Here is a 139572-nt window from a genome sequence, read left to right as displayed (position 1 = left end):
GACTGCAGAGAAGGTTCACCAGACTGATTCCTGAGATTTAGAATTTAAAATTCTGGAATTTTAGACACATAGGGCAGATGAAGGACATTCGTCCTCAGGTGTGTGTCTGTACCAGCTCCTGAAAGAGCAACCCAGCTACTCCCATTTTCCAGTCATATCTCCGTATTCCTCTAACTTCATCCCTTTCAAATATATATCCAGCTCGTTCTGAAACCTCCTCTGGAATCTGCCTCTACCACTCCCCCAGGCAGCACATTCCAAATCCTGATAACTCGCTGAGTAAAAAACTTTTCCTCATCTCACTCCTAGCTCTCTTGTTGACAACCTTGAAATTGTGACCCTAGTTACTGATGTACCAACCAGTGGAAACAGAATATCCTTCGTTATCCTGTCAACATTGTTTGTAACACCTCAATGAGGTAATCACTAAACATGGCATACTCCTGTTCCTAGTTCCAATGTATGAAAAATAAAAAAAAACATTAACTGGGAAAGGAGGCTTGAAAATTGTCTTACCTTAAAAAAAAGACAACTTTATGCGTTCTCTTTATTTCTCTGTTTCTGAGTCAGCTCTCAGAAGTTTGCTGCATTTAGACCTGATTGTCTGTGTCAAATATAAGGAAACAACAAAAAATTACCAATGAGCTGGTGGAGAACACATCAATCAATAAGTAACAAGCAGGAATGAATCCATTATGAACGACAGTTAAAAAGTTATGATTTAAACTTTCTATCAGTGAGATCTATCAATAAAGTTGATTCAAGTTGATCAACATATTTTTTAAAACCTTCTCAGACTTTTCTTAACTTCTTCACTAAACTAAATATGAGAAATATAACTATAATAAAGACATGGAGAATTTAAGAGAAGTTGTTAAGCTTTCCTGTAAAGAGTATATTCTTTGAGGAGCTCTGTATCTTTCAGAAACCTTTATGTTCTCAGACACCCCAAGGCCTTCACTCAGCTGGAAGAACATGTAAAACTTCCAGGAAGGATTGAATCTGTGCATCCATTTGGGAGAAAGGTTTTGCCTTTTGATCATAATACTTGCCTGCAGACAAATCAAAGTCAGCAAATGATAAGCTGTTACAGTAATTATGTCTATTTTCATAATTTTATCTTTTTGAGGTATATTTTAACAACTTACTTGAGTTTTTTTTATTGCTTAAATAGAAGGGGAGAAACTTAAATATTTTTCATCAATAATTCCAAGGTAAAAGTGAAGAATTCATGGGCCATCGTCCAGCTCTTGCATTAGAGAGAGATGACTAGTGGTGGGTTAACTTGAGAATCACCATGCCTCAGATGAGAGGCGAGGTTGAGAAGGAGAGTCCTTTATGGGAACCTCAGCCAGTGCAGGAATTGAACTCATACTATTGGCATTATTCTGTATTGCAAACCAAGCATCCAGCAGCCTGAACTAACTGACCCCCAAATTGGGGGAATTTGATATTCAGTCACTGAACCAGTGATCCTGATAATGCACTGTGCATTAAATGACCTTGCCAGTGCAAAACTACAACTCTCTCTTACACATCACCAACTTTATGCAAACAATTTAATACAAAGCTATGATATATAATGTATGCATACTACTGACAAATAAACATTAAAATAGTGGAATTTAATTTTTTAATGATTTAATTAACATAATTAATATATGTTTATAAATAAAGTGTTGGTTCAAGTCATTTTTAAATTTTACCAGTGAGGATCGACTCATAGAAAAGAGAGGTAGCCCAACAAATGGAAGGAAAAGTTCTCAGAAGACCATGAACTACGATGATGGTAGGTCTATGTTCAACATCCTGAGAAATGATCTGATTCAGTGTCAACACTAAATGACAAATACCGACATAGAGCTCACAAGATTGAATGGGCCCTATGTTCAGGAGGCAGCAAACAGCAACAGCTCTTAAAGGTAGCATGTACCAGATGGGTATTGTCATGGCCAACTGGAGACATGGCTGGAACAGCATCTCCTTCAGATGCTCCTTGCGAGCTGCTCACCTTGGAAAGGCAGCAAAGGTTGATTGTTCTCAGTGAGATGTCAATTTACCTTCAGGTCCAGGTTTCTTGACTAACCAAGTAAATACAGTATTCACCAGCAGAAGGACCTGGAAATAGATTTGTCAGAAACTTCAGCACTTGTTACAAGGTATTACACTTCTTGTTCCATTTCACTTTTGAACATACTAATTGTTGGTCCTCAGAAAGGACTTCTTCTGAAGCATTGAATGAATTCCCATATCATTGTGAAGCTCTTTATTCCCAGTGTTTAAAATGTATTTCGTGCATGTTTGGAAAGATGAACCTGCAAAGCATGTTTCATTTCTTATTAACACATAATACACAGTACAAAGTCACTGGTTTATTCCCATTTGACCATGTGCTGGGAGATCTCATTCTTTCTGTTTGCAATATAAAGCTGGTCAAAATAAAAGAGAGCAGACTTGAATAAGAGGAGGACTTTTACTGCTTAAACCCCTCATATTACACTTCATCGGATAGAGAGGATGTAGACCATTGAAGCTGGAGGACTGAAATATCAGGAAAGTGCTGTTCTTTTCACATGACCCTGTCTCTCCCTCCTCCCACACTCACTTTCCCATTCACACAAATATTTCAGAAAACATTGTGCATTCAATATTGACCAAGCCACCACTCTAACACATTATTTTTTTGTTCTGTATGTTTATGGAGAAAAAGGCAGCCTGAAGCTAACACCCCCACAACACTCAGTGTCACTAAGTCCATCCATAGCAACTCAGTTACATGCACCAGCCTCACCTGGTAAAGTGCAGGGTGTTGAGGTGGATACTTTCCACCAATCCCTGTAAAACATCTTACAGTGTTCCGCATGTGGGAGTTCTGTAAAATTCACCACAGCAAGAACAAGGAGAATCAAAATAAATTTCTTCCGTTTGGATAATTGTTACAGAAAGCCCATTAACCTGGAGGTTTCCCGTGTTTCCGTTGGGGTTATTTTGTCACAATTCTCTAACACAAATGCTGCACAATATCACAGAATTTTAAGCGCACCCCCGGGATCGTTAATGGGATCTTTCCTTTTAATAGAACATAGAACATAGAAAGATACAGCGCAGTACAGGCCCTTCGGCCCTCGATGTTGCGCCGACCGAATCCTACCTAACCTACACTAGCCCAATAACTTCCAAATGCCTATCCAATGCCCGCTTAAATGACCATAAAGAAGGAGAGTTCACCACTGATACGGGCAGGGCATTCCATGAACTCACAACCCGCTGTGTAAAGAATCTACCCCTAACATCTGTCCTATACCTACCACCCCTTAATTTAAAGCTGTGTCCCCTAGTAACACCTGACTCCATTAGCGGTAAAAGGTTCTCAGTGTCGACCCTATCTAAACCCCTAATCATCTTATACACCTCTATCAAATCTCCCCTAAACCTTCTCTTCTCCAATGAGAACAGCCCCAAGTGCCTCAGCCTTTCCTCATAAGATTTTCCTACCATTCCAGGCAACATCCTGGTAAACCTCCTCTGCACTCGTTCCAATGCCTCCACATCCTTCCTATAGTATGGCGACCAAAACTGCACACAATACTCCAGATGAGGCCGCACCAGAGTCTTATACAGTTGCAACATGACCTCAGGACTCCGGAACTCAATTCCTCTACCAATAAAGCCCAGTACACCATATGCCTTCCTCACAGCACTATTTACCTGGGTGGCAACTTTCAGAGATCTGTGTACATGGACACCAAGATCCCTCTGCTCATCCACACTACCAAGTAGCCTACCATTAGCCCAGTAATCCATCTTCTTGTTATTCCTACCAAAGTGAATGACTTCACACTTAGCTACATTGAATTCCATTTGCCACATTTCTGCCCAGCTCTGCAACTTATCTATATCCCGCTGTAACCTACCACTTCCTTCCTCACGATCCACAACTCCACCGACTTTTGTGTCATCCGCAAACTTGCTTACCCAGCTTTCAAGCCCTTCCTCTAGATCATTTATAAAGATAACAAAAAGCAATGGTCCCAAAACAGATCCTTGTGATACACCGCTAGTAACTGCACTCCAAGATGAACATAGTCCATCAACTACTACCCTCTGTCTCCTTCCAGCCAGCCAATTCCTAATCCAAACCTCTAATGTATCCTCAATGCCATACCTCCGTAGTTTTAGCATTAGCCTACCATGGGGAACCTTATCGAACGCCTTACTAAAATCCATATACACAACATCTACTGCTTTACCCTCGTACACTTCCTTAGTCACCTTCTCAAAGAACTCAATAAGGTTTGTGAGGCACAACCTGCCCTTCACAAAACCATGCTGGCTATCCTTGATCACGTTATTCCTATCCAGATGTTCATAAATCTTATCCCTTACCATTCTCTCTAAGACTTTGCCCACCACTGAAGTCAGACTCACTGGCCTATAGTTACTAGGGCTATCCCTACTCCCTTTCTTGAACAATGGGACCACATTCGCTATCCTCCAGTCCTCTGGTACTATTCCAGTTGACAATGACGACATAAAAATCCAGGCCAATGGCTCTGCTATCTCCTCCCTAGCTTCCCATAGGATCCTAGGGTAAATGCCATCAGGCCCAGGAGACTTATCTATTTTCATCCTTTCCAATATTCCCAGAACCTCTTCCCTGCATATTTCCAGGCCATCCATTCTAATCATTTGTGACTCCATATTCACATCAGCAACAGTGTCCTGTTCCTGAGTGAATACTGATGAAAAGTATTGATTTAGTGTCTCTCCAATCTCCTCCGCCTCCACACACAACTTCCCACTACTATCCTTGACTGGACCGATACCTACCCTAGTCATCCTTTTATTCCTGACATACCTATAGAAAGCCTTTGGGTTTTCCCTAATCCTACCGACTAAAGACTTTTCATGTCCCCTGATCTGGATCTTGCTGTGCTGGGGACAATTTCAAATTTTCCAGCTGATGCTAAACCTGGAAGAATTGTAAACTCTGAGGAGGACAGTGTGGGACTGTGAAAGGACATCAACGTGCTGGTGGCATAAGCAGAAAGGTGGCAGATGAGGTTCTGTGCAGACAAGTGGAAGGTGATGCACTTTGGTGAGAAATACTTTGAAAGGCAACAAAAAATAGGGTGTATAATAAAGGCAGTGCAGGAGCAGGAGGAGCTGGGTGTATACATGCACAGATCAATGAAGGCAGCAGGACAGGCAGAGGGAGCCATTAATAAAGTTTATAGTGTCCTTGGCTTCATTAATAGGATATAGAGTACAGGAGCAAGGAGGTGATGTTGAACTTGTACAAGACACTTGTTAGATCTCAGCTGGAGTACCGTGTACAGTTGTGGGTGCCACATTATAGGAAAGGTATAAATATATTGGAGAGAGTGCAGATTTGCAAGAATGGTTCAAGGAATACAAACATCAGTGATGTGGATAGATTAAAGAAGATGGGAAACATAGGAATAGGCCAGTCAGCCCCTAAAGCCTATTCACATTCAGTGAGGTCAAGGCTGATCTGGTTAAATCCAGATTTCTTTCCTTTGCTCTGTATCCCTTAATACCTCAGCTTAACAAAAACGTACCTGTCTCAGATTTTAAAATAACAACTGATTCAACTGTCTCCTGGGTGAGAAGACGACTGAGTGGAGATTTGATAGAGGTTTTCAAAATCATAAGGGGGCTTGAGGATTATTTGGTTTGAAATAGTGTACAAAGATACAGGGAGAAAGCAGGAGATTGGCATCAGGTAATGAAGGTTCATTTGGTAAGAGTTGGTGCAGCCAGGATGGGCTGAATGGCCTCATTTTGTGCTGTAAATATCTTGTGGTTCTGCCACGAGGTTCAATGGCATTAAATGTTCCATGTTCTTTACACTAGTTTAAAAAACATTAAGCTAACAGTCAGGAAATTGGGAGTTTCTGCTAATTCTGCTTGCTTGCAGATTTTCAAGGAGACTCTGGGTTATCAATATCAAAGAATTAGAATGTTGTTTTACTTCATTTACTGAGGAACTAATATTGTCCTGCAATCTAACTGGAAAATAGTTATAAAATATAATGTTCTATCATTTAAAATTAGGTTGACACAGGATTGACACAAAGTAAAAGTGTTTGCTTTTTGTGGCAAACCCCACCCGCTGCCAGCTTCAGCCACTATCTTTAACAATCTTAAATAGCTAACAGAATATTAGAGCAAAACCTAAAGCAAATGTTTGCCTCACTGCATTGGTTTAGTTTTATATACAAGTTTCAGCAGAAAGTTGAAGGCAAAAAGAAACTTTTCAAAACAAGCACAATTTGTGCCAGAATTGCCCACTTCAGCCCAAAAGGAGGGCAGCAGACTCAAAAAGACAGAAGAAAATTATAGCTGAAAAATGTGTTTCTGGAAAAGCGCAGCAGGTCAGGCAGCATCCAAGGAGCAGGCGAATCGATGTTTCGGGCATGAGCCCTTCTTCAGGAAATAATAACCAACCCATCTATTGGATCAGGGGTCTGTGCTTGTTTTGTTGTACATGTTGAAATTATACATTTGCTTACTTCCTTTCAACTGGTGCCACATAGTATCCTTCTAAATCAATAACAGACTGAGGAAAGCATAGAACCCCTCGAGCTGTGTGACTGACATGGAATGTAAATTGTAAATATCAGGAATATTCAATCGTAGTGAGGCAACTCAAAGTGGAACATAAACAGCAGCAACGTGAAACATGATGTATGAAGACAGGTTGAATCCTATTGCATTTGCTGTAATATTCGATTTGAAATGTTTTGAGCTGTACTTTTATGCATTTTATGAATAAAGAATACTCTTTGGAGGACATGTTTGAACAACAGGACCTGCTGGAACAACTAAAATCAGCGATAAAAATGATGGAAACAGCCACATACAGTCATGATGTTTAGATTTATCACCAAATGGAATGGATGTAGCTCGCTCCACTTGATGGGCTGACACCTCCTGGCTTTGTAGCTGCACTGGCCAAAATTTTGCATTGCTCAGCACTCCTGTTAAGTGTGGATCACGGATGTGCTGCTCAGTTTTAGCATGTGGCAAGCAACATAACATCAGGTTGCTCAAGTTCCACTGTTATACACATTGACACATCACAAATGTCCTTCACACACAAGTCAGCTTTGAATGGCCCAGAGGCAAGAATCTTGTGGCCAATTGTATAAGAACATATCTGAAAATTAAAGGATGTTCAATATCATGACGATATTCTCATTTGTTGTGGGGAGATCTTTGTTCATTTGCATTTACCCAACTCCAGAATGTAAGAGCACCATGTTATGTGCAGACCAATTTTCTGTCCCACCAAAATTATAAATCATTGGAAGATATATTTTTTATGCAGTAACAAATGCTCAAAGCCACCGTAACTCAAGAGAATCAACTGCACCCAAGAGCAGTGGTGCTTTTTCCTATTTGTACATAAGGTGAAGTTAAAAATCACACAACACCAGGTTATAGTCCAACAGGTTTAATTGGAAGCACACTAGCTTTCGGAGCGTCGCTCCTTCATCAGATGAAGGTATGGTGATTGACAAAACTTTTCACTCTTTTTTTTGTAAAGTACATGTGACAATGAATTGTTATTCTAATCTATTCTATAAAGACCAGGAAATTTCCCTTCCCAAAAGGGTGTTAGTGGACCTGACTGACTTTCCTCTTGTGATAATCGGTGCCATTAGGTTAGCTTTTTATTGAATTCATATTTCAGCCCTAAACTCAACCAGGCAGATACAGTTCTTCTTGAAGAAGACATTGATGATGAATATCTTGATTTGGTTAACAACTTGATCAATCATTTAACAGAGTGGGTTTTGAACCCACAACCCAGAACATTTACCTGGGATTAGGTGGATTATGAGCCCAGTGACATTACCACTATAAACTATATCCTTATGTTTGATGGCTTGATGCCACCTGTCTATTAGATAACCATTTTATTGGATTGACATTGAAAAATATTAGTGATTTCCTCTACTAAGATGGGACAGTGGTGAAAGGATTAGGAGATGGATTTGTGTAAAGGGTCAGAAATTCACCAGAAGTGAGTTTGAGTCAGATTTCCACTCAGTGATCTGACCCATCACATCCTGGGGCTGACTGGCTCTCCATCATATCTCAGCACAGTACAGTCTCAGGAGCCTGAAATTGCACTGCTGACTGCAACAGCTTAAAGGAACTGGTCAATAACGGGCTAGTGAGAAATGCTTGAATGGGAGAGGAACAAGGATGATTTGGTGGAACAAATTATGATTTTTGTCAGGTGTGTCCATATTGGATTGGTGCTTGGCAATGAACCATGCTAGGTGTCAGATCTCCCGGTGGGAGAGCATTTTGGTGATAGTGATCACAACTGCCTGACCAATACTATACTCATGGAGAGGGCTACAAACAGACAGTATGGGAAAGTATTTAATTGGAACAGGGTTAATTACAATGCCATTAGGCAGGAACTGGGGCACCTAGATTGGCAACAGATGTTCTCAGGAAAATGCAAAACAGAAATAGGGAGCACTTGCTGATAGTGCAAGATAGGTTTATCCCAGTGAGGCAAGGAAGGGATGAAAGGGTGAAGGAACTTTGGGTGACAAGGGATGTGGAACATCTAGTCAAGAAGAGGTTAAGGTTGGGGAGGCAAGGATCAGGCAGGGCTTTAGACGGTTACAAGGTAGCCAGGAAGGAACTGAAGAATGGACTAAGGAGAGCTAGAAGGGGGCATGAAAAAGCTTTGGTAGGTAGGATAAAGGAAAATCCTAAGGCATTCTACATGTATGCGAGGAACAAGAGGATGGCCAGAGTGGGGTTAGGGCTGATCAGGGATAATGGAGGAAGTAAGGGAGGTCCTTAATGAATACTTTGCTTTGATATTCATTACTGAGAGGGACCTTGACATTTGTGAGGACAGCATGAAACAGGATGATATGCTTGAACAGTTTGATGTTATGAAGTAGATATGCTGAAAATTTTGTAAAAGGTAAGAATAAATGAAGTCCCCTGGCCCAGACGGGATATGCCCAAGGTTACAGCAGGAAGCAAGGGAAGAGATTGCAGTGCCTCTGGTGATGTTCTTTGCGTCTTCACTGTCCACTGGAGTAGTACCAGAAAATTGGAGGGTGGCAAACGTTACTCCCTTGTTCAAGAAAGGGAATAGGGATAATCCTGGGAATTACAGACCAGTCGGTCTTTCATCTGTGGTAGGCAAAGTATTGGAGAGGACTCTAAGTGATAGAATTTATGATTACTTGGAAAACCATAGGTTGATTAGAGATAGTCAGCATGGCTTTGTGAGGGGCAGGTCATGCCTTACAAACCTTATTGAACTAGTTGAGGATGTGACAAAGCATGTTGATGAAGGTAGAGCAGTGGATGTGGTGTACAAGGATTTTAGCAAGACGTTTGATAAGATTCCCTGTGGTAGGCTCATTCAGAAAGTAAGGAGGCATGGGATACAGGGAAATCTGGATGTCTGGATACAAAATTGGCTGGGCCACAGAAGACAGAGAATGGTAGTAGATGGAAAGTATTCAGCCTGGAGCTCGGTGGCCGCTGGTGTACCACAGGGACCTGTTTGGGGACCTCTGCTCTTTGTGATTTTTATAAATGACTAGGATAAGGAGGTGGAAGGGTGGGTTAGTAAGTTTGCCAATGACATGAAGGTTGGTGGAGTTGTGGATAGTGTGGAGGACTGTTGGAGGTTGCAACTAGACATTGACTGGATGCAGAGCTGGGCTGAGAAGTGGCAGATGGAGTTCATCCTGGAAAAGTGAGAAGTAATTTATTTTGGAAGGTTGAATTTGAATGCAGAATACAAGGTTAAAGGCAGGATTCTTGGCAGTATGGAGGAACAGAGCAATCTTGGGGTTCATTATCCATAGATCCCTCAAAGTTGCCACCCAAGCTGATAGGTTTGTTAAGAAGCATTATGGTGTGTTGGATTTCATTAACGGGGATAGTGAGTTTAAGAGCCACGAGGTTATGCTGCAACTCTATCGAGTCCTTGTTAAGACCACACTTGGAATATTGTGTTCAGTCTGGTTGCCTCAGTATAGGAAAGATGTGGAAGCTTTAGAGAGATGCAGAAGAGCTTTACCAGGGTGTTGCCTGGACTGGAGGGCGTGTCTCATGAAGAAAGGTTGATGGAGCTGGGGCTTTTCTCATTGGAGTAAAGGAGAATGAGAGGTGAATTAATAGAGGTGTACAAGATGATGGAATGAATAGTCAGAGACTTTTTCCCAGGACAGTAATGTCCATCATGAGGGAGCATATTTTAAAGTGATTGGAGGAAGCTTTAGGGGAGATGTTAGAGGTTGGTTCGTTACACAGAGAGTGGTGAGTTCATGGAATGCACTGCCAGCAGTGGTAGTAGAGTCAAAGACATTAGGGACATTTAAGGGACTCTTGGATAGGCACATGGAAGTTAGTAAAATAAAGGGTATGTAGGTTAGTCTGACCTTAGAGTAGGATAAAAGGCAAAACACTGAGGGCCAAAGGGCCAATACTGTGCAGTTCTGTTCTACGTTCTGTGTTGGTACGTGACAGGAAGTTGTAGAAATGTTTTATTCTTAAATTGTTGGTCTTGGCAATGATGCTGCTTGGTTGCTGTTCACTAACACTCAGCGCACAGTGATTTAGTGAGGCAAAACCAGACTGGACAATAAGCAGAGTGCAAAGGTCTGTCCTGAAGTCACTCACCAAGTTTGTAATGGAACCGTGAGTGATAGCAGATGGTTTGACTTTGTGGAGTATCAAAGTTGAACTGAAAATGTCCTCACCCGGTTTCCACGTGGAAGTTTGTTACTGGCAATGAGCTCACCATATCCAGGATAGCTGGGATACCAAAACAGAGACTTCCTGAGTTGTATTTGGCTGCTAAACCATCAGGGGCCACCATCGTTTGTGTGTGTCATAATTGTGAATGTTTCAATTTCTGCACAGATTGTGAGCTTCAGTCTGATCATGGGCAATGTAAAATCCATCACATCAGATGTTACAACTGTGGTCGTAGAAAGAGTAAGCAAGAAGATGATTGTTGTGGGGACAAAGGCAGTTACAGTCATCGCTGTGTCAAAGAGAAAACAGATGAACACAACTTAGATTCCAGGATAAACGATGTTCCCTCGAAACATCTTCAAGAAAAGAGGTTAGTCATAAACAGATTTTATAAAAGTATGAACACAGGTCTTAAAGGGGCAAATGTTTGCCATCCAACTGCAAGCATTCCCAAGACAATATCATTGTGTACTATCTGGGAGATGCTGTCATTCTGCCCTCTGAGTAACAAGAGTCTGCATGAAGTCCCACTCCAGGGCTTCAGGATATGCATCAAGGTGACACTCGGATACATTATTGAGGGAGTGTGTTACCAGGGCCGCATTTGCCTGCACAGCTGGATGTACATAAAATCCCAGAGTATTAATGTGAAGGAGAGCAGGCCAGTTCTCGTTAGTGTTCTAACCAAAGTTTACCCCATCCATCAACATCACACAAAACAGCATCTGAGCATGATCACATTGTCCTTTGTGGGATCTTGCTGTGTACCAACTGTCTGTGTGTTCCCCCCATTATAGTAGTATTTCCACTTCAAATAGTACTTCACTGGCTATATGTAAAGTGCTTTGGAACATCCAGTGGCTGTGAAAATGACTATAAATATGAATCTTTATCAGCAGAACTTTCAGTAATATCATCTCTTCACCATCATTACTCAATGTCAGTTGAGTTTGATATTAATCATCAGAGTGAAGGCTTTGATTTTATGAGGGCAATTGTTCTCATAATTTGTTGGCACTGTACCACTTTTCTCTTGTTAAATAGGCTCCAGAGCCTAGGATACCGTGGGCAGGGGCACAGACTCATAGAACATAGAACATAGAAGGATACAGCGCAGTACAGGCCCTTCGGCCCTCGATGTTGCGCCGACCGAATCCTACCTAACCTATACTAGCCCAATAACTTCCAAATGCCTATCCAATGCCCGCTTAAATGACCATAAAGAAGGAGAGTTCACCACTGATACGGGCAGGGCATTCCATGAACTCACAACCCGCTGTGTGAAGAATCTACCCCTAACATCTGTCCTATACCTACCACCCCTTAATTTAAAGCTATGTCCTCTAGTAACACCTGACTCCATTAGCGGTAAAAGGTTCTTAGTATCTACCCTATCTAAACCCCTAATCATCTTATACACTTCTATCAGATCTCCCCTAAACCTTCTCTTCTCCAATGAGAACAGCCCCAAGTGCCTCAGCCTTTCCTCATAAGATTTTCCTACCATTCCAGGCAACATCCTGGTAAACCTCCTCTGCACTCGTTCTAAAGCTTCCACATCCTTCCTATAGTATGGCGACCAAAACTGCACACAATACTCCAGATGAGGCCGCACCAGAGTCTTATACAACTGCAACATGACCTCAGGACTCCGGAACTCAATTCCTCTGCCAATAAAGCCCAGTACACCATATGCCTTCCTCACAGCACTATTTACCTGGGTGGCAACTTTCAGAGATCTGTGTACATGGACACCAAGATCCCTCTGCTCATCCACACTACCAAGTAGCCTACCATTAGCCCAGTAATCCATCATCTTGTTATTCCTACCAAAGTGAACGACTTCGCACTTAGCTACATTGAATTCCATTTGCCACATTTCCGCCCAGCTCTGCAACTTATCTATATCCCGCTGTAACCTACCACTTCCTTCCTCACTATCCACAACTCCACCGACTTTTGTGTCATCCGCAAACTTGCTTACCCAGCTTTCAAGTCCTTCCTCTAGATCATTTATAAAGATAACAAAAAGCAATGGTCCCAAAACAGATCCTTGTGGTACACCGCTAGTAACTGCGCTCCAAGATGAACATAATCCATCAACTACTACCCTCTGTCTCCTTCCAGCCAGCCAATTCCTAATCCAAACCTCTAATGTATCCTCAATGCCATACCTCCGTAGTTTTAGCATTAGCCTACCATGGGGAACCTTATCGAACGCCTTACTAAAATCCATATACACAACATCTACTGCTTTACCCTCATCCACTTCCTTGGTCACCTTCTCAAAGAACTCAATAAGGTTTGTGAGGCACGACCTGCCCTTCACAAAACCATGCTGGCTATCCCTGATCACGTTATTCCTACCCAGATGTTCATAAATCTTATCCCTTACCATTCTCTCTAAGACTTTGCCCACCACTGAAGTCAGACTCACTGGCCTATAGTTACTAGGGCTATCCCTACTCCCTTTCTTGAACAATGGGACCACATTCGCTATCCTCCAGTCCTCTGGTACTATTCCCGTTGACAACGACGACATAAAAATCCAGGCCAATGGCTCTGCTATCTCCTCCCTAGCTTCCCATAGGATCCTAGGGTAAATGCCATCAGGCCCAGGAGACTTATCTATATTCATCCTTTCCAATATTCCCAAAACCTCTTCCCTGCATATTTCCAGGGCATCCATTCTAATTATTTGTGATTCCATATTCACATCAGCAACAGTGTCCTGTTCCTGAGTGAATACTGATGAAAAGTACTGATTTAATGTCTCTCCAATCTCCTCCGCCTCCACACACAACTTCCCACTACTATCCTTGACTGGACCGATACCTACCCTAGTCATCCTTTTATTCTTGACATACCTATAGAAAGCCTTTGGGTTTTCCCTAATCCTACCAGCTAAAGACTTTTCATGTCCCCTTCTCGCTTCTCTTAGCTCCCTCTTTAGCTCCTTCCTGGCTACCTTATAACTCTCAATCGCCCCTACTGAACCTTCACGCCTCATCTTTACATATGCCGCCTTCTTCCCTTTCACAAGGGACTCCAATTCCTTACTAAACCACGGCTGCCTCACAAGGCCCTTTACACCATGCCTGACTGGTACATACCTATCGAGGACACGCAGTAGCTGCTCCTTGAACACTCCCCACATCTCATTAGTGTTCTTCTCTTGAAGCCTGTTTTTCCAATCCACACATCCTAAGTCATGCCTCACTGCATCATAACTTCCCTGCCCCCAGCTATAGCTCTTGCCCTGCGGCGCACGATTATCCCTCTCCATCACTAAAGTAAAAGTCACCGAGTTGTGGTCACTGTCCCCGAAGTGCTCACCTACCTCCAAGTCTAACACCTGGCCTGGTTCATTACCTAGAACCAAATCCAATATAGCCTCCCCTCTTGTTGGCCTGTCGACATATTGTGTCAGGAAACCATCCTGCACACATTGTACAAACACCGACCCATCTAATGAACTCGAGCTATAGCTCTCCCAGTCAATATCTGGGAAGTTAAAGTCCCCCATAACAACCACCCTGCTACCTTCACTCTTTTCCTGAATCATCCTCGCAATATTATCCTCTACTTCTCTAGGACTATTAGGAGGCCTGTAGAAAACACCTAACAGGGTGACCTCACCTTTCCTATTTCTAACCTCAGCCCAAACTACCTCAGATGGCAAGTCCTCTTCCATCGTCCATTCCACTGCTGTGATACTGTCTTTGACAAGTAATGCCACGCCTCCCCCTTTTTTACCCCCATGTCTGATCCTACTAAAACATTTGAACCCTGGAACGTGCAACAGCCATTCTTGTCCCTGTTCTACCCACGTCTCTGTAATGGCCACAACATCGAAGTCCCAGGTACCAACCCACGCTGCAAGTTCACCTACCTTATTCCTTATACTTCTGGCATTGAAGTATACACACTTCAATCCACCTTTCTGGTTACAGGCACCCTCCTTAGAGATCGCTGCATTATTCCTAACCTCCCTACACTCAAGGTCCTGTACCCTAAAGCTACAGTCCTGGTTCCCATGCCCCCGCGGAGTTAGTTTAAACCCTCCCAAAGAGCACTAGCAAACCTCCCCCCCAAGGATACTGGTGCCCCTCAGGTTCAAGTGTAGACCATCCTTTTTATAGAGGTCCCACCTTCCCCAGAAAGGACCCCAGTTGTCCAGAAACCGGAATCCCTCCCTCCTGCACCATCCCTGTAGCCACGCATTTAACTGCTCTCTCTCCCTGTTCCTCGACACTCTATCACGTGGCACGGGTAACAAACCAGAGACTACAACTCTGTTTGTTCTAACTCTGAGCTTCCAACCTAGCTCCCTGAAAGCCTGTCTGACATCCTCACCCTTCTTCCTACCTATATCGTTGGTGCCAACGTGGACCACGATCTGGGGCTGCTCCCCCTCCCCCTTAAGGACCCGGAAAACACGATCAGCGACATCACGTACCCTTGCACCTGGGAGGCAACATACCAAACGTGAGTCCCTGTCGCCCCCACAAAACCGTCTGTCTGTACCCCTCTCTATCGAGTCCCCAAGAACTATTGCTCTACCTTTCTCCACCCTACCCTTCTGAGCAACGGGGCCAGGCTCCGTGCCAGAGGCCTGAACCTCGTTGCTTGCCCCTGGTAAGTCATCCCCCCCACAAGTATCCAAAACGGTATACTTGTTCTTGAGGGGAATGACTGCAGGGGGTCCCTGCACTGGCTTCCTCCTCCCACTCCCCCTCACTGTCACCCATCTATCTTGAACTTTCGGAGTAACTACTTGCCTATAGCTCCGATCTATGACCTCCTCTGCCTCCCGAATGATCCGCAGTTCATCCAACTCCAGCTCCAGTTCCCTAACACGGGTTTGGAGGAGCTGGAGATGGGTGCACTTCTTGCAAGTGTACTCAGCAGGGACGCTAATGGCTTCCCTCACCTCATACATGTTGCAAGAGGAACATTGCCCTCTCTGCACTGCCATCCCTCTAAAAGTAAGCTTTCCTTAAAAAAAAAACAACAAAAACCAACTAAATCTAAAGAAACAAACAAGGAAAATGCAGCACTTACCCGCTAGTCACAATTGGTCTTATTAGGTTAGAGGAGGTGGAAGGGTGGGAGGCACTACTCGTGTAGTGCCTCGGGTGACTCGCCTACGCGTTTAAATAAGGGGAGAGAAAAAAAACCTTACCCAGGTAACCTAGCGCGCCTTCCTGGTCTGCTACCGCTTTTTTGAAGGAAAACTTTAAATTTTTAACTAATAAATAAGCGACCAAACTTACCCACCAGCCGTCGCGAAGTCTTCCGAGAGACTGAGGCCTAAAACTCGGAGCCCGCGTTTAAATAAGGGGAGAGAAAAAAAACCTTACCCAGGTAACCTAGCGCGCCTTCCTGGTCTGCTACCGCTTTTTTGAAGGAAAACTTTAAACTTTTAACTAATAAATAAGCGACCAAACTTACCCACCAGCCGTCGCGAAGTCTTCCGAGAGACTGAGGCCTAAAACTCGGAGCCCGCGTTTAAATAAGGGGAGAGAGGGACTGTGTGCCGTCAGCCATGTTGGGCTGAATCTAATGCTTTTTATTTGGCTAATTGCCTGTTCCATTGAGATTTTTTGCAAGAAACCTCTCCCCAAAGTCTTCATCCTTCTCCCTGAAGGACTGCTCTCATTCCTCAGCCTCGATTCCTGCTGCGATCATACAGAACCCAGCATGCCTGAGGGTGCAGCACCCTCTGTCCCGATTATACCATACAGCCTGCCCTAGGCCACTCTCAGCTACATCCTCAGCAGCCTTACTGCTGGCCAATACATTACAACTAAAAGAGATATGCCTACTGCTCTACCAACCCCTTTCCCTGGTCAGAACCACATTAATCAATCAACATTTGGCTGCATTCAATAGACTCCATTGTCATAGCCACATGATAATGATGTAGGGATGCCCCCTTCCCCCACAGTACCTTTGGAAACAAGTGATGGGATACACACCTCCACACTCACTTCCCTCCAAGGCCCCAAGGGATCCTTCCATATCCGCCACAAGTTCACCTGTACCTCCACACACATCATCTATTGCATCCGCTGCACCCGATGTGGCCTCCTCTATATTGGTGAGACAGGCCGCTTACTTGCGGAACGCTTCAGAGAACACCTCTGGGCCGCCCGAACCAACCAACCCAATCACCCCGTGGCTCAACACTTTAACTCCCCCTCCCACTCCACCGAGGACATGCAGGTCCTTGGACTCCTCCACCGGCAGAACACAACGACACGACGGCTGGAGGAGGAGCGCCTCATCTTCCGCCTGGGAACCCTCCAACCACAAGGTATGAATTCAGATTTCTCCAGCTTTCTCATTTCCCCTCCCCCCACCTTGTCTCAGTCGGTTCCCTCAACTCAGCACCGCCCTCCTAACCTGCAATCCTCTTCCTGACCTCTCCGCCCCCACCCCACTCCGGCCTATCACCCTCACCTTGACCTCCTTCCACCTATCCCACCTCCATCGCCCCTCCCCCTAGTCCCTCCTCCCTACCTTTTATCTCAGCCTGCTTGGCTCTCTCTCTTATTCCTGATGAAGGGCTTATGCTCGAAACGTCGAACTCTCTATTCCTGAGATGCTGCCTAACCTGCTGTGCTTTGACCAGCAACACATTTGCAGCTGTGATCTCCAGCATCTGCAGACCTCATTTTTTACATGGGATACTTTTGGCCAAGGTTCATCTCCTTGTAAGTCATCAACACTAACGTGTACATCACTGAGATGACAATGGTCAATTTGAATGGCCCCATGACTTGATGTAAATTGCCTTTGACCAGGATTTGAACTGTGAGCACATTCACTCTGTATTGCAAATGATTGGAGAAATTATTGCAGATGAAGTGTAGCTGGAATTTGGAAATGTATTTGCCTGTTCACAGTCCAGCAGACATGTATGTAGCAAACTCTCCCTCAAACTGACACCGACCGACCCCTTTTGGGTGTGGTCCTGGTTGTTTTCCAGTTGTATTTCTCATCCAGAGAACAGGAGGTGAGGGCAGGGAGCAGAGCTCATGGTGAACACCATCAGCACTGGGTGCCACGCGTCACCAGTCAATAACATACCCGCTCTCCCCCTTCCCCCTCCTCCTCACCCCCAAGAGACTCCAAGCCCCCTCTGACTTCGCTCTACCCCGGCAGCTCATCTCCACCCACCTGCACGCCCCATATAGAGAGCCAGTTACCTCCTACTGCCCCTCTGTGCTCCAGAAACCCAGCATTACACCTGAATGATAACCATCCTGCACTTCTACACTCCCCCTCCCCTCTACAATGGAGATCAAGGTTGCAATAAGTGCCAATTAACCCACCTCCTGGAGCCTGTCATACCCTCCGATGCTGCTCTGCATACCTTCGTCAAATATCTCAAAAGTCACCCATCACAATCCTCATTCACAGATCCAGAAATGCCCCTGGCTTCCCCCTACCCCAGCCCTTGCTGTTTAGTGCTGCCACAAATCGAACCCTAACCCACCTCCCCCAGACCCTGTCCAGACTCCATCCACAGCTCGATGGATGCCCAGGACATTTGCAGGCCTAGACAGTTCACCTAAAAAGCCACTCTTCTTGTGATGCGGTGGTGGCGTCCCTATATCTGAACAAGGAAGCCTGGGTTTAAGTCCTACCTCCTCCAGAGCTGTGTAATAATAACTCCAAATTAACGGATCAGAAAATATCTACATTAGCGGGCAATCTTCTCAAGTGAGTTTGTGAAAAAACATTGCTGCACCTCACTGCTCCCCACTACTGTCTCAACCCTCTCCTCATGACTCTAGTCTGGCCCCCATATTCTGGTCTGCACACAAACCAGTCCCTCTCGCTCTCAGTTGTCCCAATCCTATTTTAGCATAAAGCTGAGAGCCACTTTCTCTGATGGCAAGTTGCCTAGCAGCTTGCTGCAGGTGAACCAAGCTCCCAGGTTTCCTCGAAATGAGGACTAAGCCACCAGGAGTAGCCAGCACAATCAAGTACCCATTGCTAGGTCACTGTGTAATGCCACTCTATTATGAAAGCAACTGATTATTGTAAATGTTGCTGAGTAATGTATGGGACATCATGTACAGAGTGACTAGCCAACCCTGAATTGGGACTTTATTCCGCTCAAGAGAATTTTCAACAAATTTCTAACGGTATGTACGAAACAAATCCATTCATGCACTCAACACTCAGACTATTCCTTGTGTATGTTATCAGACTGTGGGTAAATTGCCTGTCATCATTCCTCACATGAAGCAACAAATGACTTCATTTAGAAAAGTAATACATCAGTTGTAAAACCATCTTGGAACATCCTGAGGATTTGATTGTGATTTTATTTTACTTTCACGAGTTTTTCTATAGTCCAGAAGCATTTCATTTTTCAATCAGGTTCTGAATTTCTCAAATCTGTGTTATGGGTTGTAGCTGTCAGGAATCGCCTTTCTCACTGTTGCATTATCTCTCAAGCATTATGAAATTATAGCGATAGACTAGATCAAGTGTGTGGTATCCTAGATACAGAAACAAACTGAGAGTGAAGAATAAACAAGTTGAGATTAAGGTGGCCACAGAAACCAGTTGAAGTATTTTGAAATGAAATAACAAATGGTTAGCACAGTCAGAAAGAAACTCATAAGGTTTGGTCCAGACAGACTTGAGGTAGTAACTCTGAGAGAAGGCAATGGATGGAGAGAAAAGGTAGAGAATTCACAAGATTATTGCAATTTACAACTGGAATGAATGCCCTTCTGCTACTCATTCCTCAGGAAATTTCAGTCTCTCAAAAAAAAATTCAAGAGAATATTTAGTAAAAAGAAAAACACAGGCTTGTCAGCACCCCAGAGTCTGATGGTTCCAATGCTTTTAAATGTTACAAGATAAACTTGTTCTGCTGCAAATTGAGCTAAGATTTTCTAAATTATTTCCACTTGTGCATAACAATTTATTTTCACAGGCTATCTATTTATCATCTCAATATTCCTCTTTCTCTAGTCTCTTTGCTTGGAATAACGCAAATCCTGAAAAGCAGACTGGCAGAGCTTGGATCAGGCAGAGTTCCTCACTTCTTCCCTACGACTGGGACGATGACTGTGAGATGGTTGATTGGGTAATTGATCAGTATGTCCAGGATGATCACAGCATCGCTGCATTCTACAAGGGCAAGATCATTCAAACCTTGAATGATGCTTTGGGAATCACGTCAGAGACTGCAAACTCTGAAAATCTTCCAAAAAACCTCCAAACCCAATTGCTTGATACAAATATTCCAGATATCCCAAAGGTAGTCCAGCCAATCATGTGCTTTCTTCTTCGTTAAATTTAAGTTGAAATGAAAATATTCATTCTGTCTTATTTATGTCTTCTGTAGTCGATACCATTGGTTCTTGCTTACTCCCACATATGGCAATGTCTTTGGCAACTCAAGCGTCTTTCTTCTTGTAAGAATCTGGATAATAAAAGGTGACAGTTTGCCTACTGTCAGCACTATATCAGCTGAATTCTGGAGAAGAGTCAAAACTGGACTCAAAACATTTATCGCTGAAAATGTGTTGCTGGTTAAAGCACAGCAGGTTAGGCAGCATCCAAGGAACATCCTGTTCCTTGGATGCTGCCTAACCTGCTGTGCTTTAACCAGCAACACATTTTCAGCTGTGATCTCCAGCATCTGCAGACCTCATTTTTTACTCAAAACATTTATCTCCCACCACAGACACTGCGGGACTTGCTGAGTTTCTCCAGCACTTTCTGCGTTTGTTTCTGGTTCTGCTCTCGTTCAATGAGAATGGATGTACAGTTTCCACCAATATTGGTGACAAATTTGGGAGAATTGTGTGATTTGGCCAATGAGCAGCTTCCCAATATCGAGAGCAAAATGTCCCATTTTCCAGCTGAGTGTTGAAGAATGAGATGTGATTCTCACGGGAACGTGGTGAGAGGGGTCTTTACATACATTAACATATATTAACATTAATTAACAACCCATTATTTCATCACCTCTCCTCACTAATATGCAATTTCCTATTCTACCCATACCTCCAACTCCCCGCAGATGGAGACAATTCCCTATATGAAAGTCCAAGTAGGTTCCTGGAGACTCCAGTTCACCTCTTGTCCCTCCAGACCTCCATCAAACACCATCATCTCACGGCACACTCCATGGGTAGTGACCACACACACCTTCCCCCCCACCTCCATTCACCAGGACCCCATGTGCCAATTCCTCTCTGCATGATACACCTGGGACAATTGGCAGGAATTGTATGGGGAAGCTGTGGATAGCCAGCACTTGACTGAGTGCCTGGCTGCACTTTAAAAATAGTGCCAGGAATCCCGGGACATCTCAACAGTGGACAGTGTTTCTGCCTGTGGTGAGTGGGACAGTACAGGTGTCATAGGAGGTGATGAGGAGAGTGTGGGAAGATAGTGTGAGCAAACTCAGTAGAGCTCACAGAGAGAATCCCTCCGTGAAAGTCACCAAAACTGACACTTTATCGATTTCTGGTAAAATTTAGCCCAGGATTTTTGAGGCCTTGAATATCCACAGTCTATTTGAATGTTGGCCTTTCACCTGAAGGATAAGGTTCAGCACTGGGATACTTCAAACTCACGTAACACAGTTATCACATGTTGGACAGTCTGAAATGGAGGCTGGTATTTCCTGAATGAGTTTCTGTGTTGGTCAGTGTTTTAGCTTGTGGGGCACACTCTGATTACCACAGAGGGAACCCAGTGGATCTTGAGCCTATCAGGAACCTAATTGGTTTCCTGGTTAGCTTTTTGGTGCATCACTTCCTGGGATGTTAATAACACACCTTGATGGCCAACGAGAGGCCAGCAGCCTTGGTGAGCAGCAGTGCCTCCAGAGGATGAGGTGGAACAGCAACAGCAAAATCCAGGAGCAGTGACCTTTCCAAGGGAGCGCATCATGTGTGGGAGTCATGAGGTCAGAGGGACGCAGTGGTACAGAGGCAAGAGGGTTGCTTTATACAAAAGCATCCTAATCCCAACCCCTGACCATCCCCAGACTGGGGAGGATTGAGCCCCCTCAGAACAGCTGGAAGGCTACTTTGTTTTACCATTCTGGGGATTGGTATTGGGAGCTGAATTCAGTCTGATGACAGCTTAGTCAGTATCACTGACTGAGCCCTGAGAGGCCTCAGTGGGTGATGTGGCAGGCAGGTGAACATTGCCATCCCAAACGTCACTCCTCAGGTGGCAAGAAGATAACAGGTGACAGGCCACCAATTATCACAAACCCCCTCCCTCCCCACCATGTGCCAGGAGAGGACAGTTTTGCCCTAAATTGTGCTGGCCTATGGGACGGGGTAAAGGAGGAGGTGGTGTGGAGTGAGCGGGATGCTGTGCAATTGAGAGTGTGCAGTAACTTTGATCAAACAGTGCACAAAAGAAATAGTGCATCCACAAAATGGAGCGTGATGCGCTTCTGTACCCAGAAAACATCAACCAATCAGGAAGTGGGCTGGTTTACTCAGGTGCAGACTTCTTTTGAAAGACAGTATGTGAAGCCAAGATTTGTGTATGTACATAGTGCTAATTTTTATTAAATGAAACAGGAATCTTCTCCAGGGGGTTGAGTAGCCCAAAGCTGAGAGAGTGGACAACCCCATGAACATGGAAAAAGATTCACCTATTTCTCCTACAAACAGGGAATAGCTGAAAGAAGTAAAAGGTCAGGTTGCTTCTGACAACAGAGAGTCTGTTTGTTCCCAATGACCAGAGCATTAACTCGATCTCTGTCCCCGCAGACACTGCTAAAACTGCTGAGTGCTTCCAGCATTTTCTGCTTTTATTTCAGATCTCCAGAATTCGTAGTATTCTGATTTTCACTTAAGTCACCTATTTGTCACTCTGGCTATAGAATGCTGGAGATTTGTTCTTTCTATAATCCAAAATTAGCAAAGTTAATTTGTCAACAGCAATACCAAATATTCTCTAGTGTCAGTCCCTCAAGAAAGCCACATTTCTATTCACACACATTTTGAGCATTTTGGCTTCAAGGTGACTGGTTCAGATAGTGCAGCCTTAAATTGGAGAATGTACTGTGTGTGACTGATGTAATATAACAAAGACTAAAGGGCATAGTTAATATGTTAGACAGCATAAGAGCTATTCCACTTATACTAAAAGCTTAGAATAACCTTAAATAAGCTTGTTTCCATAGCGACAGTGTCAGCAGATTACTAACCACACTGCTGATGGAATTGAAGCCTACTGTGGTCTTTTTCATAATGTGGTTGATGAAGAGTTTCAGGACTCTTCACACGGACCTTTGAAGTCTCTGGATTAGTTGCTTTATTTACACGGCTGATATTCCTGACATCAATCCTCCACCTTCTGTTGAGCTCAGTGCTGCAATGATTTTGGTTGCTATGTGACTGTTGTTGAAATTCAGACTTCTATCATAGCTCAGAATTTTGCATTAGGCAATTTCAACTGAGATCTGACAGACTGAAGAGGAATCAATTTCCCAATGTTTCATTATTGTGCAGCTTTCAGTTCACAGAATGCCATCCTCGCGATAATTATTTTAATCAGTCACAAAAACAAATCAAATCAAATCCAAATTCTAAATATGGACCATAGTTCCAAGTTTCTTTGGTGAAAACACAGGCTTTTTTTCAACTGATTAATAATCAAATCAATTTAGGCATTTAATAAATGTTTTAGCATGTCACAAGTACACACACTTACAAAGTAGACTGGTTTACTGTGGCGTAATATTCACATTTACAGCAAAGTAGGAACAAGATTTAATATGATCATAGAGAAAATTGAATATCAACATTTTAAATGTAATTAGGATACATTAGGGCCTGAATCATGATTTGTCGTAACTGAAGACTTCAGCTCGGGCCTTTGCATGTTTGCCACTCCTCTACGTGGCTACATCTTGTTAATTCTTCTCTCATTGTCTTTCCTTCAGCTCTGTTCTGAGTCTGCTGTGAGTGATTGTCAACCAGCTGAAGAGCTCCCAGAAATAGAATCCCTAAAACCCCTGAATTCACGCCCTCCATCTCCCTGCAGCAACCCTCCTGTATTATCAGATACTGCTCCTCCACCAGTTGAACCTGAAATATGCCAACCAGGTACAGTGGCAAAAAAGACAAGAGTTTTTCAGTCAGTGTCCCATGTTTATGCCTCACGGTTGTGAACATGTACAGTAATTACAATTTTTAGAATGTAAAATGTAATGTACATTAGAATAACATATAGCGAATGCCCACTCTCCAATCCCTCACACTTCAGAACTTTTTGTCTGATGCGAGTGCCTGTGTCTAGTTTTTTAAGAAAGCTCAGGGAAGTGGATACACTCTCTCAGGAATGGAAAGCCCGAGAGCCAAGCTATCTGCCAACTCTGAATTGATTCAGTTTTTACCTGCCAGTTACTGATCTCCAACAAAAACATTGCAACATTTAAGAGGCATTTGGATGGATATATGAATAGGAAGGGTTTGGAGGGATATGGGCTGTGTGCTGGTAGGTGGGACTAGATTGGGTTGGGATATCTGATCGGCGTGGACAGGTTGGGCCGAAGGGCTGTTTCCGTGCTGTACACCTCTATGACTCTATGACTCTAAATCAAATATTGCTGGTGTGGAAATATACATACTGTACAGTTCATAATGATGTATCGGTGTCAATTTTTAGCTGGCCTTCAGATTGGTTTCACAGGTCTGCGCAACAGCTAGGGGTGAAGGGCCTGTTCTGCGCTATAATGTTCTACGTTCTATAAAGAAGGTGTACAAACAGAAAGGTGGGGTGGTGAGGGTGGAAATCAGAAAGGGACGAAACATTGGTTAATAGATAACAAACAAATGCAGTTAAGTCATACTTACAGTCTAGAATTCATTTTTGGTTTGATCTTTGTCCAGCTGAGGAAGACCAACATTGCAAAGAGAATCCTGAAGAATGTGATAAACAATGTCTCTTTAAACATCAGTAAAGGAGACTACACCCAGGTAAAGAGGTTTGCAACCATGGTTATATCATGGGAAGGGAAAATCACCGGTTTTGGCAATTAATGGTAAATTATACTCAGCTTTGAATTTCTTTAGAATGGCCATTGGTAGATCAGAGAATCACAAATATGTCTGAACCAGAATCTAAAATCAACAGAAACTAATGACAAAGCATTTATCAGTAAAATATTTTCAGTCCAATTTGTGACTTATTTTCTGACATAAAGACTTCATCATTTTGTTGTAACAGTATTCATTGCTTTAGCAACAAGGTCAAAGTTATTGATAAAAAGATATCTATCATGCTGGTTTTATCCCTTTCTATATTTGTTTCCCAGGAAAGCAGAGCTGGACAACAGCAGCTTGCTGGTGTTCCAAGGGTCCACTGTTGTAATGATGATAATGAAATAACTTCAGACATTTAACATGCCTTAATTATTGCCACATTAGCCAAGTTTTGCCAGTTATTGGACAGTGTTTCCACATCACTGGAAGTGACACCAGAAAATTACTCCTGGATCAGAAATGGACAGAAATTTAACAGAATACTTAGTATTCTCCCTTTGCATATTCAAGCTACGTCAGAAATCTCCCCACCATAACATGAGGGAAAATTATCCTTGGTTGTTTTAAATGCAAAACTACTTTAAATTTTGGCATTGTGCTCATTCAAATAATGATTAAGTAGTTAAATAATTTACTCATCTCTCTCATAAAGTGAATAAGCAGAACAAGATTTTAAATCAGAGGTTAATTTTCCACAGTAAACACCACATCATGTGATCCCAGAGATCAGCTGAAATTGAATGTATACCTAACAGTTTGATAAGAGTTTTATAAAACGGCAGATTATAGTGTTAAAATGTTTATTAAAAATTAACTGCGACTAACATTACAGAGTACCTTTATTTGTTGGATGTAGCTCACAATACTCTTTGGAAAAGTTATATTACAATTCAAGCACTTTTTTAAACAAACAAACTTTATGACTGAAATCCATTTACTAACTGCCATTATAAGAGCAAACAAAGCACCAGAGATTGCTTGTTTGACATAAAATAATCTAGGAGGTAACAAAAATAAACAAAAAGTTAACAGAATTAATGTCTTATATTTTTCTGTTCCTTACCACAGGGAAAAGGAACAAAAGATTCTACATTCGTCTATGACGTACAGTACATCAGAAATACCACAAGCAGCTAAATTCTACAGCAATTTAGAAATTTAAGTACCCTGACAAAATACCGTGTTGTAACAGTCAAGCTTTTAGGTGCAGGAAATGGTAACTACTTTAAGAAGTCATGGAAATTAAAAGTTCATCATATTCTCTGGTCATTGTGTGTCTGCACATCTCTGAAAATTGCTTTTTTAAAATTTTTAAACAGTAATCAAAGCAGTTTTAAAAAATCTCATGAAACCTTTTTTTCATAGTGTCACATTGTTTCTATCTCACCCCATTCCATCTTTCCTGATACATTAATACATTAATATCGTCAATCAGAGATTAGTTTTTGATCAGGATGGACAGGCAGCTGTAGATACAATGTTGGAAAATTATGCCTCCAAGTCTGATAATTAAAGCAGACAAGAACAAGTGGGGAAATGTATGATGCTGGCAGAATTTGGGTGAAGTGTGAAGATGACAGAGAAGGTGTAAAATAAACAAAACTGGTTATTTTATAAGGAACCTCTTAATATCACCAAGCTCCCATCATTTATCACCTTCCTCCTGCTTTGTCTTTTCTTTCTCCTTCCCTTTATTCACAAGAGGAAGAACATGAAAGTGAAATGGATATAAAAATATGTTACCACACCAAGCAGCACACAGAGATAACACAGAGTTAATGACATTTTCTTTGTCCACACAAATCCAGTATTTAGAAATTACAACTAATCTGAAAAATACATCTGACTGTTCAGAGTGAGGTAAAGAGGGAGCCTAATAAACATCAAGAGAAGCACCAAACATTGTTAGTTTGAAGGGTTTTCCAAACGGTCCCTTTTGACTTTATGTAACTGAACCCAAGATAAAGAAGAAATGCACACAGAATTATTGTTATCTCAATCCTTTCTTGTCAGTATGTCTATAAAAAGTTTTGAAAAACCCCTCATAATCGGAAAGGCCAGTATCATTTTTACCAAGCTTATAATTTGAAAAGTTAACGTGGAGGATTAATGGTAAAATGTGGAAAGTTTCTAGAAAGAATAACAGAAGAATAAAAAGTTTCTTCAAAAAAATCATGTTGAAAATCAAGCACATGGTAGATTTTAGACTTTCGCCATTGGATTATGAATTTGATTTCAACCCAATGTAAATGACCCCAGTGGCTCACTGTAAAAGTTTTGGCAATCTCAGTAGTGTTCACCAGTTGATGCAATTTTCCAGATGCAACTTTACCAAAATTCTATGGATCAGAAAGACCCAGGATGGGGTGAATGCATGAGACCGGGCGAGGATGGAAGTGTTTACTCCAGATTTAATCATGATTGTATTTCAGCTAAGAAAGAGATTTTGCTGAGAAGGGATGTGGAATTATTGAAGTGTCAGATTTTACCCAGCCTGGACATCAGAAATGGGAGCAGGTGCAGTTCTCTCTCTATCCCGCTCAGCTTTACACTTGACAGAAAGTGCATATCAAATGAGATTTAAAACAATATCTGAGCAGAACCCATTCCATTCCCACTAGGTTGGTGGCTTAATAACGATCTTCCATGCCCTTGCAATAATCCTCTTGAAAGGATGAATTTCACAAATAAAAACTAATGAAATTCTGTAATCCAGTTGACAAAAATTCATGAACAAATCCTGGAGCTGGTAGGTGAGACAGTTGAATCTGTTAATCAGGTCTAAATGAGGCTTTCAACACTTACTTCATTTTCATGTTAATTAAGACCTGCAAGTTTTAGGTAAATTCTCTTTGTCATGAATGTCTAAACCATTGAATTATCAGATAAATGGCACATTACTGAGGGTAGTGCTTCCATGCAGCGCACAGCCCACGTAGTTTTGTGTATGAACGTAACAACACAATGCCAGCAGAATGCAGTTACAGTCTGCTAATATTCCAGGGAGAGGACTTCAGTTCAGTGAGATATTCATCCACATCTTTCTCATTTTCCTGCATTCAAATTATGAATAAAGTTAAAAACAAAACCTAATCTGTTGGTAAGCAAACAGAACTGTTATCAGATCATTTGTTCGGTTTGATTACTAAAGACCCAAACATCATTGTCCCATATCTCCATGGTAACCATCCTGTTGAAAGCCAGCAACAACGAAGCTTTATCTATTTTACACATCACCTGAGGATGCTGAAGTACTGCTGTACGATGGCGCCATTAGCAGGGTGTAGATCATTCCTTATGATGATCTGATATTAATTCTTGATGGAATTCTTTTCTGTGCGTTTCTACATAAAATTAGATGGTATAATCTGTGCCCACAAACTAAAACCAAACTAAGCTCGGATTAGAAATTTGAGACAGAATGCTGTCCCATTTCGAAAGGTGGATGTAGTTGACATGGGGAGTGGGGCTTCACTCTATCCCCATTTACTGGAAATGGGAATGGCTCAGGGCTCTGACACTTTGATTTAGAAGCATGTAACCAAACAATAGATGTAAATTTATCTTATTGACTTGAGCTATGTTCTACTAGCAGCACAACACACAAAGCAACCATTGATGAAAACAGCACCATGGAAACCAAAGGTAGCTTTGCACAGCACAGTCACTCACGGCACTTAATAACTTTCGAAGCAGCTGAAGTATGTGATAAAGGGGAGAAAAGCTGGATTTTAAGTTGAGGGAAATGGCCTCAGCAGGTACCCCTCTTGTGCCTCAAGCAAAGAATGTGGTGGTCTTTAGGAATGGAGACCCTTTCTTCACTGGAAGAAAACTTGTGGTGAACCAGAGGCAGATACTGACTTTTGAGTCTTTTTTAAATGAAGTGACCAATAACATCAATGCCCCCGTGGCTGTGAGAAATATTTACACACCAAGTGGGGGACATCGGGTCCTTCAGTTAAATGATCTACAGAATGGATCCCATTATGTGGCTGCAGGATTTGAAAAGTTTAAAAAAATAGCGTAAGTACATTTATGCATTTCCATCTCACTCTGTCCACAAGCTAAAGTTCCTGTGAGTTTGAAAATCTTTGTGAATTTGTTTTTGCAGAGTCAGTGAAAACAAAACAGACCAAGCCTGACCCTCAACATTTGTAAGAAATCCATAGTGATAGACTAGGGAAGTCACAGTTTAATTCAGTTTACTAAAATTCCTTTAAACTCTGCCTATGCATCAATCCAGATTATTGCAGGACAAATCTCAAATTATTTACTTTCAACTTTTCTGTCTTTTTCATTCCTTCTTTTCCCAATCTTTATTTTACTTTCTATTCCTCACTTAAATAGATGGAATTTATTTTTCTTGAGGTTCAATTCATGGTTTGGATTCTGTGAGCAGAGCCTTTAGTCCCCGACAGGGGCAAGAGTAGATTAGTCAACATTTCGGGCATAAATCTCTCATCAGGAATGTTGATTTTCCTGCTTCTCGGATGCTGCCTGACCTGCTGTGCTTTTCCAGCACCATACTCTCAACTCTGATCTCCAGCATCTGCAGTCCTCACTTTCTCCTAGTTAGAAGATTAGACAGCAGCTAAATTCATCAATTGCACCATGTTCCTTTTCCAGAAGTGGGGCTGTGAGATTGGGATGGGGGTGAGGCCAGGACTTTTGGAGGAATATAGGTGAACATACTGATCGTACTGGGCCTCCATGTCAAGGTGAATCAGGTACATCATTTGGAAGTTTTAGAGGTTTTGTTTCCCTCTGGGAGGCTGCCCCTGTCCCTGAGCAAGTGTAATCCATTAACTTGCTGAATTTTCCAGTCACCGGGAAACAGGATAAGAACAGGGGGAAAGGTGTACAGCTTTTGGGATCTAAGAGAAGGCTACACTAACTCCACTTCAAAGAGTTGCTCTCTATTGGGACCAGTGTTCAAGCAAACCACTTGACCAGGGAAGTGGCTATGGATTATAATGTATGGACCAGGGAAGTATGATGGAGTATAATGTATGACCAGCGAAGTGGCGATGGCGTATAATGTATGACCAGGGAAGTGGCGATGGAGTATAATGTATGACCAGGGAAGTGGCGATGGAGTATAATGTATGACCAGGGAAGTGGTGATGTACAACAATGGCAGTTTTTCACTTTGGAAGGAAAGGTAAATAAAAGTATTACTTAAACAGGGAATAATCACAGAACTTAGAGATGCAGAGGGCTCCAGGTGTTTTTGTGCGTGAGTTATGAGAGTTGGATTTTTCTACTCATCTACTGGATGCATCAATGGCAAGATCAACTTTTATAACCCATTCCCAAACACCCTTAACTGGAACAACTTTCCAGCCCTTTTCAGAGGCCAGTTAAAAGTCAACCACATTGCTGTGGGTCTGAACTTGCATGTCACTACAATCAGTATGCCCACAATGACTGTCACCAATTTGTATCGATGCACATAGAAAGTATTTTATCTGGATGCATCACAGCTCAGTTTGGCAACTGTTCTGCCCAAGAACACAAAAAATTACAGAGAGTTGTGAACACAGCCCAGTCCATCACGCAAATCAGCCAACAGAATCAAAGACCCCTCCAACCCCAGTTATATTCTATTCCACCCTCTTCTACCAGACAGAAGACGACAAAAAAAAATTGAAAACAGGTACAAATAGATTCAAGGACAGCTTCTTCCCTGCTATTATCAAACCTATGAGTGGACCTCTCATATATTCAAGTTGATCTTTCTCTGCACCTACTCTGGCTGTAACAGTACATTTTGCATTCTGTTTCATTGCCCTGATGTCCTTATGTAAGGTATGATTTGTCTAGATAGCATGTAAAACAATACTTTTCAGTGTGCTTTGGTACCTGTGACAATAAACAAATCAAATCAAATGTAGGCCAGACCAGGTAAGGACAGCAGATTCCCTTCTCTAAAAGGCATGCATAAAACAGATAGGTTTTACAATAGTCATTACACAGTCCATATTAACCTAACTTTTCAATTGCAATTTCTTTTCTCTATTGAATCCCAGTCTCACTGCCTTTCATGGTGAGGTTTGAACCTTATCCCCAAATTGTCAGCCTGGGTTTCTGAATTAATCATCCAATGACAATAGCACTTCACCACCACCTCCCCTTGATGTCACAGTTGACTGAGTATGGTGTCAAGGAGCCCTGGCAAAACTGGAGTCAATTGGAATCAGCAGGAAAACTCTTGCGTCGGAGTCAAACTTGGCACATAGGAAGATGGCTGAGGTTGTTGGAGGTCAGTCATCTCAGCTCCAGGACATCTCTGCAGGAGTTCCTCAGGGTAGTGTCCTAGGCCCAACCATTTACAGCTGCTTCAGCTATGACCTTTGCTCCATCATAAGGTCAGATGTGTGATGGTCGCTGATGATTGCACAATGTTCAGCACCATTCACAACTCTGCAGATACTGAGATAGTTCATGTCCACATGCAGCAAGACCTGGACAATACCCAGGTTTAGGCAGACAAGGGGCAGATAATATACACACCACACAAATGCCAGGCAATGACCATTTTCAACAAAAGCGAATCTAACCATCACCCTTTGACATTCAATGGCTTTACCATCACTGAATGCTCCACTATCAACACCCTGGGGGTTACAATTGATCAGAAGCTCAGCTGGACTCATTGTATCAATACAGTGAGTACAAGAGCTGGTCAGAGATTCAGAATCCTACAGCGAGTAACTCACCCCCGATTCCCCAACCTGTCCATCATCTATGAGGCACAAGTCAAGGGTGTGATGGAATACTCCCCACCTGCCTGGAGGGCGACAGATCCAACAACAAGGAACTTGACATTACCCAGGACAAGCAGCTCCTACTTGATTGACACCACATCCACAAACACCCCTTTAGCACCGATGCTCAGTAGCAGCAATGTGTACCATCTACAAGATGCTCTGCAGAAATTCACAAAGATCCTCAGACAGCACCTTCCAAACCCACGGCCACTTCCATTCAAAGACAGGCTGCCACCTGTGTGGGTCTGGGAGGGATTATCTAAATAAGGAAATGTGAGATGCTGAAGGAATTTGAAAGTGATGTTGAATCAATGCATAACTGTGGGTTACCAGGCACAGGGATGATCAGTGAACACAGTATGATGTGAATATGGGCACAGACAGCAGAGTTTCACCTTGTAAGAAGAGGGTTGGATCTTTGAGGCTAAGATGAAGTGCAATAAAATGGTCAAGTCTAGAGGTGGTGACAACCTGAGTGAGGGCTCCTGTAGCTGATAAACTGAAGCAAGGGTGAAATGGCTGAGGTTATGGATGCGGAGTAATTCAGTCTCAGAAAAATGGGGATGGAATCTGTATTTAGGAAACTTGGTTTAGAAAGGGGATTGAAGACAATGGCTTCGGTTTTATCAATGTTGACCATCAGTCATTTAAAGTTTAATACATTTTTCACAGTTTCCAAATCATGTCTGTATATTTTATCCTTCTTTACATTTGACCCATGTATCATGTTTAATGTTTCAATGTGTATATCATTCAAATTTAAATGCATCTTTTATCTGTTAATCTGTCTACTAAGTTTAAATGGATTGCTATCAATCATCTTCAGAGCATTCACCTGACCACAAGCTGTGGTGCTATCTGAAAGTTTACAATACATCATCATTAAAAGTTCCCTCCACCATGTCATTTATGGACAGCGTAAATAACAAAAGGGCACAGATCAGATTCCTGCTCTGCTTCATTCATTAATTGCCTTCTAGATAAAGCCTTTCATATTTCCCTTCTGCTTTCTATTCCCAAGATAATATTCAGTCCAAGTTGATGAACCTGTCCTGAATTCTGCACATGGCAGCATTCTGTTTGAAAACCTTGTGTTTGAACTTTATCAAATACCTTCTGAAACATAATTATTACCAGCTTAATTTTGTCTTTTTTTATTTTTAATCATAAAGTCATAAGAAATAGGAACAGAAGTAGACCATTCGACCCCTTGACCTTTCTCTGCCATTCAGTAGGGTCATGGCTGATCAAACATTCCTCACATCCATTTTCCCACATTTCTCCATAACCCTTGATTCTCTGACTGATCAAGAATCTAACGATCTCAGCCTTAAATATATCCAAGGACTCTCGTTCCACAGCTCTCTGTGGTCAGGAGTTCCAAAGATTCACAACCCTCTGAGAGAAGAAACTCCTCCTCATTTCAGTCTTACAGTGGTGTCTCCGAGTGTATAATATGCTGGAAGTGTTAATAGATTATGTCAAAATGCTTAATTTAACATACCATTCATTTGTTAGACAATTTGTTTTTGGTGATATTTGCAAAATAAATCAAACATTTAACTCCAGACAAAATGAGAACAAAATAACTTCCTATTTGCCCAACTATTTTATTAGTTTTGCTACTTGCTCTTAAATTATGGTTGGTACACCTGGCCCAGGCTGCCTGCCCTGGCCATACCCAGTTCCTTCCACTGCTGGTATTATTGGTGTGTGCCAGTTTGTCAGTGCCAGGACTGGTTTGCACCTCACTGTTCACTACTCAGAGAGATGTCCGTTCCACCAGTATCCTGTTCTCTCCTCTGTCTCTCACTGGATTCCAATCTCAAGCCCTCAGCACCTCTCCTCTGATTGGTGGTCCTTGTATGTCCTTCATTCCTGAGAGTCCCTTGCATTGCAATCACTCCTAGAGCTGGAAGTTTTTGTTGCAAACGTTTCGTCCCCTGGCTAGGAGACATCATCAGTGTTCTGGAGCCTCCTGCGAAGCGCTTCTTTGATGTTTCTTCCGGTATTTATAGTGGTCTGTCCTTGTCGCTTCCGGGTGTCAGTTTCAGCTGTCCGCTGTAGTGGTTGGTATATTGTTCAACTCCATCAACAAACACATCGACCTGGACCCAATATACCAACCACTACAGCGGACAGCTGAAACTGACACTCGGAAGCGGCAAGGACAGACCACTATAAATACCGGAAGAAACATCAAAGAAGCGCTTCGCAGGAGGCTCCAAAGCACTGATGATGTCTCCTAGCCAGGGGACGAAACGTTTGCAACAAAAACTTCCAGCTCGGCGAACAGAACCACAACAACGAGCACCCGAGCTACAAATCTTCGCACAAACCTTGAATCACTCCTAGAGTTTTGCCACTTGCACAGTGCTGTCTAGCTGTACAAACCAATCCCACTGTCCTTCTCTCTTCGTTTTACCTGAGTTTGGTGACTGTGTTTTTGATTTTCCTGGCAGCTGTGTTTGGTGAGTTTGCCCCGTCTTTAATGGGGGCAGTTGTTTATTGTGTTTCTGAGCTTGGCACCACAGGGCAGGGCAGCTAGCCCACATGGGTACTGTAGAGATGGCAGTGCAGTGTTAAAACCATTTGATGGATAATTCCTAACCTCAGCCTCTCTCATGCTCTGGAGAATCAGATGCTGTCATATCAGCTGTTGAATTTGAAAGCTAGTCTCAGCCATGGGATCCTATTGTTTGAAGTTCTCACAATACCTACAGAATCGGTTTGCTTCAGTACATATTTCAGACACTCAGTGCCTTTTAAAGGTGTTGCAGGGTTTTGAACTCATTTTTATGACCAGAGTATGGAAATCAACTGGATTTCCTTTTCTGACCCCAGTGGATGCAGGATTTATGTCTTAAGTTCACTTTCTCCATAACGTTGTAATCCCTCTCAAGTCATTAAGATATTCCATTTAAAATTATCCAATTGTTTTGGAAACTGTGTGAATGGTGCCTCATATCACAACAAACCATCCATAATTTCTCAACGCCATGAGTTTACATTGTTACCCCATAGAGTATCTCAATGTTGCAATTCAAGCTGCAGGTCAGATGTTTTGAGATCTTTAACAGTTTGTCTTCCACACATTTGTTATTTCTTTTTCCTGAAGGAGTCCATTTCTGTGGATTCTTGTATGTTCTCATTAAGTAGCTCTTTCATTTCCTCCATTTTTTGGAATGCACACTTTCATGATGCCATGAAACTATCATCACATTAAAACCCATTGGGTTCACTAAAAGGCTTTAGGGAAGGAATTCTGTCATCATTCCCTGTCTGGCCTACATGTAACTCCAGACCCACAGCAATGTAACTGACTCTTAACCCTTGTGCTATGAAATGGCCTCTGAGCCAGTTCAATGGGAATTCGGCAGCTCATTTCTCACAGAGGTTTAAAGAAACCAAAGATAAGGCACTCTCTGTAGTTGCCGTCTCACCAATTTCAGCTCCAGTGGAAACATGGTTTACTAGTAACAGTTTTTTAGTTGAACCAGTATTGTACCACCATCAATCAGAAAGTGTGAAAGACCTGGTGGGTTGTAGTGATCAAAAGGAGATCAGCCAGATGGCCCTTACAGAAGAGAAGTTCCCTGATTGGGGCTGTTAATTTGGTCCAGTCGGGGAACACTGGCTGACAGGTATCAACAGGAGTGTCAGAGAATCTGGTCACACAGCCCCATAGCATCACCCAGCACGGGAACAGAACCTTCAATCCAACCAGTCCATGCTGACCATAATCCCAAAGTAAACTAGTCCCACCTGCTTGTTCCTGACCCATATCCCTCCAAACATTTCTTATTCATGTACATATCCAAATGTCTTTTAAACATTGTAACTGTACCCACATCTACCACCTCTTGTGGAAGTACATTCCACACAGGAACCACTCTCTGTGTAAAAAAACTGACGTCATGTCTGTTTAAAATCTTTTTCCTCTCACCTTAAAAATATACTCACTTGTCTTGAAATCCCTCAACCTGAGGAAATGATACCTTAATAGATTACTTACAGTGCGGAAACAGGCCCTTCAGCCCAACAAGTCCACACCAACCCGCTCCCACCCAGACCCATTCCCCTATGTTTACCCCTGCACCTGACACTACAGGCAATTTAGCATGGCCAATTTACCTGACATTTTTGGACTGTGGGAGGAAACTGGAGCACCCGGAGGAAACCCATGCAGACACAGGGAGAATGTGCAAACTCCACACAATCAGTCGCCTGAGTCGGGAAATGAACCCGGGTCTCTGGTGCTGTGAGGCAGCAGTGCTAACCACTGTGCCATCGTGCCACCCATATCTATACCCCTCATGATCTGATAAACTTCTATAAGGTCACCCCTCAATCTCCTATGCTCCAATTAAGAAAAGTCCCAGCCTCTCCTTATAACTCAGACCCTCCATTCCCAGCAACATCTGGGAAACCTCTTCTGAACCCTCTCCAACTTAATAATATCCTTCCTTTGGCAGGCAACCAAAACTGGACACAGTACTGCAGGAGCGATCTCACCAATGTCCTATACAACCTCAACATAATGTCCCAATTTACTAACCATGCCTTTGACATTTAAATTTAAATCATTTTTATAAATGACAAATGAAAGTGGATCCAGCACCAATCCCTGAGGAACATTGCTGGTGACAGGTCTCAGTCTGAAACACAATCCTCCACCACCGTCCACTGTTTCCTACCATTAAGCCAATTTTGTTGCTAATTGGCAAGATCACCCTGAACTGTATATGACCTAACTTGTCTACCATGTGGAACCTTGTCAAAGGCTTTCCTAAAGTCCAAGTAAATATACCTACTGCTCTACCTTCATCAATCTTCTTGGTTACTTCCTCAAAAAACTCAATCATGGTTGTGAGAAACAATTTCCCTTCCACTCTGAGGGAGTTGGATCTGTGTCAACGGCTTTCCATGTGTAAAGAAAGAGAGACTTGGTGATAGGATACCGGCCTTCGTGGGGTCATTTCAAGGGTCAAGGATCAAACAAATTTACAGAGTAACAGTGGGTGCTACCGAAGGAAACTGTGATTCATTGTAACTGTTCCTGAAGAGTGGAATTCAGAATATTCAATGTGTGTGATAGATTGTGGTTTAGTTCAAGGACACTCATCTAACCACAACGATCAAAAGTAGCTTTGCCCTATGCGAAAAAGACAGTGATCGAACAGAAATTCTCATCGGCACTTAGGTTCACTTCTCAGAATCGTTACCCTTAACAACGTGAGTTTGGCTATTAAAGTCAATTGGGTAAAAGTTAATGCTGTGCTAATTAGCTCAAATAATAATTGTTTGTGAAGTGATTCTCATTGACCTTGATGACCCAGGCTGGTCAGATACTTTATTTCCTTCTTTTTCATCTGAATTGAATTGAATTAAATGATTTTTTTGTCACTTGTTTTTAACAAATAAACCTTGTGAAAAGTGGAGTATGTTGTCACACTCTGATGCCATTTTGAGTTCCAGGTAAAAAAGAGAATATCACGAAAACCAAAGGTCCTCCTCCTTCCTTGTGCTCTGTGTGGTATCGTGGTGGGTGGGTGGGGGCTATCTCTACAACATGCTCCATGCCCACCAATGTCTCTGCAGAACAGTCCATTCCAGAAGCGTCACACTGACGCCACCATTACCACTACCAATGCACCACCAGGAGCACCAACACTAAACCTGCCACGCTGCCACCGATGTCGATCTGCCGGAGCACCGATTCAGGCGTACCGTATTGCTGAAGCTGAAGGCCAACATCCTGATTCTGACACTGACCGCAGGGTGCCCCCTACTGTCACCACCAGCCAGTTACACTGTAGAAAAATAGTGGAATTAGTATGAGAGGCAACGATCAATGGCAGTTTCAATTTGTCAGTTATAATATCATACCTTCTGTGAAACTGAAAGGGAAATTTTCCAATAAAAAAGAAAGTTTAACACAAAACAATATGTAATAGTCCCAGTATGTTAAACTGGGGCTTAAACTGCAACAATATAGTTGTGAAATATAAACAGCATCAGTTAGTCCCAGACAGAAAGGAGGAAATGCCTAAAACATTTGAAAGAATCTTCCTGATTCCTAGAGGCTGGGAGTATTGAGGTGAGTAACTCACCTCCTGACTCCCTGTCCACCATTTACAAGGCACAGTCAGGAGTGTGGTGGAATACTCTCCACTTGACTGGATGGGTTCAGCTACAACAACACACAAGAAGCTTGACACCATCCAGGACAAAGCAGCCACTTGATTGGCACCACATCCACAAACATCCATTCCCTCCACCATGGACACTCAATAGCAGTAGCGTTTACTCTCCACAAGATGCACTGCAGAAATTCACCACAACCCCTTCAACAGTACCTTCCAAATCCACGACCCTACTTCCATCGAGTAGGACAAAGGCAGAAGGTACAAGAGAACACCACCCTCTGCAAGATCCCCTTCAAGCCACTCACCATCCTGACTTAGACATGTATCACTGTACTTTTACTGTCACTGGTTCAAAATCCCTAAGGACACTGTGGATCAACCTACAGCACATGGAGTGCAGCAGTTCAGGAAGGCAGCTCACCTCCACCCTCTCATGAGTCATTAGAGATAGACAATAAATCCTGGCCCAGCCAGCAACACCCTGTCTGTGAAAGAATAAAAAATTAAAATAGAGAATAAATGTTAATGTACTGACAAAGCTGGGAACTGTGGAACTCAGTGGCAGTGATATCACTGGAGTAATAATGCACAGGGGGTCAATTTTCTTCCCCCAGTAGGGACAAACCAGTAATACTTAGAAAGTAATCAACTGCATTTTGAAGTGTACAAGATGACTTGGACCAGTTTGTCAGTTTCACTGACCTTTCCTCTTGGGGTACAGAAGATGTTGAAATTTTAATCCAGTTTCGAAAATCTGTCAGAGCCACCTAGTTTCCATTTCAGGAGAAAAACCTGCTGTCCTTCCCTGGTCTGGAGTACACTTGACATCTGACCCTGTATCAATGTGGTTACCTCCGAAACGGCCTGGTAACTCACTCAGTGAGGGTTACCAAGCAGAGTAAACCAACCTGATGGTGCTGTGGGCAAACTACACCGCAGACACTCCAAGCTTTAAAACAGGCAGCTTTGCCGACATCTACTCGGGAGCAATTAGGGATGTTCATTAATAGCAAATGAAGAACAAAAGTGATTGAATTGGTGAATTGAGTAGGGACCTGTATCTTGCGCAGGCTATTTCTCTGTTACAAACGGAAGTGTGCTAATTAAGGAAAATCACAGACTAATGGAGCACAATCATTTTCGTCTTGTAACTTGCAAGAAGTGATGGGACATCTTTTGCTTGAAGGCAGATGTGCTGCTTTTTGACAGTGAATGAGGAAATTGGGTGTGGAAGTTGGATACTGAACCGCATTTTACACTTGTTAAATTTTCATACATACAACAGATTTTACTGTGCATAATAATGAGATTAAACACATAAATTGTGAAATGTTGAACATAATGAGAGATATTATATTTGTAAAATCAGAACACAAAAGTTAAATTGCACTTATTAAAAGTGTTTGTGAAGCTTTTCTTTGACTGTGGGGTGTGACTTACACCCCTCACTCCCCCTCCCTCCCACCCCAGCAGTGGTTGTACATAACCTGCTGCCAAATGATTCAGAGATAAATATGATGATTAAACATCTGATCATATTCTCAAGAAATGGAGTTGAAGTTGATATGTAAACTTCGGAACATAGAAAGTTGGAACAGCAGTAGCCCTTTTAGCCTGCTTCACTATTCAATGTGATCATGGTTGATCATCTGACTCAGTCCCCGCTTTCTCCCCCATACCCTTTGATCCTTTTAGCCCTATGAACTATATCTAATTCCTTCCTGAAAACATTCAATGTTTTGGCCTCAACTGTTTTCTGTGGTAGAGAATTCCAAATGCCAAACAGGGCTGGAGGTGTATGACCTTATCTTTTCACAGAATAGTCATAGAATCCTTAGTGCGGAAGAAGGCCATTCGACCCATCAAGTCTACATCGACCCTCCAAAGTGATCCCATTCAGACCAACCCGTTACCTTATCCCTGATGCCCTGCATTTCCCATGGCTAATCCACCTAGCCTGCACATCCCTGGGCACAATAGACAATTTCACATGGCCAAACCATTTAATCTGCACATCTTTGGATTCTTCTTCAAATAATACTGTGGATTATATATATCCACCTAAAACATAGGATCAGACTGTTCAGCAGCTCTGATTATCCCATGCCTTCTCAGATGTAAAGGCAGCAACAAGTCTCAGCATTGACAGAGAAAAATACCTAGAAGGAATCTAACATGTATCACTGAGAGACTAATGAAGCATCAACTTCATTTTAATGAATACACAGAATTTTGTCCAAAACAATTCTTTTCTATAGGCAATGTGATTGAAAATGATACCGCTTTAATACCTGTATGAACGTGATAAACCATATTCCAGCCTGAATACAATATTAGAGCTGAAAAATGTGTTGCTGGAAAAGTGCAGCAGGTCAGGCAGCATCCAAGGAGCAGGACAATCGACGTTTCGGGCATGAGCCCTTCTTCAGGCTAATGCCCGAAACGTCGATTCCCCTGCTCCTTGGATGCTGCCTGACCTGCTGCGCTTTTCCAGCAACATATTTTTCAGTTCTGATCTCCAGCATCTGCAGTCCTCACTTTCTCCTGATTACAATGTTACATTGGTACAGGAAAGTCTAAAATGTGACATCTCAGGTAAAATTGATTTTTTTACAAAGAGTTGCCACTTTAGGTCTCCTTACTCCTTGGAACTTTTAATTTGCATCATCTGCTTTAGATGTGTGAAAAGATGGAGATGTTCAAGAAAATCGAACTAATCGATGCCATGAAACCAATTTAGAATTCAGTCCATATTTCTTTCACAAAATTAATTAACTAAATTCAGAGAAGGAATATCTTCAGTTTTTGCTGTTAATAATTTAATGGCTTTCTTGTAGTTAAATTTTTCTAGAGTTATGTTTGCACTCTGTAAGGGTAGCACTGGATTGTACATTGTCAGCGGTACTGGAGTTTGGAGCTCATCCCATCTTAATGTGCTCTCTACCTAAAGCCAATCTCCAGAAGCAACTCACCCTCGATAAATCAAAGCCTCAGCATTATACACTCTATTCCTGATGAAGGGCTTTTGCCTGAAACATCGATTTTCCTGACCTGCTGTGCTTTTCCAGCACCACTCTGATCTAAATTATACACAAGATTACCTAGGGATTGTACCAGGTCAGCAAGGGGTTATTAAACCATGAGTGCATCGCACTGTCAGGAGCACAGACTGTGAACTGTGTTCTCTGGATTTCTCTAACAGATTTGAAACACCAAGCTGCTGAAGAGTTTAGTTCAAGCTAATTAATGGTTTGGCCTAGTTTCTAACCTGTGGAATTCAAAGAAACATAGGAAGTAAGCCATTCAGCCCCTCCTACTTTTTCCACCATTCAGTAAGGTCATGGTGGACTGTGGTCTAACTCCATAGGGTACCTTGGGCTCATTTCCTCAATTCCCTTGCTTCATTAAAATTTGTCTGACCCACATTTATATTCAACAATAAAATTAGCATTAACCACTGTTTGAGGAAGAAAGTTGAAAACCTCCACCAGTCTTTGCATGTCAAAGTGCTTTCTAACGTCTGCCCTAGGTGGCCTGGCCCTAATTCTTACACTTTGCCCCAATTCTAAAATCTTCAACTAGTGGAATAACTGTAGTTTTTATCTACTCTGTCTTTCTCTGTTAATATGCTGAAGACCTTGATGAAGTCACCCCTTAACCTTCCAAATTCTAGAGATTAAAGCTTTCATTTGTCTCATCTCTCCTCATACCCACTCCCCTGATGTCTAGGTCTCATCCTTGTAAACCTGTGTTGAATTCTCTCCAGGGCCAAAAACATCCTTTCTAAGCTGTGGTACCCAAATCTACTCTCAGTCCCCTAAATGAAGGTTGAATAACTGCAGCGTAATGGCTATATCCCGTGTCTCCAGCCTGTTAGATATACAGGTGAGCATTCCATTCACTGCCCTGACTGGTTTCCATGCCTGTTTGGGGCATTTTAAAGATCTGTGCACCTGAATCCCCAAATCTTGTTGGACATCCAGTCTATTTAACTTTGTGCCTGATCTATCTTTTTTCAGCCTGAAATGGATAATCTTGCACTTGTGTATATTAAAATCTGTCTTCCACAGCTTTGTTCGTTCATCCAATCTATCAATATCCTGTTGTAATTTTAAGTTGCTATCAACAATGGCTACAATTCTGCCCAATTATATGTTATCAACAAATTTGGATAGATGACTTTTATTCCATTATCCAACTTATTAATCAATATTGTGAATAACTGTGGGCCCAAAATAGATCCCCTGTGGAACATCACTAGTCACATCCTGCTAATTTGAGGTTTTTTACCTATTCTTACCCATTATTCCAACTCACTGTTTCCTCCCACTCAGCCAATCTCCTGTCCATGTCAGCAACTTGTCCTCAATTCCAAAGGCTTCCACCTTTGGTTACTCTATGTCAGGCTAACTGGTTTGGAATTCCCTGGTTTCTCTCTGTCACCCTCTTGAAAGAGCAGAGCGACATGGGCAAATTTCCAATCCAGCAGCAGAGCTCCTGAATCCAGGGACCTCGGAAAGATTATGGTTAGAGCATCGGCAATGTGCTCTCCTACCTGCTCTAACACTCGTGGGTGGAAACCATCAGGTTCTGGGATTTGTCGCTCTTTGATTCTATTAACTTCCCCATTATTGATGATTTATTTCAGCTCATTTTATTTAGTCCTGTCCCTGATCCTTTGGTAATTTCTTTGGGATTTCCAGCAAGCTCTCCTCTTTTTCTGCTGTGAATATTGAAGCAAAATAATTGTTCAATATGTCTGCTTTTTCCCCATAGTCACTAACAATATTCCCACTGTCAGCCTTCAGTGGGCCAATAGTCCTCTTATCCAACCACTTTCCCTTTATATAGCTACAAAATCTGTAAATTCCCAACTATAAAATCTCTTCTTATTGTTTTTTTATTTCCCCTGCAAGTTTCCTTCCATAGTCTTTTACCTGCTGTTATAACCCTCTTTGTGGCCCTTTGTTGGTCTTTGTATTTGTCCCATTCTCTGGGATCTGTACTATTCTTTACATTTTGACAAGCATTTTCTGTTAATTTTATGCTGTCCCTTATCTCCCTAGATACGTACAGCTTTGTTTTTGTAAGGTGGAGCTTTTTCTTCTCATGAATACAAACTGCCCTGAACATTACTAAATGTTTCATTGAACACCCTCCATTGCTCTGAGCAGATGATTTCCTGTGGAAGCTGCCAAATTATTTAGCTCCTCTTGTGGACATGGAGAAGCAAGAATGCTCTCCACAGACTCTCAAGAACGTTTTCAGCATCCCCAGTCCTAATCACTGACCTCAGCCCAGCCCCTCCGACCTCAGCCCAGCCCCTCCGACCGCAGCCCACCCCCTCCAACCTCAGCCCAGCCTCACCGACCTCAGCCCACCCCCTCCGACCTCAGCCCAGCCTCACCGACCTCAGCCCACCCCCTCCGACCTCAGCTCTGTCCCTCTGACCTCAGCCTAGACCCTCCAACCTCAGCCCAGTCCCTCCGACCTCAGCTGTGTCCCTCCGACCTCAGCCCACCCCCTCTGACCTCAGCCCAGCCCCTCTGACCTCAGCCCAGCCCCTCCGACCTCAGCCCAGCCTCACCGACCTCAGCCCACCCCCTCTGACCTCAGCCCACCCCCACCGACCTCAGCCCAGCCCCTCTGACCTCAGCCCACCCCCTCCAACCTCAGTCCAATCCCTCCGACCTCAGCCCTCCCCCTCCAACCTCAGCTCTGTCCCTCCGACCTCAGACCATCCCCTCTGACCTCAGCTCTGTCCCTACAACCTCAGCCCACCCCCTCTGACCTTAGCTCTGTCCCTCCGACCTCAGCCCAGTCCCTCCGACCTCAGCTCTGTCCCTCCGACCTCAGCCCAGTCCCTCCAACCTCAGCTCTGTCCCTCTGACCTCAGCCCAGCCCCTCCAACCTCAGACCACCCCCTCTGACCTCAACCCTGTCCCTCCAACCTCAGCCCAGCCCCTCCGACCTCAGCTCTGTCCCTCTGACCTCAACCCAGTCCCTCCAATCCCTGCCCAGCTTCTCTAATCTTCCTACAATCCCTCCGACCTCCCCCCATGCTCTCCAACGTCCCCCCAGCCTTTAGGGGCCTCCAGCCCCTAGTGTCCCTCTGTGCTCTGATTGGGTCATCCATTGACCTGTTGCCGGGCAGAGTGTGGCTGTGGAAGATCTTAGTGAAGACCTCATTTTAAAATAGCTTGCCTTCAGATATTTATAGCATTTTGACTCATTCACTTATATTTCTGTTTATATCTAATTCTGCTCACAAAGACTTTGACAGTGGAGAATTCTATGAAATTGTAAAGAATATTTTTTCTAAAATTGCAAAATCGCTCTTCACCCTTTCTCTCTTATTCCTTTATTTTAATCATACAATTCCTACAGTGTGGAAACAGGCCACTTGGCCTGACAAATCCACATTGACCCTCCAAAACATCTCCCACCCAGACCACTTCCCCATTACTTTTTTTTTAACATTTCCCCCAACTAATGCACATGACCCACACATCCCTGAACACTATGCACAATTTAGCATGGCCCAGTTCACCCTAACTTGCACATCTTTGTGACTGTGGGAGCAAACTAGAGCACTTGGACTAAACCCACGCAGACACAGGGTGAATCTGCAAACTCCACACAGACAGTTGCCCGAGGCTGGAATCAAACGTAAGTCCCTGGCACTGTGAGGCAGCAGTACTAACCAATTTTAGATTAGACTTACAGTGTGGAAACAGGCCCTTCGGCCCAACAAGTCCACACCGACCCGCCAAAGCGCAACCCACCCATACCCCTACATTTACCCCTTACCTAACACTACGGGCAATTTAGCATGGCCAATTCACCTGACCCGCACACCACCGTACCACACTGACCTTGCATAACCCACACCAAACAGACAGCAGCAGTTTGAAAAGTCTGCTCAAAAACACCTTCTCAAGGGCAACTAGGGATGGACAATAAATGCTGTCCCAATGTCCACGTCCCATGGAGACATTTTTAAAAAAACAATCACTATTTCTCATAACACCAATTTGATGTTATTAACACGTTGCTTTCTCACTTCTTATTTCCAGAAGATTAGATTACTTACAGTGTAGAAACAGGCCCTTCGGCCCAACAAGTTCACACTGACCCTCCGAAGAGCAACCCACCAGACCCATTCCCCTACACTTAACACTACGGGCAATTTAGCATGGCCAATTCACCTGACCTGCACATTTTTAGACTTAGGAGGAAACCCACTTAGACACGGGGAGAATGTGCAAACTCCACACAGTTGCCTGAGGCAGGAATTGAACCCAGGTCTCTAGTGCTGTGAAGCAGCAGTGCTAACCACTGTGCCACCATACCGCCCCTAAGTTGGCTTTGTTGTCTAATAATTTTATTTTTAAAATGCAGTGACTATTATTTGACAAGAGCTATAAGAGAATCTGTGCTAAAACTGACAATGAGAAAATGGTAGGGGGAACAATCGTGGTGAATTGATGATTGCGATCTTAAAGACACAAGTGAATTAAGGTCAATCTCATGTGACAGTATTTACATTCCATTTGCCTTTGGATATGACAGTTTATATACAACATCTGCAGTGTGTAATGAACTATTAACATAGCAAATGGCTGAATTAGTAGTTATTTTTAAAACGTTTTTCGAACAGAGAACTCTAATTGGTGATGTTAATTCTATTTATAATATTAAACCACTTAGTTTTGGTGCTGGAGGGAACTTCTCTCTAGCATCTGGACTGTGTACGGTTTTATGGCTCTTACTTGAGTATGAATATACTTGCTTTGGAAGGAGGGTCACAGGAGAAAGTGAGGACTGCAGATGCTGGAGACCAAAGTTGAGAAATGTGGTGCTGGAAAAGCGCAGCATGCCAGGCAGCATCTGAGGAGCAGGAGAACTGATGTTTCGGGCAAAAGCCCTTCTTCAGGAATGAGGCTGGTGTGCCAAGCGGGCTGAGGTAAAAGACCTTTTATCGTGTGAGAAAACTCACTGGAGCTCACTGAGAAAAACCCTCCATGAGACTCCACAACCCTTACACTTGCTGATATTTGTTAGAACAGTCTTTCGGCTCCCAACCAACATTTGAGCAATCTGGCAATTGCTCTTCTTTTTCTGGCCAAAGTAGATTTAAGAAAAGATTCTGCAGACTTTTTTTTATATCTTTTCCAGACTTGGGAGCTAATTTGACTCTAACTTTCCACCGAGATCTATATGTGCAAGTGGCTTCCCAAACCACTGGGTAATGTGTCCCACAGGCCATGCAGCATGCACAGATCCTCTGAGTGACTACCCAGCTGTTGCATGGATGCATATTTATTATTTTCCAAGAAGGACAGTACTATGTATTTAGAGTCAAAGAGTCTTAGAGATGTACAGCATGGAAACAGACCTTTCAGTCCAACCTATCCATGCCACCAAATAGCTGAAATAAATCAAGTCCTATTTGCCAGAATTTTGCCCAGATCCCTCCAAACCCTTCTTATTCGTATACCCACCAGATGCCTTTTGAATGCTGTAATTGTACCAGCCTCTACCATTTCCTCCAGCAGCTCATTCCATGCACACACTAATCTCTGCGTGAAAAAATTGCCCCTCAGGTCCCTTTCACCTTAAACCGATGCCTTCTAGTTCTGGACTTCCCCACCCCAGGGAAAAGACCTTGTCCGTTTCCTCTATCCATGCCCCTCATGATTTTATAAACTTCTATAAGGTCACCCCTCAGCTTCTGATGCTCCAGAGAAAACAGCCCCAGTCTATTCAGCCTCTCCCTATAGCTCAAAACCTCCAACCCTGGCAACATCCTTGTAAATCTTTTCTGAACCCTTTCAAGTTTCCCAATATCCTTCCTATAGGAGGGAGACAACAATTGCACACAATATTCCAAAAGTGGCTGAACAAATATTCTGTATAGTCACAACATGATCTCCCAACTCCTATACACAATACACTGACCAAGAAAGGGAAGCATACCTTCTTCACTATCCTATCTCCCTGTGATTTCACTTTCAAGGAGCTATGCACCTGCACTCCAAGGTCTCTTTGTTCAGCAACACTCGCCATAGGACATAGAACGTAAATGATAGACCATGGCAGCACAGTACAGGCCCTTCAGCCCTCGATGTTGCACTGACCTGTGAAACCAATCTGAAGCCTACCTATCCCACACTATTCCATTTTCATCCATATGTCTATCCAATGACCATTTAAATGCCCTTAAGGTTAGCGAGTCTACTACTATTGCAGGCAGGCCATTCTACACCCCTACTACTCTCAGAGTAAAGAACCTACCTCTGACAACTGTCCTATATCTACCACCCCTCAATTTAAAGCTATGTCCCCTTGTGTCAGTCATCACCATCCAAGGAAAAAGGCTCTCACAGTCCACCCTATCTAACCCTCTGATCATCTTGTTGTCTCAATTAAGTCACCTCTCAATTTTCTTCACTCTAACAGAAACAGCCTCGCACCCTCAGCCTTTCTTTCTAAGACCTTCTTTCCATATCAGGCAACATCCTAGTAAATCTCCTCTGAGCCCTTTCCAAAGCTTCCACATCCTTCCTATAATGGGGTGACCAGAACTGTACGTAATACTCCAAGTGTGGCCGTACCAGAGTGTTATACAGCTGCAGCATGACCTCATGGTTCCGAAACTCAATCCCTGTACTAATAAAAGCTAACACACTGTATACCTTCTTAACAACCCCATCAACCTAGGTGGTAGCTTTCAGGGATCTATGTGCATGGACATAGACATTTCTCTGCTCATCTACACTACCAAGAATTTTACCATTAGCCCAGTACTCTGCATTCCTGTTGTTCCTTCCAAAGTGAATCATTTCACACTTTTCTGCATTAAACTCCATTTGCTACTTCTCAGTCCAGCTCTGCAGCTTATCTATGTCCCTCTGTAACCTACAACATCCTTTGATATTATCCACAACACTACTGACCTTAGTGTCATCTGCAACTTTACTAACCCATCCTTCTACGCCCTCATCCCGGTCATTTATAAAAAAGACAAACAGCAGTGGCCCCAAAACAGATCCTTGTGGTACACTACTCGTGACTGACCAGTGGTGCACCACCACTGGGACCTTCCCATTAAGTGTATAAGTCCTGCCCTAATTAGCCTTTCCAAAATGCAGCACCTCTCATTTGCACAGCTTGAACATTTTGTGAATAAAGTTCACATCTTTGCTTGAATAAGTTTTGATTAAACTAATTAAGGAATTTGGCTAATCTATTTCTGAAACTGAACTATAACACCGTATAAAATGTCACCTTTTTAAATCAAACTTTGTTGTGGACGCTAGGAGGAAGATAAGAAATTGACTCACCCCTCCTATCTCCATCGGAAAACTTTCCCAAATAAAAAAAATGAATGAACCGCAGATGCTGTAAATCAGAAACAAAAAACAGAAGTTGCTGGGAAAGTTCAACAGGTCTGGCAGCATCTGAGGAGAGAAATCAGAGTTAATGTGCCGGGTCTGGTGACCCTCTCTCTGAGGACCTGAAACATTAACTCTGATTTCTCTGCACAAATGCGACCACACCTGCTGAGCTTTTCCAGCAACTTTTGTTTTTGTAAAGCTTTTCCAGTTTGTCTCTTATTAACTGCTGTTTTTTCCCTTTCTTATTAGTTATTTGAAAAATGGGAACCCAAAACCTAAAGAAAACAGAGGAAAGGTTGGCATAACGGTAAGTTTGTTAAGTAACACATTGAGGATGTTAATACATTGTATTAATTGTTAAACTGGTTCTTTGCAGAACTGCATTTATTCGTGGATAATACCGTCGTCTTCAATGTAATTGCTGAATTAGCAACAAAATTATTGTTTTAATTCATATTCTGCTCTCGTTTAATTGGAAAGTGTTTAAAGAGTTAATAGAAAACTGTCAGTTGTGCAAGTTAAAATGCTAATCTTCTGAGGTAAGGAGAAATCTCTTCACCCTAAGCGTGGTGAGACTGTGGAATTCTCTGTTACAGAAAATGCTTGAGGCTAAAACATTGAACGTTTCAAAACCAGAGTTTTATATATATATATATGTCTTAAAACTAAAGGGATCAAAGGGTATGTGGAGAGAGTGGGTACAGTAGTTGGAAGATCAGGTATAATCATATTGAATTATAGTGCAGGTTTGAAGGGATGACTAGCCTACCCCTGCTCTAATTTTCTATGTTTCTATATTTAATAATCCCAGCGGTAATCCTTGGGCTGCTTTATGATGGTTCTATGTTCAACCTGGTTTCTTTTGGTATCTTAGCGAGATATAATATCTTACTTAGGATTAAATGTCTGAGTAGGATTCTCACTTTCTATTTTGGTCAGTATCAAGATCTTAATGAATTGGAGGAAAGATTCTTGGTGTAAATATTGGTCAGTCTAAGAATCAATTAGAGTCATAGAGTCAGACAGATATACAGCATGGAAATAGATCCTTTGGTTCAACTTGTCATTGCTGACCAGATGTCCCAACATAATCTAGTCCCATTTACCAGCATGTGGTCCATATCCCTCTAAACCCTTCCTATTCATATACCCATCCAGGTGCCTTTTGAATGTTCGTAATTGTATCAGCCTCCACCATATCCTCTGGCAGTTTATCCATCCTCTGTGTGAAAAAGTTACTTTTTAGGTCCCTTTTAATAACCTATTATTAATATAACCTTCAGTTGTTGAATGTATCTTTAGAAAGTGAAAATCACAACTGATCTTGGAGGAACCTGTTTGGAAGAGGTCACAACACAGAAACAGATAAGTGAATAGTTTTAAATATAGCCTTGCTGTTAATCTACAAAATGAAGAGAGTGAGTTCTTTATTGATTCTATGTTTTATTGAGATATGTCCCTGAAGTCATAAGTATTAAGTTAGCCTGGAGCAGAGTTTTCTCGAGGAATAAGATGGTACTATTTTCTGGGTCTGTAGATTGGAAGAAGCAAAAATGGCCTTTAGTAGAAAGATATGCTCTTCTTGTCGGATGTGAGTGTTACTGAGGATTATATCTGCAATAAATGTTGTTGGTTCCGAATCTTATCAGATCGACTGGATCAGTTGGAACAACAGTTAGAGGCAATGAGGAATTTACAAGAGTTAGGGGGTGCGATGGATGGCAGTTATAGGAAGGGAGAAAAGCCGCAAATACAGTCACACAGATGGGTTAACTCCAGGAACGGGGGGGGGGGGGGGGGGTGAGGGGGCGGGGTGAGGTAGGCAGGTAGTGCAGGAATCTTCTGTGGCTATCCCCATTTCAAACAAGTATGCTGTTTTGGAAAATGTAGGGAGGTTGGATTCTCAGGGGAATGTAGCATGAACAGCCAAGTTTCTGGGATCGAGACAGGTTCTAAGGTAATGAGGGGTATGTCAGGTTCCAAGAGATCGGTTGTGTTAGGGGACTCTCTAGTCTGAGGTACAGACAGACGTTTCTGTGGCCAGCAGTGAAAATTCAGAACGGTGTGTTGCTTCCCTGGTGCCAGGATCAAGGATGTCTCAAAGAGGGTGCAGAATGTTCTTACGGGGGAGAGGGACCAGCAGGAGGTCATTGTCTACATTGGAACCAACGGCATAAGAAGGGAAAAGGTTGAGATTCTGAAGGGAGAATATAGAGAGTTAAGCAGGAATTTAAAAAGGAGATCCTCAAGGAAAGTAATATCTGGATTACTCCCAGTGCTATGAGCTAGTGAGGGTAGGAATAGAAGGACAGAGCAGATGAATGCATGGCTGAGGAGCTGGGGTATGGGAGAAGGACTCACATTTTTGGATCATTGGAATCTCTTCTGGGGTAGAAGTGACCTGTACAAGAAGGATGGATTGTACCTAAATTGGAAGGGGACTAATATACTGGAAAGGAGATGTGCTAGAGCTGGTCAGGTGGATTTAAACTAGTAAGGTGGGTGGGTGGAGAGGGGGAGGGGATGTGTGTGTGTGTGTGTGTGTATGTGTGTGTGTGTGTTTGTGTGTCTGTGTGTGTGTGTGAGATGGGACCCAGGGAGAAGTGAAGAAAGAGATCAATCTGAGATTGATACAGTTGAAAAAAGAAAACTGAGTCAAACATTCAGGGCAGGCAGGGACAAAGCAGAGAACAAGGTAGGGCTGATAAATTAAACTGCATATTTTTTAGATTAGGTTCCCTACAATGTCGAAACAGGCCCGTTGGCCCAATAAGTCCACACCGACCCTCCGAAGAGTAACCCACCCAATCCCATTTCCCTCTGACTATTGCACCTAACACTATGAGCAATTTAGCATGGCCAATTCACCTGCCTGCACATCTTTGGACTGTGGGAGGAAACCGGAGCACCCGGAGGAAACCCATGCAGACACGGGGAGAATGTGCAAACTCCACATAGACAGTTTATTACAATGCAAGAAGCCTATCAGGGAAGGCAGGTGAACTCAGGGCATGGTTAGGAACATGGGACTGGGATATCATAGCAATTACAGAAATTGGCTCAGGGATGGACAGGACTGGGAACTTAATGTTCCAGGATAAAAATGCCACAGGAAGGATAGAAAGGGAGGCAAGATTGGAGGGGGGGGGGTGTCATTTTTGCTAAGGGACAGCATGACAGCTGTACTGAGGGAGGATATTCCCGGAAATGCATCCAGAGAAGTTATTTGGGTGGAACTGAGAAATAAGAAAGGGATGATTACCTTATTGGGATTGTATTATAGACCCCCTAATATTCAGAGGGGAATCGAGAAACAAACTTGTAAGGAGACTTCAATTATCTCTAAGAATAATAGAGCGGTTATAGTAGGGGATTTTAACTTTCCAAACACCTCAGTTCCAGACTGGGACTGCCATAGTGTTAATGGTTTAGATGGAGAGGCATTTGATAAGATTTTGTTAGAAAAATTTCTAATTCAGTATGTGGATGTACCTACTAGAGAAAGTGCAAAACTTGACCAACTCCTGAGAAATAAGGCAGGGCGGGTGACTGAGGTGTCAGTGGAGGAGCACTTTGGGGTCAGCGACCATAATTCTATTAAATTTAAAATAGTGATGGAAAAGGATAGACCAGATCTAAAAGTTGAAGTTCTAAATTGGAGGAAGGCCAATTTTGATGGTATTAGGCAAGAACATTCAAAAACTGATTGGGGGCAGATGTTTGCAGGTAAAGGGATGGCTGGAAAATGGGAAGCCTTCAGAAATGAGATAACGAGAATTCAGAGAAAGTATATTCCTGTCAGGGTGAAAGGAAAGGCTGGTAGGTATAGGGAATGCTGGAAGACTAAAGAAATTAAGGGTTTGATTAAGAAAAAAGAAGGAAGCATATGTCAGGTATAGACAGGATAGATTGAGTGAATCCTTAGAAGAGTATAAAGGCAGTAGGAGTATACTTAAGAGGGAAATCAGGAGGAAAAAGAGGGGACATGAGATAGCTTTGGCAAATAGGGTAAAGGAGAATCCAAAGAGTTTTTATAAATACATTGAGGACAAAAGGATAACTAGGAAGAGAATAGGGCCCCTCAAAGATCTGCAAGGTGGCCTTTGTGTGGAGCCACAGAAGATGAGGGAGATACTAAACGAGTATTTTGCATCAGTGTTTATTGTGGAAAAGGACGTAGAAGATACAGAAAGTAACGAAATAGATGGTGACATCTCGACAATGTCCATATTACAGAGGAGGAAGTGCTGGATGTCTTGAAATGCATAAAGGTGGATAAATCCCCAGGACTTGATCAGGTGTACCCTAGAACTCTGTGGGAAGCTAGAGAATTGTGTGCTAGGCCTCTTGCTGAGATATTTGTATCATCGATAGTCACAGGTGAGGTGCTGGAAGACAGGAGGTTGGCAAATGCACTACCACTGTTTAAGAAGGGTGGTAAGGACAAGCCAGGGAACTATAGACTAGTGAGCCTGACCTCAGTGGTGGGCAAGTTGTTGGAGAGAATCCTGAGGGACAGGATGTACATGCATTTGGAAAGACAAAGACTGATTAGGGATAGTCAACAAGGCTTTGTGCATGGGAAATCATGTCTCACAAACTTGATTGAATTTTTTGAAGAAGTCTCAAAGAGGATTGATGAGGACAGAGCAGTGGACGTGATCTATAAGGACTTCAGTAAGGCATTCAACAAGGTTCCCCACGGGAGACTGGTTACCAAGGTTAGGTCTCACAGAATACAGGGAGAACTAGCCATTTAGATACAGAACTGACTCAAAGATAGAAGACAGAGGGTGGTGGTGGAGGGTTGTTTTTCAGACTGGAAGCCTGTGACCAGTGGAGTGCTACAAGGATCGGTGCTGGGTCCATTACTTTTCAACATTTATATAAATGATTTGGATGCGAGCATAAGAGGTACAGTTAGTAAGTTTGCAAATGACATCAAAATTGGAGGTGTAGTGGACAGTGAAGAGGGTTACCTCAGATTACAACAGGATCTGGACCAAATGGGCCAATGGGCTGAGAAGTGGCAGATGGAGTTTAATTCAGATAAATGCGAGGTGCTGAAATTTGGGAAAGCAAGTCTTAGCAGGATTTATACACTTAATGGTAAGGTCCTGGGGAGTACTGCTGAACAAAGAGACCTTGGAGTGCAGGTTCATAGCTCCTTGAAAGTAGAGTCGCAGGTAGATAGGATAGTGAAGAAGGCATTTGGTATGCTTTCCTTTATTGGTCAGAGTATGAGTACAGGAGTTGGGAGGTCATGTTGCGGCTGTACAGGATGTTGGTTCAGCCACTTTTAGAATATTGTGTGCAGTTCTGGTCTCCTTCTTACTGGAAGGATGTTGTGAAACTTGAAAGGGTTCAGAAAAGATTTACAAGGATGTTGCCAGGGTTGGAGGATCTGAGCTATAGGGAGAGGTTGAATAGGTTGGGCTGAGAGGTGACCTTATAGAGGTTTATAACATCATGACAGGCGTAGATAGGGTAAATAGACAAGGTCTTTTCCCTGAGTTGGGAGTCTAGAACTAGAGGGCACAAATTTAGGATGAGAGGGGAAAGATATAAAAGAAACCTAAGGGCAACTTTTTCACCCAGAAGGTGGTGCATACATGGAATGATCTGTCAGAGAAAGTGGTGGAGGCTGGCACAATTGCAATATTTAAGAGGCATCTGGATGGGTATATGAATAGGAAGGGTTTGGAGGGATATGGGCCGGATGCTGGCAGGTGGGACTAGATTAGATTGGGATATCTGGTCGGCATGGATGGGTTGGACTGAAAGATCTGTTTCCATGCTGTACATCTCCATGACTCTGTATGATTTGGAATGCATTTTGTGGAAAAGGTTTTGGCCAGGTCAAAGACATTTCTGAAGACTGCAGCTTACCAGAAACTGACTGAGTCATTCTTACTGAGTTTCCTGAAGAAGGACTTATGCCCGAAACGTCAATTTTCCTGCTCCTTGGATGCTGCCTGACCTGCTGTGCTTTTCCAGCAACACAGTTTTTAGTTACTGAGTTACATGGCAGGTTTCTCTCCATGAGGAGAGTGAGCTTTCTCACATGGTTGTCCCAGACTTGCTGCATTAACTGTGCACCATGCCCCTTTGGTGACAGTGATCCAGAACAATTGGAGACACTGCTGGGACATCATAGTGCGTAAGAAGGGACTGGGAGCTCTCCAATGGGGGATTTAAACAAGCCTTACATTCACTGATTTGAAAATGCCATCTACAGGCTTCAGTCTGCATTTCATCAGCAGATCATTCATTATCAAGAACTCACATTCAGGATGACTGCCTCAAACAATCATGATCATTGCACTGTGCACACTAATTGCCTCCTCATCATGTCTACTCGGCAAATTTAATCAGTCAAAGGCACTTAGAAGTGGCAATCTGAGGTTTCTGTTTCATGTACTCAATCTATAAGATGCACTGGAGAACAATAGCATTTGCAGAGTTGAAAGTTTATTGACTGTGATGGATCACGTGTGATACCGATGTGCACTCAGTAACTTTCCTCCTTCTGCCTACTTCTGTGTCTAAATGCAGCCTCACTTTCTGCAGCTGGAGGGTGAGCTGGGGGTGTGGTGGGACTGTGCTTGATCCTGTTGGCTTGGAAGACTTGCATGGTCAACACCTGATGCCTTTGGGCCTAGGGGGACCAGGCTCAGTGAACGTCTCCAGCCCAACTGCAGGCTTACCTTCCTTGGCACAATCTCCCACAGGCTCTGGGAGGACATGACAAGGCCTCTGAGTGTTGGAGAATTCGGGTCATTTCTTCACCGTTGGGTTATAGGGATGTGTTTGTCAGATTGCCATGACTGAGTCTCATCCACAAAGAGAACTGACTGAAGTGGAAATCTCAGAACTGGGGGAGGGAGCAGGTGGAAGCACATTCTCTGAAGGTTCAGTATCTGCCTCCTGAGCTGATGGTCTCCCATGCTACTATCATTTTTGCAGAGGTTCGATGGATGCTGCTGGTGCCTGGATAAGAGAAAAGAGGAAATTATTTGCTTACAAGGTTTAACAGTTTGTGCAGATTAAGAATGAGGTTGAACCAGTGGGTAATGGGAAAGCAGCACAGGGAAACCTCCAGGGGTGGTTGACTATTGAAGTCCCAGACGGTGGCCATGCTTGTCTCTGGTGAGATTGAGGATTTTCTCCTTGTCCAGAGGGAGCAGCCATGGAATGTGTGACATTCCACCACCATCTCGAACGTCTGGATCCTTGTGGGACAATCTTTCTTGTCATTAAGCAGCAGGAGGGATTGAGGGTGAAGGAACTGAATGCAAGAGCACTTAATGGTGAACCAGGGGAGGTGGTGAGGTGTCCCCAGTCAGTGAGTAAGAGGTGCAGTGGGCATGAAGAGTCAGTAATTGGAGAGGTTCAGGAAGAGGGGAAGAACCAATCATTGGGCATAAAGTTGGCAGTGGTGAGGGTTGGAGTCTATGAGCCTTGGTCAGCGGAATGTGCAGTGAGTGTGAGTGAGTCATGCCCTCTCAGTGAGAGTGTCAGGGAGCTGGGAGACAATGGGGACACTTGCCCTTGCAAACATCAGAAGCTTATTAATCCTTTGTGCACATCAAAATATCTGTTTCCGCCCTGGACACAGCCCTGACCTGGGCCGCACTCTGTACCCAGGTTCCTGTATCTTTGCAATGTGGTATCCTGTCTTGGGCAGCAGGAGAAAGGACTGTCCTCCTCATTTCCACCCCAACCACCAAATCCTGCAAAGCAGTGAGGACCTCCCTTTGCTCATTGCCACCAGCCACACTGCACTGGGTCAGGGCCAGTTCCTGGCTTGCAGCATCTGGGGTGGGTCCCAGCAGACCAAGCACCATGAACGCCACTTGACAAAATGCTAAAAGGCTAACCAAGAAGGCAAACAGTCCGTCTCACCCTGTGTTTGTGTTCATTCATTGCATCTGGCAATTCATATTTGAAATTCGTCATGTATATATAAATGATTTGGATGTGCACATAGGAGGTAAGGTTAGTAAGTTTGCAGATGACACAAAATTGGAGGTGTTCTGGACAGAGAAGAGAGTTACCTCAGATTACAACAGGATCTTGATCAAATGGGCCAATGGGCAGAGGAGTGGTAGATAGAGTTTAATTTTGATTAATGCGAGGTGTTGCATTTTGGAAAGGCAAATCAGAACAGGACTTATACACTTAATGGTAAGGTGCTGGGGTGTGTTGCTGAACAAAGAGAGTAGGAGCGCAGGTTCATAGCTCCTTGAAAATGGATTCCCAAGTAGACAGGATAATGAAGAAAGCATTTTGGTATGCTTGCCTTTATTGGTCAGTGTTGAGTATAGGAGTTAGGAAGTCATGTTGTGTCTGTATGGAACATTAGTTTGGCCAATTTTGGAATACTGCATACAGTTCTGGTCTCCCTGCTATCGGAAGGATGTTGTGAAACTTGAAAGGGTTCAGAAAAGATTTACAAGGATGTTGCCAGGATGTTGGAGGGTTTGAGCTATAGGGAGAGGCTGAATAAGCTGGGGCTGTTTTCCCTGGAGCATCGGAGGCTGAGGGGTGACCTTATAGAGGTTTACAAAATTATGAGGGGCATGAATAGCGTAAATAGCTAAATTCTTTTCCCCAGGATGAAGGAGTCCAAAACTAGAGGGTCTAGGTTTAGGGTGAGGGGGAAGGATTTAAAAGAGACCTAAGGGGCAACTTTTTCACTCAAAGGGTGGAACGTGTATGGAATGAGCTGTCAGAGGAAGTAGTGGAGGCTGGTACAATTGCAACATTTAAAAGGCATCTGGATGGGTATATGAATAGGAAGGGTTTGGAGGGATATGGGCCGGGTGCTGGCAGGTGGGACAAGATTTGGTTAGAATATCTGGTCAGCATGGGCAAGTTGGACCGAAGGGTCTGTTTCCATGTTTACATCTCTATGATTCTAAATTAAACGTACAAAGATTTGGACTTGAATATTTAATACTTTTTTATTCATCTCCTTTCTGCATTTTGTTTCACTGAGACACCAAAACATTTATTTTCTTAAAATTGTCTCCTTTGTTAAAATAGCAGTTACAGAAATTGCATAATTACAGACCAAATATTTCCACCATTACCTTCACACAGTAGTTCTCGGGCTACATTTTGATCAGAATAGTTTGAGAATGTTACATTGCTGATCTTGTTGTAAACGTTGTAGCTGGAAAGATCACAAATATTGCTTTCATCCACCTCCACAGATTTCATTCCTTAGCCACCAATTTCATCTCAGCCTGTTCCCCTGCCTCACTACTTACTCACTACTCGCTCACTACTTACTCACTACTCACTCACTACTTACTCACTACTCACTCACTATTCACTCACTACTTATTGCTCACTCACTACTTACTCACTACTTACTCACTACTCACTCACTACTTACTCACTACTTACTCACTACTTACTGCTCACTCACTCGTTACTCACTACTTACTGCTCACTCACTACTTACTTACTACTCAGTCACTACTCACTCACTACTTACTCACTACTCACTCACTACTTACTGCTCACTCACTACTTACTCACTACTCAGTCACTACTCACTCACTACTTACTCACTACTTACTCACTACTCACTCACTACTCACTCACTACTCACTCACTACTTACTCACTACTCACTCACTACTTACTCACTACTTACTCACTACTTACTCAGGCTGAACCTGACCCTTTGCAGCTAAAACCGTCTGACCCAGATTTGCATGTTCCAATGGGATTTTGAATTTTTATTTATTTTCAATCCTCCTTCATCTCAATCATTTCCAAAATCCTGCTCTCTGTCTCCTAACTCGCACCAAGTCCCATCCACCCAACACCTCCATGTGTACTTGCTGGACTACAGTGCTCTCTGATCTAGAAAAGGCTCAAGGTCCTCACCCTGTGTCCAGCTCCTTGGCTTTATCCCTACCTTTCTCTGTTCCCACCTCCAGCAATAACCCCCCGGGGAACCCCCACATTCCTCCAGTTTTATAACCTGACCTTCCTTTGCTCCACATCAGACAGCTGTGTCCCCAGGTTTTGGGCTGCTCTCTTTAAAGCTTCCAGCTTCTCTCTCCTTATGAGTCCGACCCTACATCTTCCTGTTCGTGTGTGCCGCAGTGTCACATACGTTTGCCAGCGCTCTTGGGCAGCACCATGGAATGCATTGCTGTAGTAAAGGCACTATGTAAATACAACAAGTTGTTGTTTTATATCATCAGCCCTCAACTCTCTAAGAAGAAAGACTGGGCAGCAACAAGAGAAGACCATTTAAACCAAGGGTCCCCTCAGTCCTGTCATTGGCTGAGCCTTGGCTGCAGGGAAGGTGTCAGTGAGTTTATTTGTATCTCAGAACTCTCTCAAGCTAATGACAGCGAGAAGTGTTCTCGAGCTGAAATATTAATGTTCAAAAGCTCCTTCTCTGACTCTATGGCTCTCCTTCCCAACCCCTCCCCTACCCGGAGCATCTTGGGCACAAGGAGAAAATTGGAAGGAATAAATTACTGCTCTTTTAAAAAGTCGTGAACCTGATTGTTATGATGTTAACAGCAACATGTTGAGACATGTTTCCTCATGAGGTGAACCATGTCACTTTGTCAACGTCAGATGATTTTACTCAGTCAGCCATAATTAAAATAAGTCTTCCTTCAAGTTCTTTCTTTCAGGAGTAACACAATTAAGCTGTGGTTTGGTGAATTGATGTATTAAGTTATCCTTTGCTGGGTCCTTTAGTCAGTATGCAGTTCTCTGTGTTTACCGGCCTGTTATTACCTTCTCAACTCTTGTAGAGAACTCTATGGCATCGCCTCTCAGGATAATGAAATATATACCTGCAGGTCCCAGCTTGGCAGATACAACAGCCTATAACATTTCACAAGCAACTAACAATGCACACAATTATAAATGAGGAAACATTCAAGTGAGCGATCAGTGAGTATAACATTCGACTGAAAGGAATCTGAATTTTGCCTTCATGGAGTTAAAAGGTGATCAGAAAGAGGGACACAGCCACTTCAGTAATTATAATGAGGGCGGCCAGGTGGACCGCATAGAATGGGAGTTCCCTGATTGGGGCTGTTAATTTTGTCCCATCAGGGAGCCCTAGCTGACAGATATAAACAGGAGAGTCAGGGGTTCTGTTCACATTGAGGGAGCTGGATCAGTGTCAAGGACTCTCCATGTGCAAATAAAGGGGGACTTGGTAACAGGATACCAGCCTCTGAGGAGTCATTTCAACCATCAACAAATTTATGCTCAGCACACAGAGTGGAATTGTTAAGAGTGCACATTAATGTGGTGTCTTATCTTCAGAATGTGCTCTTGTTTAGCAATTACAATGTTATTGGAAATGGAGACATAATTTCAGAGGGAGCAGTGAGGTTTGCAGCTGGCCTGATCTCACCAGGAGGGACAGGTACTGAGACCACCTGAGGGCCCTGCGCCTGATTTGGCATCTCCTTTCCTAAAAGTGAGAGGCAGGTTTTTCAGAGGTGGGGGTGGGTGGAAGCTGGCCTCAAACTCTCCCTGAGCTGGTGGCTTTGTTGTGGAAAAGGCATGGGGAATTGCTGGGACATTTGGGATTGGAGTGCCTTAAATAGTTTTGTTAGCAACCCCACCCCAGCACAAAGATTTCTTCTCCCCATACCCCCAGCACGCAAACACCCACACACACACCCACACACACACCCACACATACACACAATCACATTCACACACTTACTCACACGCGCACACACACACACCCACACCCACCCACCTATCCACACCCTCACACACACACAGACACTCACACGCACTCACATATACACACACATACAGATACACACACACCCACACACACTCACACTCACACTCACACCCACACACTCACTCACACTCACGCACACACTCTCACAAACATACTCACACGCGCACACACACTCACCCACACCCACCCACCTACCCACACCCTCACATACACATGCACGCACACACAGAGACACACACACACTCATACATACACATACACAGATACTCACACACATACCCACACCCACCCACCCACACATACACCCACACCCCCCCACACACATAGACACTCACACACACATATATTCTCTCTCTCTCTCTTTCTCACACATACACGCACAAACAGAAAACACTCACAGAGGCACACATACACGAACGTGCACGCGCGCACACACACACAGAGACACAGACACGGACACACACACACGATCATGTACACACACACACACACACACATCCCCCCACATGGACGGACACACACACACACACACACACACACAGTCACGTACACACACGCAATCCAGTTATTTTCATGCTGAATTTCCCTATTCTTGCAGCAGTGCATGAAGCACAATTTCTCTCCTCCTGAATGCAAATCTCTCTTTATTAATAAAAATGAAATAGATGTGATGAACATTGCCGACTGTTTTGCTCTGGTATGCAGTTTTCAAAACCATAACCTCAGCAGTGGTATATTGAAGCATTGGTGAGTATTCAGAGCAGTGATGGGGATAATTTCAGACTCTCTGGCACTGGGTTATGAAGCAATAGTCAGAACTAAATCTATTTCTATTAAAGAGAAAAAATATTGAGAAAATATATCCATATTTTCAAAATATTGGGAAGAAAGTACAATATAGATATAATCAGGTTATTTTTAACTTAGTCTGTCAGTGCTGAGCTACAGGATATATGTAGAAAATTATCAAGCCTCAGGCAAGACTTGAGGTTAGAAGAAGGGTTTTATTCCCCACAGGAAAGTGAATCTGTGAAATGGGCTGTCAGACTGAGAAATGAACAGGCTGGTGACGAGAACTTTTACAAAAAAGCTGGGTGGGCTTTAAGGAACCTAATGCCAACCCTATCACAAGAGATTCAATCTGAATTTTAAAAATGTCAAAATTATTATTAAAATTACAATCTATTTCAAATAGATTTTAATTGGATGAAGCTAGTTTAAATGGTCAAACTGAACTGCATGGCATCTTCTTTCAAGTTGCGCTGACAATATATCCTAGAACTGTTGTGACATCAAATTCACTGTAAGTATTTTTATCACAGCCATCAGGTTTTGTGAGAGCAGTGTTTAAATGAAAATCCATACCTCATTGCTTGTTGAAGTTATTTTGACCTTCTTACTCTCTTAATGTTGGTTTGTACATGTTGAAATTAGCCTGGGAATCACGACATTTCTGTTCTCTAAGGTCTGCTCAGTGTAACCTTCACCAATTAAAAAAATAGTAAACTTTTGGAACAATCCTGAAGCATAGAAATGATCTGGAGCCTGTTCTACACGTCTAAAGGCTCAAATGATTGTCCTGAAATAGGAGAAAGTGAGCACTGCACATTTTGGAGATCAGAGTCAAAAGGTGTGATGCAGGAAAAGCACAGCCGGTCATGCAGCATCCAAGAATTGACGTTTTGAGCATAGGCCCTACCTAGGGATGGTAGATGAAGAGCTTATGCTTAAAACATTGACTCTCCTGCTCCTCGGATGCTGCCTGACTGGCTGTGCTTTTCCAGCACCACACGTTTTGACTCTGATTGTCCTGAAATATAAATATATAGACATTCATGAATGGTTTTGTGTGTTTCATTGTCAATCTAATCAGATGCATGCTGACAAGATGTTTGCTGGCTGTCAAGAATTTATATTTGCTTGTGTTAATCAAACCAGGAGAATTCCATGTCCATGCTAGCAGGTAATAATTGGCCCCACTTCAGGAATGTGAACTGACTTGTTCAGCTACACCATGGGTAACTGACGTCAATATAGGGGATCAACAACATGATTGACATTGAAGCCACACCCACTGGGTGCATTGTCAGATCCCAAAGAGGCTCAGTCTAGTAACAGCTGATTTGCCTTTTTCCTGTCACCAAAACCAAGAGGCCATTTTATTCAGGGCGCAGTAAGGCTACCATTCAGATATGGTAAGAGCATCGCTGAGGGCACTGACCAGGATTTTCCAATCAGCCTCCAATTTTTTTTATTCTTTCATGGGATGAGGACATTACTGGCTGGACCAAGAATTATTGCTGTGGGTCACATGTAGGCCAGACTGGGTAACGATGGCAGTTTCCTTCCCAAAAAGAACATTAGTGAACCAGAGGGGGTTTTCCTGACAATCAACAATGGATTCAGGGTCATCATTAGACTCTTAATTCAAAACTTCCCACTGAGATGTATGGTGGCTCAGTGGTTAGCACTGCTGCCTCACAGCACCGGGTCCCAGGTTCGATTCTGGCCTTGGGCGACTGTCCGTATAGAGTTTGCACATTCTCCCCGTGTCTGTGTGGGTTTCCTTCCACAGTCACAAAGATGTGCTGGTCAGGTGAATTGGCCGTGCTAACTTGTCCATAGTGTTAGGTGCATTAGTCAGAGGGAAATGGGTCTGGGTGGGTTACTCTTCGGAGGACCGGTTGGGCCAAAGGGTTTGTTTCCACACTGTAGGGAATCTAATCAAACATAATTCTGAGATTTTTGAACGCCTGAATGTAAAATTCAGCCGCTATGCCAATCCCAACATTCTCCTAAGCGACAGTGGCTCTTAGTAAAGGCTTTGGTCACTTCATGAATGATTAAGAAATTCAACATCATGTGACATCACCACACTATCACCAATCCAAATAGAAAGGCTGCGGTGGTAGTGAAAATTGCCAAAGGAATCATAACAAAATCGAGCAAATTGACAATAATGAAACAAATTAACCGTATCTTTTACCCACAGCTGTACACTGTGTATGTGTCACTCTCTGTCCCACTTCTTTGCATATAATTCCCAAAGCCATGCTGTCTAATGGGGCTTCCTTTTCCACTTTGTTTTTGCTCTAATCTTCACAGCCTTGGCAGGGCCAGGAAAATATTGCTTGATCCTACACTTGATCTCATCAGTAACAAATGAAGCAAGGTCACCAAAATGAATCCAATTACTAAAATTGATTTTGCCATTAAATTTGTTTTCAGGTGAGGGCTGTTTATTCCAACAGAGTAAATGTTTCAGCTCGATGGAAGAAATACATTCCAATACCATGTATAGTTCAGTAAGTATGACAATCTTTTTTCAATCTTTACTTGGTTACAAACGGTTGGATCTTTCAGCATTTACCACCCATTTCCTGCCAAAGCCCAGATGAGCATGAGAAATGTGGTGAACAGTGTGGTGCCATACTCTCCAGTCCTCACACTGTCCTCACCCTCCCTCATCTCTTCTCTCTGCCTACAATTCACATCCACTCAGTGTCCCCATTGTTTCTAAAAATTCCCACTGAATGTGATTGAAGAATTTTGTCTATTTTGGGACATAAAACCAGGATCCACTTTCACCCATGAATATCTCAGTGACACAAGGGATGTAAAGTATTATCAATGTGTAGTCGAAAAGGAATCTCATATTTTATTACAATTAATTACAGAGTTTGTTTCTTTAAATTCCAAATTTGTTTCAAGCAGTATTGTCCCCTGGCCCCATTCCACCCTCCCAACGCTCCTTGATGGGTGAAATCTCACAGGACGTGGGGTATAAGTCTGTACCCACTGCTTTAATCCAAATTCATTTGACCCTGGTTAATGAGGACAAAGGAGAGCAGGCAGGTGTGAAATTCACTTTAGAACATAGAACAATACAGCGCAGAACAGGCCCTTCAGTCCTAGATTAGATTAGATTAGATTACTTAGATTACTTACAGTGTGGAAACAGGCCCTTCGGCCCAACAAGTCCACACCGACCCGCCGAAGCGCAACCCACCCATACCCTTACATTTACCCTTTACCTAACACTACGGGCAATTTTTTAGCATGGCCAATTCACCTGACCCGCACATCTTTGGACTGTGGGAGGAAACCGGAGCACCCAGAGGAAACCCAAGCAGACACAGGGAGAACGTGCAAACTCCACACAGTCAGTCGCCTGAGTCGGGAATTGAACCCGGGTCTCAGGCGCTGTGAGGCAGCAGTGCTAACCACTGTGCCACCGTGCTGCCCACTGCCACCGTGCTGCCCACGATGTTGCGCAAACCTCTGAACTATTCTCAGCTAATTCCCTTACACTATCCCATCATCATCCGTGTGCTTATCCAAGGATTGTTTAAATCTCCCTAATGTCGCTGAGATAACTACATTGGCAGGTAGGGCATTCCATGCCCTTACCACTCTCTGAGTAAGGAACCTGCCTCTTACATCTGTCTTAAATCTATCACCCCTCAATTTGTGGTTATGCCCCCTTGTACAAACTGACGTCATCATCCTAGGAAAAAGGCAGGTGGAGTTTAATTTAGATAAATGCAAGGTGTTGCATTTTGGGAAAGCAAATCTTAGCAGGACTTATACACTTAATGGTAAGGTCCTAGGGAATGTTGCTGAACAAAGAGACCTTGGAGTGCAGGTTCATACCTCCTTGAAAGTGGAGTCGCAGGTAGATAGGATAGTGAAGAAGGTGTTTGGTATGCTTTCCTTTATTGGGCAGAGTATTGAGTACAGGAATTGGGAGGTCATGTTGCGGCTGTACAGGACATTGGTTAGGCCACTGTTGGAATATTGCGGGCAATTCTGGTCTCCTTCTTATCGGAAAGATGTTGTGAAACTTGAAAGGGTTCAGAAAAGATTTACAAGGATGTTGCCAGGGTTGGAGGATTTGAGCTTGCAGGAGAAGCTGAACAGGCTGGGGCTGCTTTCCCAGGAGCGTCAGAGGCTGAGGGGTGACCTTATAGAGGTTTACAAAATTATGAGGGGCATGGATAGGATAAATAGCAAAGTCTTTTTTCTGGTGTCGGGGAGTCCAGAACTAGAGGGCATAGGTTTAGGGTGAGAGGGGAAAGTTATAAAAGGGACCTAAGGGGCACCTTTTCACGCAGAGGGTGGTGCGTGTATGGAATGAGCTGCCAGAGGAAGTGGTGGAGGCTGGTACAATTGCAATATTTAAAAGCCATCTGGATGGGTATGTGAATAGGAAGGGTTTGGAGGGGTATGGGCCGGGTGCTGGCAGGTGGGACTAGATTGGGTTGGAATATCTGGTTGGCATGGACGGGTTGGACCAAAGGGTCTGTTACCATGCTGTACATCTCTATGACTCTATGACTATGACTTTCACTGTCTAACCTATCTAACCCTCTGATTATCTTGTATGTCTCTATCAAATCCCCTCTTCGCCTTCTTCTTTCCAGTTATTACCAATCCAACACATTTCAATTCCAATCCTGCTGGAACTTGAGAAAGTTACCTTTTAAATGTTGGGATCGACTACAATCAATTTGAATGTCATCATTTCTTGGGGAGATTTTGTTCTCCTTCCTCTGGGTATTAAGACTGAGAGAATTGATGAGAATGTTGTCCAAACAGCCTGCAAAGAGCAGCCTTGATGGTGAAGCTTCTCCATTTGCCTGTTTGCCCTGATTCAAACAAACTTGACAAAGGAGAAAATCCAAAGCCTTGCTAATGATCTCAGCAGTGAGCCAGAATGCAAAGTCAGGCTGATGTCATATCAGAACCGTGCCATTTCCCTCCAATCAAATTCCCATGGTTCTAATTTATTCCAGTTTTATAACAAAATTAGAAGATGCAAATTTCCTCAATTATATTTCCTGCTCTTGAGTTGCACATGATCTCACTGATATTTCTTTTGACAAAGTCCAATATGGGAGATTGACTGAGAAAGTTAACGCATATGGAATTGAGGGAATTGGCAAGATGGATCAGAAACTGGCTTAGTAATAGAGTACAAAGGGTAGTGGGAAAAGGCTGTTTGAGTGACTGGAGGCTGGTATCCAGGTGTGTGCCACATGGATCAGTACTGGGACTGTTTTTGTTTGCTATATACAGAAATGAAATAGAACATGGACGAGTTGGACCAAAGGGTCTGTTTCCGTGCTGTATATTCTGTGACTCTATGACTCTAAGAAAACATGAGGAAAATATTAAAGAAATTTGGCGGTGGTTAATAGCGAAGATGATGGTTGTAGATGACAGCTAGGTGTAGATGGGCTGGTCAGATCGGCAGACCAATGATGGATGGTACTTAACCCTGATAAGTGTGAGGTGATGCACTTTAGATGAAGAAACAAGAAAAGGGAATATTTAATGAATGGCAGGACACTGGGTAGCTCAGAGGAACAGAGGAATCTTGGAGTAATTATTTACAGATCCCTGAAGCCAGCAAATCACATGAATAGGATTGTTAAGAAGACAAATAAGATGTGCTCTCAGAAAGATGCTGTGAAACTCCGGTTACTGAAGGGTCTGTTTCCATGCTGTACATCTCTCTCACTCTATAACTTGCTTTCATCAGTCAGGGCATAGAATATAAGAGCAAGGAGCAATGCTGGAGTTGTACAGAATGTTGCTCAGGCCACAACTGAAGTATGGTATGCAGCTCTGGTCACCTCACAACTGGAAGGGTGCGATAGCACCAGAGGGTGTACAGAAGAGGTTCACCAGGATATTGCCTGGGATGGAGAAACTGAGCTATAAGGAGAGACTCGATGGGTTTGAATTGTTTTCTCTCCAGCAGAGAAGACTGATGTATAAGATTATGAAGGCTATAGAGAGGGTGAATAGAGAGCAATTGTTGCCCTTGGTTGAGGGGTCAGTTATGGGGGGGACACAGTTTTAGGGCAAGAGGCTGGAGATTCAGAGGAGATTTGGGGGAAAAAACCTTTTCAGTCAATAGGTGATGGGAATCTGTAATGCATTGCCTGGGAAACCTTACACATTTGGATGAGCACTTGAAATATCACAACATCCAAGGATTTGGGACAATTGCACATTGTTGCGATGAGTACATCATTAATGGCAGTTATATCGGTGCAGATCCGATAGGCCAAAAGGCCTTTCTGTGCTGTACGAACCTATGAATGTAAGTCCATCTCCTTGATAGTGGGCAGACGGCTGAGATTCCAATACAGTATGATCTATAGCTACTCCTTGCATTCAGTGCTTTCCCCAAGTCCTAATTGTTTATGTTCATTTCCCTCTGAATTAGGGCACTTTACATTTTACAGTGTATGCTAATCAGATACTCAAGAAATTGCAGCATAAACTGTAGTTGGGACAATCAATACCCCCAGGGAAGTGTCCTACACCCAACCATTTTCAGCTGCTTCATCAACAACCTTCCCTCCATCATAAGGCCAGAAGTGGGGATATTCGCTGATGCTGCACCATTTCAAACCCCTCATACACTGAGGCAGCCTGGTGCCCAGATTCAACAAGATCTGGAGGCTATCAAGGTTTGGGTTGACAAATGGCCAACAGCATTCAGGCCACACAAGGGCAACCTTCAACAAGAGAGATTCTAATCATCGCCCCTTGGCTTCCAATGGCATTGCCAGCGCTGAATTCCCCACTATCAACATTTTCAGTTACTGTTAAAGGGAAACTGAACTGGACTAACTATGTAAATGTAGTGGCTACATGAACAATTCAGAGACCAGGAAACCTGACAGTGAGAACTCAACCCCTAAATCTCCAATAACTAAAAGCAAAATACAGTAGACCTGGAAATCTGAGACAAACACAGGGAATGCTGAAGAATCTCAGCTGGGCTGGCAGCATCTGTGGAGAAAGGAAGAGAATTAACATTTGTGTCCAGTGACCCTTCTTCAGGGGTCAAGGACAAGGGTAGCCGGTACCTGGGAATACTACCTCCTGCAAGCTCCCCCACAAGCTATTCATCCACACAAGCCACCCAGACTTGGAAATATATCACCGTTCCTCCACTGTAGCTGGGTCAAAATCCTGGAATTCCCTCCCTATGACACAGGAGGTGTACCTACACTAAAAGAACTGAAGCGGTTCAACAGGCAGCTCATCACCACTTTCTCAATGGCAGCTAATGATGGGTAACAATCCTCACTCAGTCCATGAAGCCCACATCCCTTGAATGAGTGAGAAAAAAGGCTACAATTTAAAAGTACATCAGCATAAGTGTGAACAAGACAATTTTGGTCCTTAGTTTAAGAGATAAAAATGAGTCTAATGTTTGTGCTCAACATTAGGGTCCAGCTTTGATCAGATGTTCATTTCCACTTGATTTAAACATCATATTTACAATGAGGTTATCTTCTCAACTTGAATGTACCCTCAAACGAAAGATATTGCAAGTTCACAAGGCAACCTTATTTATAATATCCAATACAGTCGACAAACAGGTCGGTGCAACATCGAGGTCAAGGGCCTGTACTGCGCTGTAATGTTGTATGTTCTAAGTTCTATAACACTGCAGGATTTTGTTATAATGCCAGAGACCTCTTGCATGTACGTTATTTACAGTTGAAATATCTAAACAGGTTCACGATATACTTGGTTGACAAGCAGAAAATGTGGCTTCAATTGTTGAACTAATGACTCATTTCGACTCAACAAACACAATGCCAGAGCAATGCACACATGACAACGCACAGAAACCCAAATACTGGGTCCACATATCAAAACCTGAAAGCAGAAAGTTCATCTACTACAGTTAATCTGTTTAAGTGCAATGATCCTGAAATCCCACACAGACTTGTTTGATTCCTGAAAGGGGAAAAAAAACTAATGATTTTCTAATCAGAAAAACACTCTGAAGTATACACAAGTTGTCCTGAAGATCAATATTTCATTTTCGTCTGTGTTTCAAATTGTCTCTGTCCACATTCTCAAAATTAGTTCAAGCTCACCTTGAGGGGTAATAAGTGGGATACGGAAGAGATATAGTGGGATAAGATAGGTGCTGAGGGAAAGGAGTGATTACATTCGAGCTTATAAGAGTAGATAATTGTCCCATAGCTTTCTCCATCTATTCTTGTTCCTGCAACTTTTGCTTCTATCCAAGGTGGCCTGTTTCCCTAAAGCCTTCAGTATTTTATAAGTATTTTGTCAGACATAGTTTCTGTGAAAATTTGGCTACACAATGTCTTATAAATATATATATATATTAACACACTGTCTCTCCCGAAGTTTCATATATTCCATTCCAATACCCCATTCAATTCCTGCCCACTGTGTGTCAGACTCTGCTTCCCTTCCAAGCCAGGTTCCTAATGTGGTGTTCATGCTAGCTCCTGCGCCCACTCTGCTTCCTCACTCCATGTAACTGCACACATCCCCGGTCCCTCGTCCTCTACTGTGATTTAAGGAAGGGCCAACAGCACAAGCATCAGACATGGACAGCCAACTGCCGCATGCACACACAAGGTTGGGGTCTGCTCACAAATATTGTTTTGATGAATTGTAACAAATCCTTAATGCCCAGAGAGAATCAGAATGACACTACACAGACTGCTTGAAAAGATCAATAGGATGATCCAAATGAATCCCCAGTGATGGGATTTTACAATGATCCACCAGTGAGTGGAATGATGTCATGGGGAATGATGAATAATTTGGGATTCTGATGATCTAATGGGCTTTTCCACATAACAATTTACAAAAACCTTTTTATGGGGGAAACATTTTGTTTATTTTGTGCTACTTTGAACAAAACAATCTGCTTATCTAGTATTTTTAGGAATGGAGATGTGCTGAATCCACCTTTTCGATTGATTATTCCCAAGCATGTAATAACAAATTGGGATAAGATTCTTGCCATGATAACTGAGAAAGCAAAGATCCGAACTGGAGCTGTCCGCAGGTGGGTGCCATTGGGAAGTGGAATGTGATTACTGTCTCATTATTTTTCTTTTGTATTCTTCCAAATGTTATATATAATGGAAAAGGCTTATCTCTGTGGATGGAGTATAATTTATTTCTTCTGTATCATTTTCACAGCATTATCACAGTCATAAAACTTTATTCTAATAAGATCTAACAGTCTGTCTTTGCAGTAAGAAAGCTTAATCTCTTTGGGAGGAGGTGAAGTGGACTAAACTGTTCAAGGAAACAGTCTTTCACAAATTGTCACATTTTGGTTTTCATTGAGCCCCCACTTCAATTTTGGAGCTTTGTTGTTCATTTCCACAAAAATCACAGATTTAGAAAGATCTCCCTGTTGAACTAAATCCCTCCAGTTAGTTACATGTGATTGATTTATAAAGAGCAACAATTGTATAGCAACATGTGTTCTCTTTAAACAATGAAAAGTTAAAATATTGAATCTTCAGCATCCTCTAAAATCCAGGCTTCAACAATGTGGAAAATCTCTTAGCATATGATGGATTTTAATGCCATAGAATTTCTCTAAAAGAGCGGTTTTGTACTCTATTCAACAAATAGACTCCAAAGAATGGACTCAATTTGTGCTGTAAACCCCTGGAGCCAAGAAGGCACCATAAATATACCTGAGGTACCCATATCTAAGAGATCTCAATCTGCTGTTCTCAATTGTTCTTCTTGGAGATCAAATGGCTAAAAGGAGTTTGATAGAAATTTGTAAAATCATGAGAGGTCTGGTTAGAGTAGACAATGAGTAACTGTTCCAGCTCATAAAAGAACCAAAAATCAGAGAGATCCTAAAGTAACAAGTGTGATGGAAGGAAACATGTTTTTACACCATGAGTGATTGGGTCTGGAATTATGATGAAGTGGAAGTGCTGATGTTGGACTGGGGTGGACAAAGCCAGAAGTCACATGACACCAGATTATTGTCCAACAGGTTTACTTGAAATCACAAGCTTTCAGAGCACTGCCCCTTTGTCAGGTGAAGTGAGAGAGAAGAGCACACAGATATAGAATCGATTGGCAGAGAGATCAAGGGCAGAGGAATCAAAAGATCATACAAATGGTGTGAGTGGAGAGTCAGATAATGAGTCTCTGCAGGTATCAGGAGCATCAGATGGTGTGAGTAAAGTGTCAACAGCTGAACAAAAACCAAAGAGATTACCTCTAATCCGATTAAATCAGGGAGAGAGATAATTACAAAAAAATAAAAATAAGGTGGTGCTGGAGACAAACAAAATGACTGGAATAACTTGATAGGTGTAAGGGTCACATGCCGAGGGTCGGACCAAAGTAATAAGTAATACAAAACTGCACAAACTGATTAAGGGAAAGAGATCATAACAATTTATCTGTCGAAACAGGATAATAAGGAAGATGTTACAGATAGAGAACAGTGTGGTGGGATTACATGAAGTGTAACATGAACTCAAGATCACAGTTGGGGCCATCTTCATGGGTACGGAACTCGGTTATCAGCTTCTGCTCGGTGATTCTGCACTAGAACATAGAACATAGAACATTACTGCGCAGTGCAGGCCCCTCAGCTCTCGATGTAGCACCGACTCATGGAACTAATCTGAAGCCCATCTATCCTACACTGTTCCATTTTCATCCATATGTTTATCCACTGACCATTTAAATTCCCTTAAAGTTGATGAGTCTACTAATGTTGCATTCCACGCCCCTACTACTGTCTGAGAAAAGAACCTACCTCTGACATTTCGGTTGTGGGTAAAGTGTTGGAAAGGATTATAAGGGATAGGATTTATAATCATCTAGAGAGGAATAAGTTGATTAAGGATAGTGACCACGATTTTGTGAAGGTAGGGTCATGTCTCGCAAACCTTACTGAGTTCTTTGAGAAAGTGACCAAACGGGTGGATGAGGGTAAAGCCGTTGATGTGGTGTATATGGATTTCAGTAAGGTGTTTGATAAGGTGTCCCTCAACTTAAAGCCATGTCCTCCCATGCTAGCCATCACCATCTGAGGAAAAAGGCTCTCACCCAATCTAACCCTCTGATTATCTTATATGTTTCAATTAAGTCACCTCTCAACCTTCTTCTCTCTAACAAATTCAGCCTTTCCTCATAAGGCCTTCCCTCCGTACCAGGCAACACCTTACTAAGTCTCCCCGAACCCTTTCCAAACCTTCTACGTCCTTCCTATAATGCGGTGACCAGAACTGTACGCAATATTCCAAGTGCAGCCGCACCAGTGTTTTGAACAGCTGCAGCATAACCTCATGGCTCTGAAACTCAATCTCTCTACAAAAAGCTAACACACCGTATGCCTTCTTAACAACCCTATCAACCTGGGTGGAAACTTTCAGGGACTTATGTATATAGACACAGATACCCTCTGTTCATCTCCACTGCCAAGAATCTTACCATTAGCCCCGTACTCTGTATTTCTGTTGCTCCTTCCTAAGTGAATCATCTCACACTTTTCCGCATTAAACTCCACTTGCCACCTAGCAGCCCAGCTCTGCAGCTTATCTATGTCCCTTTGTAAGCTACAACATCCTTCACTGCTATCCACAACTCCACCGACCTTAGTGTCATCCGCAAATTTACTAACCCATCCTTCCTATTCAGGTCATTTATAAAAATGACAAACAGCAGTGGCCCCAAAACAGATCCTTGTGGTACACTACTAGTAACTGAACTCCAGGATGAACATTTCCCATCAACCACCACCCTCTGTCTTTTTTCTGCTAGCCAATTACTGATCCAAACTGTTAAGTCACCCTCAATCCCATGCCTCTGTATTTTGTGCAGTAGCCTACCATGGGGAACCTTATCAAACTCCTTACTGAAATCCATATACACCACATCAACCGCTTTAGCCTCGTCTGCCTGTTTGGTCACCTTCTCAGTAAGGTTTGTGAGACATGACCCTACCTTCACAAAATCGTGGTCACTATCCCTAATCAACTTATTCCTCTCTAGATGATTATAAATCCTATCTCTTATAATCCTTTCCAACACTTTACCCACGGCCGAACTAAGGCTCACTGGTCTATAATTACCAGGGTTGTTTCTACTCCCCTTCTTGAACAAGGGGACAATATTTGCGATCCTCCAGTCTTTTGGCACTATTCCTGTAGACAATGACGACGTAAAGATCAAAGACAAAGGCTCTGTTGTTGTGTATTTTGAAGACTGCTTTGGAGGATACTTACCCGAAGATCGGAGGTTGAATGTCCTTGATCGCTGAAGTCTTTCCTGACTGGGAGTGAACATTCCAGTCGTACAATGGGTTTCAAGATGCCCTCAACATAGCCAGAGAGATCCTCACACAGGGTCCATTGCCTGATACAATGGTATGTCCAGGTGTCCTGGATTTGTCTATCTTCGGAAGGCAGTGTAAGTCTCCTATGCAAGAAGTACGCGGTAAGAGAGTCCGCAGGATATGCCCATTGCATATGCTGCAGGCAAGGATGCCCCAAGGCATGGTGTATTGATGAGACCATGCAGACACTATGACAACAGATGAATGGACACCATGCAACAATCGTCAGACAGGAATGTCTCCTCTCAGCCGGGGAACACCAGTGATCAAGGACATTCTGCCTCTGATCTCTGAGTAAGCATCCTCCAATGCAGCCTTCAAGATACACAACAATGCAGAATTGCTGAGCGGAAACTGATAGCCAAGTTCCATACCCATGAAGATGGCCTCAACCGTGATTTTGGCTTAATGTCACACAACATATGACCCCACCACACTGTGCTCTTTCTGTAAAACCTTCCTTCCTGGCCTGTTTTGACACCATCACCTTAATAACTTGTTACCATTTCTCTACATTAATTAGTTTACACAGTTTTGGATTACTTAATACTCTGGTTAAATCCTTGACATGTGACTCTTATACCTACCAAGTTATTCCAGTCATTTAGTTTGTCTCCAGCACCACCTTATTTTTAATGTTCTTGTAATTATCTCTCTGCCCTATTTAATCAGATTGTGGATCATCCCTTCGGTTGTTATTGAGCTATTGCCACTTTACTCACACCATCTGGCACTTTTGGTCATTTGTTTGACTTCACCTGATGAAGGAGCAATGCTGGAGGCAGAATAAGAGTCAATTGAAATATTCAAGAGTGCATGAGAGAATTGTTTGAAAAGGGTGGGGTGAAAAGGTAGGTGAGTAACACTGAGGCAAAATGCTTATTTGGAGATCTAGTGAAGATGGAGAGGTGATGGTCAGGTGTTATCATTAGACTATTAATCCAGAGACCCAGATAATGTTCTAGGAACCTGGGTTTGAATCTTGCCATAGAAGATGATAGAATTTGAATTGAACAAACATCTGGAATTAAGCGTTTAATGATGACCATGAATCCATTTTCAATTATCAAGAAAAACCAATCTGGTTCACTCATGTCCTATAGGGAAGGAAACTGTCATCCTTACCTGGTCTGGCCTACATGTGACTGCAGACCCACAGCAATGGGGTTGACCCTTAATTGTTGTCTGGGCAATTAGGGATGGGCAATAAATGCTGGGCCAGCCAGATCCTGTGAATGAATGAAAAAAAGATGGGCTGAATGGCTCCTTCTAAACTGGACCATTCTGTGATTTGAGTTTATGTTTTTAAGTGTATTTGTACGTTAGACACAATTCCAACATTGGTATTTTGTTTTATTTCTAGGCAAGGTTATATTTCTAAGCCTGGTTAAATTTCTATTTTGTGCTAAGAATGTGCAGTTAGATGAACACGAGACTGGTACTCTCTGGTCGACTGCACTGTCAGATTCATATTCAGTGTATTTTATTTAACACTTCAACTTCATAGCTTACATTTTCATACAAACCTCAATTGCTAATGATGGCAACAGATTCTATCAACTTAACTACATGAAACCATTGCCTTGCAACCCAGCTTGACGTCTGAACTCACAGCATCTACTGCATCCATAGAATCATACAGTACTAAAGAGGTCCTTCAGTACATTAAGTCTGCACAGAGAAAAACTACGTGGTTTCTACACTAGTCCCACTTTCCAGCACTTGGTCCATTGCCTTGAAAGTTTTGACATTTCAGTGCTCATCCACAGATGTTTTAATGGTTGTGAGGTTTCCTGCCTTGACTCTGCTCCCAGGCAGTGCATGTCAGACCCCCATCACCCTCTGGGTAAAAATAGTTTTTCTCAAATCCCCTTTAAACTTCCTACTTTTCATTTTAAAACTATGCACCTTGTTAGTGATCCTTCAACTGAGAGGAAGAGCTTGCTTTCTATCCAGCCTGTCCATTCTCCTCATAACCTTATACACCTCAGTCAGGACCATCCTTAACCTTCTCTCTCCTAAGAAAGCAACCTTAGCTTATCCAGCCTTTCTTCACCACTAACCTGCTCCATCTCAGACAACATCACGGTGAATCTCCTTTGCATCCCCTCCAGTGTAATTGCAGCTTTGCCATGGTTTGGTGACCACTCCTAATCTGAACCAAATATGACATCGTCTTAGATCATGATGGAAGTTTCTGACCTTACACCCTCCTCCATCACAAAGCCACCTGTTTCTCCATTGTCTGCCTGAGTAACCTGTAGCTGAATCATATCAGCCTGGATTACTACTGCGCTCACTGTCAGTTTCGTACCATCACTGTCAACAAACTTTAACTCTGAACCTAGACCCGATCCCGCTCAAACAGTCACTTACATATTGTCCTTTCCACACGAGCAAAACTTTGCTCTTGGCTAAACTAATTCCGCTCCACCCCCAGTGCCTCAAATTTAAAAGGTACATCCTCAGGTTTAAATCCCTCCCTGGTCTATCCCTCTTGGAGCTCAGTGAACTCTTCCAATTCCACAAATTAACCCCCTCACCTCTCCATTCCTCTGTGGAATCCCATTTTCATGTTCCTTGGGCATGATCCCTCAGCTCCCTACAGCACCCAAAACCATCCTATCCTCCCCCATCTCCCTCTACTCATTTCGATCCTTTCTCGGAGCTGACCTTTGTGCCACTCCTCCTGATATTTGTTACTTTTGGTTTCCATTTTCTTTTCCTTGTGCCTCAGTAAGTGGCCTGGCAGTCTATCTTCGGTCAAAGTGGTTTACAGGTGCAAGATGTTGTAATGTTTGCTGTTATAAATGTCAGTTAATGGTTAAGCCAACTATTCTGAGAGGGGTTTTCACTGTTTTAACTGTATTTTTTTAACACGAAGCTTCAATAGAGATGAGGCAGGACAACAAATTTTGGAATTAAATAATTATCCCAACAGCAATTTGATGATGATGTGATTGCTGTGATCTAATCTAATCTAAAAAAATATCCAGTTGGAGTGACATTGGTGGGCCTTTGGGTCTTTGTACAGCTCTCCAGCCAACCAGGCCACTGGAATGAATAATCATATTTTTGATATTCTTTTGCATTATTGCCTATTATTACATTTTTGATTTGAAAAATTACTGATAACTCATTCAAGTGTGTATCAGCCTCAATGAAAACTGCTTTATTTTCTATAGACTTTGTACAGTGAGTGGACAGATCATAGACAGTGGGGGAGAGTTGGAGAGTGGACAGTACTATGTAGCTGTGGGATCTGAGAAGTTCAAACATCTTCCTTACCTTGAACTCCTTGTTTGCAAAATGTCATCACAAAATGCTTACAGGTAATTTTAGTTCAGGCACTTGGTTTTATATCGTGCTGTTGTTTATAAGCTCAGTTACACTCTCTCACTTGGATGAGAATTACATTGCAGTGAATAGTTGGAGCTGAGATTATACCTACAGCAATAAATGAGTGAATGTATGTTTCTCTTCATAATGCCTACACTGTAAACTAAATTGTAGTTTCCTAAATCACACAAAGCTCTGCATTCCCAGGTTTTTGTTGAACTGGTACAGACCATATTGTTCAGATTAAAAGATACTAAACAGTGAATAAAGAGTGCCAGAGTGATCTAAACAAGTCAATGCAGTGACACCATGAATTATATGAAGCAATTGACCAGACCTTCATGTTTATATCATCAGCTGCTGGAGCTGTGTTAATGTAATGTTACACTGACAACATGTTTGAATCTATTCCATCTTGTGAAAGGGAGGGAGCATCTTGACATTTTACAAACTCTACCACGGACAGTGTAACAAACACAGGGGACAACAAAACTCTTGTTGAATAGCAACACAAGAAGCAAGTCTGAATGGCTAAGATGGACCTTTTCGAAATAGGTTTATCACAAGTTAATACTGTTAATAGGTTAATAAGTTATGTATTGACCAGGGATATAGTAACACACAGGGGCTGACTTGGTAGCTAAATGTGTTGTTAGTATTTTCTTTCCTTGAAATCTCTCAGCTAAGGAAATGCTGCAGGAAAGACAATTCTCCTCTATCTGTAATGCCCTGAGTTAACCTCTAAAAGACATCGGGAGCAACCTGGAGACACCTCTCCCCTTTCCCCAGCCCTCAGTAAACAGATGCTGATGTATTGTGTCATCACGGAGAGTGGGGGCATGGCTTTGACACTTTGTGACCACCTCTGCAGACACTGGTGTTCTGATAATCTCTGTCAATGGGACACAGCTCCATGGTGCAGACAAAGTGATACATCACTGTAATCTACATCTGATCACACCACCATCATACCGTCTCTCTGCTCCAGCATTGCAGGCAGTTGAGAGAAGAAAAATACTGGGAGGTTATAAACCAGAAATGATTCCAGTTTCACAATAACATTGAGACATTGAATAAAATAGTGTTATGCAAGTTTCAAAAGTCAATTCCTTGATTATAATTTTGGTTTCTCTGAGAGATTGATGAGTAAAAATCATTTAACTTAGTGCAGAGAAGTTTCCTCCCATTGTCAGTCTGGGTCAGGCTGGCTTATGTCAGGCTGGACTGTTACACTGCCTGCTCTTATTCTGAAGGGGAACCATTACATCACAGTCCAGCTTCTCATTGCTATTAGTACAGATACTGAGTTAAGACAGGTTGCTCAGGACGGGGCGCAAACTCCAAGCTGCCTTTAGTGATGGGAATCTGAGCTCCTTTTGCCTCACCTCCCAGAACTGTATTGAGTACAGGAGTTGGGAGGTCATGTTGCAGTTGTACAGGACATTGATTGGGCCACTTTGGGAATGTGCGTGCAGTTCTGGTCTCCCTGCTGTAGGAAGGATGTTGTGAAACTTGAAAGGGTTCAGAAAAGATTTACAAGGATGTTGCCAGGGTTGGAGGGTTTGAGCTATAGGGAGAGGCTGAATAGGCTGGGGCTGTTTTCTCTGGAGCATCAGAGTTTGAGGAGTGACCTTATGGAGGTTTATAAAATCATGAGGGGCATGGATAGGGTAAATAGACCCCAAGATTGTTTTTCTCTGGGATGGGAGAGTCCAAACCTAGAGGGCATAGTTTTAAGGTGGGGGGGGGGATTTTAAAGGGATTTAAGGGGCAACTTTTTCACACAGAGGCTGGTGTGTGTATGGAATGAGCTGCCAGAGAAAGTGGTGCAGGCTGGTACAATGACAACATTTAATAGATAGCCAGATAAGTATATGAATGGCAAGGGTTTAGAGGGATATGGGCCAAACACTAGCAAATGGAACGAGATTAATTTCGGATATCTGGTCGGTATGGACGAGTTGGAGTGCAGGATGTGTTTCTCTGTTACAGTCTGATGTCTCTATAACTCTATAACTGTTTTTGCCAAGCTCTCAGCCCCAAATTGTTTCCCAGCTTTACAGAGTGTCCTCCCAAAGTCCTGTCATTTGTCCCGATCTTCTGATGACCTGCTTTAAGGTGCGTTTTCGGGGTATTATAAGGCAATTCAAGTTCAGCCCAAGTGGGATTATTGTCAGGATTGTGGTGCTGGAAAAGCACAGCAGGTCAGGCAGCATCTGAGGAGCAGGAGAATTGACGTTTCAAGCAAACGCCCTTCACCAGATTATCCTGCTCCTGGGATGCTGCCTGCCAGGCTGTGCTTTTCCAGCACCACTCTCTCGACTCTGATCTCCAGCATCTGCAGCCTTCACTTTCTCCAAGTGGGATTGTTGTCTGCCACCAATCTTCACTGCAGTAAAAAATGAAAGCTGTTTAACCACATTTGCAAATGTGAACACGAGCAGAGAGTTCAGAAAGAAAACACACTGACTCTTAATGATTTTTTTATTGAAGCTTTCATATGGGGAGAAACAGAAAATAATTGTGATCTGAATATTCCATTTGCAGGCATCAGCAAATCATCAAACACAAGAATCTCATCAAAGAGGTAAATCATCACCAACTGAGTATAACTAAAAAACAAAGCTGCTTGTGATTAAAAGCAGGCTGGGTGGGAGGGTGAGCTGTGAGAAGGATACTGAGAGGCTTCAGGGTGGTTTGGACAAGTTCAGTGAGGTGGCAAATGCAAATATAATCTGGTTAAATGTGACATTATCCGCTTTGATGGCAAAAACAGACAGGCAACCTTATTGTCTGAACGGTAATATCATGGGAAAGGGGGGGGGGGGGCAGTGAGATCGGGGTGTCCTTCTGAATCAGTGAGTGAAAGTAAACGTACAGGTAGAGCAGGCAGTGAAGACGCCAAATGGTCTGTTGGCCTTCACAGCGAGAAGATTTGAGTATAGGAACAGGGATATCTTGCTGCAATTATACAGGGCCCTGGAGAGACCATACCTGGAGTACTGTGTGCAATTTTGGTCTCCTTATCTGAGGAAGGATGTCCTGGCAATGGAGAGAGAGTGCAATGGTGATTTACTAGACTGATTCCTGGGATGGCAGGACTGACTATGCAAAGAGATCGGATCAGTTAGGAGTTTCTAGAGTTTAGAAAGGGAGGGTTGGGTAATCTTATAGAAACCTATAAAATTCTAAGAGGGCCAGATAGGATAAATGTAGAAGGATGTTCCTGATCACCAGGAAATCCATATCTGGGGTCACAGTCTAAGGATACGAGGGTAGGCCATTTAGACTGAGATGAAGAAACATGTTTTCACCCAGAAAGTGGCAAGCCTATGAAATTCCCTGCTATATAAAGTGGCTGAGGCCAAAACACTCCACATTTTCAAGAAGGAGTCAGGCATAGTTCTTAGGGTTAAAGGGACAAAAGGGTATAGGGAGAAAGGCAGGTTCAGTATTGGATCATCAGCCATGGTCATGGATTTGAGATGTGGATAGAACAGGGTAAGGAATGAATGTTGCAGGTTCCAGGGTTTAGATCTTTCATTAAGATCAGGGAAGGTGGTAAAAGAGGGGGAGCTGTGGCTTTGTTAGTCAAGGATAGTATAATGGTGGCTGAAAGAACTTTTGACGGCAACTCGTCTACTGAGGTGGTATGGGCTGAGGTTAGATACAGGAGAGGAGAGGTCACATTGCTGCGAGTTTTTTGGAGGCCTCTGCAAAGTTCCAGGGAGGTGGAAGAGAGGTGGTCATTATGGGGGACTTTATCTTCCTCATCATTGACTAGAAATGCTATTAGTCTAGTACGTTGGATGGATCAGTTTTTGTCCAATGTGTACAGGAGGGTTTCCTGACACAGTATGTCAAAGGGCAGACAAGAGGGGAGGCCACATTGGATCTGGTACTCAGTAATGAACCAGGCCAGGGGTTTGATTTAGTGGTAGGTGATCATTTTGGAGAGAGTGACCATGATTCAGTTACATTTAGTTTAGTGATGGAAAGGGATAGGTACATGCCACAGGACAAGAGTTATTGATGGGGCAAGGGCAATTATAATACGATTAGGTAAGGCATAGAATGGGGCAGTAAAATGCAGGGGGTGGGGACAATCAAAATGTGGACTTGGTTTAAGGAACAGACATTGCATGTCCCTGTCAGGCGGGGAGGAAGTGATAAAGGACGGGAACCATGGTTTACTAAAGAAATTGTATCACTTGTCAAGCAGAAGAGCAAGGCTTGTGTGATGTTGAGGCAAGATGGCTCAGATGAGGCAATGGAGAGTTACAGATTAGCTAGGAAGAACTTAAAGAGAGAGTTAAGAAGAATAAAGAGAGGACACGAGCAGTCTTTAGCAGGTAGAATAAAGGAGAACCCTAAAGCTTTCTATAGGCATGTGAGGAATAAAAGGAGACAAAGATAGGAATAGGGCCAGTCAAAGACAGAAGTGGGAAGTTGTGTGTGGATCCTGTGAAGAATAGAGAGGTGCTAAACAAATATTTCTCATCTGTTTTCACTCAGGAAAAGGAGAATATTGCAGAGGAGAAGACTGAGATACGGGCTGTTAGACTTGAAAGGATTGAGGTTAGTAAGTAGGAGGTGTTATCAATTATAGAATGTGTGAAAGAAGATAAATCCCCTGACCCGGATGAGATTTTTCCAAGAATTGTCTGGGAAGCTAGGGAGGAGATGCCGGAGTCTTTGGCTTTGATCTTTGAGTTGTCATTGTCCACAGATTTAGTTCCAGAGGACTGGAAGATTGCAAGTGTTGTGCCCTTGTTCAAGAAGGGCAGTAGAGATGACCCTAGTAATTATAGACCAGTGAGCCTTGCATCTGTTGTAGGAAAAGTTTTAGAAAGGATTATAAGATATAGGATTTATAATCATCGAGCAAGCAACAATTTGATTGAAAATAGTCAACATGGATTCGTCAAGGGCAGGTCATGTCTCACAAACCTCATTGGGTTTTTTGAGAAGGTGACCAAGCATGTAGATGAGGGTAGGGCAGTTGATGTGGTATACATGGACTTCAGTAAAGTCTTTGATAAGGTTCCACGTGGTAGGCTGTTGGAGAAAATGCAGAGGCATGGGATTGAGGGTGATTTAGCAGTTTGGATTAGAAACAGGCTTTCTGAAAGAAGGCAGCGAGTGGTGGTAGGTGGAAAATATTCAGCCTGGAGTCCGGCTCCTAGTGGTGTGCCACAAGGATCTGTTTTGGGACCACTGCTGTTTATCATTTTTATAAATGACTTAGACGCAGGCATAGGTGGATGGGTTAGTAAGTTGGCAGATGATACAAAAGTCAGTGGAGTAGTGGACACTTTGGAAGAATGTTTCAGGTTGCAGGGGGACTTGGATAAACTGCAGAATTGGGCTGAGAGGTGGCAAATTGAATTCAATGCAGCTAAATGTGAGGTGATGCACTTTGGGAAGAATAACAGGAAGGCAGAGTATTGGGTCAATGGAAAGATTCTTGGTCGTGTGGATGTGCAGAGGGATCTTGGTGTCCACGTACATAGATCCCTAAAGGTTGCCACCCAGGTTGATAGTGCTGTTAAGAAGGCGTACGGTATGTTGGGTTTTATTGGTAAAGGGATTGAGTTCTGGAGCCATAATGTCAGGCTGCAGCTATATTAAACACTAGTGCAGCCTCACTTGGAATATTGTGTACAGTTCTGGTCACCCCATTACAGGAAGGATATGGAAGCATTGGAAAAGGTGCAGAGGAGATTTCCCAGGATGTTGTCTGGTCTGGAGGGAAGGTCTTATGAGGAAAGGCTGAGGGACTTGGGTCCGTTCTCATTGGAGAGAAGAAGACTAAGAGGCAATTTAATAGAGACATACAAGATGATCAGAGGATTAGATAGCGCGGACAGGGAGAGTCTCTTTCCTAGGATGATGACATCAGCGTGTACGAGGGGGCATAGCTGCAAATTGAGGGATGATAGATTTAAGACAGATGTTAGAGGCAGGTTCTTTACTAAGAGAGTGGTAAGGGCGTGGAATGCCCTACCTGCCAATGTAGTTAACTCAACCACATTCGGGGCATTTAAACAGTCCTTGGATAAGCACATGGATGATGATGGGATAGTGTAGGGTGATGGGCTTAAATTAGTTCACAGGTTGGCACAACATAGAGGGCCGAAGGGCCTGTTCTGCACTGTATTGATCTATGCTCTATGCTCTATGTTCTATGTTCGATGTCATATTGAATGGTAGAATAGACTGAAGGGACTGAATGGCCTATTTCTGTTACTATTTTCTGTTTCGATTTCTGAAACACTACACAATCAGGAACAAGGGCATCTTGAATCCAAGTCAATACTCATTATGGGCCTACAGTTAGTGTTGGGGTAAAGACTTAAATAATCCTATAACATTATATACCTGTGTATCTCCATCCCTGCTTCATCTTGGGAGACAGTATCAGAATATGAGTCTGGACCCTCTCGCTCGATGCCCAGAGTCAGAGGTGACTGTGGGATCACGCAGTGTGACCATCTCCAGCTCAGAGGTTGTAGACACGGGAGCGATGGGGCTGGTGGTGATGGGAAAGAAACGCATCGCAGGACCCTGGTAATGATGTCGGACGGCGGTAACTGGAGGAACAGAGAGGGTGGAGGCTACGGAGAGAGAAAGATGAACTTTTGAAGCTGTTTCAGTTTTAGTCACAGCAATTTAATATCAAATTATTCAGTAGTTTCCCATTTATAGGATTTATTCAGTAACTTATGCTGTAATCCAAGATGACACCACAATGTGGTGATACTATCCACTTTTCACTGTACCTCGGTACAAGTGACAATATTAAATAAATCTAAATCTAATCCTAAATTGGAAGAAATATAGTCACTTTGTGCTCAAAGCTCCTGTGTTACTTGTAGTAAATTGACTCATATATTTAGGTGAAAAACAGTCTGTATGCTCTTTTAACAAAGCCAAGGCAACCTTTCCTAAGTCAGGTGCTGACCGACAGCGAAGGTTTCTATAACTTGTGTTGACAAATGGAATTTTATATTATGTTCGTTCAAACTGTTCAAAACACAGAGGTACAGAATTCTATTTGTGATAGGAGTATCATCTTTACATTAACTTCTGTTAATATTTAATGGCTGTATCTGCTAATAGATCCAGCTTCCTCCTGAGATCTAGGCCATGATCTGATAGTCACCATGTTAATACAGTCTGTGTTTCTGTTTCAATGGCTCTTACAAATTGTAGCAAATGTGAGAGGGCAAGTCCCTAAGTTCAATTTAAGCAAAATTGATAAACCAGCACATTTTACAGTGTGGCAAATGGTTTCAAATTCAATCCAGTATTTAAACCCATGATCAGAAACTTTCCCAGTTACCCACACACAATCCTTCTTCACTTAACAGGAACTGGGCAGAATATTTCTGTTGAGATACCAATGGTACTGGACGTTTAACCATTGACAGAAATAAAAATGCTTGCCCAATGTCAAAACCTCATCTTCAACACACAACAGAAGTAATTACAGAACATATTATCATTCCAGCAGTAAGTGTAGACATAAATCATACATGACACCTCCACAAGCACACAGCTATAATTTACAGCTCATTATAATCTCATCTAATCTGAATCCTGCTTGTATGTAGTTAGTCGGTTTGCTTTGGTTAGATGACTAGAGTGTGACACAAAAAATAGGCAAGAGAATTAGCACTTTTCTGGTGCAGGTGGTAGTGTCCCTCCATCTGAGCCAGGGGACCAAGTTTCAAGTCTAACCTGTTCTGGAAGTGAGTAATAACACTGAACTATTTGATTACAAACACTGTAACTCAGTGTGTTGATTCAATTACTGTACTGCCTTTGTGGAGGCCTTCCTCGTCACCTTATCTCACGTTGTGGACTGGTTACCCTCACTCTGCATGTAACCAATTCTCTCCCTCCCTAAAGGAAAGAGATACCTCTAGTCCTTTCTATATTAAGGCTCCTTCTCAGCTCATATACATTTCCCAGTTTATGTTTCTACCATTACTGTTTCATTAATTGTTACTAAGACAGGCAGGTGTCTTCAGCATCTCACCCAAATAGTTGTTGTTCATCTGGAAACCTTGAAAAATCATTTTCTTTTGAAACTTCACGATTGTGAAATCATGTTTCAACAGTTTCAGAAAGAGTTTTCAGTACACAAGTGTTTCAATGTAATTTAACGTTTATAGACACAGCGTCTTTTAATTTAAAATTACATGATATTAAAATGAAAAACAAATTATTATGCCACTAATTATTTTCAATTGTTTGTTTCTGTTGTGTGAAACAGTATGTTCTATCCCGAGATGGAATCAGTGATTCTGCGCTGTTGCCTTCAGCTGTTAAGGTAATGATCAGACAGGCTCAGACTCACAGAATGAGCTGTCCCACCTCCTCAGCCTTTACAATGAAGGATGGTGATCTTCCTTGCACTGATAAACTGTTTATTACCAAATCTATTTTATTGAGCAGTGTTTATCATGTGGTGTAATCACAACCAAGGAGAGGCAGCTGCTCTTCATGCCACCAGAGGGAACCACTGAGCAAAAAGCATTGGAATTAATGAGAAAACGAGTGCAGACGTGAGAGGGGTTTTAATGAAATTGGTCTGTGATTTTATTATTTTGCCATGCATCCTTTGATTCTACATCTATCCAAACCAGTTTTTCTGATGGATAAATGGGTGGAACACAACACAGAAGCAGGAGGAGGCCATTCAGCCCTTTGTGACTCTTCTGCCAATCAATGAGATCATGGCCACTCCATTTACCCACCTTTTGGCCCATATCCCTTTACACCTTTGCTTAGCAAAAATATATCCCTTTCAGATTTAACATTAAAATACTGATCCAGCATCCACTGTCTCTTTGTGGAAGAGAGTTTCAATCGTCTCCCACCCTTTGCATGTGGAAGTTCTCCCTTACATCTCTCCTGAATGGTTTAGATTAGATTACATTACATTACAGTGTGGAAACAGGCCCTTCGGCCCAACAAGTCCACACCGACCCTCCGAAGAGCAACCCACCCAGAACCATTCCCCTAAAATTACAGGCAATTTAGCATGGCCAACTCACCTGACCTGCACATCTTTGGAATGTGGGAGGAAACCGGAGCACCCGGAGGAAACCCACGCAGACACGAGGAGAACGTGCAAACTCCACACAGAGTAGTAACCTGAAGTAACTGTTTCCTTCTGGACAGATGCTGCCAGAACTGCTGAGTTTCTCAAGTTTTGCCTGTTTTTTTTATTTCAGATTTCAAGATCTGTGGTATTTTACTTTCATATGTTTGGAAATTTGAAAGGATAAATCAGAATTCTGCAACTTCCTTGGGTGGGCCCTAAAGGGGGGGTCTGCATTCTGTGGAGAAATAAAACAATGAACAAAGAAAATGTACAGCCCAGGAACAGGCCCTTCGGCCCTCCAAGCCTGAGCTGATTCAAATGTACTGTCTAAACCTGTCGCCCAATTCCTAAGCATCTGTATCCCTCTGCTCCCCACCTACTCATGCATCTGACCAGATGTATCTTAAATTAATCTACCGTGCCTGCCTCTACCATCTCTGCTGGCAACGCGTTCCAAGCGCCCACCACCCTCTGTGTGAAGTACTTACCACGTGTATCCCCCTTAAACTTTCCACCTCTCACCTTGAAAGCATGACCTCTCGTTACTGAATCCTTCACCCTGGGAAAAAGCTTATCTCTATCCACCCTGTCTATACCCTTCATGATTTTGTAAACCTCAATCAGGTCTCCCCTCAATCTCCTTTTTTCTAATGAAGACAAACCTAACCTACTCAACCTCTCTTCATAGCCAGCACCTTCCACACCAGGCAACATCCTCGTAAACCTTCTCTGCACCCTCTCCAAAGCGTCCACATCCTTTTGGAATGTGGTGACCAGAACTGTACACTGTATTCTAAATGCAGCTGAACCAATGTCCTGTACAATGTTAACATGACCTGCCAGCTCTTATATCAACATCCTGTCCAATGAAGTCAAGCATACCATATGCCTTCTTGACCACTCTATCCATCTGTGCAGCAACCTTCAGGGTACAATGGACCTGCACTCTCAGATCTCTCTGCTCATCAACCTTTCCCAAAGCTCTTCCATTCATTGTATAATTCACTCTAGAATTAGACTTTCCTAAATACATCACCTTACATTTGTCTGGACTGAAAGCCATTTGCCACTTTTCCACCCAACTCTCCAGTCTATCTACATCCTCCTGTATTCTCTGACAGTTCCTTACGTTTTCTGCTACTCCACCAATCTTCGTGTCATCTGCAAACTTGCTGATCAGACCAACAGTGCCCTCTTCCAGATCATTTATGTATATTACAAACAACAGTGGGCCCAACACTGACCCCTGTGGAACACCACTGGTCACCTTTCTCCATTTCGAGAAATTCCCTTCAACTACTACTCTCTGTCTCCTGTTTTAGATTAGATTACTTACAGTGTGGAAACAGGCCCTTCAGCCCACCAAGTCCACACCGACCCACCGAAGCACAACCCACCCATTCCCCTACATTTACCCCTTACCTAACACCACTTTGGACTGTGGGAGGAAACCGGAGCACCCGAAGGAAACCCACGCAAACACGGGGAGAACGTGCAAACTCCACACAGTCAGTCGCCTGAGTCGGGAATTGAACCCGGGTCTCAGGCGCTGTGAGGCAGCAGTGCTAACCACTGTGCCACCGTGCCGCCCACAAAAATCCATGTACTTAAATCAGGTTGAGGTCAGCGTCCTGGTGAATTTAATTAATTACTTACAGTGTGGAAACAGACCCAACAAGTCCATACCGACCCAGACCCCTACACCTAACACTACGGGCAATTTAGCATGCCCAACCTGCTCAACCAGTTCTTTATCCACCTAGCTAGAACACCCTACACACCATGTGACTTCACTTTTTCCATTAGTCTACCATGGGGAACCTTATCAGATGCCTTACTAAAGTCCGAAATCCTGCTTCATTAAAGGGGAAGTGAGAAATGTACATTAGGCAGTAAGTAATAGGAAGATACAGGGAGGTCCCTTCCCAACAGCACTGTGAGTGTACTTACAATGGTTCAGGAAGGAAACTCCTTCCCACCTTCTCCAGAGCGACTGGGTGATGAATGTGTGGAAGCGCAGGCAGCAGCAACCACAACCTGGGAATGAGTTCACAAAAACAAAGTGGTAGCAGTTTTGCAAATGGCATTTTAATGAAGATTCCAAACTATTTCCAGTCAGATAAGAGGAGAGTCCAGTCGACAGGAGATGCAGGAACAGGTCAAATCCTTGTCTCGCCTCAGATGGTGAAGAGGAAGGGAAGGAAGACCAACAGCCAGGAATCTATCATCTTTGCAAAACCCGTTCGAGTGAAAACAAATCGGAATCTGATAAACAATCCACACCTCAGGGATTCTGCCAAAGGTAAGAATTCTCATTTTCAAAACTGAAGTTTTGTTAAGCACATCTAACACTAACAGGAAATCAAAGTAACACTCTCGCCTTGATAATCTTCTCTCCAATTTTCACCTTTGCTCATAAGGGTTTGAGGTCATGCTATGATTCATGTTGTTTTTGGGATATTTTCATGTTCCTGCCGTGGACGGAATGCAGTCAAATATTATCAACAATCAGCAAATAAAGAAATGTTAATCTCCTGCACGAGAGAAGAAGAGGCGGTTAACCTTGTAAAACACACACACACACACACACACAGACACACACCACACACACACCATACACACACACACACCACACACACACACCACACACACACCATACACACACACCACACAGACACACACCACACACACACCACACACACCACACACACCACACATACACCACACACACCATACACACACACCATACACACCATACACACACCACACATACACCACACACACCATACACACACACCACACACACCATACACACACCACACACACCACACACACACCACACACACCACACACCACACACACACACCACACACACCATACACACACCACACACACCACACACACACACCACACACACCACACACACACACACACACCACACCACACACACCATACACACACCACACATACACACCACACACCACACACACACACACCACACACACCATACACACACATCACACACACCACACATACACACCACACACACCACACACCACACACACACACCACACACACCATACACACACACACCACACACACCACAAACACAACACACACACACCACACACACAACACACACACACCACACACACCACACACACACCATACATACACCACACACACACCACACACACACATCACACACACACACACACCCCACACCACACACATCACACACACACACACACACCACACACACATAACACCATACACACACCACACACACCACACACACCATACACACACCACACACACACCACACACAACACACACACACCACACACACCACAAACACAACACACACACACCACACACACAACACACACAACACACACACACCACACACACCACACACACACCATACATACACCACACACACACCACACACACACATCACACACACACACACACCCCACACCACACACATCACACACACACACACACACACCACACACACATAACACCATACACACACCACACACACCACACACACCATACACACACCACACACACACCACACACAACACACACACCCCACACACAACAAACACACACAACACACACCACATACATACATCACACCATACACACACCACACACACCACACATACACATCACACACACCACACACACCACACACACATCACACACACCACACACACACCACACACAACACACACACCACACACACACACCACACACCACACACAACACACACACACACACCACATAGACACACACCACACACACACACCACATACACACCACACACAACACACACACCACACACACACGCAACACACACACACCACACACACACACACATCACACACACACCATACACACACCACACACACATCACACACATCACACATACCACACACACACCATACACACACATCACACACACCACACACACACATCACACAGACACACCACACAGACACACACCACACACACACCACACACACCACACACACCATACACACACACACATCACACCATACACACACCACACATACACACCACACACACCACACACCACACACACACACACCACACACCACACACACACACAGACACACACCACACACGCACCATACACACACACACCACACAGACACACACCACACACACACCACACACACCATACACACACATCACACCATACACACACCACACATACACACCACACACACCACACACCACACACACACCATACACACACCATACACACACCATACACACACCACAATACACATCACACACACCACACACGCCCCACACACACACCCACCACACAGACCACACACCACACACACACCCCACACACACACCCACCACACAGACCACACACCACACACACCACACACACACACCCACCACACACACCACACACACACACCCCACACCACACACCACACACACACACCCCACACCACACACATCACACACACACACACTGACCACACACACATAACACCATACACACACCACACACACCACTCACACCATACACACACCACACACAACACACACACACACACCACACATGCACATCACACACACCACACAGACCACACACCACACACACCCCACACACACCAAACACACACAACACACACCACACACATACATCACACCATACACACACCACACACACCACACATACACATCACACACACCACACACACCACACACACATCACACACACCACACACACACCATACACACAACACACACACCACACACACACACACCACACACACACACCACATAGACACACACCACACACACACACCACATACACACCACACACACACCATACACACACCACACACACATCACACGCATCACACATACCACACACACACCACACACACACACCACACACACATCACACACATCACACATACCACACACACCACACACACACATCACACACACCACACACACACACACACACACACAACCACACACACCACACACACCACACACCTCATACACACCTCCACACAAACACACACACACACACAGACCACACACATACCCACACACACCACACATCCATACACACACATACACACCCTCACACACACCACACACACCCACCCACACACATACCACAAACACACACCACACACCCACACACACACAAGCACCACACACACACCACACACTCACACACACCCACACACATGCTCACTCACACCCACCCACACACACACACCACACACACCACAAACACACACCCACACACACCACACACCCACACACACCACAAACACACATCCACACACATACACCACAAACACACACCCATGCACACACCCATACACACACCACAAACACACACACACACACACCACAAACACACACACACAGCACACACAACACACCCACTCACACACCACTCACACCCACACACCACACACCCACACAAACACACCACACACCATAAACACACACACCACACACAAACACATACCCACACACACACGACACACCACAAACACACACCACACACATACCACACACCACAAACACACAAACATACATATACCACACACTACACACATACATACACCACAAACACAACATACACCCACCACAAACACAACATACACACACCACACACATACACACACCACAAACACAACATACACACATCACACACAACATATACACACCACATACCCACATACGCACACTGCAAACACACATACACACACCACACACACACATACACACACCACACACACATACACACACCACACGCACCATAAACACACACCACACACACATACCACAAACACACACCCACACATACACACACCATACACCCTCACACACACCCACACACAACGCACACATCACATACACACAACACACACCACACACACAGCCACACACACACCCACACCCATACACACCACACACACAGACATACACACACAGACACACACACATACACACACACACACACACACACCCACGCACACATGTACACACACCACAGACAAACACGCACACACAGGAATCACACACACACCCACACACACACCACACACCACAAACACACACACACCACACACACACACACCACACACCCACCACAATCCCACACACACACCACAAACACACATCCACACACACAGCACACACCCACACACACACACCACAAACACACCCCCACAAACGACACACCACAAACACATACACCACACACCCCACAATTCCACACACACATCCACATACACACCACACACACATTCACACCACAAACACACACCACACACACATACACACACCACACACCCACACACACACACACATACACACACCATAAACACAACATACACACACCCACACACACAACATACACCACACACACCACACACCCACACACCATGAACACACATACACACACCGCACACACACATACACACACCACAGACACAACATACACACACCACACACACAACATACACACACCACACATACAACATACACACACCACACACATACACACACCACACACACACCTCCACACACACACACACACCACACACACATACACACACCACACACCACAAACACAACATACACACACCACACACACAACATACACCACACACACCACACACCCACATACACACACCGCACACACACGTACACACACCACAGACACAACATACACACACCACACACAACATACACACAACGCATACAACATACACACACCACACACCCACACACATACACACAGCACACACACACCTCCACACACACACACACCTCCACACACACACACACACCACACACACATACACACACTACAAACACACACCCACACACACATACCACACACCCACACACACAGCCACACACACAACCACACCCATACACATAACACACAGACACACATCCACCCAGACACACATCCACACACACACACCACACACACAGACCCACACACACATAACACACACACCCCACGCACACACACCCACACGCCCCATACACACACCCACAAACACACACCCCACACACACACCCACACACACATACACATACACACACACCCACACACCAAGTTGTCTCACTCATTCACACTCCCGTACACACATGCGCATTCACGGAAACACATATTCACAGTCATACACATTTTCTCATTTCCATTCCCACACACACTCCCTCTCACTCACACATTCTCGCTCAACACACTCTCACTCACACTCTCTCTCTCACACACACACTGTCTCACACACACTCTCTCACACACACACACACACACATTCTCTCTCTCTCTCACACACACATACACACACACTCTCTCACACATATCTGGTTCAAATAAAGGTCTGAAGCCTCTTCTGTGTTGGAAATAACCACTGCCCACCATTTTTTCTCCAAGTTGTTTGGGGACCAGTAAATGACCAGAGCGTAAACCTGCCATTCAATTAAAGCAGTGGGCCAGTAGGAGGCTCTGGAGAACAGCTGTACCTCTCTGACCAAGGAGCTGTTAGTGTCTGGTTCAACACCGTGCCCCCTCACACCATAAACAGGGGAGGAGGGGGAAGTTGGGAGCTGCAGCAGGAGGCAGGCGGTCTGAGTACCGGCCTATCTGCCCATTGCTAGGAGACTGCCTCCAGGCAGTTGCCCTTTCAAAGGGTGCTATGGGGAGGATGAGATTAGAGTGGTGCTGGAAAAGCACAGCAGGTCAGGCAGCATCCGAGGAGCAGGAAAATCGACAAAGGGCTTTTGCCTGAAACATTGATTTTCCTGCTCCTCGGATGCTGCCTGACCTGCTGTACTTTTCCAGCACCACTCTAATCTTGACTCTGATCTCCAGCATCTGCAATACTCACTTTTACCTGCTTTGGGGGGGGGCAATTGCTAGCAGGAAAATCTCAGGTATTCTCCAAAATAGATCTGTGACACACTGACCCAGCTGTATCTGCTCTCCATCACCCAGGTGTGATTGACTCACCCTCTTCCTTGTCCTTCCTCTGGTATAACAGCAATGGGAGACAGTCTCCCGGCATCATGGACTGATCTTTACAGACCCATCCGTCTCCCTGCCCTCCCACTGAGCCATAAACGTTATGGACTCAGTGACCATTTTATGGAACACCTTCGCTGTGTCTGTAGGAACAAGCCTGACCTTCCAGTTGCAATAATTCACCGTGCTCTCCCGTGAACATCCCTATCCTGGGCCTGATGTAATGTTCAAATGAAGCACAACACAAGTTCAAGAAACTGTCCCTCTACAGAGGCTCTTAACGCCTTGAAAGCTCAACCTTATATTGCACAAGTTCGGAGGCAGACTACTTTACACCTGGTCTCTATTTTTATGACATTCCCTCCAGCGGGACCCCACCCCTACCTGTTGTGGTTGTGCTTTGTTGACTTTGCCCTCTGTATGAAGACCCGATGTCTCTCTTTCACACCTGGAGGCACACCATGTTCCATCTCTTTTTGTCGTTCTCCACCCCTAACAAGCTCTTGGTCTCATACACCAGGACCTCGATGTCATCTGTTCCCGTCACCCCTCCTCCACCTCCATCAAAAATTCTGACTCCTTTCACTTCTGAAGAAGTCGTACCAGACTCACAAATGTTGTTTGCTCACCTGCTGAATTTCTCTGGTAACTTTTGTGTTCATCTGACTAGCCATCTGTTTGAAGACCCTTCGGTCCATCAGGAAAGCAGGTGCTACCAGCCTGCACTTCCAACAAAGTATCAGGATCATTTCCCAGGGCAATTTTAATTTACTTGAGTCCTTTCGTCCTTTCCACTTCCTGATTTACATCTACTTCTGGGATCCATCCTACTTCCTCCAGTGAAAATTGATGCAAAATACCCGTTCAAATTCATCTGCCATTTCCTTATTTCCCATTATTAATTATCTCATACCAACAACCGCCTGATGAAGAGGCAGTGCCTGGAAAGCTAGTGCTTCCAATTAAACCTGTTGGACTATAACCTGGTGATGTGTGGTTTTTAACTTTGTACATCCCAGTCCAACACCAGCATCTCCAAATCATCACTTCCTTTAGGAACAGTTTTCATTTTTGTTAACTTAGCTAAATATCGAAAGAAACTCTTTTATATATGAAAATGAAAGACTGTATGTTTAATGTAGCAATTGCTCAACTTTGAATATAATTTTACTCTGTTTTTATTAATTCCTTAGAAATACTTTTAAAAACTAATTGTTAATCAAGTCATTGATTGAGGAACATGAGAAACTCCAGAATTATTTTCTCAGTTCTTAACTGGATCAGATCTTACCTGATTCAGATAATGTTAAGTTGTTTTAAAAACCTTTTGACCGTCTGCAATGTTTTGTTGGTGATAGAGGAACAGCAAAGACAAGAACAGAATACAAAGCCTTTCCCACAGTATCCTGCTTTATCTCATCAGAACAGCTCCAGAAACGTCACACAATAATTTGGTTGTACATTCCCTGTTGTACAGAAGCAGCGGGGGATGGGGCACCCACATGTAAAAGCCTCAACAATCACTTTATTCCTAGTCGAGTCGGATTTATCTGGAATCTACCTCAAATGTTCCAGTCGATGTTGTTAACATAGTGTGGCACCACTCAGTTTACCATTTCGAGAGGTAATCAGCAGGTTAGAGGTTTCTGAGGAATCGCTAATGTTGAGCTACACTCCAGCGGTTTACTGACGAGCGAGCTAGGACAATGTTCCTTGCAATGCCCATGTTAATTGAGATACTGTCATTGTTTATTTCATTGACTGCTGCAGTCAATTTAATCATCTTTCTATCCATCAGACAAAAGGAGTGTTTTTAAAGTCACTGAGAAACGAGCTGAGCTGCAAGGAGCTCAGGAAATTCCTGATGATGAAAATACCAAGGTGGAACTGCCAATTGATAAGGTGAGAAATTATTTTAACTGCAATGTTACTCCAGGTTAATTTTCAATTTCAGCCTCACTGTGAGTCCAGTCCTTCTCTGTGGGTTTGAGAGATGGGGGTAACTTGAGGGGCAGATTTTTCTGCAACCAACGTATGTTCAAGTGGAATAAACGTGCAATGTTAGGCTGCATTTTTGCTTGCTCATAGAGACACCGGTCGGCTGACTAACGCTGAGTGTGATTTTTATTTGCAGAAGAATCAGTTTCTTTCAGTCTTCCCAACTCTATGTTATATCCTGTGGCTGTTTGATTGGGTACAAAATACATCTAAACTCCTGCTCTGCACTGGATCTCAATTGTGAGGACCTCTGGAAATTGAGTGCAATTCCCCATATTATTGTTGTGTGCTGGAGTGGCTGTTTGAAAATCCCAATACAACCCCTTCCTCTGTGCAGCTGTGACATTCACATCCGGCTATGTAGTCAACAACACTCCGGAAAGCAAGTGTTCAATGTTTGATATCTTCAGACGTCGCTGTTAGATGCTGTGTTTTATCATAGGGCTCAGTCTTTCAAATGTAAGTTGATTCTTATACTGACCAGTATCACTAATTTTTCTAATATTTTACTGCTGTTGGAGTTCCCCATGGAGAAAGTGGCACCAGCCATTCAAAGCTGAAGGAAGTTATGCTGGAAACATTGCTATCATACACTGGGATGTAAATTCCACTGCTGTTGAACTTAAAAGCAAAACTAAGTATCTGCCCACTCCCCTGCACCCCTCTGCCCACTCCCACCCCACCCTGCACACTCCCCTGCACCCCTCTGCCCACTCCCACCCCACCCTGCACACTCCCCTGCACCCCTCTGCCCACTCCCACCCCACCCTGCACACTCCCCTGCACCCCTCTGCCCACTCCCACCCCCACCCTGCACACTCCCCTGCACCCCTCTGCCCACTCCCACCCCACCCTGCACACTCCCCTGCACCCCTCTGCCCACTCCCACCCCCACCCTGCCCACTCAGTATCGGGTCATGTGCTTTGAAATCAAAATGTAATTGTAATTAGTTCTTTCAAATTCTGGACAGATGGGTGTGAATGGTTTAGTTTGATAGCTGTAACTATTAGGAATGCTTGCCTTAATTGAAAAGCTGTATTTATATACACTCAGCAGGTGATCTGTTGACACAGCCACTCGGGAACAAAATACTTAAAGAGGTTTAACAACATAATTTGCCTTTGATGTGATTCTAAATACATTTTTATTCATTTGTACAACATAATGGGCCAGTTAACACATTGTGCTTTTCCCTATAGGTATACAGTTTGCAAGGCTAAGAGGAATGTCCATCCAAGGGACTTTGATGGTTGGGATGTTCCCTGGGATTGAGTTTGTATCAATATAAAATAGCCCCTACCCTCAGTGAAAGGAGTTACATTCAAAAAGGAAAAGCTAAATTTGAATTTGAATTAGCAAACTAAAATTGGATTCACTGGGAACTTATCTCCATAACTTTCCTGTTACTGATGATATGCCATGTATTCAAGAAATAGTCACTTAAAGAGTGTAAAGTGAAATTTAATCCAGGGTCTAGATTAGAGTGGTGCTGGAAAAGCACAGCAGGTCAGGCAGCAGCTGACAAGCAGGAAAGTTGATCTTTCGGGCAAAAGCCCTTCATCAGGAAATCCTGTGAAATTTAGACAATAGACAATAGGTGCAGGAGTAGGCCATTCTGCCCTTCGAGCCTGCACCACCATTCAATATGATCATGGCTGATCATTCCTAATCAGTATCCACTTCCTGCCTTATCTCCATAACCCTTGATTCCACTATCTTTGAGAGCTCTATCCAACTCTTTCTTAAATGAATCCAGAGACTGGGCCTCCACTGTCCTCTGGGGCAGAGCATTCCACACAGCCACCACTCTCTGGGTGAAGAAGTTTCTCCTCATCTCTGTCCTCAATGGTCTACCCCGTATTTTTAATCTATGTCCTCTGGTTTGGCACTCACCCATCAGCGGAAACATGTTTCCTGCTGCCAGTGTGTCCAATCCTTTCATAATCTTATACGTCTCAATCAGATCCCCTGTCAGTCTTCTAAACTCAAGGGTATACAAGCCCAGCCGATTTAATCCAGCCTATCATCGTATGAAGTGGGGATACAGGCCCACAAATTATACAGGAAGCCACAAATCAATCTGGCAACAGCAAGAAAGCTTCCCACATTTATATCTGAGGCAGTGAATTCAGGGCAGCATTCCTAATAGGCACAGCTAGCAACCAAAGTATTCCATCTACCTGCCCAGAAATGTGAAGGAATCAATAGAACTACATTTTGCTCTCAAAGCAAATCACTTGACATTAACTGGAAGGGTGCAGGTGCTTAAAGCTTTTTTATCCATTAACAGGAAAATTTAAATCCTGGCCCAAAATATGATTGGAATATTGCTCAGTTGCCTTTTCCCAGTTTTGAAAATATTGTGGCACTTCTTCCATTGAGAGAAGGACTGTAATTTACATGAATAATTCCATGAAGCCAGACAGTCTAAGGATCAAGTTACCATCTCAGAGCAGGACATCACTTAGCAAACCACTGAACAGCAGCTACCGCTGAATAGAAGGAAAGTTTGCAGTGACTCACCGATTAACTGGGAGTCACATGACTTTCTGTGTCTCCGAATGGCTGTTCAGCAAAGCCTGGATCACTGGTCTGCCTGGGGTCTGTAAGGAGATGTGGCCGGATTGGAAGTGGATGTTTGCGGGGAGCATGTTCACACGCACTCAATACCTGATCGAGGGACACCCTATCCAGTGTGGCTGAATATCATTTCCTGCCTTGCCTGTTGATTGGGGAAGATTGGCACCTCCAAGCATTGCCACTGGACCAGTGATCCAGGCTAACATTCTAGGGACATGATTTCAAATCCCACCATGACCCTGACATCTCACAGAACAAAGATGTGCAGGAAGGGCTGGATTGGCCATGGGAAATGCAGGGTTACAGGGTTGGTCTGGGTGGGATACTCTTCAGAGAGTCAGCGTGGACTCAATGGGCCAAATGGCCTGCTTTCGCACAGTAGGGGTTCTGTGATATTGTGATTCTCTGATGATATCCGATGAGATTTAAACTGAGTGAATTAAAAATACTGAAATCAAAAGCTTACTCTCAGAAATGGTGATTGTGAAATTACCGTCATAAAACCATTCCGTTGAATCATTTCACTTTAGTGAAGGAACTTTGCTATTTTTACCTGCTCTGGCCTCTATGTGACTCCAGACCCAGAGGACTGTGGATGACATGTCACTGCCTTCTGAGAGTGTCTAGAGAGCCACAAGGTTCAAGGGCAATTAGGGACGAAACCCAAATGCTAGCCTTGCTGGTGATACTCACCTCAAAACCACTCCCACTGTGCCCCTCACTCTGTGGTGACCCTCTCCCTGTGGCTCCCGTGGTGCCAGCCTAAACTGTGCCCAGGATGTCCCTGGTGAAGTCTCCATGCTGGGGTGTGGTACTGCCTTCAATGGAGCCTAGCAGTCTGTAAATCTCATCAAACATTTCCCAGTGAAGCAGCAAGGGTCAGCATGATCTTCCAGCTGATGGGCACCTCCTTCATTGTCCACATTAAATCCTGGCCACAATGCACACTGGACTCTCAGGATAATACAACATAGAACAATACAGCGCAGAACAGGCCCTTCGGCCCTCGATGTTGCGCCGACCGGTGAACTATTCTCAGCCTGTCCCCCTACACTATTCCAAAATCATCCATGTGCTTATCCAAGGATTGTTTAAATCTCCCTAATGTGGCTGAGTTAACTACATTAGCAGGTAGGTCATTCCACACCCTTACCACTCTCTGAGTAAAGAACCTGCCTCTGACATCTGTCTTAAATCTATCACCCCTCAATTTGTAGTTATGCCCCCTCGTACACACTGATGTCGTCATCCTAGGAAAATGACTTTCACTGTCTACCCTATCTAATCCTCTGATTATCTTGTATGTCTCTATCAAATCCCCCCTTAGCCTTCATCTTTCCAATGAGAACAGACCCAGGTCTCTCAGCCTTTCCCCATAAGACCTTCCCTCCAGACCAGGCAACATCCTGGTAAATCTCCTCTGCACCTTTTCCAATGCTTCCTCATCCTTCCTGAAATATGGGGACCAGAACTGTAAACAATATTCCAAGTGTGGCCGCACCAGCGTTTTGTATAGTTGTATAATGGGATGACCTCAGAGAAGAGAACGAAACAGCAAGAAGGAGCTTTTTTACTTCAACAATGGACTCTCTGTAAATCTCAGTCTGACTCTGTGTCTACAAGCCCACGCTGCGTCACCTTCCCACTGCCTTGCTTCCAGACATCCTACATATTAATACTTCAATTTATTTTCGTAACTGAGTCTAAATTAAATTGACAGAAAACAATTTACAACCAAAGCATTATCAAAACAAAACACCTGCAAGTTCTACCAACATGTCACTCTGCCCGGAGGCCCTGGATATTAGGTGCATTTAGAAATTCAGGTTTGTAACCAAAGTAATTGAAGGAAATTATGTCTGACTTCAGATTATTCCTGAATGTGTGATTTTATTTAATTTTGTGAGGAGATGAATGCTCCGAATGTAAAGGTTATAGGAATAAAGTGGATTATATTCAGAAGATCACTTTGATATTTTGCAGAGAGTAGCTGAAACTGTGGAAGATGAAGTGATTCCTGAAGAGGAAACAATATCATGTTGAAGAGGTAGCAGCATCTACTACAGATTGTTACACATTTTAGCCACTGCATTGTGTGATAACCCTTCACCTCTTCGAAAAGCAGTAACGAAAGCTCCACAACACACTCCTGCTATGTCATGTTCATGACCATAAACACTGTCCAGGCTGAGCAGCAAGACTCCAGGCTGTATTGATGGGGATTGTGCTGAGTGAATTCGACTCAGCTGAGTCAACAATCAGGATCCCACAATTCGCCCCAGGAAGAAAAAGCTCACTGCTCCAAGTTGCTAATCAAGAGTCAATGTGGGAAAGCTGAGTGTGTCAACTGAACGCAAGATTCCTGAGCAGGACTGGGAACAGGATCAGACCCAACTGTAACACAAGTGGTTAACTATTCACTAGCAAAGCTTAAATATGAATGAATATTTGGACAATGTGGTGGAATTAAGTTATCAATCATCACAGTCTAATCCTTTAAGTTAATGCCTTTGCAGAAAAGAACAGATAATTGAGAGAACGTAGATTTGAGTCTCCAAATTAATAAACAACATTATTATTTCAGTGAAACCCTTTCACTCTCCCTATCTCACTGTTAACAATAGATTCAACTTGAGACTGTGTCAGCTCACAATAAACATTTCAGCCTTCAAATGAAAACTATTTTCTTGCCCTTTATTCTCACAAACTTTTTCCAAGCCTCAGCTCTGAAGTTGACTGAACCCAGCTGCTTTGACTGAACTGGACTCTCTGAGACAAAGTCACTCTTCAGCATTAGCGGGGGAAGGAGGGTGGGGAGGAGGAGACTGTGACAATAACATAGCACCAATCGCCACATCCCCACATGCATGTCACTCCAATATCTGCCTGAAATGATTTGTAGAAATAAACCAAGTATCTGCATAAAATCACAAAGAATGACACAAGGGAGTGACTGCAGTCGACGTCTTAACTATAATTTGACTTTCCTTACTGAAGGCGTCCCGGTGAGCAGCTGCCTGGCCTGTTCATTGCTGCACGTTATTCCACTCCCTTCAGCTCACAGTGTCTCACTCTGCACTGTCCTCACTACAACGGGGTTCAACTCTCGAGCAGGAAAATCAACGTTTCAGGCAAAATCCCTTTCCTGATGAAGGACTTTTGCCTGAAACATTGATTTTCCTGCTCCTCCGATGCTGCTTGACCTGCTGTGCTTTTCCAGCACCACTCTAATCTTGACTCTAATCTCCAGCATCTGCAGTACCCAATTCTGCTCTGTGTTCAACTCTCTGCCATCCTATAACCCCATGCACTGCTATTCCTTCTTGATGTACACATCCTCAAAGAGCTTCATCTATGGACACCTGAATGGTGTTATAATGGACAGTGAAGAAAGCTATCTCACCTTGATTAGCTTGGCCAATGGGCCGAGGAGTGGCAGATAAAGTTTAATTTAGATAAATTTGAGGTGCTGCATTTTGGTGAAGTAAATGGGGCATTGCAGTGGCTCAGTGGTTAGCACTGCTGCCTCACAACGCCAGTGACCTGGGTTAAGTTCCACCCTCAGGCGACTGTCTGTGTGGAGTTTGCACATTCTCCCCGTGTCTGCATGGGTTTTCTCTGGGTTCTCCGGTTTCCTCCCACAATCTAAAGACATGCAGGTTAGGTGAATTGGCCATGTTAAATTGCCCATCATGTAGGTTATTAGTCAGGGGTAAGTATAGGTAGAGGGAATGGGTCTGGATGGGTTACTCTTTGGAGGGTCAGTGTGGATTTGATGGGCCGAAGGGCCTGTTTCCACACTGTAAGGATTCTAATTCTAATTCTCCTCATGTCTGTGTGGGTTTCCTCCGGGTGCTCTGGTTTCCCCCCACAGTCCAAATACGTATAACTTAGGTGGACTGGCCATGGGAAATGCAGAGTTACAGAAATAGGGTAGGAAGATGGGTCAGGGTCGGATGATCTTTGGAGGATTGGTGTGGAATTGATAGCCTGCTTGCACACTGTAGGAATTCTATGAAAATTATACACTTAATGGTAAGGCCTGGGGGGTGTTGCTGAACAAAGAGACCTTGGAGTTCAGGTCCATAGTTCCTTGAAAGTGGAATTGCAGGTACACAGGATAGTGAAGGTGTTTGGTATGCTTGCCTTTATTGGTCAGTGCATTGAGTATAGAAGTTGGGAGATCATCTTGCAGCTGTACAGGACATTGGTTAGGCCACTTTTGGAATACTGCATTAAATTCTCGTCCCTCTGCTGTAGGAATGATATTGTTAAACTTGAAAGGGGTCGGGAAGGATGTTGCCAGGGTGGGAGGGTTTGAGCGATAGGGAGACACTGAATAGGCTAGGGCTATTTACCCTGGAGCATCCGAGGTAGAGGGGTAAATTAGAGTCATAGAGATGCACAACATGAAAACAAACCCTTTGGTCCAACTTGTCCATACTGACCAGATATTCTAAATTAATCTGGTCCCATTTGCCAGCACTTGGCCCATGTCCCTCTGAACCTTCCTATTCATATCCCCATCCAGATGCCTTTTAAATGTTGTAATTGTACCAGTGTCCATCACTTCCTCTCACAGCTCATTCCATACACACACCACCTTCTGTGTGAAAACATTGCCCCTTTTAAATCTTTCCCCTCTCACCCTAAACCTATGCCATCTAGTTTTAGACCCTCCTCCACCCCAGAGAAAAGACTTTGCCTATTTACCCTATCCATGCCCTCCTACATTTTATAAACCTCTATAAGGTCACCCCTCAGCCTCTGATGCTCCAGGGAAAACAGCCCCAGCCTGTTCAGTCTTTCCCTGTAGCTCAAATCCTCCAACCCTGGCAACATCCTTGTAAATATTTTCTAAACCCTTTCAAGTTTCACCATGGCCTTCCAATAAGAAGGAGACCAGAATTGCACATAATATTCCAAAAGTATCCAAACCAATGTCCTGTACAGCCGCAACATAACCTCCCAACTCCTATACTCATAGCACACACATCCACACACACACACACTCTCACACACTCCCACTCGCAAACACCACCAACACACATACATCCACACATACTGTCACACACACCACTGCATACACAAATACACACACAGATTATTCACACTCATACAGTCAAGTACACTCTCAGACACACCATTCCCTCTCACATACAGATTGACGCGCACACATGCAAATACACATACATGCGAACACACACACACTGGTCCAAAGAGGTCAGATATCTCTCATAAACAGAATATTATATACCTACACACTGCCTGTCTGCTCAACATAATATCCTCTTGTCACACTCCCCACACATTTTGTCCCAATTTTACCCCATTACAAATGCGTCCATGTATGTAATGGGATGTGCCTCAGTAAACGCGGAACACTCTGACAATACAACGCCGACTGCCAGATTCCAACAAATCACTCAGAATGTTTTATCTAAAATCTATGGCCCAAAACAGGACCAAGCACTGCTTGCTGCTCTCTGTCCTCCACTGAAGCCAAAATAAAATTGATTTGATCATGTTTTCCTCAATACCTGAAATTTCTAATGAAAATGAATGTTTCACATTAACAACATTAACTGTATCTTTTGAAGCACCTCATATCATAATGTATTCATTGTAATTTTGGAAGTGAAGGCCTCAGTTCCTCACAAATGCCTGGGTTTGAATTTGTAGATTGAGGCCAGATTGATGCTCACTCTCTGGATTGTACAATCTCAGTGGGTTTGCTGTATGGACAACTACCATTCAATCCTCTGGACAGGTGAACACTCTTATTCTGCTTTAATCATGGTTCCCTGCAAAGATTTTGAGCATTATTTTAAAACAATCCAGAGTACAAAAGACAAAATCATTACTAAAGTGAAACTTAAAGAACGTTTTAAGCAGGCTTATGTGAGAGAACCAGCAGAGTGTTGGAACATTTGTCAGACACACAGTGAGCTGTAAAGAGTGCAGTCAGCTCAGTGACACCCTGACTCGGTGCTGAGCTTGGATTCACTTCCACAGAATCACAGAATTGTTGGAGCGTTGGAGCACCATTGGCCCATCATGGCTCTTCATATGAACATCATGATCCAACACCAATCTCCTGCCTTCCCCCCATACCCCTGCACACCCTTTCCAGCCAGATAGTTATCCAGTGCCCCTCTCGAATGCCTCTTGAAGCAGCTATTGGGCAGAGTCATCTGAGGTACTGAAGAAGGCTCAGTCAGTCCCAATTTGAAATGATCATCTCCCACTAGAAACAAAAACAGAAGGGACCATGCACACAAACCTTTAAATTCATTTTTCGCCCCACAGAGGCTTCTGGACCTGTTGAGTTTCTCCAGCCATTTCCACTTTGTTCCAGATCTTTAGCATCTGCGGTTGTTTGTTTTATTTTAGCACTAATTACATGCTGGCAAGTAGTTCGCCAATCAGGGTTATGGAAAATCCAGCCACTCCTCCACACAGCCGGGCCGGGTAGTTGTTTTAAAGAGGGTCATGGGGCAGTGGCAAAGGACTGAGTTTTCTGCCCCCTCTCAAACCATCTTTACTAATTGCAACAAAAACTGCCCAACTACTCATCAGCTGATTTCTTTGGTGGAGGGAGGCGATGGCTATAGTTTCCCTCCTCATTGTTGCTTTCACTTTTTAAAAAAAATTGCATTTAAAAATTAACAGGCTCTAATTATCACATCCGGTTTTTACTTGTACAAACAATGTAAGCTGTCCAATTACTAGCAGTGTTGGGTTTGACTGGGTGTCTGTGAACTAGAAAGGTGCCAGTTATTAAGAGTTGAGACATGTAGCCCAGAAACAAAGGCACACCTTGGAGGTTGCTTCCTTCTTGATATTTCCCAAAAAAATACAAATGAATTGAATTTGAGAAACTCCAAATCCCACCTGTTTCTTTGTTGACAATTCAAAGATAAACCACTTCTTATAGCTGTGTCAGAAAGAAAAAAAAGAATGTATTTATATAGAGCCTGAAGCATCCTTGAGATTTTTCAATGTGCTTCAGAGCCAACGATGTACTTTACTGTAATGCAGGGTGCAGAGCAAACCCACAAACAGCTAATGGGCTATATACAATTCATCACCGTGCTATTGAATGAGGCTAGAGAATCGTTTTGGGATCATGTTCCATGTTAAAGGAAGCAAAGTGAGTTTAGACCTGTGCCATATTTTCCAGGTTTTAGTAATTTATTTTCTCTCACTTTGTTCTTCTTGGCCCTCCTTCAAGCTTCCTGGAGCCTTCTATCATTTTAAGCCAGTCCTTAATGTTCAATGTTGTTCCTGCTGTGCCTATGGTCTAGCGATGCTCTGGCATTCCTGGATGTGAACCTGAATCTGTGGCTAGTCTCACTGTCCATGAAAGCCCACTGTTTGGTCAAGCTGACCAGTGAGTGGTAGCATTGTGTGTAATGCAGGTTGCTGTGTGTGTGTTTTATAGGTGCTCAGCACCAAGCAGTTACCCTTAAAGGAACCTACTCATAGGAGAGCTCATTCCAGCTTCACTTTAGCACAGCAAGCACTGGAGAGAGGGATTGTGATCGCGAGAAACATCATCAAACCAAGCTGGAAATTTTCTGATCCAAAACCTGCACATGTTACAATGTCACAAAATACCTGAGAGATGCAATTTGCAAGCAAAGTCTAGAAAGAAGCATCGAATCAAATTGGATTTTGATTCTGCCAGCCCTGATGATACTTAATGAAGTTGTTCATGTTATAAAGCAGTGCATATTCTGACACACTGTGGGTATGTTGCAGGACGCTTGCTGTAAATTAGTAAATGGCTTGTATTTGGTGGTCCGCAAACTTTCATTCCTTTGTTACAACTTTTAACCACACTTTCTTGCTGACAATTATTGCTGTAAATTGATGTGTTTACATTTCCTGTTCAATTCTAATGTCAAACTGATCCACTCCAGCTGCAGCCCCTCATAACCAAGTGACTTTGTGGGAGTAAATTTCTGAACTCTCCCTATCCCGTCACTATCTTGTAAATAAAAATGTTTATTAACTGACCACGAGGAGCACTTTGGACAATTTGCTCGTCCCAAATGAAAAAAAAAATTCAACTACAGCTTTTCCAAAGTGTCTGCTGAGTTCGTGCAGCACAGGCTCCCCTTTGACCTTTTGGGCACGTGTCTGAGATTTCAGTGGCTTCCCTCCCTGATATTACAGCTAAAGGCCCAAAGACTTTCCATGGACATTCTTCCCACTTGGATTGGTTTGTTGTTCTGTGCTGGAAATAAAGGATAATATCAGCTTGCCTCATCCCAGTCCCAACCTCTCCAAACTTTCCCCAGAGCTGAGGTTTCATATCCCTGGATCCATTATCCATCGGTCTTCTTCAATCCTTTCCTGAATAATTGTTTTAGAAGTTTCCCCAATACAGATGTTAGACTGACTGGTTGATAATTTCAGGGCCTAGCTTCACAATCTTTTTTGAACAAGGGCATAATTATACAAGACCTACAGTGTGGAAACAGGCCGTTCAACATAATAAGTTCACACTAACACTCCAAAGAGTATCCCACTTAAACCCATTCCCCAACTCTATTACTCGACATTTCCCTGGATAATGCACATACCCTGAACACTATGGGCAATTCACCTAACCTACACATCTTTGGACTTTTGGAGGAAAAAGGAGCATTCACTGGAAACCCATACAGACATGGGGAGAATGTGCAAATTTAACATAGACAGTTGCCCAAGGCTGGAATTGAAGTCAGGTCCCTGGTGTTGTGCTGTTAACCACTGAGCAACCATGCCACCCATGTTTGCAAATTTCCAAACCTCCATCTTCCAAATCCAGGGAATATTGAACAATTATTGCCAGAGCCTCTGTAATTTCCATTGTCACTTAGTTTCATATTCTTGGATTCATCTGATCGGGTCCAATGCCTGATCAATTTTAATTACCAACAGCTAATCCAATCTTCCACCTTATCAATTGTCAACCCTTGTGGTGACTGCATTTCCTCCTTTGTCTTCGTCTGCCTCATACTTAAAGACAAATGAAAAGTATCACTTTATTCATACTTCTTGGCTCCATGGGTAAACTGCTTTTTTGGTTCCTAATCAGCCCCAATCCTTTTACCACTATTTTACAATTGCTGTCCTATTGGAAAACTTTGGGATTCACCTTTACGTCCACTGCCTGTCTTCTTTATAATCTCTCTTTCTTCTATTATTTGCTTTTTCCCCTCCAACACGTCTGTATATCAGCCCGGGTTCTCTGTTGTATTTACTCACTGACACCTGCGGTAAGCACACTTTACCTTCTTTAATTTAATTCCTACCTCCATGACAACCAAGAGTAGTTAATGAGACTGTTGCTCCCTTATGTGTTTGAGGAAATGATTTTCTTTAGCGTCTCAGTGTTTTATCGGTAAGTTATTCTTCTTTAGATGTTGGAGAGACATTGCCATAACATTCTCCCACACGCAGTTTCTCACAGACAGCCTCCACCGTTTTGTGCTTTTACTGTCAACAAGCTCTTGACATGAACTCCCTCTACCTTGGCATCTCTTTGATACTGCACCCTATTGCTAAGTTTTCCCATTTTATTATTCTGCAAAGAAGTGTACCTGATAAAGTTGTGTTAGTAAAACCACATGGTCAGATATTAATTCCTTAATAAGATCAAAATGTTTTGAATTAGTATCAGACGGGGCAGATGCAGGTCAGATGCTTCCTCTGGGTAGACAGTCTAGATCTGGACACACCTTTTAAAAATAAGGGAGATGTCAATTAGGTTTGTGATGTGGAGAAATTATTTTCCTTCATACTTTAATTATCCTTCATTATGAACATTTGGAATTCTGTACCTCACAGCACTGTAGAAACTCAGTCTTTGAGTCTGATTAAGGTACAGATTGATAGATTTCAATTGACCAGTAGTTATGGAGATGAGGTGGATAAAAGATATTTAGATGTTCGATCACCCTTGGTTATGGTGAATGGCAGGGCAGCTGACTCGGGTTCCTATGTTCTCATGTATTCTCATTAGTAGCTGAGAAACATTACAGTTTGGGAATGTTTGTTGAGAGCTTGATTCTGTTGCCTGAGTGATTAAAAAGCTTGATGGCCTTCTCTCCTGTGACTGACCTGTGGGGGATAAGCAGAGGGTGTCCCTGGCATCTCCACCAGCCGGTGGCTTCAGGGAGAGAGAAAGAGAGAATAAACTGGGGCCAAGTACAATCTCAAATTAAAAACAGTTCAGTTCATTTTTGTGTTTTTTTTGTCTGTTTATTCATAGTTACCTCGCTCTTTGTCTTATTTTCATGTATCATCACCTCAGCAAAGCGACCTGGCCAAATCGAAAATGTCACCCAGCTCAGGCTCAGCTGCACGTATTGTTTGGAACAAGTGGCCAGGTCAAACTTTGGGTTTAAACATCAACATTTCGCTCAAAAGTGAGAATGTTGCACTTGTTGTGGCATGGTGTTTATTGGCTTTCATCTGCACTGCACATAGAGATGACCTTTAACTTCCTGTTTCCCTCTCAGGGTTTTAGAACCAAACCGCATCGAGGTCTTGGGGAGAAGCAGATGATTAAGATCGAGGTGAATGTTGACTGATGTGCGTGTGGATTGGCAGGACAGCTCAGTCCATACTCTTTGCTGGAACTCTATGACATGGAGCCACACACCATCCATCTATTTTCCCATTGCAATCCTTCACAGAATGACCTGGGAATCCTTCCTCTTTATTTCACTCACTGAAAAGGGGGCTGCAAATAATAGACTTTTGTGAACTCAGCCTGTTATTGTATTTTAATGAATAACAGTCATTTCACAACATTAGAATTTTAAATAAAATTAAACAAAAATATTTTGAATTAAATGGTAATGAATGGAATGTGGTTTTCTGGAATGAAGGGTTGGATTGTATGTTGCTTTGTCAGTGGGGCAGCCTGAGTTTAAATCCATCAGGCTCCCTTTCTTGGAGATGGATTTTCACTTTGAGTAATGAAAATTAGGGGTTGTCTTGTTGCTGAGATACATCTGAATAAATATCCAGCAGAAAACTGCCAGACTCCATGAACACCTGATCTCGTTTCACTATTTGTTCCTGGGGGAGGGTGGGTAGAATCAAACCATTGCCTCGATTTTCCACATTTTGTGTTCTTAATCTCACACTGTGCTTCAATTCTATTGTAGTGCTGGACAGAGAAGCCAGATAGAATGCTTGAGGTGGATACAGAACAGAGGAGACCACCTTGAGAGAAATGTATCATTTGGTATTGGAGATATATGTGAAAAGTGATTTTTGTTTTTAGACTCGTTTTCTGCCATCATGTACAGCAGATTGAAATAAATAAAAATTATTAGAGGGTGAGTTGGACTTCCTTTGGGATTTGCTGTTAGAGAACAAGGGTTACAAGGTGATGTATATTCATTCATAGCAGAGTAGCGGGCACTGAGCTCACTCACTTTGGTTACCACTCCACAGTGTAACAGGATGAGCAATGAGTGTGAACAATGAGCATTGATGAAGAGGTGTAATTCTCTCAGATACAGAGTATATTTGATGGCACTCAGTGACCCAGATCTAACAAGGGGCTCAGCTGATGCATAATCCCAACTGCATGATCCTGACTGGGAAGACTTGTTACCCAGGGATCAGTCAGGATCTTTAGAACTTTGGGAATTTTTAAACTTATTTATTCATGGCCTGCAATCTATTGGGCCAGCAATTTATTACTCATCTTAAGTTGCCCCTTGAGAAGGTGGGAGTGAGCTGCTTTCTTGAACCGTTGCAGTCCATGTGCTGTGGGTTGACCCAGGATGCCCTTAAGGAGGGAATTCCAGGATTTTGACCCAGCAAGAGTGAAGCTTGTGGAATAGTTTGTGGTAGAGCCCACTAGGGAAAGGGCAATTCTGGAACTGGTGATGTGTAATGAAGCACACTAGATTAGGGAACTGAATGTGGAGGAATCCAGAGGGGGCAGTGACCATAATATGTAGATTTCACCCTGTAGTTGTAGGAGAAGAGAGTGGAGTTGAATGCAATGGTATTACAATTGAGTAACGGTAACTACAAAAAACCTGAGGAAAGAGCTGGCCAGAGTTGATTGGAAGGGGAACCCAGCAGGGAAGCTGGTATAGCAGCAATGGCAGATGTGTCTGGGGATAATTCAGGTGACTCAGCAGAAATTCAGCCCAAGGAAGAAGAAAGATACTAAGGGAATGGTGAGGCAACCAGGGAAGTCAGGGACAGCATAAAAGCAAAAGGGAAAAAGCATACAATGCGGTGAAGATTAATGGGAAGCCAGAGGATTGGGAAACCTGTAAAAATCAGCAGAGGATAACAAGAAAAAGAACAGGGGGGAAAAGAAAAAAGGTGAGGGTGAGCTAGTTAGTAATATAAAAGAAGATTGCAAGAGTTTATTCAAATATATAAAAGCTAAAAGAGACACAAAAGTGAATAGTGGACTGCTGAAAAATGAGGTTGAAGAAGTAGCAATGGGGAACAAAGAAATGGCAGAGAACCTGAATAGATACTTTCCTTCAGTCTTCGTGGTAGAAGACATCAGCAACATATCAGAACTTTAGGTGAATCGGGGCAGAGAGGAATGTAGTGGCCATCAGTAAGGAGAAGGTGCTCGGTGGCTGAACGTTTGAAGATGAACAGATCACCTGGATGAGATGGATCACACCCCAGAGTTCTGAGAAGATTGCAGAGTCATCAGTGGTGACTCGGTCAGGAATCACTGGAGCCTGGGAGGTTCCCAGAGGACTGGGAAATGGCTAATGTAATACCATTGTTTAAGAAGGGTGGGAGGCAGAAAACACAAAATTATAGATTGGGTAGACTGACCTTGGTTGTTGGTAAGATTATAGAGTCCAATATTAAGGATGAGATTGCAGTGTACTTGGGAAGTGCATGGTAAAATAGGGCAGAGTCAGCATGGCTCCGTTAAGGAGAGGTCATGCCTGAAAATTCTGTTGGAATTTGTTGGGGAGGTAAGGGGAGCCAGTGAGCATGATCTATTTAGATTTCCAGAAGGCCTTTGACAAGGTGCCACACAGGAGGTTGTTAAATAAGAGCCCATGGGTGTTAGGAGCAAGCTACTGGCTGACTGGCAGAATGCAGACTGTGGAAATAAAGGAGTCTTTCTCAGGATGGTGAGCAATGACTCATGGAGTTCTGCAGGGCTCAGTGTTGGGACCACACCTATTCACATTACACATTAACGATCAGGATAAAGGAACTGAGGGCATTGTTGCTAAGTTTGCCGATGATACAGAGATAGAGGAAGCAGAAGAATGACGTTGAGAAATATATCAGCCATGGTAGAATGGTGGAGCAGACTAGATCGGCCGAATGGCCTAATTCTGTTCCTATAGCTTATGGTCTTGTGGAAGGCATGGCGATATATTTCTAAGTCAGGATTATGAGTGACTTGGAGGGGAACTTGCAGGTGATGGTGTCACCATATATCTGCTACCCTTGTCCTTCTAGATGGAAATGATCATGAGTTTGGAAGGTGCTGTCTGAACAGCCTTAGAGAATTTCATCTTGTAGATAGTACACACTGCTGCTACTGAGCATCAGTGATGGAGGGAATGGATGTTTGTGGATGTTATGTCAAGCATGTTGGTTGCTTTGTCCTGGATGGTGTCAAGCTTCTTGAGTGTTGTTGGAGCTGCACCCATCCTGGCAAATGGGGAGTAATCCATCACACTCTTGACTTGTGCCTTGTGGATGATGAGCAGGCTTTAGGGAGTCAGTAAGTGAATTACTCACTGCAGGAATCCTAGCCTTGGGTCTGCTCTTGTAACCACTCTTTGTACAGTGAGTCCAGTTCAGTTTCCAGTCAATAGTAACCCCAAGGATATTGACAGTGGGAGAATTTAGTGATGGTAGTGCCATTGAATGTCAAAGGGCCATGGTTAGACTGTTTGTTATTGGCGATGGACATTGCCTGATTTTAGTGTGCAAAAATGTTACCTGATAAGCTCAAACACACAAGCGTTGTCTGACATTAAAACAGAAAGTGCTGAAGAAACTCAGCAGGTCTGGAAGCATCTGTTGAGAGAGAAATAGAGTTAATGGTTTGAATCCAATGCGACTTCTTCCAAACTGTCTGTTGAATTGGTTTATTAAATGCTGAAGATATTTCCTGTTTCCCTGGTTAATGAAATCTCGTTATTATCTGATTGCCACAGAGCAAAATAGATCAAAGTCAGTGCTAGGGTCGAGCGGGATGGATAGGTTGCTGTCCTATTTTGAACACTGAGTTGATCTGAGAGCCTTCTGAAAGTTATGTAACTGCAACTTCAGGAAGGTTAGTTCTTCAAGTTGACATGGGTGTGAATGAGGTAGTAAGCGGAAGGACAGGTCCCATACAGGATAGACCGGAAAGAGAGGAGATTCTGTCAATGCAGAAAACTCCTCGCATTATCTTCTCCCTTTCACAAATGCAACAATTTGTCGTCTTTCATCTGATGGGAATTCCCCTCCACAATGACCAAAAATCCCAGCTTGGGGAAATCTTCTTTATCAGACTTGCTGCCATTTTGTTTAAAATCATTCTGCATCTACCCAAAGACACGGAGCTGAAAGTGAATGTTGGATCTTTGTCCTGTGCCTGCAATAATTTCTGACCTTTAACCTTCCCATGTTCCCTCAGTAATGGGATGGTGAGAGGTTAAAGATTTCCAGAGAGAACCTTGGAGAACCAAAATGTTTGCTGATTTACTTTGATTATAAGTTACTTTCTCTTTGAGAATGAAAACAGAGAATCGAAAGATACTTGGTTTCTAATCGTTAAAAAATTCAAAGTCAATAAACATTCTTTCATCGGGCTAATAGATGAAAAAATACTACTGAAGGGCAAAAGGAGGGGTGTAAAGGAATTGCATTGCCTCATAGGGTTTTCAGGAAAGTAACACACAGTGTTAGAGACAGGGAGGTAAAGAACAAGGAAAAAGGATCTCCATTTATATACTGCCTTCCGCTAGAATCTGAAAGCATTTCGAAATCAATAAAGTGGATTTCCAAAAGTTGTCACTGCTGTGTTTAGGAAACAACAGCCAATTTATACAGAGCAATCGTTCTTTAATTGTGTAATATTTTGAGTCCACTAACCCTTCCTCAGGTCACAGGGCTTGAAATGTGAACTCTGTCTCTCTCTTCACATGATGCTGCCAGACCTGCTGAGTTTCTCCTGCAATTTCTGATTTTGTTTATTTCAGATCTCCAGCATCTGCAGTTCTTTGTTCTAGCTTCACTAATGCTGGTTGGGTTATAAACATTGGCCAGAAATGAAGGGAAAACTGCTCTGCTGTTCCTCAATTGGTACTTTGGATCATTTACGTTCATCTAAGAGAATAGATGGATCAACAAACATTTATCATAAAGAGTGACCATCGCACAGTCCTCATGGAGGCAAAGTTCCACCTTCACGTTGAGAATACCCTTTATCATTCTGTGTGGCGCTATCACTGCGCTAAATGGGACAGACTTTAAACAGACCGAGTAACACAAGACTGGGCATCCATGAAGCACTGTGGGCCATCATTAGCAGCAAAATTGTACTCCAGCACAATCTGTAACCTCATGGTCTGGCGTATCCCCCACTCAACCATGACCATCAAGCCAGGAAATCAACCCTGGTTCAATGGAGATCCCACAAACAACCAATCAGATCTAAGCTCTGCATTCCTGTGATATCTTATTGCGAATGGTGTTGGACAAGTAAACAACTCACTAGGGGAGGACATTCCTCAAATATCCACATCCAAACTGATGGAAGAGCCCAGCACATTTTGCAAAAGATAAAATGGAACCATTTCAGCATCTTCAACCAAAGTGCCAAATAGATCATCCAGCTCAGACTCCTCGGTGGAGCCCAGCATCACAGGTTCCTGTGTTCAGCCAATTCAATTCATGCTGTGTGAAATCAAGGAACAGTTGGAGACACTAGACACTGCAAGGGTTATTCTGGAAATACTAAAGATTTGTGCTCCAGAACTTGCTGCTCCCCTAGCCCAGCTCTTCCAGTACAGTTACAACACTAGCATCTATCTGATGATGTGGGACATTGTCCGGGTATGTCCTATACATAAAACGTAGGACAAATTCAATCTGGCCAAATACCACCTCATCAGTAAAGTGATGGACGGTGTCAGTAACAGGGCTATCAAGCAGCACCTGCTCAGCAATAACCTGCTCAGTGAGGCCCAGTTTGGGATCCCCCAGGGCCACTCAGTTTCTGACCTCATTACAGCCTTGGATCAAACACGGACGAAAGAGTTGAATTCCAGAGGGGAGGGGATAGTGACAGCCCTTGACATCAAGGCTGCATTTGAGTGTGGCATCAAGGAGCCCTGAAAAAACTGGAATGAATGGGCATTGGGGGACAAACTCTCCAGTGGTTGGTGTCACACCTGGCACATAAAAAGATTTTTGTGGTTGTTGGAGTTGCGTCATCTTAGCTCCAGGACACCTCTGTGGGAGTTCCTCAGGGTAGTGTCCTAGGCCCAACTATCTACAGCTGCTTCATCAATGACCTTCCCTCCATTATAAGGTCAGAAATGGGGATGATTGCTGATGATTGCACAATGTTCAGCACCACTCACAGCTCCTCAGATACTGAAGCAGTCCATATCCAAATGTAGCAAGACCTGGACAATATCCAGTCTTGGACTGACAAGTAGCAAGAAATATTTGTGCTTCACAAGTGTCAGGCCATGACCATCTTCAACAAAAAGCAACCCCCCCTCCTCTTCCTGATAATTAAAGGCATTATCATTGCTGAATCCCCAATTATCAACCTCCAGCCATATTAATGTGTAGGCTACAAGAATAGGCCAGAGGTTAGGAATCTTGCAGTATGAGAGCTCATTTCCTAACTCTCAAAAGCCTATCTACCATCGACAAGGCACAAGTCCAGAGTGTGATGGAATACTCCCCACTTGCCTGGATGGGGGTAGCTCCAGCAACACTCAAGAAGCTTGACACTATCCAGGATAAAGCTACCCACTTGATTGGCACCACATCCAAAAGCATCCACTCCCTCCACCACCGACACTCAGTCGCAGCAGTGTTATTATCTACAACATGCACTGCAATAACTCAACTATGCTTCTTAAACAACATCTTTGTGTCTCAGAGGCAAGTTAACAGTCAACCGTGTTGCTGTGAGTATGCAACTATGTATAGGCCAGACCAGGTGAGGGCACAAGTTTCTTTCTCTGAAAAGCATTAATAAAGTAGATGAGTTAATAATCACCAAAACGTGATGGTTACATGATGGCCAATAGGTGAGCTTTTTTAAATTCTGCCACGGTGGGATTTGAACCCCTGTCCCCAGAAGATTAACTTGAGGCTACAGATGACCTCTACATCACTGCTGCCCTCTCAAGATGACCACTGCTATCAACTAACCAGGTTAAGTCAAACTCACAACATTATCAATAAACCAGAATCAGTTTGAACTGAATTTTAACATGTCATTGGAATGATTGAAAATGAGTCTCTTGCATCTGTGTTTCTTGTTTAATTTACACCTGTTTAGAAGTTTCAGTTTTGGGGATGAAAATCCATCTGTAGCTTGTGTGGATTGAAAAATCAATGAAGCCAGACATGGCTATACACAAAGGAACTGACTTTCAGGCAATAACTGTCCAAACAGGCAGGCTTGCTTTGTCAGTCCCTGCTTTCTCTCTGATTTCTGGAAGACAAAGTCCACTGAAAAGCAAACTAGAGAAACACCCACTCACTAAGTACGGAAAGATAATTACTAATTCTACTATTGTGCACGTACAAATAATGGAGAGCAACAGGGTTCAGACAGGCTATCTTACCTGACTAAAATGACTTTGTAAAAAGAAAAACATTGACTTAAGATGACCACAAAGATCACCTAACGAGGTTGAGACAAACTCATTAGACCATCAATAAACAAAGTTGGTCTGGATTGAATTTCATATGTCATCAAATCGAATGGCACCAAACTCACACAGCTGTACTTTCTGATTGATTTATATATTCCTCTAACTTTCACCTATTGGGATGAATGACTTATCTACTGATCATCCAGTTTGGAAACTAAGCAGTGAAGCCAGACAAATGAAAGCACAAAGGAACTGTATTTCAAACAGTAGCTTTTATCCAGGGCAGACAGAGAAGTATGATGGATTCATAACAGCAGAATTGGTGGGCTTGCTCACTCCTTTTAAAATTTATATCTGTTTTGTGGTTCATGCAATATTTAATTATTTTTCTCAGAGTTAAGAAGTAACAAAATTCCTGATCCTTTCAGTTAAGAAAACCTTATAATCAGATCCTTCATTTCTGAACTTGTGAAGCATATTTTAACTGAAGTGTGAAAGTATAGCTAGATTCTAAAAACATTTTATTTAAACTGGTCTCGAGTCACAGAGTCATAGAGATATACAGCATTTGGCCCATATCCCTCTAAACCCTTCCTATTCAAACACCCATCCAGATGCCTTTTAAACGCTTTAATTGTACCAGCCTCCACCACTTCCTCTGGCAGCTCATTTCATACATGTACTATCCTCTGCAGAAAAAGTTGCCCCTTAAAGTCCCCTTTAAATCTTTCCCCTCTCATCCGAAACCTATACCCTTTAGTTTTGGACTCCCCTATCCTGGGAAAAAGACTTTGGATATTTCCCTATCCATGCCCCTCATGATTTTATAAACCTCTATGAGGTCACCGCAATAATGCAATGAAGTCGTGATTAAAAAGAGGGGATGGGATCCATCACTCCTCATTTGGTTGTAAAACTACAAAGTCACCTACCAATCTCCACAACAAGAAACAATACACTTGTGGAATTTTTGCAACTTGTATTAATTTTGCACCAAACCCAAATTGCTGGGGCCTGCCAATATCTGACTTCTATCTTAGTAAACTGGAATAAAACAAACTGCATAGGCACTGGCTGAACTGCTCAAAACCTTTGCTTTAAACGTTCCAAACAATGACCAGTCTGGCCTTGGCTAATCTGAATAATTGATACCTTAAGTCACTCATATTAAAACGAGCCACAGCGTCTCATTGAACCAAACCCTCACCTTTTAATTTCTTAATGTGGTGATCCTTCAATAAAATGATTTTACTGTGTGCGAATCATTTTAAATTGTATACAGGTTCATCTTTACAAATTACTGTTATGAACAAAATGCTTTCTAAATAATTGGGGTTCCGGAATTTAGTAGAATGCAAAGCACAACAATTTTCCATTCTTCCTATTTAGCCATCCATCTGTATCAATCACAAGTCACATTTCAGATTTATGATTAAATTACTATAGCTGTTATCATCCAGCACTTAATGTCCTTAACTGAGCTGTTACTGTTACCACACACACAGCATCCATCACACATCATAAGAAAAGGATGGCTCAAACCTGGTCAACAACATTTTCCCTCTATCAGTGCAAGTAAGTTATTTATCTCCAGTAAGGAAAAATCACAACCCTTCTACGACACATGGGCTTTACAGGGTAAACTCTATTTCAAAAACTGCCTTGTGGATTTTAGCCTGAGGGCAATTAGTGTACACAGTGTTCCAGCAGACGAAGTGGATGCAGCATAGATCAATGCAACACAATTGTTGACAAATCTAGTTGCTCCATTCAGTGCTGGTATTATTTTGTAATAATGTCTCCTTTTTTGTTTAAAATTCACAAGGCTGGGTAGGATTCAGAGTAATTATGGCTTAGCTGCAGCTGCTTATCGATAAAGCATTGAAGAAGCAGAGAGTTCCAGTGACTCGAATTTAAGCGATTCCAATAATTGATTGGGAGGTGTGGATCTAAATACAATAAGCAATAAGCTGTGAGATAAAGATAGAGAGTAATCTACCCATTCTAGTGGATAAGGTGCTATTAGGGCCAGACAGGAAAACCGGGTTGAGATCTCAAGTAAATCAGCCAGGACCTCATTGCATGGTAGAGTGGTCACAAAGGCCAGATGGCCAACTCCTGTTCCTATATACTCTCCCAATATTCTCTTCATCAATCCTTCAGAAAAATGCTGATGCTTTCTGTTAAACCTAGAATGGATGATCTGACCATGGACACTGAAGTTTACTCTCAAGTCACTACATTTTCCAAGTAGCTAAGTGACAAAAGCTTCTGCTGATTATTTTTCTTCCTAGTTTGGAGAACCAGGGTCCCCTGCTCAATGGCAGCTGAGATCAGTCAACTCAACATAAAACCAACAGCCGAACGGGGGCCTTCTATTCTGACAGCTGTCCGGTTATGCCAGTTGGCACCTTTAGCCATTTCTGCAGACTGCAGAATGACTGCAGATGCTGGAAACCAGAGTCTAGATTAGAGTGGTGCTGGAAAAGCACAGCAGTTCAGGCAGCATCCGAGGAGCAGGAAAATCGATGTTTTGGGCAAAAGGTCCTTCATCAGGAATACAGGCAGAGAGTCTGAAGGGTGGAGAGATAAATGACAGGAGGGTGGGGGTGGGGAGAAAGTAGCATAGAGTACAATAGGTGAGTGAGGGAGGGGATGAAGGTAATAGGTCAGGGAGGGTGGAATGGATAGGTGGAAAGGAAGATAGGCAGGTAGGACAAGTCATAGGAACAGTGCTGAGCTGGAAGTTTGGAACTAGGGTGAGGTGGAGGAAGGGGAAATGAGGAAACTGTTGAAATCAACATTGATGCCCTGGGGCTGAAGTGTTGCAAGGTGGAAGATGAGGAGATCTTCCTCCAGGCGTCTGGTGGTGAGGGAGCGGCGGTGAAGGAGGCCCAGGACCTCCATGTCCTCGGCAGAGTGGGAGGGGGAGTTGAAATGTTGGGCCACAGGGTGGTGTGGTTGATTGGTGCGGGTGTCCCAGAGATGTTTCCTAAAGCGGTCTGCTAGGAGGCATCCAGTCTCCCCAATGTAGAGAGACCGCATCGGGAGCAACGGATACAATAAATGATATTGGTGGATGTGCAGGTAAAATTTTGATGGATGTGGAAGGCTCCTTTAGGGCCTTGGATGGAGGTGAGGGAGGAGGTGTGGGTGCAGGTTTTGCAATTTCTGCGGTGGCAGGGGAAGGTGCCAGGATGGGAGGGTCGGTTGTAGGGGTGCGTGGACCTGACCAGGTAGTCACGAAAGAAACGGTCTTTGCGGAAGGCGGAAAGGGGTGGGGAGGGAAATATATCCCTGGTGGTGGGGTCTGTTTGGAGGTGGCAGAAATGACAGCGGATGATTTGGTTTATGCAAAGGTTGGTAGGGTGGAAGGTGTGCACCAGGGGCGTTCTGTCCTTGTTATGGTTGGAAGGGTGGAGTCTGAGGGCGGAGGTGTGGGATGTGGTTGAGATGCATTGGAGGGCATCTTTAACCACGTGGGAAGGGAAATTGCGGTCTCTAAAGAAGGAGGCCATCTGGTGTGTTCTGTGGTGGAACTGGTCCTCCTGGGAGCAGATACGGTGGAGGCGGAGGAATTGGGAATACAGGATGGCATTTTTGCAGGAGGTAGGGTGGGAAGAGGTGTAATCCAGGTAGCTGTGGGAGTTGGTGGGTTTGTAAAAAATGTCGGTGTCAAGTCGGTCGTCATTAATGGAGATGGAGAGGTCCAGGAAGGGGAGGGAGATGTTAGAGATGGTCCAGGTAAATTTAAGGTCAGGGTGGAATGTGTTGGTGAAGTTGATGGATTGCTCAACCTCCTCGCGGGAGCACGAGGTGGCGCCAATGCTGTCATCAATGTAGCGGAGGAAGAGGCAGGGAGTGGTGCCGGTGTAATTACGGAAGATCGACTGTGGTGATGAGGTTCTGTATGGTCTGGGAGATGATGGTTTTGTGATGGCGGAATGGGGTCATGGTTGAGGGGGCGGTAGGAAGAGGTGTCCTCGAGTTGGCGTTTGGCTTCAGCGGTGTAGAGGTCATTGCGCCAGACTACCACTGCGCCCCCTTTATCTGCTGGCTTGATGGTGAGGTCGGGATTGGAGCAGAGGGAGTGGAGAGCAGCGCGTTGTGAGGGTGAGAGGTTGGAGTAGGGGAGGGAGGTAGACAGGTTGAGGTGGTTAATGTCCCGGCGGCAGTTGGAAATGAAGAGGTCGAGGGCAGGTAATAGGCCAGTGCGGGGAGTCCAGGTGGATGCAGTGTGTTGGAAGTGGGTGAAGGGGTCCTCGGAAGGTGGGCGGGAGTCCTGATTGTGAAAGTAAGCGCAGAGGCGGAGGCGGCGGAAGAAGTGTTCGACGTCATGGCGTGTATTAAATTCATTGATGCGTGGACAGAGGGGGATGAAGGTGAGTCCTTTGCTGAGGACTGATCGTTCATCCTCAGTGAGGGGGAGGTCTGGGGGAACAGCGAAAACTTGGCAGAGCTGGAAGCTGGGATCTGGTGTGGAGCTGGGAGTGGGGTCAGAGCCTGTAACTGGAGTGGGTGTGATGGTGGGGGGAATGGGGGTGGAGTCATGAGCAGGGGTAGTGTTCCCCTCAGGGTTCTGGGGGGGGCGGGGATGGTGACAGTGGGATCTGTGGGGGGGCACGTCAACAGAATGCAGGCGAGTGGCATTGGTGGGGGCGGAAGTGATGGCAAACATGGCAGTAGCTGGGGTGGAAGTCACTGAGCGTGTGACATCAGCGATGATGTGAGGGGTGGAAGTGATGTCATGTGTGGTGCATGAGGAATTGTGAGGGGCGGAAGTGGCCATGCTGGGGGCGGAAGTGACATCAACAATCAGCGTGGGGATGGTGGCTGCACCAGCCACATGGCTAATGGCGTCTGAGCAGTTCCAGAGGCCGGGCAAATCTTCTGGAATGTTTGAGGAGCGCTGGTTATGGAGGTGGGTAGATAAAAGTTTGTAATACTTACAGTTTTTGACGTTTGAGATGGAGTTGAAATACTGTTTGTTGAGAGTATATCCTGAGGATATAGTAAAGGAGGGGTCCTTCTTTAACCATTTAATCACCAAGAAAGAGTGGCTAATGCTTTGATACTTTGGTTACGGAAATTGCTGTAGTATAACAGGAATATTAGAAATGATGAGGTTGCAAATGGTATTGCAACTCTGACAGCAACAGAGCACAGCAAGAGATCAGCAGACCAGAGCAGAGAGAAACACAATGGGGACTTGAGTAGAGAAACACTGCACCCAAGAGCTATATTCAATATCAAATAATTCAGTGTAAATACAAGGTTTACAGTAGTACAAAGAGTGAATGCTCTAAGTTAAGGGCAAGCCTGGATACAGGGACTCAAAACACTACCAATCCAACCAAACTGAGCCGCCTCCAGTAGGACAATTGTAGGAACTCAATATTCAAGAGAACAAAGAGACTATAAGGTGAAAGGTGTAAGAATCTGAGAGAAGCATAATTAACAGATGTGGCAGCAGCAGCTCAAGGCATAGCTACCACAGAGTTCAGTCAAAACAATGTCTCTTAACGGAATGGACAGATTCTCGTGGTCTCCCACAATAAATGCACTGTAATGCCCAATTTTCTTTTTCCTGCTCAGTATAACTACAGTATAATTCGATCAAGTCGGTGTTATTGAGTGAACTTTGATGATACACTACCTTTTTTTCTCATTTTCTACTGCCTTCATACTTACCAGGTACATTTCAAGCTGCACACGTCAAAAGTGTCCAAGAGTTCTATCAGTGGGAAGTTCTGTATTTCACTGTTACAACTAGAGGAAGGCAGCAGCTTTTTGAGATTCTGAAACATGTTGCTGCCAGATGTTCACTCATTCAGCAAAAACCTCCAGCCACTTGCCCAATTTGATGGTCCATTAACAATTTAATCTGCTTATCCTGATGGATGTTACTATTTAGAGAATAAAAACAGGAACTAGTTCTATTCGAGTCATTTTGTGGAAGATAAAATTCTGGCCATTGAACAAAATAGAAACCATTCCCTTTTAAATTGGAATTGACATTTCAGTTGGACTATTTTGTTATTGCCCTGTTCAGGTTTTGTTTTGTTCTATTGTTGAGTATTTAACCAGTGTCTCCTCCTGCTGGCAGTGAGTCAAACTGCAACATAGTTTGTATTGCATTGGCAAAGTCACCTAAGAGCCCAGGGGTTGGCTGTTCTTGAGATAGGTAAAAGTGAGGACTGCAGATACTGGAAACCAGAGTTTAGATCAGAGTGGTGCTGGAAAGGTACAGCAGGTCAGGTAGCATCCGAAGAACAGGAAAATCGGCGTTTCGAGCAAAAGCCCTTCATCAGGATATCTAACTATGAATGGACATTTCAATCAAACATTCTCTTAGTTACTCTCCCAATGCCTGTACGTCCAAGGCTTGTGCCACGGTTTTTTGCACAGTGCCCAATTCTCTTTCCTCTGTTGTATTTAACCAGAACAATTTATCATTAATCTGATGATCCCTCTGTGGGTTTTGCATCTCGAAATTAATGAATTAAACTTGAACTGCAAATGCCACCTGCCTCCTCAACTCCCCAAACAGTCAGAGTCCCTGCCTATTGTTTGGGCATGTCAGTTACTCTCTCACATGGAAACATCCACAAACCTGGATGAAGCTCCTCACACTCTCCTCAAGGTAACTAATAAACCTCTTGATGTCTTCGCTCCAACACTACCCCTTCATACTCCTCTCCACTCAGAATTTTCCCAATTTATTTACTTTTATTAGATTAGATTCCTTACAGTGTGGAAACAGGTCCTTCGGCCCAACAAGTCCACACCGACCCGCTGAAGCGCAACCCACCCATACCCCCACATTTACCCTTACCTAACACTATGGGCAATTTAGCATGGCCAATTCACCTGACCCGCACATCTTTGGACTGTGGGAGGAAACTGGAGCACCCGGAGGAAACCCACGCAGACACGGGGAGAACGTGCAAACTCCACACAGTCAGTCGCCTGAGTCGGGAATTGAACCCGGGTCTCAGGCGCTGTGAGGCAGCAGTGCTAACCACTGTGCCACCGTGCCGCCCACTATTTTCTCCATCTGTTTCCTATTGGTTTGTTATAATTTGGCTTGCTGAAAGAGTTAGGTCATATCTGTGGAGAGATAAACTTGTCACGAAAGGTTGTTCACCTGCCCATTCCTGAGTGGCTGCCTGACCTGCTGCATTTTCTGTTTTTATTTCAGGTTTCCAGCATGTGCAGTGTTTAGTTTTTATGGGGGATATAATCTGATTTAACACACTATTGCCACTGGCATGGCTGCAAATGTTCACTTCTCAATCCCATTCAGGACGATGCTCTTTCTTGGATAGAGAGCAAGCTGTAGTTTGGTGGGGGGACAGGTGGGGGTAGTGACTGGGGGGTGCAGGTGAAAAAAAGATGTTAAGCAAAACATCAGGGTAGGCATTCCTCAAAGGGAGGTTACAGTCGATTAAACAAAATGTCGGAACAAATTACCGAAGATGGGCCAGGCAGCATCCGTGGGAACAGAGCAAGCTAATGTTTCGATTCTAGATGATGCTTCATCAGAAGTAAAGTGTGTAAAGTTTTTAATCAACTGTCACTTCCCTTCAAGGATTGAAAATGTGTTGCTGGAAAAGCGCAGCAGGTCAGGCAGCATCCAAGCCACAGGAGATTCGACGTTTCGGGCATAAGCCCTTCTTCAGCTGCGCTTTTCCAGCAACACATTTTCAGCTCTGATCTCCAGCATCTGCAAACCTCACTTCCTCCTCTCTTCAAGGATTGCCTACCCTGAAGAAGGTTTGCTCAATATCTGTTCTTCACTGGCATCCTACACCCACTACCCCCAGCTACCCCCACCCCACCCCAACCCCCCCACCAAACAATTGCAGCCTCCTCCACATTTGATGTTAACCCTGATGAAGAGTCATCTAAGCTCGACAAATTAGCTTGCTCTCTCTCCATGGATGCTGCCTGACCTGCTGTGATCTCCAGCGTTTGTTGTTTTCAGTACAGATTCCAGCATCTGCAGGAATTTGTTCCCACTTTTCTTTTCCCTGTTTAGTGCAGGAACATGGAGGTTAGCTGTATCTCAGATAAACCAAACAGCCAGACATCAAACACAGGTTCACCATGAGTCAGTACCACATCTTCGGCTACATTCACCCACGACCATTCAGGGGATCATTTTCAGTTAAAGGTATACGGCACAAAACCAAGTGCAGAAATATAATAAAGCTGATGCAAAAGGGGTCAAGGACAATCAAGTCGCCTGTTTATATGTCTTTAGGATGTCTTGTTATAGACTGTAATGAAAATGCTTCAATTGAACTTTCTTCCTATGTATATTATGTAAAATTGAGATTGAATAAAATTTGTAACATTTAAAGCAATTTATGAGGTGAGTAACTCCAGCTGAGAAAGTGCCACAAAACTGGTCATTCATTTCATAAGAGTATTCATTTCATACGATCCTGCAGATCCTGTAGGTAGAGCCATACTTTAAGAACAAAGTTGTAGGCTATGCCTCTGTCTGTGGGAATAGCGTTATGTTACAGATTGGTATCATTTGCTGAAACTGTGGGTTTGTAAAGAAACTAGCTGCCAGTCAGTGTTCTAATATCAGCATCCAATCCCAGTTCAGGGTGGGACATCTAGCCCCATGGTTACAGTGACTGTCTGCCTCTGGTCCCACACAATCCCTTTAGAGTTAACGTGACAGGAATATTATCTGCAGATGTGCATATGTGCAATTCTCAATATTTACCTGTAAATTATGTATAAAAGAGAAATATGTCAATGCCTTTCATCTTACACTCAACGACAGATGCAAGAAAACCAAATCTTAAAGGGGACAGCAATTTATTCTGAAGGACAAAAGGTTGCTGATTGGTGGGTGAGTCGACTCAGAATGCACCAGAGAACAGTTGTGCACTTGCTATCTTTTAACTCAAAAACCTACAATGCTGGTCATGTTTACACCTTTTATTTATTCTTTTAACAGATGAGGTCACTGCTGAAAAGGGCAGAAACTGTTGTCCATCGCTAATTGCCCTTGAACTGAGTGGCTTGCTCAGCCACTTCAGAATCAACCACTTTGCTGTGCGTTTGGAGTTACATGTGTGCCAGACTATATAGTTTGTACATTCACAGGATGAGGGCATCACTGGCTAGGCAGCATTTACTACCCATCCCTAATTACCCCGAGGTAAGGGTTAACCACATCGCTGTGGATCTGGTGTCACATGTAGGCCAGACAAGGTAAAAATGTCAGATTTCCTTCCCTAAAACACACTACTGAACCTGATGTGTTTTCATGACAATAATTTCTGGTGACTTTGGCAAGTTTTTTTTAAATCCCAGATTTATTAATTGAATCCAATTTTCCCCACTACAATGATGGGATTCAAACACATGTCCTCAGAGCATTAGGTTTTGTGTCTGATCCATTGACAGTACCATGACACCCTGGGTTTGTTTTCCCTGGAGGAGTGGAGGCCTCTGATTGAGGTATTCAAAGTATTGTGGGGTACAGAGAGGCTAGATCTTCAGCCCAGGGCAGATTTACTTCAGATCAGACAGCATAGGTTTCAGGTGAGGAGTAAATGATTTAGAGGGGATCTGAGGAGAATGCTTTTCACCCAGAGGATGGGAGAAACATGAAATGTGCTGCCTGAGAGGGGGTGGAGACAGATACATTTAAGAAGCATCTGGAAGAGCACTTAAAATGCTAGGGCATAACAGGCTATTGACCAAATGCAGCTAAGTTGGATTAGTGTGGGTTGGTGTTTGTTGGTTGACATGGGCATGGTGGGATGAAAAGCCTGTTTCTATGGTGCATGATTCTAGGAAATAGTGTACTTCAAAGCCTTTCTGATGCCTACTTAGATCACAGCACTGCTCATTGTGCATTGCACAGATTCATCAATGCACCTAAAGCTATCCCTTTCAGCCCTGAGAAGTGGCAAGTCTTCCGTAGGTAAAGATAAAGGTGAACGGTCTCAAAAATGTAAACAGGAAATGAAGCTAGCTGTTTCATACTCCTAGTGTGCAGTAGCAACAAGAGTGATTTTCTGCACTAAAGTGATGCTGCAATCAAGCCAAAATGATACGCCTGCCTCACAATTGAGCAGTGATAAGTATGAGATGAAATGTGCCAATGCAATGCCAGGTAAATAAGTTATATGCTTTAATGATTGGTGCATTATATCGAAAAGCACATCTCACCACCTGGCCACAGCAGACAGAGTATTGACTATACCAAACCACCCAAAGTTTGTAAAACTTTGAACATAGAGTCCAACAGAAGATTTTTTTTAGATTGGACCATACTTGCTAACAATCCCGAGTCTACAAGACATTACACTAACAAGCAATGTAAAATAATTAGGAGACAGTGAGGACTGCAGATGCTGGAGACCAGAGTCAAAATGTGTGGCGCTGGAAAAGCACAGCAGGTCAGGCAGCACCCGAGAAGCAGGAGAATCGATATTTCAGACATGAGCCCTTCATCACGGCTCATGTTTGAAACGTCAACTCTCCTGCTTTTTGGATGCTGCCTGACCTGCTGCGCTTTTCCAGGCCACACATTTCAAATGTAAAATAATCAGTCAGTTTTGTATTATGGTTCACTTGTACTTGTTCAGACCACATATAGTCATTCTTCAGGTAGGATCATCCCACAGAAAGGCTTTGAAGTACACTATTTCCTAGAATCATGCACCATAGAAACAGGCTTTTCATCCCACCATGCCCATGTCAACCAACAAACACCAACCCACACTAATCCAACTTAGCTGCATTTGGTCAATAGCCTGTTATGTCCTAGCATTTTAAGTGCTCATCCAGATGCTTCTTAAATGTATCTGCCTCCACCCCCCCTCTCAGGCAGCACATTTCATGTTTCTCCCATCCTCTGGGTGAAAAGCATTCTCCTCAGATCCCCTCCAAACTACTTAGTCCTCACCCGAAACCGATGCTGTTTGATCTGAAATAAATCTGTCATGGGATAAAGAACATTACAGCTATTCCCGGAAATACATCGAGGGAAGTTATCTGGATGGAACTGAGAAATAAGAAAGGGATGATCACCTTATTGGGATTGTATTAAAGACCCCCCAATAGTCAGAGGGAAATTGAGAAACAAACTTGTAAGGAGATCTCAGTTATCTGTAAGAATAATAGGGTGGTTACGGTCGGGGATTTTAACTTACCAAACATCGACTGGGACTGCCATAGTGTTAAAGGTTTAGATGGAGAGGAATTTCTTAAGTGTGTACAAGACAATTTTCTGATTCAGTATGTGGATGTACCTACGAGAGAAGGTGCAAAACTTGACCTACTCTTAGGAAATAAGGCAGGGCAGGTGACTGAGGCGTCAGTGGGGGAGCACTTTGGGGCCAGCGACCATAATTCTTTTCGTTTTAAAATAGTGATGGAAAAGGATAGACCAGATCTAAAAGTTGAAGTGCTAAATTGGAGAAAGGACAATTTTGACTGTATTAGGCAAGAACTTTCAAAAGCTGATTGGAGGCAGATGTTCACAGGTAAAGGGACGGCTGGAAAATGGGAAGTCTTCAGAAATGAGATAACAAGAATCCAGAGAAAGTATATTATTATCAGGGTGAAAGGGAAGGCTGGTAGGTATAGGGAATGCTGAATGACTAAAGAAATTGAGGATTTGGTTAAGAAAAAGAAGGAAGCATATGTCAGGTATAAACAGGACAGATCGAGTGAATCCTTAGAAGAGTATAAAGGAAGTATACTTAAGAGGGAAATCAGGAGGGCAAAATGGGGACATGAGATAGCTTTGGCAAATAGAATTAAGGAGAATCCAAAGGGTTTTTACAAATATATTAAGGACAAAAGGGTAACTAGGGAGAGAATAGGGCCCCTCAAAGATCAGCAAGGCAGCCTTTATGTGGAGCCACAGAAATTGGGGGAGATACTAAATGAATATTTTGCATCAGTATTTACAGCGGAAAAAGATATGGAAGATATAGACTGCAGGGAAATAGATGGCGACATCTTTCAAAATATCCAGAATTCAGAGGAGGAAGTGCTAGATGTCTTGAAACAGTTAAAGGTGGATAAATCCCCAGGACCTGATCAGGTATACCTGAGAACTCTGTGGGAAGCTAGAGCAGTGATTGTTGGGCCTCTTGCTGAGATATTTGTATCACCAATAGTCACAGGTGCCACAAGACTGGAGGTTGGTTAACGTGGTGCCACTGGTAAAGACAAGCCAGGGCCGGTGAGCCTGACCTCGGTGGTGGGCAAGATGTTGGAGGGAATCCTGAGGGACAGGATGTACATGTATTTGGAAAGGCAAGGACTGATTAGGGATAGTCAACATGGCTTTGTGCGTGGGAAATCATGTCTCACAAACTTGATTGAGTTTTTTGAAGAAGTAACAAAGAAGATTGATGAGGGCAGAGCAGTAGATGTGATCTGTATGGACTTCAGTAAGGCGTTCAACAAGGTTCCCCATGGGAGACTGATTAGCAAGGTTAGATCTCATGGAAAACAGGGTGAACTAGCCATTTGGATAAAGAATTGGCTCAAAGGTAGAAGACAGAGGGTGGTGGTGGAGGGTTGTTTTTCAGACTGGAGGCCTGTGACCAGTGGAGTGCCACAAGGATCGGTGCTGGGCCCTCTACTTTTGTCATTTACATTAATGATTTGGATGCGAGCATAAGAGGTACAGTTAGTAAGTTTGCAGATGACACCAAAATTGGAGATGTAGTGGACAGCGAAGAGGGTTACCTCAGATTACAACAGGATCTGGACCAGATGGGCCAATGGGCTGAGAAGTGGCAGATGGAGTTTAATTCAGATAAATGCGAGGTGCTGCATTTTGGGAAAGCAAATCTTAGCAGGACTTATACACTTAATGGTAAGGTCCTAGGGAGTGTTGCTGAACAAAGAGACCTTGGAGTGCAGGTTCATAGCTCCTTGAAAGTGGAATCGCAAGTAGACAGTGTAGTGAAGAAGGCATTTGGTATGCTTTCCTTTATTGTCAGAGTATTGAGTACAGGATTGAAAGGTCATGTTGCACTGTACAGGACATTGGTTAGGCCACTGTTGGAATATTGCATGCAATTCTGGTCTCCTTCTTACTGGAAGGATGTTGTGAAACTTGAAAGGGTTCAGAAAAGATTTACAAGGGTGTTGCCAGGGTTGGTGGATCTGAGCTACAGGGAGAGGCTGAACAGGCTGGGGCTGTTTTCCCTGGAGCATCGGAGGCTGAGGGGTGACCTTATAGAGGTTTACAAAATTATGAAGAGCATGGATAGGATAAATAGAAAAGTCTTTTCCCTGGGTTGGGGGAATCCAGAACTAGAAGGGCATAGGTTTAGGGTGAGAGGGAAAGATATAAAAGAGACCTATGGGGCATCTTTTTCATGCAGAGGGTGGTACGTGTGTGGAATGAGCTGCCAGAGGATGTGGTGGAGGCTGGTACAATTACACCATTTAAGAGGCATTTGGCTAGGTATATGAATAGGAAGGGTTTGGAGGGATATGGGCTGGGTGCTGGTGGGTGGGACTGGATTGGGTTGGGATATCTGGTCGGTATGGACAGGTTGGACTGAAGAGTCTGTTTCCATGCTATCCATCTTTATGACTCTATGCCTCTATAACTCATGATGTAGCCTCTCTATATCCCAAAATACTTTGAATACCTCAACCAGAGGCCCCCTCAGCCTCCGCTCCTCCAGGGAAAATAAACCCAACCTATCCAGTCTCTCCTCATTATTAAGACTTTCCATCCCAGACAATATCCTGGTAGAAGAAAGTGAGGTCAGTGGATGCTGAAGATCAAAGTCTGGAGTGTGTTGTTGGAAAAGCACAACATGTCAGGCAACATCCAAGGAGCATGAGAGTCAATGTTTCGGGCCGGAGCCCTTCATCATTCCTGACATGCTATGCTTTTCCATCAACACCCTCCTGACTCCAATATCCTGGTAGATAATAGCCAGGCTTGGACTGACAAGTGGCAATTAATATTCACATCACACAAATGCCAGATAATGACTATTTCCAGGAAGAGACCATCTAATCATTGTTCACTTGATATTCAATACCATTACTATCACTGAATATCCCATTATCAATATCCTGTGGTTATCATTGACCAGAAAATCAAACTGGATTTGCCATATACCTACAAGAGCAGGTCAGAGACAGGAATACAGTGGCCCATAACTCACCTCCTGACTCCCCATAACCTATTCATCATCTAAAAGCCTCAAGTCAGGAGTGTGATGGAATACTCCATACTTGCCTGGATAGGTGCAGCTCCAACAACACTCAATACCATCCAGGACAAAGCAGCCCACTTGAGTGACACTACATCCACAAGCATCCACTCCCTTCATTGCCAATGCTCAGTAACAGCAGTCTGTACCATCTGCAAGGGGCACTTCAGAAATTCACTGAAGTTCCTTAAACAGCACCTTCCACACCCTCAACCCACAAGAACAGTAGCAGCAGATACATGCGAACACCACCCCTTGCAAGTTCCCCTCCAAGCCACATCACCAACCTGACTTGGAAATATATCGTTGTTCCTTCAGTGTTTGAATTCCTTCCCTAAGTGTTTTGTGGGCCTACCTACACCATGTGGACTGCAGCAGTTCAAGAACACAGTTCATCACCACCTTCTCAAAGGGCAACTTTGGGCAATAAATGCCAGCCATGCCCACATCCCACAAGTGAATTTTAAAACTCCCCCTGCACCATCTTCAGTGCTTTCATGTCTTTCTGATAAAGTGGAGATCAAACCTACACTCAGTACTCCGGCTGTGACATAACCAATGTTCTATAAGCTGCAACAAGACTTCCTTGCTCCTATATTCTATACCCAGTTAATGAAGGCAAGCATCCCATATCCCTTCTTCCTCACCCTGTCCATCTGTGCTGACACCTTCAGGGATCTATGAACTTGTACACCAAGGTCCCTTTGTTCCTCTGTACTCCCCAGGGGTCGACTATTCATTGTGTATATCCTTCCCTTATTAGACCTCCCAAAATGCATCACCTCATTCTTATTGGGATTAAACTCCATTTGCCTTTGCTCTGCCCAATGTTTCGTCTGATTGTAGCCTGAGACCATCCTCCTCACTATTAACAACATCAGCAATTTTCATGTCTGCAAACTTACTCATTATACCTTCTATATTCACATCCAAGTCATTAACATATATTATTAACAACAAGAGTCCCAGCACTGACCCTGTGGTATATCACTGGTCACAGGCTTCCAATCACAAAAATCAACCCTCCACTATCATCCTTTGCCTCCTATTTGGAAGCCAATCTTGGATCCAGTTTGCTAACTTGCCTTGGATTCCTACCTTTCAGACCAGCCTTCTACATGGCACCTTATCACATGCCTTACTGAAGTCCATGTAAACCACATCAATTGCACAACCATCATCAATATATTTAGCCACCTTTTCAAAAAAACTCCATTAAATTGGTCAGACAGAATATCTCTCTAATAAATCTGTGCTGACTATCTCTGATCAATCCCTGCCTTTCCAAATGTTGATTAATCCTGTTCCTTAGAACTTTTTCCAATAATTTCCCTACCACTGACACCAGACTAACTCATTTTTAATTACCTGGCCTATCCCTGAACAATGGAATCACATTAGCTACTCTCTAGTCATCTGGCACTTCACCTGTGGACAATAAAGTATTAAATATATCGACTAAGGCCCCAGCAATCTCCTCCCTTACTCCCATAATAATCTGAGATGAATCTTATCAAGCCCTGTATACCTATTAAAATATAATATCTCTTACTTATTAATCTTATCATGTTCTAGAACCTCACCATCCCAACTGATATCCCCAGCTATAATGTCCTTCTCTTCTGTGAACACATAGGAAATATTCATTTACGACATCACCAACATCCTATGGCTCCATGCACAGATCGCTCCTTTGATCCCGAATAGATCCCAATCTTTTCCTGGTAATACATTTGCTTCAAATAAACTGCAAACTTTGTTCTAACCAGCACTTTTTGAGGGGATATTCTTGTAAATCTGTCCTGATGAGTGTAAATATTTGATAGAATTGTACAGCTGAGTGACCGTGTGTTCACAGAGATCATTCATGTTGTTTTTTGCCGTACTTGATCCATTTACTGAACTTTCAAAGTTTGGCATCAAGTTGAGAGAAAAGTTGTTGCTTTTTAATTTTGTTAATACCTAGAATGTCTATTTTCCAAAATGATGGAAGGAAGGTCATAGGTATCTTCGTGAACTCCAGTCCAATTGATTTATTTTACCAACTGGAATATCACTTTCGTAAAGATAATGTGGTCATTTTTCAATTTCATGTTCTTTGTCAACATGAAAAGTTCATTTTTCATGGAGCACTTGAATCAGAGCAGGTAGGTGGCTTGTAGTGTTTCTGTTAAAAATTTTAAAACACAGCATTTGTTGTGTACAACTGTCATGGGCTAATAAGAATAGATGTTGTCTTATGAACACATAAAACAATATGGATATAACCCAGGAACTATCAGAGCCCAGTTAGTATGATATACAATGTGTGTAGTGACACTGAAGATGTCCCAGTCATGCATGAGAAGCATCATATCATTGACTAACAGCACCATTTTCCCCATCAATTATTTTTAATCACTTCGGCAATAGATAAATTTATTGATTCATCAAACATGTTTGATGTGATAAATGGAATCTAAGGTTAAAATGCAAATTTCCTTCCAGAAGAAAGTGGTGATCAAATGGAAAGTGTCAGTTCTTTTTCTCCCTGCAACAAGAAAAGTAAATTGGCTCTTTCCACATAAAATTGAAAAGAGAAGCTTCGAAACCTCATTCGCATTTGAAAATGTTAATATGCTCTGGAGAACAAGGTCCAGTTCTGCACAGCTCAAGAGATTACACTCAAAGGTTTTGTAAATTTAAAATGTGATACAAATGGAACACAATGGGCCAGCAGCTATTATAACCACTGTTACTTTGAGATTCTGTTTGCAATCTGTTTTCATTTCAAATTCAGAGAGGAAATGAATTAGTTCCAAACCTGGAGATTTTAGAACTAACAAACAGAATAAATATAGAAGCTTGAATTTAGAAATATTTGATCTTATCACGAGATGGTGCAATGGAGACAAGAGTTTCATTACCAAATATCAGTGGAGAGGTTTATTTGAAATCGTTTCTCCCATCTACTTCCCTGGCCCAGAATTTAAAAGGTGACTGTCTCATTTTTATTTTTTTCATTCAGAAGCAATGTTTATACCTTCAGAAAACGATCAACAGACAAAAACAAAGTTGCTGAAGATTAGCCAGACTGATTGCATTGAGCCACAGTGTTGCAAAATAAAACAGACCAACTTACTTGATCTCAAGGCAAGGAAAATAATTCACCTTCCCCAGCAAGAAAAACAGTCCTTATATTTCTATCATTTTTAACAGCAGCAGGTCAGAGACTTGAAGACTAGTCCCAGAGCATAAATAGACCAAGAGAAAAACAATGCTTTGTGGACTTATCATCAAATTTGCTTTGATTTTAAAATATTTGATCAAAACCAAATTGAACTCATCAAACCCTGAGCTTCACAAAATCCAATTGCAAAATAAAATAAAGAAAGCGCAGACAGCACATTCTTTATTTAAAATTAATAGTACTTGTTCCATGTGACTGCACAATGTTGGCTTGTCTGGTTAGACAGTGTTGTTCAGTTATTGGACAGACATAAAAACAATTCTGGACTGATTGAAGGAAGGTTATTGGGGAATTGGAAAATTGTATTCAGTTGGAATAATTCAGGTTCAAATGACTTGCCTCTTTGAAGAGAAAAATTTTACCTTACATTTACCCTACCACATGACAAGACAGTGCCGCTCCTGGGGAAACATACACCCAGATGAAATTTGAAAGTAAACTGTTTTCACGAAGAATCAACACATTGCAGAATAAGACGAGCAAATACTCGACACATGCTCCAAGCTGTGAATATGCCTGCACTCATTTTCATAAAAACAACAAATGATCTATGGGGGTTTACAGTGTGGAATTTTCTGACAGATGGCATCACTATGATTTAGGTTAAACTACACTTTACAATCCTGGTCTCCACTGTGTGTCTGAATAACTTAGCTATGGTCCACGCAGACTGATTATCATTCCAATGGGTACCACAACAGGAGATGTATTTATCTTCCTAAAATTAGTAAAATTGAAGAATAAAGTAAAAGGACAAATGTGATCACTAACATTGTTTGGTCCGGTTCATTGTCATAGTGGATGCCCAGCCCACCATATGGCTGAACTCAAAATCATCGGATATCTAAATCGTTCTTTCTCACAATCCCTCCACTGCTTTATTGCTGGATTAGATGGTTGTTTTTGCTGCAAAATGCAGTAATCCACAATTAAAATATTCAAATTAAACCCTTAACTGTGGCACGGAAATGAATCTGGGACAGTGTCTGAGGCTTGTGTGAAGCTTTAATTACTGGTTCCTGGAAAATTCAATCCAGAGAGTTTTACAGAATGGGAACTGCATGGATTTAATTCTTGAGGCTTTCCATACACAATAGATTACGACTGAAGGTTGATTGAGATATGATTTGCCTAATCCATGATATAATATTGATCGGATGAGAAGCACAGGCATCAGCCTCTATCTGGAGTATGGGAGGCCAATTAATGCCGTCTTGATCAAAAGGTTATAATCTATACTAAAATAGGACAAAGCAGTGAACTGGTACATTTAATGCTTGTTCTAATGTTCAAAATGTCACGAGAGGCCCACTTTTCATTTTCCCAGCATTGATCTCCCTGCCTTTGATGTGTAACAACGACACAGCCTGTTCCTTTGAAAGCCATTTCCTCTAGCCCCTTCCAACACTTGCTGCTAATTTCTGAAAGCCATTCATTTTATTAAATGCAGTCATATTGGATGAATATGGAGCTTACGTGAAAAGATGTTAAGAATAGCGAAGGGGTCCATATTCATTGCTGTCTAAAAATAATTCTACAAATCCTTGGACTGATGAATTATGTGCATCCGAACATTTATTTGCCATTTGTCCTTGCCTGTGGTGGACCCCAGAGTCTGAATATTGTGTCTCACTTTCTGTGCTGGAGCTGTGAGATTTCAAGCACAATCTTCTGTTTGTCCGTTCATTAAGGACCCAGCTCTAGGGGCAGCATTTGATGAGGGATGGCCCCTTAGGAGGATAGCCAGTAGCCCACACAATGTCAGCAGTGTGATCGCGGCTGCGGAGCAGGAACACATTGGTCTGGATTTAATTGCCATAGCACCACATGAGTGATCATATAGGCCACTGGGCCTGACCACCTAGCTTGCTCATCCACCACCCCCACCCACCCCTCCCGACAGAATACCAACATAGCAGGATTATGTCAAATAAATCAGTCAGCACCCCGAACCTTCTCCACTCTTGATTTAATGGTGAAGAATGGAATGGGAAAGAGAAAGGGTTCATCACTTTATGTCCTTTCTCTGCCCTCCGCCCAACTCCCAGACACATCAGAACATTTCCAAAACATGAGGTCTCCCCAGACATTGTCGCCTCTGATCTCATTGACACAGGGCCAGCCATTATCTCCTATTGGTGGCAACTCCATCCGGCTGAATTTAATACTGCCCTTTTAACAGCTGGACGGAATTTGGGACTGGGGTGGGAGGCAGTATTGGAAAAATTGCTGGATTTCTTTCCCACTTGTTTCCGCTGCAGAGGTGTGGGATGTTGGCATATCCCAACAATTAAAGGGAGTCAGGGGGCTGAATTGTGTATGTTTGCCATTACAAAAGAGAAAGTGCTAGAAAAGCTAAAAGGTCTTAAAATTGATAAATCTCCTGGCCCTGATGGAATACACCCTAGAGTTCTGAGGGAGGTGGCTGAGGAAATAGCGGAGGCATTGGTTGAGATCTTCCAAAAGTCACTGGAGTCAGGCAAAGTCCCGGATGATTGGAAGATCGCTGTTGTAACCCCCCTGTTCAAGAAAGGATCAAGGCAAAAGATGGAAAATTATAGGCCAATTAGCCTAACCTCGGTTGTTGGTAAAATTATAGAATCCATCATTCAGGATGCGGTTTCTAAATTCTTGGAAGAGCAGAGTCTGATTAGAACAAGTCAATATGGATTTAGTAAGGGGAGGTCGTGTCTGACAAACCTGTTGGAATTCTTTGAAGAGGTGACAAGTAGGTTAGACCAGGGAAACCCAGTGGATGTGGTCTATCTAGACTTCCAAAATGCCTTTGATAAGGTGCCACACAGGAGGCTGCTGAGCAAGGTGAGGACCCTTGGTGTTCGAGGTGAGCTACTGGGATGGATTGAGGATTGGCTGTCTGACAGAAGGCAGAGAGTTGGGATAAAAGGTTCTTTTTCGGAATGGCAGCCAGTGACAAGCGGTTTCCCGCAGGGTTCAGTGTTGGGGCCGCAGCTGTTCACATTATATATTAATGATCTGGATGAAGGGACTGGGGGCATTCGAGCGAAATTTGCCGATGATACGAAGTTAGGTGGACAGGCAGGTAGTACTGAGGAAGTGGGGAGGCTGCAGAAGGATCTAGACAGTTTGGGAGAGTGGTCCAGGAAATGGCTGATGGAATTCAACGTGAGCAAATGCGAGGTCTTGCACTTTGACAAAAAGAATAAAAGCATAGACTACTTTCTAAATGGTGAGAAAATTTGTAAAGCCAAAGTACAAAGGGATCTGGGAGTGCTAGTCGAGGATTCTCTAAAGGTAAACGTGCAGGTTGAGTCCGTGATTAAGAAAGTGAATGCAATGTTGTCATTTATCTCAAGAGGGTTGGAATATAAAAGCACCGTTGAGCTATTGAGACTTTATAAAGCTCTGGTTAGGCCCCATTTGGAGTACTGTGTCCAGTTGTGGTCCCCACACCTCAGGAAGGACATACTGGCACTGGAATGTGTCCAGCGGAGATTCACACGGATGATCCCTGGAATGGTTGGTCTAACATATGAGGAACGGCTGAGGATCCTGGGATTGTATTCTTTGAAGTTTAGAAGATTAAGGGGAGACTTAATAGAAACTTACAAGATAATACATGGCTTGGAAAAGGTGGACGCTAGGAAATTGTTTCCATTAGGCGAGGAGACTAGGACCCATGGACACAGCCTTAGAATTAGAGGGGGTCAATTCAGAACAGAAATGCGGAGACATTTCTTCAGCCAGAGAGTGGTGGGCCTGTGGAATTCATTGCCGCAGAGTGCAGTGGAGGCCGGGACGCTAAATGTCTTCAAGGCAGAGATTGATAGATTCTTGATGTCTTGAGGAATTAAGGGCTACGGGGAGAATGCAGGTAAGTGGAGTTGAAATGCCCATCAGCCATAATTGAATGGCGGAGTGGACTCGATGGGCCGAATGGCCTTACTTCCACTCCCATGTCTTATGGCATTTGAGCTAAAACATACAAACATCATGACAAACCAGGCTAATGTGCTTTCTGAACATGTCTCTAACCTATTTCCAAAGGCCTGGGAAAATGTGCTCTCAAGGAAAGTAATAAATGAAAAGATTCTGAATAGCTCCTTGTTCCCTTCCATCCTTGTTTCAACCTCACTTTCTTTTTGTCAACAGTAAGAGCTGAACTGTGCAGTGACCCAAAGTTGGACCACATCCTGTAAATGAACAGGGCCAATTTTCAAATGGACACTGACAACACTCAGCTCTCCCTCACCACCTCACCCCTCGACTCCTCCACTCTCTCAAAATGATCAGACTACTTACCCAACGTTCCTGATGACTAGAAACTGTCTGCAGTTGGATCTTGGTAAGGCTGAAGCGATTGTCTTTGGTCCCCTGAACACACTCCATTCTCTAGCTAGCAACACCAACCCTCTCATTTACAATTGGCTGAACTCAACCAATCTTCTTGCACTGTTGGTGCCCGATTTGGCCTAGAGATGATTTTTTGACAAAAATCCAGCTTTTGCTGGAAAAGCTCAGCAGGTCTGGCAGCATCTCTGTAGAGAAATCAGAGTTAACATTTCCAGTTAAACAACTCCAGTTAGTAAGTTTGCAGACCTAGAGTCACAGAGTCATAGAGATGTACAGCATGCAAACAGATCCCTTGGTCCAACCCATCCATGCTGACCAGATATCCCAACCCAATCTTGTCCCACCTGCCAGCACCTGGCCCATATCCCTCCAAACCCTTCCTATTCATATACCCTCAGATGCCTCTTAATGTTGCAATTGTATCAACCTCCACCACTTCCTCTGGCAGCTCATTCCATACATGTACCACCCTCTGCATGAAAAGGTTGCCCCTTAGGCCCCTTTTATATCTTTCCCCTCTCGTCCTAAACCAATGCCCTCTAGTTCTGGACTCTCTGACCCCAGGAAAAAGACTTTGCCCATTTATCCTATCCATGCCCCTCATAATTTGGTAAACCTCTATAAGGTCACCCCTCAGCCTCCGACGCTCAAGGGAAAACAGCCCCAGCCTGTTCAGCCTCTCCCTGTAGCTCAAATCCTCCAACCCTGGCAACATCCTTGTCAGTCTTTCCTGAACCCTTTCAAGTTTCACAACATCTTTCCGATAGGAAGGAGATCAGAATTGCACGCAATATTCCAACAGTGGCCTAACCAATGTCCTGTACAGTGCAACATGACCTCACAACTCCTGTACTCAATACTCTGACCAATAAAGGAAAGCATACAAAACGCCTTCTTCACTATCCTATCTACCTGCGACTCCGCTTTCAAGGAGCTATGAACCTGCACTCCAAGGTCTCTTTGTTCAGCAACACTCCCTAGGACCTTACCATTAAGTGTATAAGTCCTGCTAAGATTTGCTTTCCCAAAATGTAGCACCTCACATTTATCTGAATTAAACTCCATCTGCCATTTCTCAGCCCATTGGCTCACCTGGTCAAAATCCTGTTGTAATCTGAGGTAACCCTTTCGCAGTACACTACACTTTCAATTTTGGTGTCATCTGCAAATTTACTAACTGTACTGCTTATGCCCGCATCCAAATAATATATGTAAATGACAGAACATAGAGGACTCAACACCAATCCTTGTGGCACTCCACTGGTCACAGGCCTCCAGTCTGAAAAACAAACCTCCACCACTACCTTCTGTCTTCCACCTTTGAGCCAGTTCTGTATCCAAATGGCTAGTTCTCCCTGTATTCTATGAGATCTAGCCTTGCTAATCGGTCTCCTATGGGGAACCTTGTTGAATGCCTTACTGAAGTCCATATGGATCACATCTACTGCTCTGTCCTCATCAATCTTCTTTGTTACTTCTTCAAAAAACTCAATCAAGTTTGTGAGACATGACAAAGCCATGTTGACTATCCCTAATCAGTCCTTGCCTTTCCAAATACTTGTACATCCTGTCCTTCAGGATTCCCTCCAACAACTTGCCCACCACCGAGGTCAGGCTCACTGGTCTATAGTTCCCTGGTTTGTCCTCACCACCCTTCTGAAACAGTGACAGCATGTTAGCAACCTCCAGTCTTCCGGCACCTCACCTGTGACTATCGATGATGCAAGAGGCCCAGCAA

At 43.3% G+C, this 139572-nt stretch overlaps 1 protein-coding gene across 1 annotated transcript; it reads left to right on the top strand.

The window, feature by feature from the left end:
* Window positions 1-28578: 28578 nt before the first annotated feature.
* Window positions 28579-100797, top strand: dcdc2b (doublecortin domain containing 2B). Its single transcript, XM_060847522.1, has 10 exons — window positions 28579-28856; window positions 48402-48459; window positions 63132-63208; window positions 69637-69768; window positions 76272-76418; window positions 82884-83014; window positions 85671-85685; window positions 87561-87842; window positions 95407-95510; window positions 100171-100797. Exons 1-10 carry the CDS (start codon window positions 28579-28581, stop codon window positions 100228-100230), a joined length of 1284 nt encoding a protein of 427 aa, XP_060703505.1. The 3' UTR covers window positions 100231-100797.
* Window positions 100798-139572: the final 38775 nt, after the last annotated feature.

This window comes from Hemiscyllium ocellatum, chromosome 30 (genome assembly GCF_020745735.1).
Source record: "Hemiscyllium ocellatum isolate sHemOce1 chromosome 30, sHemOce1.pat.X.cur, whole genome shotgun sequence".
Taxonomy (NCBI): Eukaryota; Metazoa; Chordata; class Chondrichthyes; order Orectolobiformes; family Hemiscylliidae; genus Hemiscyllium; species Hemiscyllium ocellatum.
This window is presented reverse-complemented; position numbering and strand designations above follow the sequence as displayed.

What these genes read in the sequence shown, in the direction of transcription:
- dcdc2b (XM_060847522.1), top strand. Translation starts at nt 28,579, where the DNA reads ATGGCCTCAGCAGGTACCCCTCTTGTGCCTCAAGCAAAGAATGTGGTG. An exon ending in GAAAAGTTTAAAAAAATAGC is followed by an intron (nt 28,857 to 48,401) that starts GTAAGTACATTT and finishes CTTTCTTATTAG; the next exon opens with TTATTTGAAAAATGGGAACC. An exon ending in CCTCAGGGATTCTGCCAAAG is followed by an intron (nt 87,843 to 95,406) that starts GTAAGAATTCTC and finishes TCTATCCATCAG; the next exon opens with ACAAAAGGAGTGTTTTTAAA.